At 54.3% G+C, this 138,436-nt stretch overlaps 5 protein-coding genes across 10 annotated transcripts in view; all 5 read left to right on the top strand.

Moving 5' to 3' along the window:
• Nucleotides 1-18,677: 18,677 nt before the first annotated feature.
• Nucleotides 18,678-47,368, top strand: ZNF541 (zinc finger protein 541). Its single transcript, XM_008154419.3, has 15 exons — nt 18,678-19,062; nt 22,836-23,079; nt 25,216-27,076; nt 28,838-28,896; nt 29,159-29,318; nt 29,530-29,697; nt 30,594-30,918; nt 36,851-36,914; nt 37,495-37,637; nt 37,990-38,093; nt 39,420-39,495; nt 40,055-40,143; nt 46,111-46,251; nt 46,401-46,582; nt 46,682-47,368. Exons 1-15 carry the CDS (start codon nt 18,756-18,758, stop codon nt 46,848-46,850), a joined length of 4,092 nt encoding a protein of 1,363 aa, XP_008152641.2. The 5' UTR covers nt 18,678-18,755; the 3' UTR covers nt 46,851-47,368.
• A 4,722-nt stretch (nt 47,369-52,090) lies between these two features.
• Nucleotides 52,091-79,035, top strand: NAPA (NSF attachment protein alpha). Of its 2 annotated transcripts, XM_054710804.1 has the most exons (12): nt 52,281-52,321; nt 56,956-57,138; nt 65,076-65,155; nt 67,367-67,483; nt 72,923-72,969; nt 74,373-74,450; nt 74,680-74,735; nt 74,818-74,902; nt 75,721-75,825; nt 76,876-76,944; nt 77,352-77,402; nt 78,290-79,035. In XM_054710804.1, exons 3-12 carry the CDS (start codon nt 65,128-65,130, stop codon nt 78,389-78,391), a joined length of 738 nt encoding a protein of 245 aa, XP_054566779.1. In that variant the 5' UTR covers nt 52,281-52,321; nt 56,956-57,138; nt 65,076-65,127; the 3' UTR covers nt 78,392-79,035. The 2 variants fall into 2 exon arrangements, with proteins under 2 accessions (XP_008152642.1, XP_054566779.1); XM_008154420.3 differs by lacking the exon at nt 56,956-57,138 and having other exon boundaries at nt 52,091-52,321.
• A 3,501-nt stretch (nt 79,036-82,536) lies between these two features.
• Nucleotides 82,537-90,339, top strand: KPTN (kaptin, actin binding protein). Of its 3 annotated transcripts, none has more exons than XM_054710526.1 (12): nt 82,537-82,792; nt 83,134-83,216; nt 83,338-83,422; nt 83,506-83,560; nt 84,957-85,032; nt 85,127-85,200; nt 85,428-85,537; nt 85,614-85,691; nt 86,381-86,456; nt 87,216-87,303; nt 87,389-87,571; nt 90,153-90,339. In XM_054710526.1, the coding sequence occupies exons 1-12, from the start codon at nt 82,570-82,572 to the stop codon at nt 90,279-90,281; spliced, it is 1,260 nt and encodes a 419-aa protein (XP_054566501.1). In that variant the 5' UTR covers nt 82,537-82,569; the 3' UTR covers nt 90,282-90,339. The 3 variants fall into 3 exon arrangements, with proteins under 3 accessions (XP_054566501.1, XP_008152643.2, XP_054566502.1); XM_008154421.3 differs by having other exon boundaries at nt 87,168-87,303; XM_054710527.1 differs by lacking the exon at nt 87,389-87,571 and having other exon boundaries at nt 87,168-87,303.
• A 2,876-nt stretch (nt 90,340-93,215) lies between these two features.
• SLC8A2 (solute carrier family 8 member A2) lies at nt 93,216-123,137 on the top strand. Its single transcript, XM_008154424.2, has 10 exons — nt 93,216-93,345; nt 98,548-99,238; nt 105,670-106,334; nt 111,109-111,531; nt 116,194-116,297; nt 116,448-116,465; nt 117,715-117,839; nt 118,129-118,228; nt 120,929-121,207; nt 122,702-123,137. Exons 2-10 carry the CDS (start codon nt 98,564-98,566, stop codon nt 123,076-123,078), a joined length of 2,766 nt encoding a protein of 921 aa, XP_008152646.1. The 5' UTR covers nt 93,216-93,345; nt 98,548-98,563; the 3' UTR covers nt 123,079-123,137.
• Nucleotides 123,138-137,754: 14,617 nt separating this feature from the next.
• Nucleotides 137,755-138,436, top strand: part of MEIS3 (Meis homeobox 3) — an 11,025-nt gene continuing 10,343 nt past the window's right edge. For all 3 annotated transcript variants that reach the window (XM_054710393.1, XM_008154428.3, XM_008154427.3), the window contains exon 1: nt 137,755-138,110. In XM_054710393.1, coding sequence (XP_054566368.1) covers nt 138,099-138,110 — 12 coding nt within the window. In that variant the 5' untranslated portion in view covers nt 137,755-138,098. The remainder of the gene's footprint in view (nt 138,111-138,436) is intronic.

The raw sequence follows: 138,436 nt of genomic DNA, 5'->3' as shown, positions 1-138,436 counted from the left end.
CAGGCCAAGGGCGTCTGTTGCATGATTTGCAAGACGACAAGGCACAAGTGGAGCAGTGCTGTGGGCGCTCAGCAGCATCCAGCCGGGCAGCTGGTCCATTTCCTTTTCTCCTCCACGAGCATCACCAGTTACTCTGTGCTCATTGAGCCAGGGAAATGGTATCCACTTCTGTGAGCTGTCGCTTTAACGGCCAAATATGAAGAAGCAGACCTTTCTTTCTTTCTTTTTTTAAATTTATTTTATTGAATCTTTACAGAGAGGAAGGGAGAGGGATAGAGAGTTAGAAACATCGATCAGCTGCCTCCTGCACACCCCCTACTGGGGATGTGCCCGCAACCAAGGTACATGCCCTTGACTGGAATCGAACCTGGGACCTTTCAGTCTGCAGGCTGATGCTCTATCCACTGAGCCAAACTGGTTAGGGCTCTTTCTTCTTTTTTGTTTGTTGGTTCTAGAGAGGAAAGGGGGCAGAGAGAGAGAGGGAGGGGGAGAGAGAGAGAGATTTGCTGTTCCACTTATTTATGCATTCATTGGTTGATTTTTTTTTTCATATATTGGCAAGCAGAGGTGGGGTATTGCTCCTCTGTGAACAAGTTTTCCAGGCTCCTGGGTGGGAGCTCCAACCACCAGATAAGTCCCCCCTGAGCAGGTGGCCTTTCTTGCCATAATGAGATAGAAGGTTTGTCAATAGATCATCTGTAACACCAAGTATGACTGACATTAACGAACATACACAAAATGATACTTTGCTCATTCAAGTTTTTTTCTTTTAAATATTAATCACACAAAGACCTTGTGTGCATATATGCATAACCCATGGACACAGACAATAGGGTGGTGAAGGCCAGGGGCAAGGGGCAGGGGTGGGATCAATGGGGGGAAAAAAGGAGACATGTGTAATACTTTCAACAATAAAAATGCTTTAAAAAGAGAATTAAAATGCTTTAAAAATATTAATAATGAAAATTTGGAGCTTAGATATAAGATTTACTGCCGACATATTACTGTCGATGCTCAACCACTGAGCCACAGGAAAACTCTCAATATTTCCTAATGTCTGTTAAATAAATGTAAGAATCCTTGTTAATTCCTTCTTACAGGTTCAGTCCCATCTTGCTAAGTGACTTGTTCAGGACCACCTCCTTCCTGAGTCTTGGCCCTTTCTTTTGCTATATATTTTAATTGATTTCAGAGAGAAGGGGGAGGGAGGGAGAGATAGAAACATCAATAATGAGAGAGATCATTGATCGGCTGCCTCCTGTGCACTCCCCACTGGGGATCGAGCCCACAACCCGGGCATGTGCCCTGACTGGGAATCCAACCAGTGACCTCCTGCTTCCTGGGTCTACGCTCAAACGCCGAGCCACACCAGCCAGGCTGGCACTCGGTATTTTTGAATGGCTGCTAAGTGAATGAAGGACTTCTCCTCCATGAAGGCGGGTGTTTATAATTGCTGCTTTGGTACAACCGATATGATCTACCCCTGGTTTACTTTTTCCTTTACTCATGGCTCTAGCCACACTAGCTTTTCCTGCTCACATGGGCCCACACGCCGTCCTGCCTCAGGGCATTCATACTTGCTCTTCTCCCAGGTATTTCTGTAGGTTCCTTCTTCATTTCCTTCAGGTCTCTGCTCAGTATAATCTCCTCACCAGAGAGGCCTTTACTGACCTGTATTTTTTTTTTTTTAAAAGCATCTTCTAACACTCTCTATCCTCTTCCTTTTATTTTAAAGAAGCTTGTGTTGTTTTTTTTAATCCTCACTCAAGGATGTTTTTTTCAATTGATTTTTTTTGAGAGAGAGAGAGAAACAGCAATTTAAGAGAGAAACATCAATGGGTTGCCTCCCGTACATACCCCAACTGGGAATCAAACTCAAAACCTAGGTATGTACCCGACTAGGAATAAAACCACAACCTTTTTTTTTTTTTTAAGTATATTTCATTGATTTTTTTTTTTTTTTTACAGAGAGGAAAGGAGAGGGACAGAGAGCCAGAAACATCGATGAGTGAGAAACATCGATCAGCTGCCTCTTGCACACCCCCTACCGGGGATGTGCCCGCAACCAAGGTACATGCCCTTGACCGGAATCGAACCTGGGACCCCCCAGTCCGCAGACCGACGCTCTATCCACTGAGCCAAACCGGTTTTGGCTAAAACCACAACCTTTTGATGCACAAGATGACACTCCAATCAGCTGAGCGGCCGGCCAGGGCTCCCTTTATTTTTCATTGAGGTATAACCACTTTGCACTATAAATGTATTTGCCCATGTCCCAGTACAGGTGTGCCGTCCAGCTCCTGAGCCACTAGCTACATGGGGCTATGGAGCCCTTGAGAGGTGGCATGTAAAATAGATACCAGATTTGGAAGAGACCAAAACAGAGTAAATTATCACACGAAACACTTTTTTCATTGATTACATGCTGAAATGACATTTTTGGTTAAATACGGTATTAGTAAAGTTAATTTCATTTGGGTTTTTAACCTTTCCTGAAAAATGGCTACTAGGAAATGTAAAATGATGTGTGGCGCTTGGGGCGTGTATGTTTCCATGGGGCGCGCTGCTCTGAACGGAGGCGAGGGCCGGGATGTGTGTCCGGCTCAAACCCTGCTGTCCCTCAGGACAGAAACCCAGCAAATAACATTTCCTGAACGACGGAATCCAAACGTGGGATGCCAGTCCTCCTCCTCTACCGTCTACCCCAGGGATCGATGAAAAATAAAGACTTCAAGTAAAACAAAAACACCTTTATCGAGGTACAATTTCAATAAATAAAAACATGTTAAATTACAGCCCAACAACGTTTAGTTGTGTAACCATCACCATCACCTGTTTTTACACTATTTCCATCACCCCAATCAGATCCCCTCCTGCCAGTTTACAGTTGACCCCCATTCCTCCGCCCTCCCCTCCCTCCCCAGGGAACCCACTAATGAGCTTTCCATCACGTGTTCAATTTCTAAGGAATGAATTCACCGTCCCAGGGTGCAAACTCCTAGGCCAGTCCGCGCCCCGGGCCATTGCGGGTGCGGCTTCTGTCTTTCGCTGGGACCCACACGTGGCCGCGTTTGCAAGTGGTCGGCAAACATGCGGCTCGCGAGCCGCGGCTTGCCGCTCTGTTGAGCAATGAGTTTGCCGACCCCTGGGATAGGGGCTTAATCACAAGGAACAACAGCCTGTCATTATTGGAATCGAGAGTCTAGGACCTCGAGTGATGGAAATAGTGTAAAAACAGGTGATGGTGACGGTTACACAACTAAACGTCGTTGGGCTGTACATTGAAAATGCGTTTATTGATTGAAATGGTACCTCGATAAAGCTGTTTTTGTTTTACTTGAAGGCCCTGAACAAAGGCGGACGGAGCAGCTCCTGCCCCGTGTGTGATTCTCCAGCCCCGCAGCTTCCCAGCCACTGCCGGGCGGGTGTCTGGGGACCCCGCGTGGGAACACGCAGGGCTGCCTCGCTGGCCCCCCGCCCCCCCACGACTCTGTGAGCACGGCCGCGGCTCGCACACCCCCATCGCGGAGCCTGCAGCTCGGCGCGGCCCCCAGGAGCCGGGTTCCCCGCGCTGCGTTCTAACGTCGCCCTCCGAGAACAATGGCCAGGGCCGCGACGCCAGCCCCGGCGTGGGTCGGGAGGGGCCCCCTGTCCCCCAGCCCCCCAGCCGCCCTCCCCAGCTCCGCCTTCATCGCTCCCGCCCCTAACCGCCCTCCTTCCCAAACAGCGACCAACCGCCTCCTCTCCCGCCGGCCGCGGGTCACCTGACCGCGCCAAGCCCCGCCCCTCGCGCGGCCCCGCCCCCCCCGCGGCCGGAGCCCGGACTGCGCAGCCGGGCCGCACGCGGGGAGCCCGGGTGGCGCGAGGCGCGCGCGTGGCCGCGCTGGGCGGCGCGAGGCAGCCCGAGGCCGCGCACGTGAGCTCGCGCCGCGGGGCGGCGGGGCGCTCCGGGGGCGAGCGGGGTTGCGCGTGCGCGCCCGGCCGGCGGGGCAGCGCGTGGGAGGCCGGAGGCCGCTGGGAGGCCCGCGAGGCGCGAGGCCCGGCGCGCGAGCCCCCGGGGGCGGGTAAAACCCGGTTGCTGCTGCCCCTACCCCTTCCCCATCCTCCCCACCTCCCCTTTCCCGCCCTTCCTCGGTTTTTAACGCCTCCTCCCTTTAAAAATCTAATTCGTCTATATATTTCTTTTTGGGGGGCCCATCTACCCTTCGAAGGGCGCAGCGGGTGCGGCGGGCGCCCCTTACCCCGCGTCACGCACGCATCTTCTGCACCCCAACAGCTCCGGGCCCCGCTGCACCCCCGCAACCGCCTTCGCCTTGGAGAAGACTTTCCTCAGGGGCTCCTGAACCGCTGCACCCCGCTTTTTTCCTACCCCGCCCCCCCAGGCCCTAACTGCTCCCTCGCAGCTCCCCAGCTCGCGCCGCGAGCCCTACCCGACCTCCGCACTTTCTGCATCTCGGCCTTGCATTCGCTCTCCGCTCCCAGGCCCCTTCTGCTAAAAAATTCTTTCATCCTAACCAGCCCCACCTTAGGGGACCCAGATTTGTTTCTTTTTGGGATCTTCCAGCAAAACCAAATATCTCTCCTATCTTCCCCTGGTTACTCCCCTCCCCCTCCTTCTAGGAACTTCCCCTAGCAAAAGATTATTTTTTCGTTCTCAGATTTTTCCTCCATTTAGGATCACTTTCCAGCAAAAATCCTTTCTTCCCATCAAGAGTCCCCTTTTTGGAGTATCTTTTCATCGAGAACAAACCCAACTCAGATCTTCCATTTTCTCTCTTATCTAATATCTATTTTTCCAACCCTCTTTCCCAACTCCAACTGGCTTCTCCCAGCAAAACCCTTCAGTTCCCTCCAGGGAGGGGGCAGTGAAAATAAGGAAAGAAAGAAAAAAAATAATAACTTTCCCTTAACAACAAAACTTCTTTTCCACCTAGATCACCCCAGTTTACTATTGCTTTCTTCCTTCTCAAAATTGCCCGTTTCCCCCAATTTCACACCTGTGTCTTTGCTTCTTTGGGGACACACGATCTGACGGCCCCTTCCTTTCCACCCCACCACCTGCTTTCAGGGTGAAAGAAGTTGGCCGAGTGCCCTGTCTTTACCACCCAGTGTTCCAGGAGGAAATAGCCAATGGTCTGACTGTCACCTGGACACCCCTCCCCGTGGGGCCTCACCTGGGCCCCCCGGTGCCCCGGAGATTTCGCTCCTCTCTTGGTGAGTTTCCTCCCTTTGCACGTGTCCAGAGACACCTCCTTTGTCAGATGGATTCCTTTCTTTCTCCGAAGGATTTCCAACCCACCCCAGAGGCTCTCAGTACCAATGGGGAGCCGATTGCAAGTTGCCGCTTTGGGAAGTCACGGAGGAGAAGGGTTACTTATCCTGCATGCTGACTCTTCTGGAACAATGCAGACACTTACTAGATTGGTGTTTGTTTCATTGTTGATTGCAAAGCAACTTAGATACCTACAGGGGATAGGCAGCGAAAGGCCCGGTGTGTGGCGAACCAAAGATCACCTGCCCCATCCAGGATGCCAGCCAGTGGAAATGGCTGTGTGGACATGCCAGGACAGGACAGTGTTGCTAGAACTTAATGTTTTTGTGTTTTTTGTTTTTTTTGTTTTTTTTTTAAGAAGAGACCAGAACACTGTCTTTATGTGAAACCTTTTTATCTTTATTTTATTTTTTAAATATATTTTTATTTATTTTTTACCGAGAGGAAGGGAGAGGGATAGAGAGTTAGAAACATCATTGAGAGAGAAACATTGATCAGCTGCCTCCTGCACATTCCCCACTGGGGATGTGCCCGCAACCAAGGTACATGCCCTTGACCGGAATCGAACCTGGGACCCTTCAGTCCGCAGGCCTACGCTCTATCCACTGAGCCAAACTGGTTAGGGCAATCTTTATTTTTTAAAAAAATATATTTTTACTGCCCTAACCGGTTTGGCTCAGTGGATAGAGCGTCGGCCTGTGGACTGAAGGGTCCCAGGTTCGATTCCGGTCAAGGGCATGTACCTTGGTTGTGGGCACATCCCCAGTAGGGGGTGTGCAGGAGGCAGCTGATGGATGTTTCTCTCTCACCAATGTTTCTAACTCTCTCTCCCTCTCCCTTCCTCGCGGTAAAAAATCAATAAAATACATTTTTTTAAAAATACATATATTTTTTTTACTGAATTCAGAGAGGGAGAGAGAGAGAGAAACATCAATGATGAGAGAGAATCATTGATCAGATGCTCCTGCAGGCCCCCCTCCTGGGGTTCGAACCTGCCACCTGGGCATGTGACCTTGACTGGAATCGAACCCGGGACCCTTCAGTCCGCAGGCTAACGCTCTATCCACTGAGCCAAACCAACTAGGGCAACTTTTTTATCTTTAAATGCTGACAACGAATTTAATAACTATTTAGAGATAGTGTAGGGTCCTTACAAAGCCTGCTGGCCACCAGTTTGGGATTTTTGGCTTAGGGTTTCTTTCTGTGGTAGACACACACACACAGGTACACTCCTGCTTGTGCACATGCAGGACTTTTTCTCTTCAGAGCAGCAGTTCTCAAACTTTGGTCTTAGGCCCCTTTACACTTAAAATCACTGAAGACCCCAGAGCGCTTTTGTGCTTGCAAACTATATCTACTGATACTTGTTGTGTTAGAAGTTTAATACACTTTGAAAATATTTATTAATTTAATTTTAAAGAGCAATAGTAAGTCCATTATAGAGTAAGATCATTGACATTTTTATTAAAAAGAGTATATTTCAGCCCAGGCCAGGTGGCAAAATTGCTTGGATCATTGTCCTGTATACCAAAAAGGTTGTGGGTTCCATTCCCAGTCAGGGCACATACGTAGGTTGCGGGTTCCATCCCTGGTCGGGGTGCATACTTGGGGAGGTAACTGATAGATGTTTCACTCTTGCATCGCTGTCTGTCTGTCTATCTATCTCTCTCTCTCTCTCTCCCTTCCTCGCTCTGTGAAATCAATAAACATATCCTCGAGTGAGGATTTTAAAAAAAGAGTATATTTCAGAACACACAAAAATTTAATGAGAATAAAAGAACAAAAAGATGACCAAACAATAAAAATAAACCCACAAAATTTTGTGAGAATAGTGGCATTGTTTTACATGTTTAGAGTCATCTGGATTCTCAGATCTTCTGCACTCAGCCTTTGAGATATGTCCTGTAGCTTCTGGAAAGTTTTGCCCAGAATAAAAAGGCAGATAACATCTGAATATCACTATGGAAGTAGTCTTGAGGACCCCACGGCTCGCCCCACATCACCGCACCGTGACAACCGCTATTCTAGGTTTTAATGCTTATTTGCGTTTCCTGCTAGGATCAGCTTTTGGAGTGAGACACTTTGGTGTCTCTTTTCTCACTTAGATAATTCTCTGCAAGAACCTTCCCTGGACGGCGCAACGGTGGCCTTCTCATTCCTCCAGGCTTTCTCTTTCCCAATGTAAGCTTTACATTTGCTCATATAATGAGCTATCAGAGGAAATGAGTCAACGGTCTGGTTGCAAGTATAGATGAGTTACATGGTGGGACGAGGGAGTCTTCCTTGATGGTTCAATTTAAGAATGTAAGTGCAAGATTTGCACAGTGACAGTTACTGTAGCCAATTAGGTTTACCTGTGGCGAAGTGATTGCTAATTGAAATAAAAAAAGAACGTAGGTGCAGAATTAGGGCAGGAGTCCACTCTCACGTGTGGGGTCAGAGCAAAGTGGAGTGGTTAAGTGTGAGGGCTTTTTAAAAAAATCCTCACCCAAGGAATGAGGATATTTTTTTAGAGAGTGGAAGGGAGTGGAGAGGGGGAAAGAGAGAGAGAGAGAGATGTGAAAGAGACAACAATTGGTTGCCTCCTGCACGTGCCCCAATGGGGCGGGGGGGCGCGCGGGGAAAGCATGATCAAACCTGCAACCTTGGTGTGTGCCCTTGACTGGGAATCGAACCCTGGACCCTCTGGTGTACAGGCCAGTGCTCTAACCAGTGAGCAGTACTAGCCAGGGCAAGTGTGAGGGCTTTGAAGTCAGACTTCCTGGGGTTGAATCCTAACCTTGATTTTGAGCAAGTTACTGAACTTCTCTGGACATTATCTACCTCATCTGTAAAGTAGGGCTAATAATACACTGAGTGGCCAGATTATTATGATCTCTGAATGCATAATAATCTGGCCACTTAGTGTATATCTCCTATCTAATAAATAGGGAATATGCTAATTGACCCTCATGCCATCGCAAAGATGGCAGCTCCCACAGGCAATAAGGAGGGAATATGCTAATTGACTGCCATGCCCTCAAAGATGGCGGCACCCACAGCTACAAGATGGCAGCACCCAGTCCCCTCAGCCCCGCCAAGGCGGCAGGCGCACCCGGCCACTCTGCGTGCCTGCCTCCAGAGTCCCCCAGTCCCCTCAGCCCCCCAATCTCCCAGGGCTGGCCCAAGGCACAGGCAAGCCTCAGATGGCAGCTGCCCAGCCACCCAGGGCCTCCCGAGGCTCAGGTAACCAGGGCTGGCTGAGGTTTGTGCTGCCGGCAGTGGCAGCAGCAGAGGTGTGATGGGTCATCGCCTTCCCTTGATCACCAGGTCTCCTCCTGCCCCTGAGGGTTCCTGGACTGTGAGAGGGGGCAGGCCGGGCTGAGGGACCCCCTTCCAGTGCATGAGTTTTCATGCACTGGGCCTCTAGTATGTATATATATGTATATATACATACTAGAGGCCCAGTGCATGAATTTGTGCATGGGTGGGGTCTGGCCAGCCTGGCCAGGGGGAGGGGACATGGGCAGTTGGCTGGCCTGCCTGCTGGTTGAACTCCTGGTTGAGGGGACAATTTGCATATTAGCCTTTTATTATATAGGACAGTGATGGGCAACCTTTTGAGCTTGGTGTGTCAAACTTTGCTAAAAAACTGAGCATAACTCGGGTAGCGGCTGCGTGTCATCAGAAATGGCTACGCGTGTCAGTGCTGACATGCGTGTCATAGGTTCGCCATCACTGATATAGGATATACACTGAGTGGCCAGATTATTATGCGTTCAGAGATCATAATAATCTGGCCACTCAGTGTAGATAGCTCCTTGTGGCTGTGGCTGTCATTAGAGAGTGCAGATTTAGAACATTTCCATCAGCACAGAAAATTCTTTGTGCCTCAAGGGGTATTGTGGGAATTAAATGAGATGATATATAAGTGATCAGGTAGTGCCTGGCATGTGATAAAACCTCGGTAAATGTTTGTTGCCACTGTTATTATTATAATGATTATGATAGGGGCCAGGCGGGAAGATAAATGAGGAAAATGGGACTGGCGGCCATGACCCTCTCCAGAGATGGCAGTTGTCCCTCAGTTCTATCTACTGATAACTGTCGGGCAATAGCAAATCTACTGCTTTTCAAGAGAAGCCAGAAATCCACATATTTAGTTGAATTGTCTCCATTTAGAAGAAGTGTTGATGACTAATCCATTTTTAAAAACACTGTGTAGGCCAAACAAAACAGGCCTGCAGTTTACAATAATGTTTGGAGTGGGAAAATAAGGAAAGAAAGTAAAAGCTGCAAGTCTCCCAGCTCCCAACAAGCTGATGTCACTCAGGCGTGTTCACTCTCTCCCTGGTAACGTCAATGCAGAGAGGAACAGGAAAAGGTGGCACCGGGGCGGGGAGGGGGGGGCGCGGACGGGGAGACTGATAGAACAGCAGGTTGGGGCCTTTCAAAGAGGAAGAGAGGTGACACAATGGAATCCTGTCACTCGTCCATGAGAGGGATGCTGAGAGCCTTTGATCAGAGTTCTGTGCCAGGCAAGATGTTGTGAGAAGTAGAGATGCATAAGGCAGATTCACAGCCACCCTAGAGCTGTGGCCTGGGGAAAATAGAGGAACCTGAAAGGTCCTTACCTCCTGGGGCCATTGGAGAAAGTGGGAGGTGGATTATCAGACACGTGCTTATCAGAGTTCTGGGGAGGGCAACATAACCTCAGACTTTGTGATGTTGGGAGTATTCTCTATGGCAGAGAGGGGGCATGTAGGCCTGGTTTGGCAGTATTTGGTAAAGCTGAGTAAAGAGAGCTGGGTCAAGGGAAACCGATCAGGGAACTACACTCAGCTGTCTCCAGGGCATGTAAACGAGTGAAGTGGGAAGGTGTGAGAGAACAGGGAGTGGTGGAGACTCTGGCAAACTGCACAGTCCGTGCTCTGTCTCAAGGTGGCTGCAGCTTCTCGGCTCCAGCCAGTTCTTGCTTTGCAAGACTGTAGACTCAGCCCTGGCCGGTTTGGCTCAGTGGATAGAGCAATGGTCTTCGGACTGAAGGGTCCCGGGTTCGATTCTGGTCAAGGGCACATAACAGGGTTGTGGGCTCGATCCCCAGTGTAGGGCGTGTAGGAGGCAGCCAATCGATGATTCTCTCTCATCATTAATGTTTTTATCTCTCCCTCCCTCCCTCTCTCTTCCTCTCTGAAACCAATTAAAATATGTAAAAAAAAAAAAATTCTTAAAAAAAAAGAAAAAAAGAATGTGGACTCAGTGTTGACAGATCCTCAGATATCTTCCCCCACCCATTTTTACATAGAAATTGGAAAGCCTTACTTTAAAAAAAAAAAAAGGGTGTTTTTTTTTTTAATTTTTAGAGGAAGGGAGAGAGAGAAACATTGATGTGAGGGAACACGCCACCTGGTCCCCTACAGTGCGCTGGATGACGCCCAACCAACGGAGCCATACTGGCCAGGGCTGGAAAGCCTTATTTATTTTTTTTAATTTTTATTTATTTTTTAATGTTCTCAGGTGAGAACCTGAGCTTTCTTTTTTTTTTAAAATATATTTAATTGATTTTTTACAGAGAGGAAGGGAGAGGGAGAGAGTTAGAAACATCAATGATGAGAGAGAAACATCCATCAGCTGCCTCCTGCACACCCCCCACTGGGGATGTGCCCGAAACCCAGGTACATGCCCTTGACCAGAATCGAACCTGGGACCCTTCAGTCCGCAGGCCGACGTTCTATCCACTGAGCCAAACCAATCAGGGTGAAAGCCTTATTTTAATGGGAATTCTCTAGAGCCTGCCGTGTCCAATGTGGTATCCACTAACATTTGTAGCTATGTAAATTCAGATTTAATGAAAATAAAATAAAGAATATCGTTCCCAGTCACACCAACTGTATTTCTGGTGCTCATTAGCTACTTGTGGCTGATAGCTATTGGCAGATAGTACAGATTTAGAACATTTCCATCAGCACGGAAAATCCTTTTGGACAGTGATGCTCTGGCCAAAAGAACTCTGACAGGATTTTCAACCTGATAACGAATTGAAAAAATGTTTAAATTTACTGCAAGCTAAATAAAACAGCTTTGTAGAACAGGCACATCCTATTAATAAAAGCCTATTATGCAAATTGTCCCCTCTGTGGTCATTCGACCAGTTCAACTGCTCACTATGACATGCACTGACCACCAGAGGGCGGCATGGCACTGGCAGCGGGCTGCAGTGGAGGCACTGCCAGCCCTGATGGGCCCCAATGAGAGTGGGACTGCAGAGGGAGGTGGAGCAGGTGAGCAGGTGCCAGGCCAAGGCGAGTGTGAGCAGGGGCCCGATCGCCAATGTCTCCCCCCCACACCCCCTGCAGCAACCAGCAGCAGCAGTGGGGGTCCTGGCCCCATAGATCGTCCCACAGGTGGGATGGTGGAGCAGGTGAGGGTACAGCGCCAGGTCAAGGCAGGGTGCCAGTCAGGGCTGTGAAGCTTGGGGCTCGAGCTGAGGCCCGATCTCCGAAAGCCACCCCGAGGGACCACACCCGTGTACAAATTCATGCAGTGGGCCTCTAGTGTATTCAGATTGTTCCCTCCCCTCCAAACAATGCCACGGTAAATATTATTTATCTAATTGTGACCTTAGGGCTACAGTCTAGAGCTGAATGGCAGGTTACTTTCCTAAGAGGGGGGTAGCATTTCCCAGGAGATTCCCTTTCTTCTCCTACCCCAACCAGTCCTGGAATGATGGGCCTTTTTTAAACGAAAAAAAATTAAATTGGCTTTGGATCCCCAGCGTTGACTTAAATTGGTTTTTAAACTATGAAATGAGGCATAAATGATACATATGTTCCTAAAGCTTACAGTTCTTGTGCCTTCAGAAAGCCCAAATCAATTTGCAAATTAAATATAAACAAAGCAACCAAACCAATATAATTCAAATTAATGGGAGAGTTGCTCATAAGTGCTTCCTTAAGACAAGTATTCTTCAGACCGCCACACTGGGCCCCTTTGGGTTTAGCAGGCCCTGTGATGTCTCATTTCTCCCCTCCCTTTTCTCTGAACTGCAGCAAAACCTCTGCTTGTACCATGCTGTCTGTTGGCTTTTAGTTGAGCCCAAAGGCCTCATTATGAGCTAAGTGCACCTGTTTCCTCTTCTCGTTGGCCCATGGCAAGCAAAATAGTCCTTTTTTGCATTCGTGCGATTACAAACATTCCCTGGGCATGGAAGCCAAGTGGTAGTACTGGATTATATAAAGTGATAATCCAGTAATCCAAATATACGGATTCCTTCTTTTAGCTTATTTTCAAAATGAAAACACAAAATAAAAAATTCTTGGAAAGAGTATTTGGGCTGTTGGGAATGCCTACAAGGTTCCATGGACCACAAACCCAGCCCCACTAGGGCCAGCAGGTAGCTGTGTACACAGAAGGCGCCAAAACTTGTTGACTTGAATTTATCTGTTGACAGAATAAGAGCAAGTTCGAGATTGGGTGATGGGGTTGCTTTACTCTCTGGTAAAGGATGTAAATATCAAAGCGTGGCCTTTGGACTTCCGGCTGGCCTGCCGGAGGCTGTGACCGGACCAGTTTGTCCTCTGGACTGTGGGAGTGCGATGGAAAGCAAGCGAATCCAGAGACATTCCGCCTCCCTCCCTGCCGCACTTTGTGTTTCTAACTGACACAGGGCGGCCTGCAGTGTAATTTATGGGCGGTCAGTGTTGTGCACGGGTAAGAACACAGGCTCTCAAGTCAGCGTATCTGGGCTTAAGACCTCGCTCAACTGCGTGTTAGTACGTGACTTTGAACACATTACTTAGCCTTTCCTGCTCTGCAGAGTGGAAGTGATAATAGAACCGACCTTGGGGTTGTTGTGAGGGGTGAATTAATGCATGTAAAGTACTTGGCGTGATCCCTGACGAGGAGAAAAGGCTTAATATTTTATTTTAAATAATGCTATATTACATATATATGTATGTATACACACACACACACACACACACATATATATATAAAATTTTTAAATCCTCACTCAAGGACATAAGGATATGTTTATTTTTAAAAATATTTTTATTGATTTCAGAGAGAGAGAGGTTGAAATATCAATGATGAGAGAGAATCATTTGATTGGCTGCCTCCTGCACGCCCCCTTCTGGGGATGTGCCCGCAACCAAGGTACATGCCCTTGACTGGAATCGAACCCGGACCCATCAGTCTGCAGGCTGACGCTCTATCCATTGAGCCAAACTGGATAGGGCAGGATATGTTTATTGATTTTAGAGAGAAAGGAGAGAGAGACAGACAGACAGACAGACAGACATCAATGTGAGAGAAACATGGATCAGTTGCCTCCCACATATGCCCTGACTGGGCGATTGAACCCGAAACCTGGGACTCGAACCCGCAGCTTTTGGTGTATGGGAAGACGCTCCAACCAACTAAGCCACCTGGCCAGGAAGTAATGCTTTATATTTTATTAGCTTGTTTTTATTGGGAGAGGAAGAAAGAGATGGGTTCTGCACTTTGGAGTACTCAACCAGTTTATAGCAGTGCTCCGGGAGAACGTTAGAATTGGAGAAATTCATTTTGCCTCAGAATATAAACTTCTATAGTTCACATTCCCTTCTCTGTAATTTAGAAACCCCAAAATATCTTTGAGCGCCCAGCTGTCTCAAACCTCATTTGGTGGCCAAATCTGAACTTACACGTTGCTCTTTATTTTTTTCCATTGCTCTAATCACAGGTGTCAAAGCGGAAAGAACAGTTTGTAATGAGGTGCTGCCCCAGACCTATGTGGGTTAGTTAAATATGGCATATGCATCGATTTACCTTTCTAAATCCCCCAAATTTTGAATTCTGAAACTCATTTAGGCCGCAGAGTTGTGGTACGGGATTGTGGACGTGTATTCAACTTTCATTTGAGCAACCTCAGTAGGCTACACACACAGGCAGGCAGGCAGGTGCGTAATGTGAAATGCAGGTGTTGAGGGCTCAGCTGTTCTATTACATCTCAACATGGACAGTTTAAAAACAGTAGACACTGACAGCCTAGGAATCCAGGCCCAAACTCCAGTTATTCTAGGATCCACTAGATTTGCTCTCAGGGAGTCATCAAGCGTTTTTTTTAAATGTCCAGGTATGGACAGAATTATTCATAATAGCCAAAATGGAAACAACCCAAATACCCATCAAAGGATTAATGGTTTTAAAAATGTAGTATAACTAGACAATGGAATATTATCTACAATAATAAAAGTGTAATATGCTAATTAGACCGGAAAGCCGAACGACCTTCCAGACGTCCTGGACAAAGCCGGGGCTGCGAGGGCCGAGCCCCTTGCAGGAATTTCAGGCATCGGGCCTCTAGTTCAGCCATAAAAAGGAACGAATGGTACATGCCACAGTGTGGATGACCTTGAAAATGCTGTGCTTAGTGAAAGAAGCCAGACATAAAAGGCTGCATGTTGTTTGATTTCGTTTGTATGAAGCGGATGGCTCTCTGAACGGCCATACTTTGTTTACGTGCCTCGTAACTTTTTCTTGGAAAACTGAACATTTTGAATATTATACTGTGTCACTCTCGGAGTAGATTCTCTACCCCCACCCCAGGGTTTGTTGTTGCTGCTCCGTGTGGGTTGTAATGATTTATTGGTTTAGCGACTTTTCTAGACTTTTAAAATAAAGACTATATTCGTTGCCATGCGGGGCCAGTGATTTGACAGAGGTCCTTAACTGCCCCGAACGGAACAGGAATTGCCCAGTCTTCGCAGCTGGGCTCTGTGGGTGTCGGACACGCTGTCCACACTCTGTGGGCAGTTTACAGCCTTCACCTTCACTTCCTGGCTGCACAGAAGGAAGGTCAGCCAGAGGTGCGAGCTTAGAGCCGCTGTGGGTCTTTTCTGAGCATGTGCCTACCCTGGGCACATGGCCTTCTAGGTTCCCTGAAATATGTACAAGGTTTTTAGATTTTTATTTTATTTTTTAACGAACTAAATTCTACAGTTTAAATTAGGGTTCTCTCTTTGTGTTGTGTAGTTTATGGGTTCTGGCGAATGAATCTGTCATTATAGTATCATACAGAGTAATTTCACTCCTCTGAAAACCCCTCCATGTTCCACCTGTTCATCTCCCCCCACCCCACCCCCCAACCCTGGCAGTCACCAATCTTTTTATTGTCTCTATGGTTTTGTCTTTTCCAGAATGTCATGTAGTTGGAGCCATACACTATATAGCACTTTCAGACTGGCTTCTTTCACTCAGCAATATGCATCTATGGTTCCTCCGCGTCTTTTTATGGCTTGAGATCTCCTTGCTTTTCATTGTATGGACGTAGCAATTGTTTATCCATTCTCCTCTTGAGGGACATCTCCGTTGCTTCTGGTTTGGGCAGTGCGAATAAAGCTGCTATAAACGTGTGTGCAGGTTTTGTGTGGACGTGGGTTTTTAACGCATCGAGGTGGATACCTAGGAGTGTGCTGGCTGGATCGTATGGTAAGACCCTGTTTAACTTGGTAAGAAGCTGCCAGTGTGGAAGCTTTTCGGTGCCTTATTCCCCAAGCATCTCAATCTCCAGCCTCCCCTCCCTGCTTTCCTTGGCTGGTCTGTTGTTGGCCCCAGATAATGTCCTTTGTCCCAAGCTGTAGCAAATGGTTCATTGTTTTTTTAATGTTTTCAGCACACCCGCCCCCCATTCCCGTGCCCCCCCCCCACCCCACCCGCCGCTAGCTACTCTCTACCTTGAGAGAATTCCAAATTGAGCAAGATCAAGGCAAGACCTTCGCGTTAGACCTTCAGGAGCCATTCCACAGGGGAAGACAGACAACCTCAGTTCTTTGAGAACAAGGTCCTCTCTGCTGCCTCCCACACCAGGAACCCACTCCACAACAGTCTTCAAAGCCGCTGTGGTGCTAGGGAAGGGGGTGGGACAGGGGTGAGTTAAAGTGACACAGGGCTCCCAGGTGTCACTCGCCTTTTTCTTAATGAGGGTTCACTTAGTTGCTGTAAACCCTTGACTGTTTTCCAGAGTTGCAATAATGTTTCTTTGATGCCACAGCTGGGAAGTTTTAAATTCACTACTTCAATTCCTCTATTTCCTACATAGGTCTATTTAGACCAGTGGTCGGCAAACTCATTAGTCAACAGAGCCAAATAGCAACAGTACAACGATTGAAATTTCTCTTGAGAGCCAAATTTTTTAAACTTAAACTTCGTCTAACGCCACTTCTTCAAAATAGACTCGCCCAGACCGTGGTATTTTGTGGAAGAGCCACACTCAAGGGGCCAAAGAGCCGCATGTGGCTCGCGAGCCGCAGTTTGCCGACCGCGGATTTAGATAGTCTATTTCCTCTTGAGTCAGTTTTGGTAATTTGAATCTTTCTAGGAATTTGTTCTAATCTAATTTACCTAATTTGTTGGCATGCATTTATTCATAATATTCCTTTATAATCCTTTTTTATTTTTGTAAGGTCATTTCGTGATATTTTCTCTTTAATTTCTAATTTTAGTAATTTGAGGTTTTTTCCTCTCTTTTTAGGGGATAAATTCTGCCAGTTTAGATGTCCCATAGGTAGATTCTCTTAGCATGGATACGTAAAGTGTGAATTTAATCATTATCTCTTTCTTTTATCCAAATGATTCAAAACTTGTAGTAGTTTTTGAGCCAAGGTCTATGAGGTAGACTCAGACTTTGTCTGAAAAAGTCTATGTTGCTCCCTCGTGAACAGTAGTTTTCCCGCGCTGATTCTGTGCTAACTCTCCTCCTCACTCCTCTGCTGCTGTGTTTCCATTGCCTTCCAGCCTCGTTTCTGTTGGGAATTTGCCACATCAATCTAGTCATCATCCCCTGTAGACTGTCTGCCTACTTGTTTTTTTCTGGTAGTTTTCAGGGTTTTCTCTTTGTCTTTAGTGTTCTGCAGTTCTGCGTGTCAAGGAGTGAACTAGTTTTTATTTATTCTGCTCTGACCTTGCAATGCTTGATTGTTAACCATATATCTTCCACGAATCATAACTTTTAAGTTTGGATTCATGTGTTTCTGTAGCTCTGGAAATTCCTGCACCGTCATCTCTTTACTGTACTGTCTCTCCTACGATCTCTCCTCTTTCCTTTTGGGACCCCTATTAGGCATTTGCTTCTTCTCCATTCATATTTTCTCAACTTCTCATTCATATTTTCATTTCTTTATCTCTGTGCTGCCTTCTGGGAGGATTTCCTTGGTTTGCTCTGCCAGTTCATTGTTGCTCTCTTAGCACTGTCTAATCTGCTGTTTAACCTCCAGTGAATTTTTAATTTGAAAGTCTTGCAGTTCTAGAAGTTCCATTTGTTTCTTTTTAAAAATGTTTGCTCTTGTCACATACTGACTTCTTTGCTTACACTGTGTTTTGTTGTCTCCCATTGTCCTATTTTTGGGATGTTTCTCTAGGCTTGTGTGCCATTTTTCTCTTATTTCGTTTTCCTGTGAATGGCACGGCTCCTCCAGGTCCCAGCCTCCAGCGTAATGCTCTTTAATAGAAATATACTGAGTCATATATATAATTTTAAAATTTCTAATAAGCCAAATTAAAAAATAAAAGAGGCAAATGAAATGAATTTTAAAAACATTATATTTAGCCCTCTAGGTACAAAGTATTCTCACTGTAACATGTAATCAATATAAAAAGTTATTATTTTTGCCCTGACCGGCGGGCTCAGGGGGTAGAGCGTTGGCCTGCGGACTGAAGGGTCCCAAGTTCGATTCCGGTCAAGGGCATGTACCTTGGTTGCAGGCACATCCCCAGTAGGGGGCGTGCAGGAGGCAGCTGATCGATGTTTCTCTCATGGATGTTTCTAACTCTCTCTCCCTCGCCCTTCCTCTCTGTAAAAATCAATAAAATATATTTTAACAAAAAGTTATTGTTTTTCTGAACTAAGTCTCCCTAATCCAGTGTGTATTTTACACTCACAGCACGTCTCAGGGTCGGGCCAGGCCCACTTGAGTGCTTCCTGGGCCCGCGTGACTAGTGGCTGCCGTGCCGGACGGCGGCTCCAGGCCCGTGAGGCTGATTCCCTGTGCGTACACCTCTGGCCTTGAGTTTTCTCACTGCCGCTGGCACTTGGGTTTAACTGTCTCTTGAGCTTGGCTGTGGATTAAAAATTATCTCTTCTCACATTTCGGTGTGCGTATAGCTGGAAAAGAGGTCAGTTCAGCCCAGCATGTTGCTGGCAGTCCTTCCCTTTACTCCTTACAACCACTTGTGACGGAAGCTATTCTTATGCCCAATTTACAGATGAGGAAACTGGGTCTCATGGCGCTTAAGTGACTCCCAGGGTCATATGGCTATTACGTGTCAGAGAACAGACCCAAATACAGGTCTGTTTGAAGTCCAAGTCCAAGTTCAATCCACTACACTGTGTTGCCATCTGGTAATTTTGATTCCTCCCTGTTCATTTTTAGGAATTAGAGACCAAGAGTTCTCTCCTCCCTGGATCCGTACACGGCTGTGCTCATCTGGAGAGTAACTCTCGGCCAAAACCTGGCAGCAGATAACCATGGACCAGTACAGCCTTGGGGATGACGGTGCCCTTCCATCAAAGATGCACCTCCCTTCCTTATCTGAGAGCCAGGGGCTCCACTGCAGTGACACCCTCAACCGGGATCTGGGTCCCAGCACACGAGACCTGCTCTACGCTGGCCTGAGTGGCTTGGACCTGGACCCCAGCCTCCCAAAGCCCGGGGTGCCCGGCGAGGCCCTGGAGGACAATTTAGATGCAGTGTCCCTGTACTCGGGGAAGGACAGTGACGCCGTGAAGGTGCTGGAGGAGTATGCAGACCCGGAATCTCAGGCTTCCTTACAAGGTAACGCTGTCCCTCTGGGGCCCAGGGCCTGGCGGGCTGCGGGGAAGTTCCTGCGGCCGCCAGGGGCTTGGCTCTGCATGACTGGTTATGGAAATGTCTCTCCCACAGACGAATAGGGAGCAGTTACCCTATTCCCACTTGGGAATTGTTCCCAACTTCCTAGTCGAGAAAACTGATCACTGGTGTCAGGGAACGATGCTGGGAACGGTGGCTGTTTGGGGATATCCTCATCTCGTGAGTGGTGTGGGCAGACTCTGCGTGCACGGGGGACTTTCCTCTCCGTCACCGCTTCTCAGAGGCCCTTTCCACTTCCAGAATGAGCCGGGAGCCTGTCCACCTGCTGCTTCGAAACGTCCCACGCCCGGTGCCTCTATCCGTAAAGTGGGGGACAGTGACACCCTCTCTCCTTCCCCCAGAGTACCAGGAAGAGAAAGCAACAGAAGCAACGCAGCAAATGCACTTTGCAGACTGTAAAGCTCTGGGCAGATGAGAGTCATTTTGTTATTTTTACCCACACGGTTAGGATGCATTTCAGACAGTCCATCGGTTCGTTTCAAAATCTTTCTCTTCAGCGGTGGAGGGAAAAGGGAGAACTACTGTGATGAGTGGTTAAAAGATCCCAACAGTTTAAATGAGGAAAAACAGGCCTCCATCGAATCTCCTTTTGCTTTGCCTTCAGGCTTCCCCACAAGATAAATTCCGTTTTTGTTTCCCATCCTCTTTATGGTCGAGGGTAGGTTGCTTAGCGGGGTTGACTGAGCCAGAGCTCTTTGAAGTTTATAGCCACACTGTGCGCATGGAAGGACACATCTGACACAGCAGCCCCGCAAACATGTCAGCCTTCATTGGAACAGGCATCTCCCAAAGGGTCCTGAAGACTTGCTGAAATGAAAGCCTTCTGAGCCCCCACTCCGCGTGCGATGGAGAAGGCAGGGCGTTAGTCTGCACCATGTAGGAACAGTGGCTAAACGTGACATCTGAGGGCTGTAGGCAGCAGGCCGGGCCCGGGGGTACAGTGATGAAGGTTTTCAGCCCAGGCCACAGAAATCACCGGAAAAGTGCTGGTAAGTGCAAATATGTGCGCATTACACTGGGCAGGAACACTGTAGCTTTCCCCTGGTTTTCATCGGGGTCTGTGCACCTCCTCCCCGCAGTGGTACAAATCATCAGTCTAACTCAGCTTTTCCTAATTTGTTTAAAATATATATACATATATATATATATATACACATATATATGTGTGTGTGTGTGTATATATATATATATATATATATTATTGATTTTAGAGAGGAAGGGAGAGGGAGAGAAAGATAGAAACATCAATGATAAGAGAGAATCATTGAACGACTGCCTCCTGCACGCCCCCAACTGGGGATCAAGCCTGCAACCTGGGCACGTGCCCTTAACCGGAATCAAACCCGGGACCCTTCAGTGCCCAGGCTAACACTCCATCCACTGAGCCAAACCAACTAGGCCCTAATTTGTTTTAAACTTGAAGGTTTTCATCTCATTTTTTAAAAAGGGATCTACTGAACATTAAATTTTTATTCTTTACACTTCTCTAACATAAATTTAGGTCCATATAAATGCATATACTTAAGTGAATTTTAAAATTAGAAAATTAATGCATATTTATTAAAGAAAACTTAGAAAATAAAGAAATGTAATAACAAGAACAATCCCCACTCTGGCTCCCACATGTCAGTTTTTTAAAATGTGAGTGAAGTCACTCAGAAGACCATGGTTTTGCAGAGGTGTAGTAAGTGTATCATTCTCTCTTTAAAACTGAGCGTCTCCGCTTTCTTACAGGCAGGTCGGCCACTCAGTGGCCGTGTAGCAGTCATCCGTCCCATTGTGTTGTTTGACCGTATTCTTGTCGTTAGGCTGCTGTAGTGTTTGTGAACAACTCTGCACACCCAGTCTTCCTTTTAGTTAGTTCTTTGGACATCTTTTAAAAATGTTTATTGATTGATTTTAGATAGAGAGAGGGAGAGAGAGAGAGAGAAACATCGATTTGTCATTCCACTTGTTGATGCATTCATTGGTAGCTTCTTGTATGTGCCCTGACAGGGGATCGAACCTGCAACCTTGGGGTATCGGGGCGACGCTCTATCACCTGAGCTCCCTGGCGGGGCCTGAGCATTTTCTTCTAAGTCAGTTTGCCCGTCAGAGAACATACAGTGTTAGAGCTCCTTTAACAATTACTCTCTGGGAAGATCAAGTGCCTTCCTGCACCAGTGACTCTGTTTGCCTGTTTTTCAATGTCCTTGCTAATTTTTCAAAACAACATTTCATTTTCTAGTTTAATAGCTGCTTTAATGAGCATTTATTTTAAAAGTAACTTAGCAAGGCCAGAGCTTTCCCCTGAGGGAGGCCTGTTTTTCCTCATGTAAACTGTTGGAATCTTTTAATCACTCATCACAGTAATTCTCATATGAAGATGTAAACCAGGCAAGTTAAGTGACAGATGGTCCACCCCAGAGGCACAGTTGGGACAGAAGTCTGGCTCCTTCCTGCTGTGTTTCTCACACTGCATCTCGGCCACAGAGACTTGCCATCTGGGGTCCTTTAGTGCCGCCCCACCCCCTCCCCCTGCCCTGGCCCGTGACATTCACGGATCCTGCCTCTGTAGCTTCCTAGCCAAATGGTGAGTTCTCAGCTGGCCTTCTCGTGCAGGCCATTCCATCCTGAAGACCCTCCAAGGGGCAGAAAGACCTCCCATGACTCAGCCATCCAGCAGATGGTTACTGAGCACCTACGAGTGCCCGGATGGGAAGTCCAGCCGCTGGAGCAGGGAGCCCGCAGAGTCCCGCGTCCATGCCCTGAACAGCTCTAGTGATGTGAAACCAGCTCCCTTTCCTCTTTAGTCACCAAACCCAGCTCTGTCCCTTGGAGCCAGACAGAGCCATCCACCCCCTCCTCCACACGCTGGCCCTTCAGATGTCTGAGGACATCGCCCCTCTCCCCCCAGAACATTTCCAGCCCCTTCGCCAGTTCCTCCAGTGACATAGTTCATAAAAATACCTTTTATCATTTTACCCAAGGGATGCAGGAAAAATGGACAGTTCAGATACACAAGAAGAAGAAAATAAAAATGGCCAGTCAATTTATTCTCTCTGTTTTCTGAATACATTTCTTTTTCTTTTTCTAAAACGGGGACAGTCCTGTTTTGCAACAGGCTGTTTTTTTCTGGCTTAGTGCAGCATGAACATCCTTTCGTGTCATCGAGCATTTTTCCACGGTTTTATCTGAAGTGTGTATGTCATACACCATTTACCACCATGCCGTGCATGCCCTCCTGTCAGGTGTCAGTCGTTTCTAACATTTGTCCAGGAAAAACAATGTGGCCGTTGAGTCCCTTGCAGCAAACTCTACAAGTCTGCATTTATTTCCGTAATTAAAAACCCGAAGTAGAACTGGCTGGGAGAAAGGATTTAGACTCTTAAGGTTTTGGAGGATGTATTTCTGGATTGCCTTTCTCAGGGTGAAGTGGGTGGGGTGGTCATAAAGCCCCGCCCATGTCACCCAAGGAGAGCCTCAGACTGCTGCCGTCCCCGGAGCCTGGCACCAAGACTGGTCCCTCCTGCAGGTGCCCGACCAGCTGCCTCCTCTCCCTCCCCTGGTCCTAAACCCTGTTTTCTCTGAAGTAAAGCTGCTGAAGTGGGGAGTTCCCGGCCACGCGCCCCGAGCCGGCTGTGCCTCTCAGCCGCAGAGCCTCCAGCCTGCTCCCTGACCGCCCCATGTCTGTAACCTGTGCTTTCTCCTCTGTTCAGACCTGGGGCTGGGCCCGCTTAAGGCGCCTAAAGACACTGACGAAGGCGGCAGGGCCAGCTCGGGGAGTGCCAGGAAAGGAAAGCGGCAGCACAGCTCCCCGCAGAACCCGCTTCTGGACTGCAGCCTCTGCGGGAAGGTGTTCAGCAGCGCCAGCTCTCTCAGCAAGCACTACCTGACGCACAGCCAGGAGCGGAAGCACGTTTGCAAAATCTGCAGCAAGGCCTTCAAGCGGCAGGACCACCTGTATGTAGGAGTCTGGTCCTAACAGCTCTGCAGGGGGCAGGGGCGTTCCTGTATCTCGTCCATCCCCTCCCAGATCAACTTTTCCCACCGGCTATTGGGGCGTCCCACCTCCATGTTCCCCAGGTGGATGTCACCGGTGCCTAGCCACAGACTCCCCCTTCTCACACTGCCAGGGCTCTGGGGCCGGGCTGGCACTGCCCTGGACGGGTCACTGTTCTGAGCCCCCACATTCACACCAGTGAGGAAATTGCTGCTGCAAAGTGCAGCCGGGACCCTTGTGGTGTAAAGACACAGAGTGGCTCGCTCCTGAAGCAGTTCTGAGTCCCTGAGGACCCTTCGGAGTCCCTGGTGGGCGTCGGGGCGGCGGGTCTGCAGGCCAAGAGGAATAGGTATTGGGATAACACTGGGCATGAGAGTGTCTGAAACGCCTGTTTCTAGAACATGACAATGAGTATTAACTCTTGTTTTTATTTTTTAACTCCTTCCTTTTTTTAGAACTCTTTTTTTTTTTAAATTCTTGATGTTAAAAAGAAAGCCCATGATAAGAGTTAGGGGCAGAAGTCCTTTGTTCTTGATGTCTGGGAAGTGATGAGCTTTTCTTGCTAGTAAGGAAGGAAAGACAGGCTTTTCCCAAACAAGAGACTTGCCCGTGGGAAGTACAATCCCTTGCATGTTTACAGCACTCCTAGTCCGTACAGGAGGCTTTGATTAATTTCCCTTTTGTTGTTGTTAATCCTCAACGGAGGATATTTTCCCATTGATTTTTTAGTGAGTGGAAGGGAGGTAGGGAGAAAGAGAGAGAGAAACATTGATGTGAGAGAGACACATAGATTGGTTGTCTCCCGCACACGCCCCAACCAGGGCTGGGGATTGAACCTGTAACCCAGGTACGAACCCTTCACTGGGAATCGAACCTGAGACCTTTCAGTGTGCAGGCCAACGCTCTAACCATTGGGAAACACTGGCCAGGGCTGATTCATTTATCTTTTCCTTTATCCTCTTGCCCACTCAGACCCAAAGGAAAGAAAGTTAATGTGCTCATGTCACAAGTTGGTAACAGTTGGGCTAGAAATGGGGTCTCCTGATTCCTTCTAGCTGCTTCTCTCAGAGGGAAGCCCAGGGTCGGGCCGTGGGGAGGGGTGTTGCTATTCCCTGGACTTGCCTCACGGGCCACATTTACAGCTCTCCACAGGGACTGGCAGGAACCCAGAGGCTGACTTACTCACTTGTTTATGTTTATAACATATTCATGTAGATAGAACTATGATATAAACATAATACACATTTGTATTCATTGATATTTGCAGAAATTGTGGGCACATTTGTCTGTTTTCCAGCAAGTGTTCTGATTGGGCATCTGCTTTTTTCTTTTTGCTGCGGGGGTTCCGTGTAGCTGTCTCCTTAGAGCAGTGGTCGGCAAACTGCGGCTCGCGAGCCATATGCGGCTCTTTGGCCCCTTGAGTTTTTAGCAAAGGCCAGCTTAGGAGTACCCTAATTAAGTTAATAACCATGTACCTACCTATATAGTGTAAGTTTTAAAAATTTGGCTCTCAAAAGAAATTTCACTCGTTGTCCTGTTGATATTTGGCTCTGTGACTAATGAGTTTGCCGACCACTGGCTTAGAGGAGTCCAAGGGGAAGCAAACGTCCTGTTAAAGGAAGGGTGTCCCCGGCTAGCACCTCCCCGTGCGCCTGCAGAACTCTGGTTCTCGGGGCGCTCAAAGGGGCTCCTTGGGAAAACGGTTCTGTGGCAAGTAAGGCTGAGACATCGAAACTGGAACAGATGCTTCTCTCTCTGCTGTGTGGCTTTTAAATTTTGCTCCTGTGCGTAGTGAACCTCCCAGGAGCATATAACTTCTTTTCAAAACTTATTTGCCAGCTGAGCCCAAGTCCCCGGGGAGCAACTCTGGAGGACTGGTGTTCCTTGGGAACCCACTTTGGGGAACTCTGGCCTGGTTCCCACTGATTTTCTTCAGATAAGGGGTTTACTTAAAGCTGAGGGAGAGGAGCACCCCTTCCAGATGGCTTCTGCCGTAGTGGGGGCTGAGGGCAGTTTCTGAATCGTGGGCACCCTGGGGGTCCTTGCAGTGGCAGGCCCTAGTGGAGTGCTGACTTCCTTCTCGTGTGTGACTGCAGGACCGGGCACATGCTCACCCACCAGAAGACCAAGCCCTTCGTGTGCATCGAGCAGGGCTGCAGCAAGAGCTACTGCGACTACCGCTCGCTGCGCCGGCACTACGAGGTGCAGCACGGCCTGTGCATCCTGAAGGAAGCCCCCGCGGAGGAGGAGGCCTGCGGGGACTCCCCCCACGCCCAGGAGGTGGCCGGCCCGCCCGCACCCGGTGGCCTGCGGTCCCTGATGCCCCCAGAAGCCAGGTCCCCTGGCTCCCTCCTGCCCAACCGAGACCTCCTGCGCTGTATCGTGAGCAGCATCGTCCACCAGAAGATCCCTTCTCCCTGCCCGGCCCCGGCTGGGCCTTCAGACAGCAGCGAAGGGAGGAACACGGTCTGTCCCTGCCCACCCTCATCCGGGCCCTCCTGCACCCCAGCGAGCACCCCAGCAGCCCCAGGAACCCTGGGCACTGAAGCTCCCGAGGAGCCGCGTCCCCCGCAGAAGGAGCCCGTCGCTGACATGTTCACAGCCGTCCACTCACGGGCGGCAGAGAACGGTGGCCCCGACCCATCTGAGCCAGAGCCGTGGCTGCTCCAGCTCCCATCCACCCTGGAGGGCTGGCCTGAGGGCGGCGCCCTGCCTGCCTGCCTGCCTCTGTTCCGAGGCCAGACGGGCCCCTCCAGTTCCCAGCCATCCAGCCACAACTTCCAGTGGCTCCGGAACCGGAGCCTGCCCGGCTGCCCCAAGAGCAAAGGGAACAATGTGTTTGTGGTCCACAAGGCCCCTGCGGTGCAGTCCCCGGAGGGCCCGGAATCCGGCCCTGGGCCCAACAGCGCCTCCCCCAGCAGGGAGCCCTCCCCCGGCCCGGGCCTCGGCCTGGAGGACGTGCTGCCCTTCGCGCCCTCCCTCCTGAAGGCGCCTGGGGAGGCCTCGGGTGACCCCAGACACGCCAGTGGGGAAGATGACAACTGGGCTTGCAAAAAGGGCCAGTTTGACTGTGACACGTTCCCGTGGCAGAACCCCGGGGAGCCCGGCCTGCAGGACGTCCAGAAGCCGGGTGGGCTCCCGTCGGACGCCACCCCGCTCTTCCGGCAGCTCTTCCTGAAGTCGCAGGAGTCTCTGGTGAGCCACGAGCAGATGCAGGTGTTCCAGATGATCACCAAGTCCCAGCGGCTCTTCTCCCACGCCCAGGTGGCCGCTGCGTCCTCCCAGCTCCCGGGCCCTGAGGGCAAGCAGGCCGCCCTGAAGTCGGGTCCGTGGTCGCAGCAGCCCCTGCCGCTGACACCCAGTGCTGACTCCCTCCATGCGGGCCCTGGAAACCCGGAGCCTGAGGGGTCCCCAGTCCAAAGGAGAAAAACCGCACCTGCTCTCCCCAGAGCAGCCTCTCCTGGCAGCGTGAAGTGGGACTCGAAGGGCGGACCAAAGGTGGCCACCGCCCCCCCGGCCCTCACAGCATCCTCCCTGGACCCCCCCGAGAACCCGGACCTCTCCGCTCTGGCCAAGCAGTTGAGATCTGCAAAAGGGACTCTGGACCTGGGGGACCTATTCTCGCCCGGCGGCCCACCGCAGGGCCAGGCAGGTGGGGACCAGCCACCTGGAGCCCCGGGCCCCGGGAAGCAGACCCAGGCTGAGAACGGCGCGGCATCAGGAGCCACGAAAGGTGAAAAGGGCTCGGCCTGCACCCGGGGCGGAGGCTACCGGCTCTTCTCTGGCAACCCCAGGGCCCAGCGCTTCTCAGGCTTCCGGAAGGAGAAGGTGAAGATGGACATGTGCTGTGCCGCCTCTCCCAGCCAGGTGGCCATGGCCTCCTTCTCCTCGGCCGGGCCTCCGGCGGATCCTCCCCGGGACTCCAAGTCCAAGCTGACCATATTCAACAGAATCCAGGTACACAGGTGTTTAGTATAACCGCGGGGCTGAGCACCCATCACCACTCTGCCAGGACATTTCAGCCCCAAAGAACCCCCACTAGTTGTCACCCCCAACCTCCCCATCCCTCCAGCCCCCGGCAACCAGGAATCTACCTTCCCTCTCTCTGGATTTGCCTGCTCGGCACATTTCATGCCGTTGGAACCATACACTGCGTGGCCCTTGTGACGGCTTCTTTCACTCAGCGTAGTGTTTCCAAGTCCGTCCGTGCTGTAGCACGCGGCAGTGCTTCATTTTCAGGGCTGAGTAATATTCCTTTGCACGGGCACATCACATTTCGTTCATCACTCATCAGTGGACACTTCTTGGTCATTGTGAAGAGTGCTGCTGTGAACGTGGTGTCCGTGTTTTGTGCGGGCATATGTTTTCATTTCACTTGGGAACTACCGAGGAGTGGAATTGCGGGGTCAGATGGTAACTCCATGTTTAACCGTGTGAGGAACTGCCCGACCGTTTTCCAAAGCAGCTGCATCGCTTTACACTCCCACCCACAAACAGTCGAGGGCTCCGATTTCTCCAGGTCCTCTCCAGCACGTGGTCCGTTTTGTCATAGCCTTCCTCGCGGCCGTGCGGTGCTCTCTCCTTCAGGTCTCATTGGCTTTGCTCTGATGCCTAATAACATCGAGCCTCTCTCCATGTGCTTATTGGCCATTCGCTGCTCTCTTTTGGTTCAGTGTTTATTCAGATTCTCTGTCTATTTTTATTTTTTTTATTGATTTTTAAAGGAAGGGGGAGAGAGAGAAAAACATTGATGTGAGTGAGAAACATTGGTTGTCTCCCATATGCTCCCTGACCAGGGATTGAACTCGAAACCCAGGCGTGTTCCCTGATCAGGAATCGAACCTGCAACCTTTTGGTGTACAAGGCAATGCTCCAGCCAACTGAGCCACTCAGCCGGGCCTTTGACCGTTTTTAAATTGGGCTATTTGCCTTTTTGTTATTGAGCTATAAGAGTTATGTATTATGAATACAAGTCCTTATCAGACATATATGACTTCCAACAATTTTCTCCCATTCTGTGGGTTTTCTTTTCACTTTCTTTTTTTAAATATGTTTTTATTGATTCTTAGAGACAGAGGAGGGGAGAGGGAGAGAGAGATAGAAACATTGATGAGAGGGGAAACATCAACATTGACCGCCTCCTGCATGCCCCCTGCTGGGGATTGAGCCCACAACCCAGGCATGTGCCCTGCCCAGGACTTGAACCAGTGACCTCTGGGTGCATGAGTCGACTCTCAACCACTGAGCCACAACGGCTGGGCTCACTTTCTTTTTTATACACTTTTTAAAAAAATATGTTTTTATTGATTTTTTAGAGAGGAAGGGAGAGGGAGAGATATATAGAAAGAAACATTGATGTGAGAAACATTAATCAGCTGCCTCCTGACCAGGATCAGACCTGCAACCTGGGTATGTTCCCTGACGGGGAATCAAACCAGTGACCCTTCCATTTATTTATGCGTTCATTGATTGTTTCTTGTATGTGCCCTGACAAGGGATCGAACCCAAAACCTTGGTGTATCAGGATACTGCTGTAACCAACTGCGCTAGTCCACAGGGCTGTCTGTTCTGGCTTCTGTTTTGGTGTCATCCAAGAGATCATTGCCTAATTCAAGGTCGCAAAGAATTACACCTGTATTTTCTTCTAGGCATCTTAGAGTTTTAGCTTTTGCAAACCTCGTTTCTGATACGTTAGCTCAGGTGTATTTTTATCTTCAGGGTGGAAATATCTACCGGCTCCCCCATCTGATGAAGGAGGAGAACATGGCAGGTGGATGGTAAGTTTAGAAGTCCCTCCCCCCACATCTGGGGGAGCACAACCCCTTCTCTTCCATGTGCTGGCCCTGGGTAAGCGAGCTCTGGGTGTGTCAGTCCTGACGAGGTGTGCACCGGGCCCTGAAGCATTGGGGTGTCGTCTCCATTTCTTAGGGTTCATCTAGAGTTGTCAGTGGATGAGACTTACAAAAGAAAAAAGCTGGAGTCAGTGATCAGGGACAGAGTCCCATTCTCGCATCCTTCCCTCTGCCATGTCTCCCGCAGTAACCAGCAAAACGGGGGCCCTGCAGACTGGGCAGAGCCCAGGAGCACGTACGTCTGCAAGAACTGCAGCCAGATGTTTTACACCGAGAAAGGGCTGAGCAGCCACATGTGCTTTCACAGCGACCAGTGGCCGTCACCTCGAGGGAAGCAGGAGCAGCAGGTGAAGGGGCACACGCCGTGGATTCTGTGCTTTCAGGGTTTCTGCCAGGCTTGGGGAGTAACGGACTGGGGGCCATTTATCTCAGGGTGGAGCTGTCCTCCATCCTCTGGGGGAAGCCTGGGGCGGGGCCAGGAGTCGGAACTGCAGGCTGGGGCAGCTCTTCCGCTCCCCACTCGCTGTCTCTCCTAAAGAGCCATCTCCTGTGGTCTAGGTGTTTGGCACAGAGTTTTGCAAGCCAACGAGACAGGTGCTGAGGCCAGAGGGGGATGGGCAGAGCCCCCCCGGAGCCAAGAAGTGCTTGGACAACTCGGCCCCTTTGGAGCTCTCCATGTCGGTGCCTGTGGCTCCAACACACCGAGTCCTGGGGAGCATGGTCAAGGTGGGTGCTGGTCAGTGCACGTCCTTCCTGCTGCTCTCCCGCCCCACCTGCCGGCCCAAACGCCACAGGAAGTCCTGACTCCGGAAGAGCGTGGTTGGCGTGTTCATTCACTCATTCGGCATCTGCTGAGCCTCCTCTGTGCCGGGCCCTGTGCTGGCAGTGCTAGTGACACCGTGGTGACCGTGACGGCCTCTGCCCTGCCTGCTGCGGCTCCCAGTTCAGTGGAGTAGATAGACCCACCCCCAGACAGCGATGACCCAGAATGGGCAGGGCAGGCTGGGGAGGGAGCTGGGGGAGCCCTGAGGAGGTCAGGGAGGACTTCCTGGAGGTGGGGGTGTGGGAGCTGAGACCTGGAGGACAAGAAGGAGTAAGACCGGCAGAGAGGAAGGGAGATTGTGTGGAGGTGAGAGGACCTGGTAAGTTTAGGCAGTACGTGTTTTAGCCTGTTACTAGAGGGTCCTGCCCGGAACAGCGCACGCTGGACGTGGGGACAGAACCTGGATCCCGTGTTCATCTCACAGGCGCTGTGATCACTTGGAGGGGAATACATTTTCATTTTGTCACAGTTACTCTCTGTCTCTGGCCCCCACTATTAAAGTGCCAGTCATGTTAACAATTGAAACTGGCCTCACACGTTTCCCAAATCCTCTGAGTCAGGGCCTCTCCTTGGAGTGTGGGTGCAGGAGAAGGCTCCAGCCTTGAACATCACAGGCAGAGCATAGGGCCTGGCCGGGTGGGTGGCCCTGCCCAGCCTCCTTACGCAGGGGGTGTGCGTGGCACATTCCCTCTGTCCCCAGCGTCAGTTCCCTTTCCCCACTCTCAGGCCATCTGAGGACTGAGCTGTGTGCAGGTGGCCTCAGTGACCCTTTGTGGGTCTGAACGCTCTTCTTCCCCAGGGGCAAGAGAAAGACGTGGAGGAGAGAGACGGCAGGGAGAGCAGCCTGCACCGGAAGCGGAAGAAGCGCCCCCAACACAAGGCCCTGTTCATCCCTCCGCCCCGCTCCACATTCGGGGAGCCAGGCCCAGGAAGATGCCACCAGAGCTGCCTGCGGTCTCCGGTGTTCCTGGTGGACCGCCTCCTGAAGGGGTTGTTCCAGTGCCCTCCCTACACGCCACCCCCAATGCTCAGCCCCATCCGGGAGGGGTCTGGGCTGTATTTCAGCACGCTCTGTTCCACGTCGGCCCAGGCCAGTCCCGACAAGCTCATCAGCACGGCGCTGGGTGAGTGAGGCTGGGCTGGAGCTCCTGGTCATCACGTGGCGGACCTCCGTGGACCAGGCCCGCTCTCCCTTTAGCGTTCGGTCCAGAGAGCCTCCCGCCTTGGCTGTGGGTCCCATGATAAGTATCACAGGACCGTCTGTGGCCAGCAGCTTTGTAGGTGCTCAGAGTGTTACAACCTTAGAGCCATTGAGCCGTTCACCCTTCTGCCTGCCCTCCGCTCAACTTCTTAAACAGCTTTGTTGAGATATAATTTACATGCCATATGAACCACCATTTAAAATGCACCGTGTTTTTTAGTATATTTACAGGGCTGTGCATTCATCTCACAGTCAATTTGAGAGCATTTCATCACCCCCAGAAGAAGTGCTGTCACCCCCATAGCCCCAGCGCCCCAATTTCCCCAGCCCTGGGAAACAATTGATCTACTTTCCCCATGGATTTGCCCATTCTGGACATTTTGTATAAGTGGAATCATACGTGACACTTTGTGTGTAGTTTATTCACTTAGCATGTTTTCACGGTGCATCCATGTAGCGTGGATCAGTGGTTCATTTCTCTATATGGCTGAATAATACCTGTCTAGGTGGATCACATTTTATTTATCCATTCATCAGCTGATGAGCATTTAGGTTCCCCCGTTTGGGCTATTATAAGTAATGCTATTATGAACATTCATGTACAAGTTTTTGTGTGGATGTGTGTTCATTTCTCTTGGGTAGATACCTAGGAATGGAATTGCTGGGTCATATGGTAACTATGTTTAATCATTTAAGGAATTGCCAGGCTGTTTTGCAAAATGACTGAGCCATTTTAAATGCCCACCAGCGCTGTATGGAAGGTCCAGTTTCTCCACAACCTCGCCAGGACTTACTGTCCATTGTTTGTATTGTAACCACATTAGGTGTAAAGGGTCATCTCTTTACGGTATTGGTTTGCATTTTCCTGATGGCTGATGATGTTGAGCATCTTTTCATGTACTTATTGTCCATATGTATATCTTCTCAGGAGAAATGTCTATTCATCCTTCACCCATTTAAATGTTGAGTTATTATCTTTTAATTATTGACTTTTGAGAGTTCAAGTTCCTTATCAGATATATGATTTTCCTACAAATACTCTTATCTCATTTTGTGGGTTGTCTTTTCGTTTATTTATGGTAATGTTTGCAGTACAAAAGTTCATTTTGATTAAGTCCAATTCTTTCATCACCTGTGCTTTCAGTGTTGTATTTAAGTTTTTGCCTGACCAAAGATTTACTTTACAAAGATTTACTCCCATGTTTTTTTCTAAGAGTTTTATAATTTTAATATAAAATTTAGTTCTTTGATCCAGTTTACATTTAGTTATTTGATCCATTTTAAGTTAACTTTTATATTCTATGTAAGGTTAGGATCCAAATTCATTCTTTTGCATGTGGGTTTACATTGTTCCAGCACCAATAGTAGAAAAGATCTTTCTTTTCCCATTGAATTGTGTTGCACCCTTGAATGTCAATGAACCATGAATTATTTGAGATTTGTCTTTCTTTTTAAATACATTTACATCTATAGATTTCCTTCTAAGAATTGCTTTAGCTACATTTTGTAAGTTTTAGTTTGTTGTATTCTTATTTCCATTCATCTCAAAGTATTTTCTAATTTTTCATTTGATTTCTTCTTTGATACATTTATTATTATTAAGGAGTGTTGCTTAATTACTACAAATTGCCTTCTTTTTTAAAAATATATTTTACTGATTTCAGAAAGGAAGAGGAAGGGGGGAGAGAGAGAGAGAGAGAGAGAGAGAGAGAGAGAGAGAGAGAGGATGAGAGAGAATCATTGATACGTTGCCTCCTGCATGCCCCCACTGGAGATTGAGCCCGAAACCTGGGCATGTGCTCTGTCTGGATATTGAACCGTCATCACCTGGTTCATAGGCTGATGCTCAACCACTGAGCCACACTGGCTGGTCCAAATTGCCTTCTTTTATTGATTTTTAATTTGATTATATTGTGGTCAGAGAACATATATGAATTCAGCACTTCTAAATGTACTGAGGCATGTATTATGGGATAGAATGTGTTCTATGTGCATTTGGGAAGAATGTATATTCTGATGTTTGGTGGAATTCTCTGTAGGTATCTGTCATGTCTAGTTTATAGTGCTGTTGCTTGTTGATCTTTTAGTTGTCCTATCTATTATTGAAAGTATTGAAATCTCCCACCATTATTTTTAAGTTGTATATTTCATCCTTCAGTTCTTTCAAGTTTTGATTCCTGTATTTTTAGATTCTGTTTTTAGGTGCATACATGTTTATAATAGTCATATCTTCCTGATGGCTGACCTTATATCATTATGATATGATTTTGATATCATTTATCATTCGTACTATAATTTTATTACCTCTAGTAGTATTTGTCTGACAGTATAGCCATTCCGTCTCTTTTATGGTTGTTGTTTGCTTGGTATGTATTTTTCTGTTCCTTTATTTTTAACCTATTTGTGTCTTTGAACATAAAACATGCCTACTGTAGAGAGCATTAGTTGGAGCATACATTTTCTAAGCCAGTCTGACAAACTGCCTTTTGATTGGTTTGTTTAATCCATTCTCATTTAATGTCATATTAATGTGGTTAGATTTACATCTGTCATTTTTCTTTTTCTTTTCTGTAAATCTCATGTATTTTTCTCCTTTTGTTTTTCCTTTCCTGCTTTCTTTTGTATTAAGTGAATATTTTCTAGTGTTACATTTTAATCCCTTTAATTAATTTTCCACTTTTTCTTAGTCATTTCTTAGTGGTTGCTCTGGGACCTACAACATACGTATGAAATATGAGGACCTTTGCAGATGTGCCACAACCTGTTAAGAATGGGACACAGAAACGTTGCTCCCTCTGTCTGTTTTCTGTAACACTCCTATTATTATTGTTATATTACATATCTATATGTTAGACACCAACAAGGCATTGTCATAATTAGTACTTCACATAATTTTATATCATTTATATCATTTTTAAAACAGAGAGAATAAAGGAAAGAAAGCAAATGCCATCTATAGAGTTTGTTATATTAACCTTATTTACCACTTCCGATCTCTTCATTTATTCCTGTGGATTCAAAGATACTATCTGGGTGTTACTTCTTTACTGCAATGCAGCTCCACTCCTTGGTGCTGTTATTGTCACATATATTACACTTCCGTATGTTACAGGCTTACACTACATACTGTTTTATGCAAGGGCTTTTTAAGTCAATTAAGAAAGGAGAAAAATATGCAATTATACTGGCTTTTATAATTACCTATATAATTACCTTTACCAGTGCTCTTTTTTTTTTAAGTGCAAATTTCTATCTGATATCACTTGCTTTCAGTCTGAAGAACTTGCTTTAGTATTTATTTTCATTATGGAGAAATAATTCACATACCATACAGTTCATCTCTTTAAAGTATAAATACTGCAATGGTTTTTAGCATATTCACAGAGCTGTGCAACCATTACTATTATCAATTTTCAGGCGTTGTTACAACCCCCAAAAGAAGCCCCACAGTCATTAGCAGTCGCTCTTTCCCCTGCCCGACACCCCCAGCCCTAAGTAAGCACTAATCTACTTTCTGCCTCTGTAGACTTGGCTATTCTGAATATTTCATGTAAGTGGAATCATACACTATTTAGTCCTTTGTGATTGCCTTCTTTCACTTTGTGTAATGTTTTCAGGTTTCACCCATGTTGCAGTATGTATCAGTACTTCATTCCTTTTTAATGGCTGAATAATATTCCACTTCTTTTTATTGAATTTATTGGGGTGACATTGGTTAATAAAATTATATAGGTTTCAGATATACATTTCTAAAATACATCATCTGTATATTGTATTGTGTGTTCACCACCCCAAGTCTCCTTCCATCACCACTTGTCCCTCCTTTACCCTCCTCCACCTCCTCCACCCACTTCCCTCTGGCATTCACCATGCTGTTGTCTGTATCAGTGAGTCTTTCTTTTCTTTTATTTGTTTAATCCCTTCACCATAATTCACCTTTAATATTTCTTGTACTAAAGGACTGTTAGCAATAGATTTTCTCTATTTTTATTTTTGTTATAATGTCTTTATTTCACATTCATTTTGAAAGGTAATTTGCTGAATATATGATTCTTGGTTGACAGTTTTTTAATTTCAGCAATTTGAACATGTTATCCCACTGCCTTCTGACCATTGTAATTTCTGATGAGAAGTCAGCTGTTAATCTTTTTTTAAAATATATTTTTATTTATTTCAGAGAGGAAGGGAGAGGGAGAGATAAAACATCAATGATGAGAATCATTGACCAGCTGCCCTCTGCACGACCCCTATTGGAGATCGAGCCCGCAACCCAGGCATGTGCCCTTGACTAGAATTGAACCTGGGACCCTTCAGTCCGAAGGCTGATTCTCTGTCAACTGAGCCAAACCAGCTAGGGCTCAGCTGTTAATCTTACTGGTGCCCTTGAAAGTCACAAGTTATTTTTCTCTTTTGGCTTTTAAGATCTTTATCTTTGGCTTTCAACATTTTGCCCACAATGTGTTTGGATGTAGAGCACTTTGTGTTTATTCTGCTTGGAGTTTATAGAGTTTCTTAGATGTATATCTTGTTTTTCATCAAATTTGGGACGTTTTCAGCCATTAACACTTTAAATATTTTTGACCCTTTCTCTTTTTCTGGTCCTCCCATTACACATATGTTGTTGCAGTTAATGATAGCTCACATTTCTCTGAGGCTCTCTTCATTTTCCTTCATTCTTTTTTCTGGTTTTTAGATTCCATTATCTCCTTTGATTTATCAGCAAGTTAGTTTATTGATCATTTCTCCTGTCTGCTCAAATCCGTTGAGCCTCATTTTGGTTCTGTAATTTATGCCTCTTAATGGTATTCTTTATTTGATGAGACCTTATTATTATACCTCCCTTTAAGTATGTAAACATGGGAACTATGGGGAGAGTAAGCCCCATCTCCTTGGCTGCACCTACCTGGATGAGAGTACTCTGGGTAGAGTATGTTGCAGAGCTGGAGGCCAGGTGGGTAAGGGAATGGGTCATGGCTCAGATGTCACAGATTCTCATTGTTCTTGCTAAGATTTGGTCAGTTTTCTTAAAATGCTGTATGCCTTTAAGACAACTTCCAGAGACTTTAACTTACTGTTTTTAATATAATTTTTATCAGTTAATTTGTTGTTGTGCTGAGTTTCTTACTGTACTTTTCAGAAGTCCTATCCACCTTCCATGCAATCTTTTTTCAAGAGTTAATTTTTTTGTGATAAGAATAGTTGACATGAAATTTACCCTTTTAAAAAACGTTTAAGTGTGCAATACAATATTTTGACTATGTTGTACAGCACATCTCTAGAGCTTACTCATCTTGCTTACTTAAAAATTCAACACCCATTGGTTAATAACTACTCGTTTCCCACTCCCTCAGGCCCTGGAAACCACCCTTGCACTCTTTGATTATATGGCTTTGACTATTTTATATACTTCATATAAGTGGACTCATAGAGTATTTATCTTTCTGTGACTGGTTTAGTCACTTAGTATAATGTCCTCAAGGTTCATCTATGTTGTTGCATATTACAGAATTTCCTTTTTAAGCTAAATAGTATTCTGTTGTATGTCTGTCTATACCACTTTTTTTTTTTTTATCCACTCACCGGCAATAGCCATTTTGATTATCTACACATTTTGGCTATTGTGGAGAGTGTTGCAATGAACATGGGCGTGCAGGTATCTCTCGAGATCCTGATTTCAGATATTTTGGATAAATACCAGGAAAGAGACTGCTAGATCCTATGGTAACTCTATCTTTAATTTTCCAAAGACCCTTTCTACTATGCAGAACCTTTCTGCTCTGGGAAGGCAGGCAGAAGGGGCTCTGTGGAGCGCTTCTCATGTGTCTTCTTGAGACTTTTTGTTGTGTGTTTTCTAGATCAAGTGGATGGTTCTTTCGGCATCTGTGTGGTGAAGGATGACACCAAAATCAGCATTGAACCGTGAGTTGGGACTGACTCGGAACCTGAGAGTCCTTCCAAAGCGGGGCTGCTTTTACCCTCCTTGCATTCCAGTGTCAGTTTTTCCCCAGGGCTCCTGCATCCCGGGGAGGGGGCGGGGGTCAGGGATAGCTCCAGAGCCTCCCCAGGAGAGGCGTGGTGGGTTTTTTCTTCAGCTACTTGTGGGAAGTTCCCTCAATATTCCTTTGTCCAGACATACCATAGTTGGGGCCATCGGGAAAGAATGCCCAAGACCCTGGGGTTCTAGGTAGAATTGGTGATGGCACAGTGGTTAAATGGATGTGGCCATGGATGTTGATGTCAGGTATCAGCATGTACGTCCCTTGTCCTAGACCCCAAGAGAGACATCTGAGGCCAGAAATCTGGCAATAAAAGAAATTGGAGGAAGGAAGGAAATGCCCCTTGAGAGGTTTCTGGATTGCACGCACGTGGGTCAGGGTGACCAACACTCCACACGGCGGAGATGGTGGAGGGTTTCCACAGAGCAGGGCCCACCTTGCATCTTCAGTTCCCAAATTAGTCACGCGTATCTCGCATGTCTGTGTATGTGACCTCATTGCAGACACATCAACATAGGAAGCCGGTTTCAGGCTGAGATCCCGGAGCTCCAGGACAGATTGCTGGCCGGAATCGATGAGCATTTAGCTTCTCTGGTCTGGAAGCCGTGGGGAGATGTGATGACCAACCTGGAAACGCAGGATAGAGGTGGCTGGGGCTGTGGGGCCAGTTTCCCAAGGCCTCCCCCCATCTCCAAGGAGTTTCTCCTCCCAGTTCTCACCGTGACCAAGAAGCAGGGGGAGAGGGGAGGAGAACTAGCCCTCAGTCCAGTATTGCTTCTCCCATGCCGCTGTCTCCTGCCCCCACCGCTCTTCTCACACAGTAGCTGTCCAGGAGCAGGGTGTCTGTCCTTCCTCCTGGGCCCTCCCTTCCCTCAGTCTGCTTTGAGCTGAAATGTGAGGGACCCCGTCTGTGCTGTCAGGGAACCTCCTCCCTGGCCCTTGCTGACTCCCTGTGTCTCCTCCCCCTTGCACCGTGCTGGGGCCACTTCTGCAAACAGTGACTGAGCTCTGCAACGTGGCCTGCTCCAGCGTAATGCCGGGAGGGGGCACCAACCTGGAGCTCGCTCTGCACTGCCTGCACGAAGCCCAGGGCAACGTTCAGGTGAGGGAGGCGGGGGCGGCTGGGAGGAGCCTTGGGAAGCCCCCTGCTCTCCTGGCGCTGGGGCTGCATGCGTCTGCCGCGTGCCTTCTGCGTGGGGCTTGCAGCCATGAAAACTGAAGGGAAGGCTACTCATCCTCCCCCACGGCTCTGGGATTGGCGTGGCCCTTGAACACGAAGGGGGAATGAGCAGACACGGGCTCAGTAAATCAGTTATTTATTTAGGGAAACAGCAAGGCCCCAGGGTTCCTCTGAGCCCTCCGGGGCAATGGGGAGGGGAGCCTAGTAGACGAAACCCTGGTCCTGCATTGATCTGGTTTATTTATTGAGCTGTATCTTTTTCATCGCAAGCCCATGCGTGAAAACTCTGGTATAACTGAAATGCCTCTGCTGTCTACAAATTGCCCCTCCTCACAATCCTGAGTTTTAGAAAATAAATTAAAAGTCCAACTCGCCCTAGCTGGTTTGGCTCAATGGATAGAGCATCGACCTGCGGACTGAAGGGTCCCATGTTCGATTCCCGTCAAGGGCACATTTCCAGGTTGCGGGCTCGATCCCCAGTGCGGGGGCGTGTGGGAGGCAGCTAATCAGTGATTCTCTCTCATCATTGATGTTTCTAACTCTTCCTCCCTATTCCTTCCTCTCTGAAATCAATAAAAAATATATATATTTTTTAAAAAGTCCAACTCCGAGGAGTGGGAGAGGAAAATCAAGTTAACAAGTTAGGGACCCAGAGCCACAGTCCTGCTGCTTCTCAGCAGAGAGGCCACAGCGGGTGCTCAGTGGGGTAATCACACAGCTGTTGGCTCCCACTGACTAGCTGGTGACGGTGGCACGGGCAGGGCCCACTCGCCGCCGTCTTGAAATACTTCACTTTTGAATAGAAGGGCCCCAGGTTTTCATTGCGCACTGGGCCCTGCACATGACACAGCCAGTCCTGACCGGGGTTGTGCTGGTGAGCAGGACAAAACCCCTCTCTTCATGGGGCTTTATTAGTGCTATGAAGCAAATAACTTTTATGAAGCAAATAAGTGGGGCCATGGCAAGGGCAGTGCTCCCAAAATGCTGGTCCTTGAAGAAAATAAGGAGCTTGAGCCCGAATAAATCCACGCACTGTTTCCTCCACAAGAAAATCTTGCTACGAAAACATAGTGTCAGCCGCCCCCAAAAGCGTGCTCAGGATCCAGTCGACGTGCCCATGGACGCCTCCCAGGTGGTGGCCCGTCCGTGGACCATCCGCGCCTGGAGCAGCCCGGGGTGGGGAAGGCTGGAAGTGGTTTTGAATGAATGAGACGGTGAGTACGTAGCCTGCCGCTCCTCTTGTTCCAGGTTGCCCTGGAGACCCTCTTACTCAGAGGACCCCAGAAGCCGCAGACTCACCCACTCACCGACTATCGCTACACAGGTGACTGGAGCGAGGCGCCAGCGTGGTTTCGCCTGGCTGAGACCCCGAAACCCGTCAGCCGCGATGGCAAGCTCGGCTTGTGCTCTTGGTGGCTCTGCCCTCCTTTCCGGAAGGGCCTGCCCCCTGCAGGGCGACTCAGTGGGCGCTGTATTCTTCCGTGGACTCCACCTTCCCCTGGCCAGTGGCTCCCTCCTAGGCTCTGCCCAGCCGGGAAGGGCATGCTTCTGGCCACCGAGAGGTGGAGGCGGGCTCAGGTCAGGGGTTCAACACACCAGCCCTGAAGTCAGGCGGTCTGGTGTCGCCGCCTACCGTGGCAAGTCTCTTACCCAATGGAAGGCTCGGTGGCTGCCTCTGTAAAATGGGGATAGGAACGGTCCCCACCTGCTCAGGGTTTGTGAGGGTTGTATGAGGGAAAGCAGAGCAGGGGCTTAGCAGAATGCTTGGCACGGGATTGGTGCTTGGTGACAGGACTTTGAAAAGGAGGGTGGTCAGCATTTCAGCCATGGCTGTGGGCCCAGAGGAGAAATGTCTTTCCCCTCCTTGACTGTTTCCCCGACAGGGTCAGACATCTGGACTCCCATGGAGAAGAGGCTCTTTAAGAAGGCGTTCTGCGCCCACAAGAAGGACTTCTACCTGATACACAAGACGGTAAGGCACATGGGTGGGCTGTGGAGACAAGGCCTCGCCTCACACAGCCGAGCCAGAGCTGAAGGAGACCAGGCAGGGGTGCCTCTCTGCTCATTTGTAAACAGTTTATAATTTAAAAAGCCATTGTTCAACTACCCAGCCAGCGTGGCTCAGTAGTTGAACATCGACCTATGAACCAGGAGGTCACGGCACATGCCCGGGTTGGGGGCTCCAACCCCAGTGTGGGGTGTGCAGGAGGCAAGGCGATCAATGATTCTCTCTCATCATTGATGTTTCCATCTCTCTCTCTTTCCCTCTCCCTTCCTCTCTGAAATCAGTAAAAATATATTTTCTAAAAAAAGAACTAGCCTTTGGTTTTGTTGATTGTTTTCTAGTTAGTTGATTTCTGCTCTATTATTATTTCCTTTCTTCTGCTTGCTTTGGGTTTAATTTGCTTTTTTTTGTTTGTTTGTTTCTAAAAGTGGAAACCGAGGCCCCTGATTTGAGACCATCCTTCTTCCCTATTATAGGTTTTTAGTGCTATAAGTTTCCTTCCAAGTACTGTTTGATAAATTTTTCTATGCTGGGTTTTCATTTGTATTGAGGTCAAAATACTTTTTAATTTCTCTCTTGATTTCTTTTTTGACCTGTGAGTTATGTAGAAAAGTACATGATTTAGTATCCAAATATTTGAGGGTTTTCCAGAGTTTTTCTGTTACTGATTTCCTATGTGATGTAATTGAGGTCAGAGAAAGACTTCATATGGCTTGAATCCTTTAAATGTATTAAACATTTGTTATGGCCCAGAACGTAGTCTGCATCTTGGCAAATGTTCTGAGTGCCTTTAAATAAAGTGTATTTTGCTGTAGCTGTGTGGAGTTCTATAAATGTCAGTTCAGGATGGTTAATATTGTGGTTCAGGTCTTCCATTCATTTCCTGTCCACTTGTTCTAGCGAGTACTCAAAATGGGATGTCCGAATATTTGGCCCAGGCCTGGTGGCTCAGTTGTTTGGAGCGTTGTCCCATACACCCGAAAGGTTGTGGGTTCAATCCCCAGTCGTGGCACATACAGGAGGCAATTGAGCAATGTTCTCTCTCACATCGATGTTTCTATCTATCTATCTATCTGTCTATCTATATATCTCCCCTTCCTTTCTCTCTCTCTAAAATCAGTAAAAAGCAACATCCTTCTGTGAGGATTAAAAAAAATAAAAAATTTAAAATATTTCAGTGTAATTGTGGGGTCTGTCTGTTTTTCCTTGTAGTTCTATCTTTTCTGCTGTTGTTAATCCTCACCTGAGGATATTTTCCCATTGATTTTTTTTTTTAGAAAGTGGAAGGGAGGGGGAGAGACAAGAGGGAGAGAGAGAAGAACGTCAATGTTAGAGAGACACATCGATTGGTTACCTCCTGCACATGCCCTGACCAGGCCGGGGATTGAGCCTGCCACCGAGGTACCTGTCCTTAACAGGAATCAAACCTGGGACCCTTCAGTCCTCAGGCCAGAGTGCATCCACTGAGCCAAACCAGCTAGGACAGTTACATCATTTTTTGCTTCATGTGTTTTGAAGCTCTGACTTAGATGCATAAACATTTAGGAATCTTTCCTCCTCTTGATTAATTGACCCTGTGATTGCAATTAAATTATTTTCTTTTTAAAATATATTTTTATTGATTTCAGGGAGAGGGAGAGAAAGATAGAAATATCAATGATGAGAGAGAATCATTGATCAGCTGCCTCCTGCACGCCCCATACTGGGGACTGAGCCTGCAACATGGGCATATGCCCTGACCGGGAATCAAACTGTGACCTCCTGGTTCATAGGTCAATGCTCAATCACTGAGCCACACTGGTTGGGCTAAATTATTTTCTTAATCTTTGCTCTGAAATATACTTTTTCTGATATTAATATAGCCAGCCACTCTAGCTTTCTTATGATTGGTTTTAGCATGATTATCTTTTTCATCTTCTTACTTCTGACCCATTTGTATCTTTATATTTAACTAGTAGCCCGTTTGCACGAAGATTCGTGCAATAGACCTTCATTCACCTGGCTGCCTGCACCAGTTTTCTGCCGGCACCGGGGACCCAGGCCTTGGCTGTGGCCACTGCCTTCTACCTTCTTTCAGGGTCCCGGCTTGGCCCTGGGCGGTGGCTTTGGGCTCAGCTGCACCCAGCGTCCCTGCGACCCGATTGCAGGAGCAGACCCCCAGGTCGGCTCGCTCCTGCCATCAGAGCAGGCACCTGGCTGGCGCCCAAGGCCCGGAAAGCCCCCGGCGGCTTTCCGGTCCTTGGGCTCGGCCGCACCGCACCCCAGCCGGGTCCCTGCTCCGATCGGAGCAGGCACCCTGCTGGCGCCCAAGGCCTGGAAAGCCCCAGGCGGCTTTCTGGTCCTTGGGCTCGGCCGCACCACACCCCAGCCGGGTCCCTGCGATCGGAGCAGGCGCCCGGAAAGCCACCGGCCCCAGCGTCCCTGTAACGGTTTCCTGGTGGGCGTGGTTGATGGGCGTGGCTTGGTTGGTGGGCGTGGCTTGGGCGTAGCGAAGGTGCGGTCAATTTGCATATTTGTCTATTATAAGGTAAGATGTGCAGTTTTGTAGGCAATGTGTGTTGGGTGTTGCTTTTTTATTCCATAGAAAATATTTGGCCTTTTAATTGGGGTATTTATATCATTTACATTTAAAGTAATTATTGAGGTGGTTTGGTTTAAGTGTATCATCTTGGTTTTTGTTGTTGTTGTTCTCCAATTGTCCAATTTGTTCTTTATTTCCCCTTTCTACTTTTTCTGCCTTCTTGGGGATTAATGTGTTAAATATTAGGATTATGTTTTATCTCCTTTGTTGGCTTATTGGCTGTAACTCTATTTGGTTACTTCAGTGTTTGCTTTAGAGTTTATACATTGCATCATTAACTTATCACAGTCTATCTTCAAGTAATTTGATAGACCTTTATGTGCAGAATGAAAACCTTATAGTAGTATACTTCCATTTCTGCTGGCCTTTATTTTTTTATTTTTTTATTTTGTTGTTGTTGTTAATCCTCACCCGAGGATATTTTTCCATTGATTTTTAGGGAGAGTGGAAGAGAGAGGAAAAGACAGAGAGAAACATTGATATGAGAGAAACACATCGATTGGTTGCCTCCTTCATGAGCCCTGACCAGGGCCTGGGCTAGAGAGGAGCCTACAACCAAGGTACATGCCCTTGACCGGAATCGAACCCGGGACCCTTTGGTGCGTAGGCTAACGCTCTATCCACTGAGCCAAACCGGCTAGGGCTCCTCCTACCCTTTATACTGTTATTGTTAAGCATTTTACTTTACATGTTATAAACCCCACAATACATTGCTATTTTTTAAAACAGTCGATTGGTTTTTAGAGAGATTTAAATAATGTTTCCTATATTTACCCATGTAGTTATTTTCATTCGTTTGTGTAGATCTATATTTCCATGTGATAGCACTTTCCAGAAGCAAATCAATATACATCATTTAACATTTCTTATAGTGCAGGTTTGCTAATAATAAATTCTTTCAGCTTTGTATGGCCAAAGAATCTTTATTTTGCCTTCATTTCTGAATGATATCTTTGCTAAATATAGAATTCTACCTTGACAATTTTTTTCTCTAAGTAATTTAAAGATGTTGCTCTATTTTCCTCTTGCTTTTATTTCTAACAATATATGTATTTCTTTTTTACCTTTGTTGTCTGTATATATAACATGTCTTTTTTTCTGTGGCTGGGTGTTTTTGGGAATTTCTCATTATCACTGGTTTTGAGCAATTTTATTAGGCCATGGCTTGGAGTAGTTTTCTTCATTTTTTTTTCTTGTGCTTGGGCTTTGTGGGCTTATGGTGTTCATCCAATTTGGGGGAACTTCATCCATTATTTCTTCAGATAGTGCTTGTGTCCCTCCCTTCTCCTCTGAAGACTCCACTGAGGTGTGTCTTGGGCTTCCTGCAGTTGTTCCACAGCCACAGCGCACTGATGCCCTTTTCCTTTTTACTGATTATTTTTTTCTCCGTGTGTTTCATTTTGGATGGTTTCCATAGTTGTATCTTAAAGTTCACTAATCTGACCTTCTGCAGTGTCTAATCTTATGTTAATCCCATGCAGTGTTTTCATCTCTAAAAGTTCTATGTGGGTCTCTTTTACATCCTCCACGACTCTATTAACTTTTTAAACATAAATTACACACTTACGTTAACTTCTAATGTCTTTCTCAGCTAATTCTAACATCTGTGTTCATTCTGGGTTGATTCTGATGGGTTACATTTCCTCCCCATTACATGTCATATTTTCCTTTTTGCATACCCAGTAATTTTACATTGGATTCCAGACTTTGTGAATTTTAGCTGGTTGGGTACTGGATGTTTTTGAATTCTATAAATATTCTTGAACTTGAAAACGACTTGTTCCTTTTGAATATTGCTTTTAGAATTTTTTTAGATGGGATCAGAACAGCATTTTGTCTAGAGTTCATTATTTCTCACTACTGAAGCAAGACCCTTCTCATGACACTATCAATGCCTCATGAATTACAAGGTTTTCCACCCAGGCTGGGGGGACAGGCCCTGGTCCTGGCCCTGTGTGAGCGATAGGCACCTTTTCCTGTAATCCTCTCCGTGGTCTTTACCCAACTCCGGGTCGTCTCCTCCTATGCACGTGCTGGTCAGCACTTTGCTGAACACCCGAGGGGCACTCTCTCCACCGCCGTACTTCATCCTGTGGACTCGCCACCTTGGTCTCCCCAGATGTGCCACTCCACCTCAACTCCACTCAGGAAGTCCGCCCGTCTCTGCCGGCACCCCCTCCCCGGGCCCAGGCTGTGGCCTGATCACACTCTCAAGGCAGAAAGTTGGGACTCCGGTATTTTAGTTTCTTACGGGGAAAAAAATTGCGACCAATGAGGCACCGGCTTCAGGAGCATGTGGAGCCCAGCAGTCAACCATGGTTTCATAGACCTTGACTGTTGCTTGTCATTGTTTCGGACGGGAAATAAACCTGGTTCCTGTTGTCCCGTCTTGTTTGGAAACAAAAGCCCACCTTTTCTTTAACGTCGGGATATTCTTTAGGCGGAGGATGCCTGTGTGACCCCTGGTTTGTGAGTGCACACAGCACTGAAAAAACCACGAGGAGGATGTGTTTTCTGGTGTGATGAGATGAGCAGGTTCATTTTCCTGAGACGTTTTCCTTCTAGAGCAGTTAAACTTCCCCATTCTGTTTGCTTTCTACAGGAATTATTGTTAACTAGAGGCCTGATGCACAAAATTTGTGCACTGGGGGTGGGGGGTGGTCCCTCAGCCTGGCCTGCACCCTCTCACAGTCCGGGAGCCCTCGGGGGATGTCTGACTGCCTTGGAGGTGGGAGAGACTCCCACCACCTCCACTGTGCTCACCAGCCATGAGCCCGGCTCAGGGCTTCTAGCTGAGTGGTGCTCCCTCTGTGGGAGCACACTGACCACCAGGGGCAGCTCCTGCGTTGAGCATCTGCCCCCTGGTAGTCAGTGTGTGTCATAGTGACCAGTCGTCTGCTGTTCAGTTGATTTGCATATTACCCTTTTATTAGTTAGGATGGGCTCGCTTCTTAGTGGAGGGAGGAGCAAATGGGGTCTGAAGGCCCCAGGATCAGCTGTGCCCTCCACACCTCCTCCTCCCCTCCTGGGCCCCTAGTCCTCGCAGAGGCTGTGTGGTAGCCACTGCATGAGGGCATTCGCTTTAGCCCCTGTGGGAAACGGGCCCTTAGGCTGATGTCGCGGTGAGCGTCCTGCAGTGAGCCTTCGTGTGCCCCTTCCCACAGAGGCGCTCTGGGCGGCCTTGCTGCTCAGCGTGGGCAGCTCACACGGTCTGGCCGTGGTCACCTCCCTCTGAAGCCCTTCATCACCCGAGGACGCTGCCGTGTAGGGGATGGGCAGGCCACGCCAGAGGGGGAGCGTGTCCGAGGGCCGGCTGGGGGCGGCCATCGCCAGTTTCTGTTTTCTTTCCCTAGATCCAGACCAAGACCGTCGCCCAGTGTGTTGAGTATTATTACATCTGGAAAAAAATGATCAAGTTCGACTGCGGCCGAGCCCCGGGGCTGGAAAAGAGGCTCAGGAGAGAGCCGGATGAAGCAGACAGGACGGAGGCGAAGGTAGGGGGCGGGGGCGTGGGGAGTTCAGTGCTGCCCGCCCATGCCGGGGGTGGGGGAGGGTTTCCCCGCAGAGGCTGTCTGTGCCCTGTGTCCCTCGTAAGGGCGGAGGGTCAGCACCGCACAGGCACGTGGCTTCTGCCCCCACGCAGGTCACGTGCAGCCCTCGAGAGAGACCTAGCCACCGCCCAACCCCCGAGTTAAAGATAAAGACCAAGAGCTACAGGAGGGAGTCCATCCTCAACTCCAGCCCCAACACCGGCCCCAAGCGGACCCCGGAGCGGCCCGGCAGCGCGGAGGGCCCGAGCGTGTTTCCCTGCAGAGAGTGTGAGAGGTACCGGCCCTTCCGGGAGGCACGCAAACCGCTGTCCCCCACCCTCCCCCCGGGGGCAACCCCTCCCCCGCTCTGACCCGTCCTCTGGTGACTCCACAGGGTGTTCGATAAGATTAAGAGTCGAAATGCCCACATGAAGCGGCACCGGCTTCAGGACCACGTGGAGCCCATCGTCAGGGTGAAATGGCCGGCGAAGCCCTTGCAGCTGAAGGAGGAGGAGGACGACGAGGAGGAGATGGGGGCTGACATCGGGCCCCTGCAGTGGTGACTCCGGGCAGGTGGCTTGGGGCCCAGGCAGCAGTGGGGAGGGGGGCCCCAGCTCTGCCATATCTTCCTGCAGCCTCTCCAAGGCGTTTGGGGCACCCTCTGCCTCCCCACACCCTCCCCAGGGGCCCGCCCAGCTTGCAGACACGGTGGGCATTTGACCATAAGGAGGCAGGAGGCGCCCGGTCATCGGGCAGCTGCGAAGTCCCTGCCGCGCTCCAGTCCCTTTAGGGTAATGGTCTCCCTCCTCTCAGTTCCACTCCTGGCGCCGGGAGGCTGGGGGAGGGGCACCTAGACCTGGGAGCTCTCCAACGTTAGCCTCGGTTTGGGGTTTGGTTCCATTGCTGGGGAAGGCCAAGTGTAGAATCAGTGGGACAACACCTTCAGATGGCACGTGTGGGGCCCCTCCAGGGCTCGCTCTGCATTCCAGATCCAGCCCCTAGTCTTGCAGTGACTTGTACATGGTTAGGTTTTTTGTACGTGTCGACGTGTAAATCTTATTAAATTGGGTTCTTGAGCGGCTGGCTGTCTTCTGGCTTCCCTGACCTTTGACCTGAGAGGCTTTCGCGCCCCTGCCGCTTGCTGGAGCCCCAGAGATGAGTGACTGAGCCCCTGCCCTGGAGGAGCTGCGGCCTCGAGCATCCATTCAGCAACACATGCCCTACCGTGTGCCCGGCAGTGCCCAGTCACGTGACAGGCTGCAGTGACACAAGAGGGAAGGGCCCCTCTCCCCCTGCAGCTTCCATTTTAGGCGCGGGAAGGTAGCAGAAATAAACAAGCAAAAAGGAGACGTTAGAAATGGATCATAGCTGTGCTTTTGGCCGCAAGTAACAGAAAGTCAGCACAGGCTTAAGTAGGTCGTGTGGTGGGTGCCAGCCATGAAATCAAGCTCCGCCAGGGGAGGGCAGCCACAGACGTTGAGCCAGAATCAACTCTTTGCACACCTCCCTTCCTTGGGTCCCCTTTTTAAAATGTATTTAAATATATTTTTTTATTATTGATTTCAGAGAGGAAGAGAGGGGGGAAAAGAGAGAGAGAGAGAGATGAGGTCGAGTCAGCACCTCCCGGCATGTACCCAGACCAGGAATCAAACTGTGACCTCCTGGCTCATAGGTCCACGCTCAGTCGCTGAGCCACACCAGCTGGGCACTGTGTCCCCTTTTAAGAGTGAGGAAAGCTTGTAGCAGTCCCCAGCGGCACGCCCCGCATGTCTCCTGGGCCAGAACTGTAGCCCATGCTTATTTCTAAACGGATCCCTGGGAATCACGGGGAAGGGAAATGGCCACAGGACTGGGGAAAACCAGTGTGTTCCCTCGGGTTTGCTGCTGCAATTCTGTTTGCCAGGAAAAGAAGAGGAAGCAGAAATGACTGCTGGGTAGGCAGACCACCACCTAGTGACATGAAGAAAATAAAGCAGGGCCAAGTCCTAGCCTAGGAGTGGCAGGTGTGGCCATGGTGTCAGGTGGGTGGCCAGGGAGGCCCCGCTGAGGAGGCTGCTGGGGCTGAGGTCTGGATTCCAGGCGAACAGCAAGCTCTGCTGCGGGAAACTGGTGGAGGGGGTCAGAAACCTCCGGCTGCTGCGTGGAGGTGGGAGGAGGCCAAATCAGAAGCGTGGAGAGCAGGTAGAGACCCTAAGGCAAGATGAAGTGGTCTCGGCTGGGATTCGGGATGCGTTTAGGACAGTGATGGCGAACCTATGACACGCGTGTCAGCACTGACACACGTAGCCATTTCTGATGACACGCGGCCGCATGCCGAGGATGAAACATTTGCTGCTCCTGAGGATGAAACATTTGCGACTAGAGTCTTGGAGTTAGTTTTTTCCTCAAAGTGACACACTACCCGAGTTGTGCTCAGTTTTTTGGCGAAGTCTGACACACCAAGCTCAAAAGGTTGCCCATCGCTGGGTTAGGAGTAGGCGCCGACTTGTTGGTGGGTAGCACATCTTGGGGAGGGGTGGTAAGGAAGGACAGATCAAGGCCGGTGTGGGAGGTTTGGGCTTGAGCAGCTGAGTAGATGTCATTAACTCAGATGGGGAGGGACAGATCGGAGGGCTGACTGCATGGAGCGTGGTTGTGTCTGTAACAGTAGTGCTGTGTTCTGAGGGGCTGGCTGGGAGGGCAAGGTGGAGGGTAGTGTCAGGAGGTTTCACGGAGGGGCCACATTTGAGCTAAGTAAATATTCGAGGGGAGGAGGGAGGAGGGGTGAAGGCGAGAGTGGAGTTTGGAGCAGTTGGGGCATTGTGGGTAATAAGGGAAAGGGCTCAGGCATCGGGTGAACCAGAACTTACATCCTGACTCCGCCTCCTCTGTCACCCTGAGCAAGTCACTTTCCCTAGTTGAGTATCAGTTTCCTCACTCTGTGAAATGGGATGAAAAATGTCTACCCCCATGTGTCTGTTAAATGAGAAAATGTAAGTTAAGCATTTGGTAGGGCGCTCCATCGCAACTAAGCAGCTACTATTTCATGAACACTCAGGCTATACTACTACTGTCTGGATCCCACCCTCAATCACAAGTTAAGCTCGATGTCTCCAGAAATGAAAGACTCTGGCTTAACAGGGTTGGGTCGTATTAGTTGTCTCTTGCCACATAACAAATTACCCTGAAATGTAACAGCTTAAAACAAATGGGAGCTTTTATACTAGTGCTGCTGAGACATGCAGAACCGAAACTGCTTGTGGTCATTCAGATTCACCCCCACCTGATCTGTGGGCAGGAGCCAGTGGCAGCCACAGTGGCGGCCCAGGAGAGTGTTTGAATGTAAGAACAGAGTCAGGTGACGGTTTCGTGTGCCTCAGCCCTCTCAGCCAAGCCCCATCCTCACATCCTCAGTTTTCTCAACTAGTGGCCCCTGGAGTATCTGCTTTCTAATTATCGGGGTGGGGGAGAGAGGGAGATGCTGTAAAAATAAAATACAGATTCTTGATGGTCAGAATTGGCATCACTGGAGGTAGGGCTCTGGAACTTTAATTTTTTTCTTAAAAAAAGTTTGCTTAGAATAGTTTTTAGATTTATAGAAAATGGTACAGAAATTTCCCCAAATCCCCACACACAATCTCCCCTATTATTAACATCTTCCATTAGTATGGTATGTTTGTTTTAATATTTTAACTGAAGTCCATACTTTATTCCTATTTCCTTAGTTTTTACTTCATGTCCCTCTCCTGTTCCAGGATTCCACTCAGGACACCACAATACATTTAGTAGTCATGCTTGCTTAGGCTCCTCGCGGCTATGACAGTTTCTCAGACTTTTAGTTTTTTATTTTTGAGGACAGTCTTGAGGACTTCTGGTCAGGTATTTTGGAAAATGTACCTAAACTGGCATATGTTTGATATTTTTCTCATGATTGGACTGGAAGAAAGACCACAGAAGAGAAGTGCCATTTTCATCACATTTTATTACGAGTATGTGCTGTCAGTGTGACTTACCACTGTTGATGTTAACCTCAGTCACCTGGCGGACAATGTTTGTCAGGCTTCTCCACTGTAAACTCAGTCCTTCTCCCTTCCATGTTGTACTCTGTGGAAGGAAGTCACTGCTCAGTCCATATTTAAGGAGTGGAGACTTATGCCCACCTCCTTGAGGGCAGAGTGCCTACATAACTTATTTGGAATTCTCCTGCCTGGAATATTTGTCTATTCTTTCCCATTTATTCATTTATATCAGCATGGGCTCATGGATATTTTATACATCGGGTTATATCCAATACTATTTTATTTTGTTGCCTGAATTGTTCAGCTTTGGCCATTGGGAGCTCTGTCAGTTGGCTCCTGTGTCTCTTTGACATACCCTATGTATATGTGTGTGTGTGTGTGTGTGTGTGAGAGAGAGAGAGAGAGAGAGAGAGAGAGACAGAGACACATAAACACATAAACACACTTCCTTTCTGGTACTTACTACAAGACAGAGTCATTTATTCAAGGAGCCTTGGTTCCTTTTATTGGAGAATGGTATTAAAAACTATGATCTGGCTCTACCGGGTTTGGCTCAGTGGATAGAGCGTCAGCCTGCGGACTGAAGGGTCTCAGGTTTGATTCTGGTCAAGGGCACATGCCTGGGTTGTGGGCTCAATCCCCAGTAGGAGGCGTGCAGGAGGCAACCAATCAATGATTCTTCTCATCATTGATGTTTCATCTCTCCTTCTCCCTTCCTCTTTGAAATCAATAAAATATATATCTAAAATAGATAAAAGGAAAACTATGATCTGGGCCCTGGCCAGTTAGTTCAGTGGTTGGAGTGTCAGCCTATGGACTGAAGGGTTGCAGGTTCGATTCCTCGTTAAGGGCATGTACTTCAGTTGCAGGTTCAATCCCCAGCCCCAACCGGGTCTGCGAGCAGGAGGCAACTAATCGAGTGTGTCTCTCAGGTGGACTTCTCCCCTTCCCCCTCCCCTCTCCCTCAACCTATGAACCAGTAGGTCATGGTTCGGTTCCTGGTCAGGGCACATGCCCAGGATTGTGGGCTCCATCCCCAGTAGGGTGCATGCAGGAGGCAGCCAATGATTCTCTCTCATCATTGATGTTTCTCTCTCTCCTTCTCTCTGAAATCAATAAAAATATATATTTTAAATCAATGGAAAAAATATCCTCACTCGGGTTTAAAAAACAAACTACACCCTGGATACTAGGTGTGCTCAAATCTGAATGTTTAATACTCTCCAACTTTCGTTTTTTTAATGAAGCCGGAGTTAGAGAACCGCTTCTCAGTTGTTTCCCTTCTCAAGCGCTTCCCTCGCCTTCCCAAATTAGTTTCAGCATCCCTCGGCAGAGGGCGCAAGAGAGGTTTCCTTCCTCGTAGGAAAGAGAGCGACTCCGGTTAAGGAACGGAGGCGGAGCTCCGCGCAGGAGAACTGTCAAACTCGGGAGTGGGAGGGAAGTGTTTTCCCAAAGGGGATAGGAGGGGTCACGTGAGAGTCAGCGGTCAGCTGACTGGAGCCCGCAGGGCGGGAAGAACCCGAGTAGAGGGGCTGCTGATTGGTAGAGGAGGATCCAAAAAGGTTGCACTTCGAGGCGGGTCTTTGACAGTGGGGACTACGATTGGCTTACAAAGAATCACTACGGTGTTTTGCGGCGCAAGCGGAAGAAAGTGAGGTGCCGTACGCCGGTGTGTGCGCATGCGTTGAAGTATCGGGTCACCGATTGGAGGCCGTGAGTCACGGGGCGGTGTGGGGGCGGGGCCGGCGGGCGCGCGCCTCGCTACGTGGCCTCTGGTTAGCCAGCACGCGTCACGTGGTTCCGGGTAGCTGGCGGCGCGCGCCCGTGCGACGTCAACGCAGCCCGCTAAGCTCCCCTGACCTGTGTACCCGGCCGGCCCCGGCTGAGTCCTCCGCGGGGCCTGGGTCGGGCGGTTCGCTGGGTACCTTTGCGGCCACTATGGACAACTCCGGGAAGGAAGCGGAGGCGATGGCGCTGCTGGCCGAGGCCGACCGCAAAGTGAAGAACTCGCAGTCCTTCTTCTCGGGCCTCTTTGGGTAAGAACCGCACCGAGGGTCGGCCGGGACCTAGGCTGAGAGGCCCAAGGAGTGATGGCCTGAGGCGGCGGGGGAGGGACGAAGGGCTGGAGCCTAGAGGACTGAGGGGATTTCGGGATGAGGTGCCGCGGGCTAAGACAGCAGAGGGGACACAATCTGGGGGCCAAGGGACCCAGGCTGTGTCAACACGGTTTGAGGAGAGACACTCCGAGATGGCGGAAGGGCTCTGGGCTGAAGACGCCCAGGCCGTGGCGACATCATCCTGAGGAAGGCGGACCGAGGGGCCGGAGGAACCTGGGCCGAAAGCATGTGGTCTGAGGCCTGGAAGGGGGCCGGCCTGAGCGGATTGAAGGGGCCAGAAGCCTTTGGCAGCTGTAGGAGAACCTATCTGAAGGGTCCCCGGCGGGCGAGATGGGGCTTGGGGCTGAGGACACCTGCCCTAGCGATTGGCCTTTCCCAGGCCCGCGGCAGTGGACTTGCATGGGTGTTGGGTGAGGGGGTCTGGGCTCAGGTGGTCCTGGAGGTGATGAGTTCAGGTGTGAGGTGTGTGCGGTGCCTGGGCGAGTATGTGCACCGTGACCCGCGGAGGGGGTCTCACACTCGAGTGAGCTCTGAGCAGGGGAATCCTGGGTGATGGAGGTGGAGCGAAGCCCTGGGCGGGAGGCTGGAGAAGGACGACTGGTGGGCCTACGAGTGATGCTGACTTTGTGCAGGAGACGGAGGGGTGAAAGCGGGAGAGGAGGGAGAAGAGAAACCCGAAGGGAGCGGAAGGCCTGCTGTGCGATCCCTGAGCCGAGGCCGGGCTGAGAGCAGGATGGCCGTGGTGTGCTGAAAAGGGGGCTTGGCTTGGAGGGGGCTGGGGCTGCTTTGGGGTAGACGTTTCACACAAAGTTCGTGTTCGCTCCTAAAAGTGATGGCCGGCCTTTGAGGGATCTTCGTGGCTGAAGAGTGTCAAATGCCCTGGTTGGAAACATGGGCCCCGCCACTTATTCCATGAGCTCAGGTGATTAAAGGGGAAGGCTAGTAAAGCTCACCTCCCAGGTTTGCCACCCGTGTCGAATAGAAGTGCATGTAAAGTGTTTAGAATCGAACCTGGCACCTGGTTAGCTTGAAAGGTGTAACCTGTCACCTGTTACTTCCCGGAAGGAAACAGGTTGGGAACCTGTCCTGGGCGGGGCGGTGGGGATCAGGGTGGGGAGCCTGGGAGAGTCAGAGGCGGGAGAAGCTGAGTGTGAGGAGAGAGGAGCTGAAAGGCAGGGGGGCAGGGGCGGGGGTCCTGGCAGGAAGAAGAGCCGGGGAGCACAGGGGAGGGTTGTGTTGCTCTGAGGCCTGAGAGGACTGGGGAGGAGGGGCGGTGGGTTTGTAGAGTTAGGAGAGCTGTGGTGGAGGCGAGGACGGAGTCTGGGAGCAGAGAGAGGCTGAGACGGGAAGGCTGCAGGACTGGGGGAGCCTGCCAGAAGGCTAGGACTGGGTTTGAGAGGAGGCACTGGGACAGACGGTGTTAGGAGGTTGGTAAGAAGTGAAGGGGAGCCCGGCCGGCATGGCTCGGTGGTTGAACGTCGACCTATGAACCAAGAGGTCAGGGTTCAGTTCCCAGGTTTCGGGCTTGATCCCCAGTGGGGGACGTGCAGGAGGCAGCCATCAATGATTCTCACTCATCATTGATGTTTCTGTCTCTCTCTCCCTCTCACTTCCTCTCTGAAATCAATAAAAATATATTTTTTTAAAAAAAGAAAAGAAATGAAGGGGAGGGTTCTTTGCAGGAGAGGAGCTGGACTGCCCGTTGTTATTTGAGGTTGGATAATGTTTAGTGAAAGGCCTTTAACACCGTGGCCGAGAATCACTGGTGTGAGAAACATCAGCTGATGTGTTGATTAGTGAGAATGTGTTAGAGGCGGAGCGCAGAGAGAGGATATGTGTGTGTTTCTTCTTCACAGGGGAGAGTCACGCGCAGTGTTGTGGGTGGGGCCAAGGGCTCGGTTTTCGGCTCATAGTTTTCCTGGGTGGCTCTTGGTGTCTGGTCCCTTCGGACTGAGGATCAGTGGACTTGCTGTTGGGTTGTGCTTGGAGGAAGCAACTAGGTCAACTTCTGAGACACTTGTCACCTGAGGGGAAGAAAGTGGAGGGGAGCAGAGTTGGCCATCCCAAAATAGGCCTCTTTGGGATGTTGGTTGTCTTGGGAGGAACTCTGAAAACCCAGTAGACGTTAGTTCAGTTACCGCTGATAAAGGACGTCTCCGTTTGTCCGCGTGTCTGTCTCCCTTGCCGTACCTGGCCTGCCTTCACTATCAAGTGGAGAAGGTAGGGACTTAAATCTGCATAGCAGCCTTACCTTTGTCTACTGTGTTTTTCCTGTTAGCTTCCCCCAACTGACTCTCCACCCCCAACGTCTTTTGTCTTTAGCTGAAGGTAGTATTTACCCTGATGGCTTCGGCCATTTTGGCGAGTTACTTAGTGTTCCTGGGCCTCTCCCCTGTATACAGGCGATCGACGTGTTATTAAACTTTCATTTGTTTTTCTCCTGTTCATCTGCCTTATGTCCATTTGATTTTTAGACCAGCCAGAAGAACCTCTAAAGGTAGGGGGAAATTTTCCTCCCCAACACAAGACTAACACTTGGCAAACACTAGTAAAACGAAGTTGTTGTTAGGGTTGCTGAAGGAGGAACACATGAGGCCAAAAGTGGTAAAGAATTACACATTTATTATGTCATCTGGAAGCCCAAAATGACTCCAGCACCCAGGGGTGGGGGGTCAGATTTTAAAGGAATCTAGGCGGGCTTTTTCTGGGTGGAGAATTCTCTGGGCCGGTCCGGATCCTGGGAAGGCCCGGAGGGGAAGGGGAATGGTCTTAGCCAGTGGAATGTGGTCTAAGCAAACGGGAACGCCAGGTATGAAGTGGTCGAAAGGTCAGTTCTGGGGCGGGGTGTTTACCCATTCAATTATTTGATTGGACCTAACAGTTGTCAAATGTAACTAAGGGCTAGATTGTGTCACTCAGGTTGCGTGACCTGGAGCAAGGCTCTGGTGAGGAGTGAGCTGGGCCCCAAGAACTCTAGGACTTGCTAAGGGAGTGGGGGCCTGGAAAGTTGTTCTAGGCGGGAATTGTGCGAGCAAAGGTGTGGCGTGAGGGGAGGTTCTGCCAGGAATGATGGGAACCGAGGGGCCAGAGATGGCTCCCCGGAGGAGAGGCCTCCATCTGGGAGGATGAACAGGAGTTCTGGGGTTCCTTCTAGTGGGGAGCACTGCTCCAGGCAGAGGGGACAGCGTGAGGAAGGCCCGGGTGGGTGAAGTTTAACACAGGGAGTTCCGTGTTAGCACATGAAGGGCGGAAGTGGGAGGTGAAGCCCAGCAAGGAGGAGGCCAGTGCGGGGAGGCAGCTTTCCAGAAAGGGCTGGACGGAGCTGCTGGAGAGCATTGAGGGCTTTAAGGAGGAGTTCTGTCAGTCTGTTCAGGCTACAACAAAGTACCTTAGTCGGGTAGCTTGTAAACAACAGAAATTTATTTCTCATAGTTCTGGAGGCTGGGGAAGTCCAAGGTCACGGTGCCAACGGTAAGGGCCAGCTTCCTCATAGACAGCGTCCCTTCAGAAAGTATCACCCCAAAAGCTTTACCTAATATCATCACCTTAGAGGTTAGGATTTCAACACATGAATTTGGGGGACACAGACATTCAGTCCATAGGGGGCCAGTCCTGGAGGGTTCCCATTCCCATTTATTTGTTTGTTTTTAAATATATTTTTATTAATTTCAGAGAGAGGAAGGTAGAGGGAGAGAGAGATAAACACATCAATGATGAGAGAGAATCATCAATTGGCTGCCTCCTGCATGCCCCCCACTGGGGATCGAGCCCGAAACACGGGCATGTGCCTTGACTGGGAATTGAACCATAATCTCCTGGTTCATAGTCAAAGCTCCACCCCTGAGCCAAGCCAGCCCGTCTCCATTTGCCCTTTAGAAAGGACTACAGCAGCTGGGATGGGGGAGACTGAATAATAGCAACAGTGACATAAATAATAGCAACAGTGTTTATTAAGTGCTCACCCTGGCTTGAGTCAGGCCTGGGCCAGGCACTTGACTTACATCCTCACATTCATCCCCACAGCACCCCTGTGGAGGTGGACAAATGTGGGCTTAGAGGTGAGGTATTTGTCCAGCCCAGTCCCCCGGTAATTGGCATCTGCTGTCAGACCCCGGCCTGTCTGGTCCCAAAGCCCTCTCCACTACACTGAAGTGTATCTTGAGGCTTACGCCCATTCTGGACCCTAATGATGTTGGCAAACTACATCTTAGGGAGCTTCCTCCTCCTACCTCCTCCTCCCTCCCCACCCCACATGGCAGTTTCTTCCAAACATTTGAAAGCAAGAGCAGGTGTTGTATTCATCCCTGCCCCTTCCAGCGCCAAGAGCAGCTGAGGTGGGCGTGAGCAAGGCCAGAGCAGGGGGCAGGGACATGGGCAGGGGGCCCGCCTGACCAGAGCCTGTCTGTCTGAGGGCTGGGAGTACAGCGAGAGGTCAGCCCTGGCCTCTGGAGCTGGGGTCGCCTGTGTTCTCCATTTCACAGCCCACCTCTCTCAAGGCTTCCAGGAAGAGAGTGGGGCTCAGCCTGTCCCTTGTGCTCTTCTTCCCCTTTCAGGAATCTCAGCAGTGACAGCCTCCCAGATTGACAGGTCTCTGCCCGAGTCAACAGGGCCAAGGAGGATAGCCCCGCCTGGGACCTGGGGCCGCCCCGTGTCCTTGGATGCCAGGGCTTTCTTTGCTCTTCACTGTTTCTGGGCTGCCAGACGCTAGGGGGCTTCAGCCTCCACGCAGCCAGTTAGTAAGTAGATCACAGCTCCTCTGTACCTGCCTTCCTGCTATCTCCTCCCCCCTCCCCCTCGCCCCCCCACTCCCCAGCCCGCCAAAGGCACCTGGGGAGGAGGCTGGGGAGAGGGGAGAGGGGAGGGGGCAGCCCAACCTCTCTGGAGGCAAAAGGTGCAGATTTCCTGAGGAAAGCACAGGGAGACTGCAGGAGTGACAGACGCGTCACACATTTTCTTCCCTCCTGCTGGGAGTCTCCCCGATGTGGCCTTCCCTCTGTGCCCCCTGGGGTTTCCCCTCACTCCCCGATCCAAAAGAAACATTTCTTTCCACTTGGATAGCAACCTGCATGGCAAGTTTCTTCCACTGAGAGATGAAAATCAGGAATAGCTACTTCTTGGGGTTGTTCTAAGGCCGTGGTCGGCAAACTGCGGCTCGCGAGCCACATGCGGCTCTTTGGCCCCTTGAGTGTGGCTCTTCCACAAAATACCACTGGCCTGGGCGAGTCTATTTTGAAGAAGTGGCGTTAGAAGAAGTTTAAGTTTAAAAAAACTTGGCTCTCCAAAGAAATGTCAATCGTTGTACTATTGATATTTGGCTCTGTTGACTAATGAGTTTGCCGACCACTGGTCTAAGGAATAGTGAGATTATGGGTGTAAAAAGGTGGTGAGAACACAGTGTTTGACGCTGGTACGTGCTTACTGTTGTTGCTACGTATAGTTATTGGAAGTTGAGCTGGAGAAAAAAATGGCAAGGTGTTCTGTATACAAACAGCACAGTCTCTAAAAATCAAATGTTGACAAATCAGTTCCTGTTTGAACCGCCTGTAGGTGCCAGCAACCCCAGGACCTCTGGAGGCAGGCTCTCCTGAGGGAAGAATTGCTTACAGGTTTGGGGACAGGACCCACCTATGCGGGAACGACAGCTTCCGGCTTTGCTTCCAGACCTCCTTCCACCCAGAGAGAGCAGGAACCCCTGGTGCCATTCCGGCCTCACCCATGCGGTTCGCACTGCCCTACCAGCTGCCAAGACTACAGTGGGAAACTTGGCATTTCTGGCCCGGTCTCCAAGCAGTGCCTTTCCTGAAGGGACACAAGGTTTCCGGGTAACCTGGCCAGATTATGCAATAACTGCGGGTTCTGTCCTCCATGATGGATGGGACTTAGCTGCCTGGTCAGACAGAGGTTTCAACGCTTCTGTTTGGGATGGGGCTACAGAGAGGCAAGGGTCTTTCAGAAACATCTTTCAAGAAAAGGAAACATTGCCTGGCCGGTGTGGCTCAGTGGTTGAGGTCGACCTATGAACCAGGAGGTCATGGTTCGATTCCTGGTCAGGGCACATGCTGAGGTTGTGGGCTTGATCCCCAGCATGGAGCATGCAGGAGGCAGCTGACCAGTGATTTCCTCTCATCATTGATGTTTCTATCTCTCTCTCTCTCCCCTTTCCTCTCTGAAATCAATACAAATTTAAAAAAAAAAAAAGGAAAGGAATCATTCAGGTCTTCGGCTGGGATGAAGTAATCCTGTTGGGGTGCAGAGGGCATCGGTATGGAACCACAGGAGCGCCTGCCAGGCCTTGTGGCGGGCACAGCCCCTGCCTTTGTGTTTACAGTGGGAGGAGGGCTGCGCTTAGCCAATCTGGGGGTGGGGGAGGTGAAGCCCACACTGAGATGTTGAAATAGGAAAACATTTCTAGAATCTCTCTCTCTGCCAGTTTGATAAGTGTGGCAGGTGCTCTCATGGTTCCAGCAGCTCTGCCCCACGTGGAGTCTCTCCCCAGGTACAGATGAGGAAACCGAGGCTGCTGAGCCACGAGCTGGAGCTGGCGCCAGAATCCTGGCCCGTCTGACTGCAGTCTGGGTTTTCCACTGCCCCGAGGGACCAGGATTCCCACTGCCAGGGTCTGGCAGCCTGTGGAGTGTATTTCTCCTCCTCTGTCTAATGGTAACCGTTTGAGCGCTGCTCTGTGCTGCCCTCGGCGCCAGGTAATCTCTGATCTTCACAGAGACTCCTCCCAGGTCGGGTTCATTGTCTCCATTTTATAGCTAAAGGAACTGAGGCTCAGGGACTGCTAGGCCAAGGTCGCACTTAGCACAGTGCTGAGACCAATTTCAGCCCTGGTCTCCCGCCTCAGGTCCATTCTCTCCTCACCCTTGGCGCATACACGCATGTCCGGAGAGTGTCCTGTGATGGTTTCAGCGCTGGGCAGTTGTGTGTAAACCTGTATTCTTTTGTCAGTTACTGGGGGGGGGGGGGGCTGTGCAGTCACTGGGGGGGTCCGGGCCCTGCCTGTTACTGCAGAGCCAGGGAGGCAGGGAGTGGCTTAGCGTTTGTGAGTGATTCGGGAGATGCTGGAGGAATCCCGTGGGGCTGGCCCTGACAGCTCAGCTGTGCAGGCTCGGCCTTTCTGTTCTCTAATGTCTCTGCCTGCAGCACTGTGCAGTGGGCCAGGGCTCCAGGGGCGCTGGCCTGACCAAGCCCTCCCTTGCTTAGGAGCCACCCAGCAGGCCTCCAGCGGAGCGCAGTCTGCTTGTCAGATGATGGGAACCTGAGCAGGTTGGCTGTTTAATCTGCTGGAGAGGGGGGAGCAGTCAGGGACCTTGTCTGCCTCCTCGTTTTCCAGAGGACTCACAGAAGGAAGGAGGCCTCCCAGTCACTGAGTGAGGGAGAGGCAAGGGCAAGACTGGATCCCCAGGGCCAAGTCCCCTTTGGGCCCCACCGCTTCCTGGCAGCGTGGGGTTGGACAAGCCCCTTAACATCCCTGAGCCCAGCCAGCCTCCTCCTCTCTGACGCAGAAGGGTTACCCTGGTGAGGACCCGAAGGGTTATTGTGAGGAACTCTGTCCCTTCAGGCGGAGCGCATGCTAGGCCATCGTCCATTGTTAGGAGTAATGATGATGCATAGCACATGGGCGAAGGCAAGGCGGGACAGGGCCACGGGCCCATTCTTCCACCAAGGACGCTGACTAGAGAATCAGGGCAGATGTTAAGTCTCAAGAGGACTGAGGCTGGTAGCTGTGGCACCAGGGACAGGAGAGAGGGACTGTTGGGGAGGACCTAAAATGGGAGTGAACTCCATCTGCTCTGCCTTTTTGAGGTCCTTAGGAAACTGCAGGTGGGGTAGGTGGCATGTTGGTGGGAGCTGGAAATGCCCAGGGGATGGAGGAGGGAGGCAGGGAGGCCAAGACTCTGCCCTGCAGACCGCCTGGCCCGGGTCCCACCGGGCCGTCTGTGCATTTCTGGCACTGCTCACTCCTCCATATGGCAGTCGCTGGAGGTTGGTGGCTCCGCCTGGGAGACCTGAGACTGCTTCCTCCGCCTTGGGAGGGGGAGAGAGCAAAGCTGAGCGAGTAATTATAGACAGCCCTGCACCAGGCCGGCCCAAACCAGTTCCCTCTATTCCTGGGCATGGCTCAGAGCCGCTGGTTGGGGAGAGCCAAGCAGAAGCAGCTTGGGGGAGGTCAGTGGGGGAGGGACAGTCAGCTGTCGCATGTGCTGCCACCCCGGCTCTTCAGAAGAGTTTGTGGTTTTTGTCATGGAGGCCACCCTTAGATGAGTGACATGAGCGGACCTGATTGAGGAGAGAAATCCTGTAGTAACCCATGCAGATGTACTGTGTGGGGAGGCAGGTGGGGGAGCAGTGGAGCTGGGAACTTCTTCCTTCCGCTCGCTCTCCCTGCCAGAAGCCCTCCTGTTGTGTTAGAATGTCGCCTCAACTCTTCTCCTGGCCTCCATCTAGCATGAGCGTCCCCATTGCCTACTGCTCCCTGCACCACACATAGCCATCTGGCCCACTTCTTTTTCTTGATTGAACTGGCCAAGCTTGTTTCTGTCTCAGGGCCTTTGCACATGCTTTGACTGCTGTGTGGAATGCGCTTCCTCTTTTCATGGATTGCTCCTTAGTTATCATTGGGGACTAGGCTCAAATCTTGTATCCCTGACCCGCCCATTCAAAGAAGCTCTTCCTCCCCAGCCCCTCTAGTGCTTAATCACTCTGAAATTGTCTTGCTGGCTTCCTGTTTACTGAAGGTTGTTCCCTTTGTTCACTATTATGTCAGTGCCTGGCACATCATCCTATAAAATAAAACCCTAATATGCAAATCAACCGAACGGTGGACCGACTGGCCGCTATGACGCACACTGACCATTAGGGGGCAGACGCTCAATGCAGGAGCTTCCATGACGTGCACAGAGAAACAGCACTCGGCCTCCCCCAAGTGGGACACAGGTCCCTCCCCCACCCCAGAGCGACAGCCCACCAAATTGCAGCCAACGCTGCCGAGACCCCATGGCGCAAAATGCAGCCCACAGCCCAGCGCAGCCCAGAAATGGTCGCAGTGGGCATCGGGTAATGATGACATGTAGCAACACCTGGCTTCCTCTCCCTAGCCATTAGCCTCCTTGCAGTTTCTTCAGCCCAGGAATAGACTTGCTTTATAGACAGGTAGAAACATTTCACACTTTAACCAAATGTCTGGGAAGCGTTTCCGTGCCTCATCTCATTTGATCCTCACAGAAGTCCTGGAGTAGATAGAGGAGAATCCTATTTTCTTTTCATTAGCCGGAAAATGGAGATTTAGAAAGCTTGGAAAGTTGACCCGACTGAAAAGAAGAAAGAAATGGTGGACCTTGAAAATGACTTCAGGTTTTCTTGCTGTGCAGAATATAGTCAAACACTGCTGTAGTTAAATATTTTACCCTTTGTTCTCCCTGCATGAGCTACAATAATAACCTGCTTCATGTTGATATTTACTGCTGTGTTGCTGACAATTACCTGAAAGAGAAGTTGGGGTGCTTCACTGGGCTGGAAAAAACTTAGCTAAATCAGAAAGCAGGTCTAATTAAGCAAGTTTGTTCTATATCTATAAAAGGCTAAGTTGACTCACTTGTGTGCTATACATAGAAAGCTCTCGCTGGCTCCAATCGCACACGTGTGTTTTGATCTGTCATTGTCGATCATGAATTTGGTTGACACTTCTATTATACAGAAAGAGTGAATAGCGATATTAAAATATTTTCTTCTAATTAATTTCCTTTCAGTGTGCATGAATTAGTGTACCGGGCCACTAGTAAATACTCATATTTGTTCCCCAGGTGACTAAATGGCTATGTGAACAGCTTCTCCTTCAGGGTCTGCCAGTGGCCCTAGCTGGGCAACTCAGTTTCCATTTCTAAAAGAAGAGGGCGGAATTCCAGAGATCTCCCTGTAATTGCGTGGAAATGGCAAGGCGGAGACAGGCCTAGCGGCCTGAGCAGGTGGTAATCCCTCCGGCTTTTCCACCGCGGCTAGAATCACTGACCCAGCGCAGGGTTGGCCTGGCTTAGCCTGGGATCATAGGATTTCAGCCCAGCAGCTGACAGGCTTTGTGTTCTGTGTCCACTCTGTCCCGCTGAGCTGAAACAAACCAGCTGGGCTGGCTCTGCTCATTGTTAGTCACCCGGCTTGGGCCTCTCCGTGGGACGGGCCGCTTCTGCTCATCCAGGAGCCTGAGCTTTTCCAGGGAACGTCTGGGCCTGGGTAGGACTAACTGTGCCCTCAAAGAAGCGATGGCTCCATGGGGAGGGCACATCTGTGATGGCGAGCTGTGAATGCATCAGTCTCCTTTAAAGAGAATGTTCCAGAGAAGGTCTCTGGAAGTGAGGGGGGTGGCCTTCTGGCCCCAAAGGGTCCTGAAATCTCTTCTGCCAGAAGTTTGTGGAAGTGCCTCAGCTCTCTGAGTGGTTTCTGAAGAAGGTACTTCAAATTGAGGTCTCAGGTTCAATGTGTTGGGCCATCTGGGATGAGGTATGGGAAGGGGGGCAGGGGGCGTTGCTCAGGGACACTTCCTGGACAGCAGAGCGACCCTCTGCTGGGGCTTCTCTATGGGACGGCCGGGAGACAGTGTCAGCACAGCCCCATAAGGCAAAGGGTAGGCTTTTCATCTAAAGCAGAACCTTGTTGGTGTGATTGGATTCAGGAGGCCAGGACTCCAGTTACACACACACACACACACACACACACACACACACACACCCTGGGAGGTCACTGCTGGCTGCTTTCTAAGCTGTTTGTCTAAATCAGTTTTTCCCCTCCCAAACTCACCTGATCATCTGAATTATCGGGGACCATTGTTTAAAAAAAATCCTGATTCTGGGCCCTACCCAGACCAATCCCGCTGGGATGGTGAAATCTCCAGGGAGGGTGGCTGTGGGCTCTGATCTAATTATTGTAAGGAGCCCCTCAGGTGATTCAAAAGATGGGCATGGTGGACTGTGACACAGTGCGGTGAAGGCGTGCGCCAAGCACAGCTCCAAAATTACACTGGAGGCCCTCGCCAGCTGGCTGGGATGGCGAGTTTCCAGGGCCAGTTGACACAGGGGTGAGGGTTGGGACAGTGAAGATGATTTGTGTGACTTTTAATTGGAAAAGTCCCCTTTTTCCTTCAAAACTAAACATTGCTTGATGTCAGTGAAGAGAGAATCTGAACTCCATGTGGGGGACTCCTGAGTGTGTGGGTTTTATTTTAGTGATTTTTGTGGGCGATGGGGGTTTGAACAGTTACAGAGACCACAGGCCTCGTGGGCTAAGCCTGGTGGGTTGTGGGAGATGGAATGACTTACCACTGGTGGGGGAGGTACTAATGAAGGACCGCGATCCGATCCGGGAAGAGGTTCATCTGCACCCCTTGGAGGGGGGCGGTGCCAGGGTGGCTGACCCTGCAGGGTGCTCTTTGTTTTTCTAGAATGTACTCCTCTCCATCTCCCCGTCCCTACCGTGACACAGTGCATTTTCTGAGGGTGGTTTTGCCATTTTAAATAATGCTGTGCTGAACATCCTATAGTTTCTCTGATTAGTTTCTTAGGATAAATTGCTAAAAATGTCATTCATTGCTGGATCACAGGACCCAATATAAATCCTGATATTTAAAAAATATATATTTCTTTTCTTGAATAGATAAAATATGCAGGTGATTAAAAAAATTCAGACAGGGGCACACTGCCCCTCCCGGGAGCACGCCCATATCTTCCCCCCCACAGGCATGCATCTCCCAAACGCCAAGGGACCCCACGAGACTTGCAACCAGGGGAGCAGCGAGCAGCAGCAGCTGTTCCCGGGCTAATCCCTGAGCCTGTCTGTCCCCCAGGCTCCCTTTTCTCTGACTTCCCAGTGAGCTGACAGCAGCCCCGCCCAGGCTCTCCTCTTGCTTCTTCTATCCTAGGCCCTTCCTTGTTTCATTGTCCCAGCTTCAAAATAAAAATAAAATAAAATTCTGACAGTACAAACAAAAGGTGTCCATCTGTCTCCCACGCCTGGCCCCCAGTTCTACAGGCCCCGCCTTAGAGAAAAATGCTGCAACTTGTTTTGGGTGTATTCTCCCAAAAATATTCTGTTCACATAAACATATTTGCTTCTCTTCTCACCCTCTCTTTTTGTTCTGTTTTAACACAAATGGGAACTTTTATATACACATTTAAAAATAGTATTTCTCTGTGTGTTTATATTATAATGTTTATGCTCAGTCCTGAACTGGTAGTGACCCTGGAGGGTTGAGAAGTCCTCCCTGAACCACTTCAGTGTGCCAGGCTGGGATTAAGTCATTGGGGAAGGGACGAGGCATCCAAGGCTGGGCTCTTCCCCCAGGATGCTTTGCAATCTCTGGGAAAAGGACCTTGGGGAGCCTGGGAGCAGCCCAGGCAGGAAGTGGAAGTGGTAGTGGCTGTCGGAGGCTGCCATAATCCATGGGGGGAAGAGGGGGACGTCTGGAGGGCCTAGGCAGCCTTTGTGTGGGGGTGGAAGCCACAGACTCTCTCTCCTGAGCCCAGATAGAGGCCTGGGCTGCAGCTGGATGCGGGAAGCTGACTTTCCAGGGAAATCATGGGAGTGAATGCAGGGCACGTCTCCACTGTCTCTGCTCACTTCCTCCTTGATACCAGGCTAGATATTCTCCTTATCCCTCTCCCCTTTTCTTTTCCCCCAGAGGCTCGTCCAAAACAGAGGAAGCCTGCGAAATCTACGCCCGAGCAGCAAACATGTTCAAAATGGCCAAAAACTGGAGTGGTATGTGATCTCTGCTAGAGCTCCGCGTGCTTTCTCCTCCTCTCCCTCAGCTTCCCGCCTCGCAGCCCCTCTCTTGTTAGGTTTCTCTAGCGTCAAAGCGTGTGGCCTGCTGTCTGGTCGGTAGAGCCCACTGGGTTATTTTACAGCTTGGCTCACTGGGCCTTGGAGAGAGGACGGAAGGGATGAGGACAGATAGATTATTGAGTCCAGGTAGACCCACATGGATTGATGAGCCCTTCAGGGGTTTCTCCTTAAATTTAGAATATCAGGTTTCCCTGGAAACTGTTTCATCCTGCTTCCAGCAGAGTCTGAATTCTGAGCTGGGGGGGGCGGGCAGTTAAGTGGTCCAATAACAGTGATCACAGTTACCATTGATCGGGCACCATACTAAGCACTAGGCATGCATTATTTAATTGAGTCATTGCAGCAACCCTACGAGGGTCAGTACCACACATTAATTTTCCCATTTTATGCATTCAGAAACTGAGGCTTGTCCGAGGTGCCACAAGTAGTAAGCGACAGCATTCAGAAGCCAGAGCAGGGCCTGGTGTTTAACCTGCTCCTGTGATGCCTCCTGACCTTTGGAGCTGAGTGACTTCGGTTTGTGTCACAGCTCAGACTGGCCTGTGACCCAAGTAATTTGACACTCAGGTGTGTTTCCTTCTCAGTACCCCGGCAGGGAAGTGGTTGAGACCGAATGGGCCGTAGTGTGGGTTCATGGACATCAGGCTCACCAGCGAGGGCAGTAACTGTGGCGGCCCATGTCATGTAATGCTGCAGGCGCCTCACCCGGAAGAGGTCACCCCAGGTCAGGCACCTCCTGAGACATTCCTGTGTTGGTGGGCGGAGTGTCATCGGCTTCATGGCTCTGTGACTCGGCCCTGAGTTGTGGTCTGATTCCCAGGAGCTTGGTCGGCAGGGAGCTGCCTGAGGCCCGGGGAGAGGTTTGAAAAGCCGGTTTGGAGCCCACTGGGGGCTGATTTCATAAAATGACTTCGAACATCTGCACGATTGGATCAGGGGAACCAAGCAAAGACAAAGTTCCTCTCTGGGAGGCACAGGGTAAAATCGACTATGGTCATTTTCTGAGAATGTTTCCGCTTCCACAAAACACATTGTGCATAAAGCCAGGTGCTGTGTGGATGTTTATGCTCCAAGCTCAGGAAGTGCCTTAAAAGAAAGAATATTATTTTTCAATCACACAGATGTTGCTCCCCCCCTCACACCCCCCAAATTTGTAAACCAACCCTCACCCAAATTCCTAGGCCATTTTTTTCTTTTTTTAACCTTCTCTGGCAATTTTACACTCAAGTTTCTAGCTCTTAAACATAATAAAGGACTCAGACATCGTAAAATCCTGGGTGCCTTTGTCCTGCTGCTCTAAAGCTCCAGGACAGGGGCCAGGCCCTCCCGTCCTCTTCCAGCTCAGCGATTCTGTGACTCGGACTCAGCCGGAGGAGGATGAAGGGAAGCACAGAACAACTGAGGTGGCTGTGGGGGTCTCAGCTAGCCCAGTCCGCACCCCTGGAGGAGAGACCCCAGTGTCTCCTGCAAGTCACGTTAGGAGATGAGAACATAAGCAGAACGGCTTGGGACCCCGGGCGGAGACAGTGTGCAGGAGTAAGGACAGGCTGGGCTTCAGGTGTGTGGTCTCCTCGTGTCCCAGGTACTCAGATCTTGGGGTCTGCGTCCTGTTTCCTGTTCTGGACGTGAAGCTCCTGGAGGGAGCAGACCCTGTGTGCCCCCACGTACCTCATGATTAGTGTGGTGCCTTGCCCACCAGCCTGCAGTGACTACACAAGGGACTAGAACGTGGACAGAGGCAGAGGAGTACGGGGAATTAGGGAGAGCTGGGAGTCATGGAGGAAAGAAATCGGACTTGGAGTTGGGGAGTCAATCAGGAAGTGCTTCAGAGTTGAATCTCAATTGCCCTCTCTTCCCCAACACCCTCTCCTGTCCCCCTCCCATGATTCAGCCTGCTCTCTGCCTTTGAGTAGGGTTCCCAGCCCTGTGCTTGCAGGCTCCCCAGGGGGTGGCGGGGCACTGCTGGCTCAGGGGGCCTGAGGCCTAGGCCCAGACCTCAGCTCACCCAGGCCACCCTGTTCCTTTCCCCGGGGCTCCCTGTATTCCCGAGAGCTCCCAGGGCAGTGTCTGTGTGGCTTAGGAAGCATGGAGCCCCACTTAGGCCAGGGTCTCTCTTTTCTGTTCCAGCTGCCGGAAACGCCTTCTGCCAGGCAGCGCAGCTGCATCTGCAGCTCCAGAACAAGCACGACGCAGCCACCTGCTTTGTGGACGCCGGCAACGCGTTCAAGAAAGCTGACCCCCAAGGTGAGGGCCCGTGGCCACCAGGGCTGGCTGCCCGAGCACCAGCTGAGCGCTCTGCGGAGAAGTCCTCAGGTTTCCACGGGCTCCGTTTTCTCCAGTGGCCGACACGCGATAGGCTGGCAGGGAGCCCTCGCGCTTTCATTTCAGAACTGGCTCCCTTCCGGTGGCATTTCCATCCCGCTCCGAGCCTCCTCCTCCCCTTCTACTGCGTGTGCAGCTGATCGCTCCCCTCCCGCCCGCTGCCTGGGAGCATTTGGGAGTGGGAGTTACATTTCAGACCCACCGCATGCCAGGGGGAGAGGAGAATCTGTTCTGTTGTCAGAATTGACATGCAGAAGCGGGTGGAGGGCTGAGACCAGCCAGGTAGGAGTGACAGCCGGAGAAGGCGAGGAAGTGGTCCTACCCTGGCTTCCCTGAGGGGCCCGAGGGGGAGGGGGAGGATGGGGGAGAAGAGCCTGAGATGTAGTTGCCAGAGAACACATTTCCTCAGATGACAGCGTGTTGGGGACAGAAGCCCCAGCTGGGTCGCTGTCATTGTGAAGAGCACATTCTGTCCCACTGGGCTCATCCGGAAGCAGAAGCCCAGTGGGTACCAGACTTTCATGGAGCTGGGGTTCTAATCTGCTCTTTAAGTCTTGGTGCCAGGCATAGGTTGCTAACTTTTAATTTTAGCAAGTAGAGATTTTTTTATAAAGACCATCTATTGTCACTCTCCTCTCTTAAGAGAATGGGAAAGCCATGCTTTAAAAAAAAAAAAAAGGAGAGGCATAATCTTGGAATAAAGGCCTGTTCTTCCCAAGAGGGGACAGTTGTCAGCAGTACACAGAGGTCTCTGCGAGGCCCAGTGAGCACCGGGTCACGTGCAAGCGCTGGGATCACTGGCAGGCCCATGTTGCTGTCGGGGATGTTCATTTCATTCCCAGGATTTGGTCTCTGTGTAAACCATGTAGCTTTTCTCTGTCCCTAGACTTGACCAGTCCCTCCTCTGCCACCGGTGTCTCACAGATATGGTCTAAGTGGTAGGCTCAGGCTCAGCAAGAACCCGAGAGGAGCTCTGGCTGGGTGGCTCAGTTGGTAGGAGTGTCGTCCCATACCCCAGAGGGTTTTGGGTTTGATTTCCGGTCAGGGCACATACCCAGGTTGCTGGTCCTATCCCTAGTCGGGGCACATATGGGAGGCAACCGATGAATGTTCTCTCTCCCTCTATCCCTCCCTCCCTCCCTCTGTTTCCCTTCCTCTCTCTCTAAAATCAATAAAAACATATCCTTGGGTGAGGATTAAAAAAAAGAAGAACCCCAAAGGCGGCCTTGTGACTGGGTGGATCCTTGTCACTCCTTGCACAAAGCTGAGTGCTGGGCCACAGCAGGCCACGTGGGTGAGTGACGGTGACCCAGGCCAGGCCAGGCCCTCCTGGATTGGTTTTCCGCTGGAATCACCCAGACAAGTCTGTGTCCCCCCACGGAGTCCCCCTTGCCCCATCCTTCCTCCTGCTCCCTGGGGAACTGGCTGACCTGGAGATGCTGCCCTGGCATCTGTGACGTTCAGCTGCTGCTCTGAGTGACTGGAAGGGCTTGTTTCTGGGGCGGGAGCAGAGCGCCAGGCCGCGTGACATGTGCACAGCCCAGCTGCTCTTTAAACAACCCCAGCGCTTCCCGAGCACAGGCCCCGCCTGGCGCTGTGGTATGAGTCGTGTCCTTCCCTGGCTTTTGATCTGAGTTGTCTCCTCTCAGCAGGCTCTTCAGGGTGCGTGTGGGATGTGGCCAGGGCCGGGCCTTAGGAGGCACAGAGGGTGGCAGAGCCTTCAGGTTGGTGGGAAGCAGCGGTAGGTGTGGTGGCAGTCCCCTCGTGGGGCACAGAGGCCGACTTAGTTTCTCCAGGGATCAGCAAGCACAGTTTGCTGCCCTGGGAGCTGAGATGGGGGGAGGGAGTTTCGGGGGGTAGGGGGGACTTGTGGGGAAACAAGAGGGGCAGCAGAGCAGAGAGCAGTGTAATGTGGGCAGAGTCGGGACCAGGTGCCTTGTCTGCAGCCCAAATAAGGGTGCCTGGAGCTGAGGATGGGCAGGGCTTTGCGGCGGCTTCCCAGCAGCACTGCCTCGTGGCTGCCAACCCCAGTCACAACTCTGAGTTGGGGACCATTCCAGCCAGGGTCAGGGGAGAGGGCACATTTGCACCAGGAGGAACAGCTGCCTGGTGTCGGGCCAGTCCCACTTCTCAGAGGCCGTGGCAGCTGTGTGGCTCAGTGTGGTCTGAGAGGTCCGGGAGGAGCCTGCTCTCCTGCGATCTTGGACAAGTCGCTTAATCTGTTGGATCTGCATTTCCCGGTCTGGGAGAGCAGAGATCACACGTGAGATAAGGCGAGGGCATGCCCAGGGTGGCACCTAGCCTGAGATAAAAGTCCCGGGAGGGGCAGCCCCCTGCTCACATCCCACAGGGGCCAGGCCTGGGCTCAGTCTCCACCCCTTGGCCGCCTGCCTTGGGGAATAGCTGGAGGGCCCGTTTGGAACCTGGCCCACTTTCCCCAAGCAGGTGATCAGCTCCCTGGGGCCCTGCTGATCGCCTCCCAGTCTGTCCTATGTGAGCACTTCCTGCAGGAGCCCTGGAGGGCCCGCCCCTCCCCCTAACCTCTCCCGAGACAGCTGGTGCCAACCTGGGCCTGAGGCCTGCCAGAGCCGCCAGGCAGGGAAAAGGATTTGGTTCCTGTCATCACACTCTTCCTCGGGTGGGGGGGAGGGGGAGTCTGCCCTCAGTATGGGTCAGGGGTGTCTTGCTAGTGGGATTGGGGGTGGGGAGGTGACGCCCATAGCTGTCAGTGGTTCTCCAGAGTTTCCCAACCACTGTCTGCCGCTCTGGGTGGACTCAGGCCAGGGAGGCCTCTTACCCCGCCTGCCTGACAATTGGGCCCAGGGGTTCATGCATGTGCGCCCATTCCCCCTCCCCCTCGTACCCAATGCCCCATAGCCATTTATTGGATGCCTACTGTGTACGAGGCCCAGGCATCTTCCTTTAATCCATTCCACTTCCTGTGCGGTTCTAGGATTTGCCCGGTTTATCACGGAGACTGGCCGTGTTGGGGGTGGCCTGCAGGAGTGGGGTGGGGTTGGCTGGAGCCCAGGGGGTGGATTGAGGGCCCTGGGTTGCAGACTCCCTGTGTCCCTAAGCCAGGGCCTTCCCCTCCCTGGGCCTCAGTCCCCCTCCCCTCATCCTGGGCTGGATCATTCCCAGAGTCCCTTGCCAGGTCCAGTTTTCTGTGGGTAAATGAGGGCGGGAGTGGGGCGAGATTCTACGCTCATCCAGGGGTGTGCTGGCCACTCATCCTGGGGATCCCTGTGACAGGGGCTTGCCTGCCAGTGCTCTTGCCAGGGTGTCAGCTGGGGCCTGCTGCTTTCAGGGACAGCTGTCCTGGATGAAGAACAGGGATGACGGGGATTTAACCCTATGAATCGTGGCTGCTAGAGGTGGGGGAGCCTTCCCTGTTACACCACCAGGGCCTCCTTGCTGACAGGCGTCAGGGCTTCCGGGCAGGCTAGGCCCCCAGGGCAGCTGCAGGGGAGTTTCCAGTCCCTCCCACTGCCGGCTGCTAATGGCACTAACAGCCTTGCCACCTCTGCCTGCAGGTGCCCTGTTGGACTCCCAGCGGCCCAGGAGAGGGAGTGGGTGAGTGGTAGGGTGCCTGCTGGTCGCACCCACCCCTGGGGTGGAGGCTAGAACAGGGGTGGGATGTGCAGGGCCCACTCCCTGCAGCCCAGCTGCTCACTCCTCACCCTCATCGTGGTGGTGCAGCCAGTTGCTAGCTTATCAGTTACTTCCAGGAAAGCTCTGTTTCAGAATGTGCGTGTGTGCAAGTCACTCTCACTGTTTCCGCTGTCATTTTTGGTGTGTTCTCTCCCTGTCCTCCTCTGCCCCCTCTTTGCTCCTTTTCCTCTTCCCTACTGCCTCAGGCTTCCAGCTGTCAACCTCCACCTTAACCAAATGGTGTACCTTCTCTGAATCTGTTGGGGGTTTCCAGAGGCCTTTCCGACTTGGACAGAACCCCTAGATCCCCTCACTCCCAGAGCAGTGCTTACAGACGCACATTTTGCAAATGTAGGAGGCTTGAATACTCCCTGAAAGCCCGGCCCGGAGCTGAGTGCCAAGTTCTGATGTCTCCCCTGGGTAGTGAGGCCTTAAGCCTCTTGAGAGCAGGCACCAGGCCTCACACCTCTTTGTAGCATCTCAGCCCTGTGGGCTTGGCTCACTGGAGACCGGGAAGCAGACCAGCGGCCTTTCGACTGCCCCGGACTGCAGGACGAACTTCCAGCCGTGGCTCAGCTCAGCCCCTCAGCCTGTGGTCTGCCCAGGCTGTCTCCGCCTCCCCATACTCCCTTCCTCCTGAGATGCATTAAAACGGTGGTAAAAAAAAAATCCACCCGAGAGCTCATCTCTGTCTGCCAGAAAATGCCTCCCACTCATGCTTCTCTCTTTCCTCCAAATAACTTGTCAAAGGAAAAAAGCCCTTCCCAAATATAAAATCTTGCAAGAGCCCAGAGGCATGGCTCAGTGGTTGAGCGTCCTCCTATAAACCAGGAGGTCACGGTTAGATTACTGGTCAGGGCACATGCCTGGGTTGTGTGCTTGGTCCCCAGTAGGGGGCGTGCAGGAGGCCACTGATCAATGATTCTCTATTATTGATGTTTCTATCTCTCTCTCCCTCTCCCTTCTCTGAAATCAATAAAAATATATTAAAAAATAAAATAAAATCTTGGAAGAGATAGTACAACAAAGGTAGCCCAATTCCTCCTCTCAAGCACCGCCCTAGTGTGTGTGTGTTTCGTTGGCAAACCTGTGTGAGGAGCTGGTGGATATCAGTGCCCGGTTAAGGAAGGTACAGAGGGCTGAGTGCTGACGCGGGAGCAAGAGGGTAATGGAGAGTCCAGCCGGAGGGGCCTCCTCCTGCCATAGAGGAGGCCAGACAGGTGCAGGGGACGTGGCAGGTTCAGGGTCCCACAATGAAACGGTGTCCCTCAGGTGTCAGGCCTGGCCGCCCCTTGCCAGCAGCTCTGCTCTTGAGGGTAAAGCCTTAGAAGATCTGGCTCAGGACACCCATCAGCCTGGCCGGCACCAGCCCGGTCCTGTCCCCGGGGTAACTGGGAAGGTGTTGGCTGTGTGGCGGCTCCAGGGAGAGGGCAGCCGCGTCAGCCAGACTCCCCCCGGAGCATGTGCCCAGCACGTCAGGCTGCAGAATAAATTAGTCTGACCAAGTTTCCTGGGCTCAGGGATTCCTTCCCTTCCCTCCCGGCGGTTCCCCTGGAGAGCGGAGAGCAGAGCGTAGCCCTGGCAACCCTATTGATCTCGCAGGCGCCTCAGCCCTGCATCCCCCCTCTCCCAGCTTCTGCCCTCCCAGCTTCTGCCGAAATGACTTGGCTTTCTCACTTCTCCTCCCCGCCTCCCTTTTTCTCTCCCCAGAGGCTATTAACTGTTTGATGAGAGCAATCGAGATCTACACAGACATGGTAAGGGTCACTGTCCCCCGCGCCTCGTCCACATATTGCCCCCGCCTCACCTCCCCAGCTCCAGCACCAAGAGCGGGCAGAGAGGGGGAGGGCGCCCCGGGGGATTTGGTCACCTGCACTGGGCTGGGCTGGCTGGGTCCTCACCAGCTCCCCACCAGCCTGGTTGCTGGCAGTAGCTTCCAGCACGTCCCGGAGGCCATCTTGTCTTCACTGGTAGAAGTTAAGGTTACTGGGGACGTGTGTCCTTTTCCCCTTGCCCACCCTTCCCCACCAGCATCCTATCTGATCCCCAGCTCACAGCAGGCCAGAGGGGGATGTGGGCAGCGCCCAGAGTGGGCACAGCCCCTGTCCTGCCCAGGAACATCCCCATCGAGAGAGGAGGCCCCAGAGGCGGCCGGCCTGAGGCCAGGGAGCCGAGACTGTGGACCACAACCCCGCTCGGGCCCTGTGAACTAACTCTACCTTGTGCCTCTTCACATTCCACCTGTCTCGTCAGACCCCTCCCCCCGGGCAGGAGGGGGTCCTGGCCCCGCGGGGTCCTGGCGATGCTGTAGAATTACAGTTACAGCAGTGGCCGCAGCTGCCACTTCTTGGCCCAATCACTCAGTGCATGGGTTCATCTTCCTACCACAGCCCTGTGATTGTGAGGTGGGCGCTTGTTAGTCCATGTGACAGTCAGGAGAGGGGGCCCGGACAATAGAATTGACGTCCAGGGACACACACCTGCAAACAGGAGAGGCTGAGACCCAAAACCAGGCCTGGCTGGGTTTAGGGCCTGACCCTTTCCTGCTGCCTGAGGCGTGGGGGTGGCTGTGAACCAGCCCCTGTGTGGGGGGCAGCTGGACAGGCACCTGGACCCCCACTGGGTGGAGGCAGGGAGGGGGCGCTCAGCCCTCTGGGAGCTGGAGGCCTCCACAGGGGAGGGGGAGGGGGAATTGCTTGTGAGAAGGACCACCTCGATGGCCACAGTGGGGGAGAGGAGGCCAAGGAGGCCTTGGGCGGTGGGGACACTCGGGCCCTCAGCCCCGGTTTCTCCAGAGCGTCGGTCCTCCCATGGCTGCTCTGGGCCTTCTCTTAAATGCTGCTGCCAGCCAGGCCCTCTGCCAGGGGCTCTGCACCGCCCCACCCTCCGAACACTGTGGACAGGAGGGAAGGGGGCTGGTGTGGAGTGTCTTGCTCAAGGTCACCCAGTCGGGGCAGCACTCAGACCCGGGCCTCTCACTCTAGAGCCTTCCTTTTAAGTGCCATGCCCTCTGCCACTCGGTACCCTCCTCTGTGCACCTCACCTCACAAGTGCAGCTGAGGGGCAGGGAGCCGCAGCTTTGGGACCAGGGTGGGGCATGGCGTGGTTGAGCTGGGGTGGGGCACTGGCCACAGACATTCCCTCCCCGTGTCCCACACAGGGCCGATTCACCATCGCAGCCAAGCACCACATCTCCATCGCTGAGATCTACGAGACGGAGCTGGTGGACATCGACAAGGTGAGTGGGGGAGGGGGATGAGGGGAGGCTGCAGCAGCCAGTCGTCTGGGACCAGGACTCCTCTCTCTGTCCTGTTCCCTCGGGGAGTCGGGAGTCGTCTGGTGTCTGAGCACCCGGGAAGGGGCGTGGGCACTGGCAGAACTTGGATGAGGGCTCTGGCTGTGTCCCAGGGGCTGCCGGTGATAAAGGCTACATTACCCCTTCTCACCCTCCCTCCCGCGTCTGCCAGGCCATCGCGCACTACGAGCAGTCTGCAGACTACTACAAGAGCGAGGAGTCCAACAGGTACCCAGGCCCCTCCCCTCCTGCCGCCCAGCCCCCGGCACTTGCCACCAGCCACCACCAACCTCTCCTCTCCGCCCCACAGCTCAGCCAACAAGTGTCTGTTGAAGGTGGCTGGGTACGCCGCGCAGCTGGAGCAGTATCAGAAGGCCGTTGACATCTACGAACAGGTGGGGACAGTGGGGGTCCGAGCCCTGCTCTCTGCGGAGGGCGCTGCTCCCATCCAATGTGCCAGGGCCCCTTCCTCCCTCTGCCCCCTTCTCTATCCCCCTCCCTCCCTTTCTGTCCACCTCCCTCCGTCATCCCCTCACCCTAACACTACTCACCTGGCTAAACATGTCCTCCACCCGTGGCCCCACGGGTGCTGCACCCTTTGCCCAGCCCAGCCCCGCCCCCAGTCCTCGGGGAGCTTCCTGGCCGACCCCAGAGTGAGATGACTCTGAAGAACCAGAGTCCGGGAGGGAACGGGAAGAACTGCTGAAGCCTGGGGAGCCCAGAGGAAGGGGGTCAGGGAAACAGGGACCCTCCCGTGGCTTTTCGGGCTCCTCTCCACTGTGTGGGGAGGGCTGGCGGGGCCCAGGCTGTCCTGGTGGGGTCATGGCCAGGAGAAAGGCAGGCAGCTCAGAGGAGAGGGGCAGGCGCCGCCTCCTGTTCCTGTAGCCTGCCGTCCCTCTGCCCTGACATGCCAGCCTCCTGTCGGGCCTGGTAGCGGGGCCGCCCCTCACCGTCTTGGGCACCTTGGGAGCCCACAGTCACCTGGCGCTGTGGCAACACCCCCTCCCCATTATGTCTCGGTCCTTGGTCACTCACGTACCCACTGCCAGCTTCCCTGGGGCTGGTCCCTGCCACCCTGCCCTCGGGGTCCCGGGTTAGCAGGTGTTCTCCTGAGGCCCAGACCCAGCCTCCAGCGAGCCCCCCAGTGCCTAGCAGTGACCCTGCCCTCGGCTGCCTGCCGTGAGCTCACAGTGCGGCCGCCGTGTACCCACAGGTGGGGACCAACGCCATGGACAGCCCCCTCCTCAAGTACAGCGCCAAGGACTACTTCTTCAGGGCGGCCCTCTGCCACTTCTGCATCGACATGCTCAACGCCAAGGTGAGCCTACCCCCCTCCCCCCAGTGGCCGCTGGGGCGCTGTCACTAGCCACGTCCCCTCTCGGCTCCTCAGAAGGGGTGAGCCCCTCACTCAGTCTGGCCCTGACAGTCGGCCCTGGGCGAGAAGTGCTTGTGCTCGCCGATGGCACCTGCCCGCCGCTTGGTGTGAGCCTCCGGTTCCTGGCTGGCTTGGTGCCAGGCCTTTCTCTCGTGAGAGCACATTTTGAATCCTTACGGCTCCCCGTGCGGTCGGCATCGCTGTCACCCATTTCCCAGGTGAATGCACAGGCTGAGACCAGAGTCTCTTGTTCAAGGCCATATGGCTAGTATAAACAGCAGCCCCAATTCCAGATCTTTCTGACTCCCAGTCTCTAGATTTGAACCATAGCCTGCATGTCCGCCTACCCATCCTCAGTGGACCCCTTGGTAAGAGAGGAGTCAGTGCTGGCAGGGGCAGGAAATGCCCAGGGGAAGGAGTGAACTCCTGAATCGGGATTTCTTAGGGGTTTCCAGCCGCCCTACCCTCAGCCTGGCACGTCTGAACCCCCAGCCCTGCTCCCTGCATCAGGCCCCTCAGATCCCTGCCCCACCGCTTAGCCTGTGCCCTGAGCAGGTCGCTGCCCTCTCTGGGTGTTTCCCAACTTTCAAAATGGGGGTCTCTATCATCTGATAGCTATGTATGAGACATGCCCGGCACCAGGCCTGGCATGGGAGAGGTACTCAGGCAGTTGTCATTGGCCCCTCCCCTGGGTGCGCCTGGTTCAGGAGAGAGCACTGGACACTGGCCCGGGAAACCCTCCGTACACCCGCTTAACGTCCATCCTCCCCCTACCCCCCACCCCCCATGCTGTCTCTGCAGCCAGGCTGGCGCTGAGCTCAGCTCCTTGGAGGTACCGCTAGGCACAGAGGCAGGTGACATGGAGGCTGGGGGAGGGGCACAGAGCTGACTCAGGATCCAAGCCAGCCCAGATCCCCTCTGCTGTCAGGCCCGTGGCCTCAGCAGCCCTTTATCGGCTTGTCCCTTTCCTTCCTTCCCCCACACCATGCTCAGCTTGCTGTCCAGAAGTACGAGGAGCTGTTCCCCGCCTTCTCCGACTCCCGGGAGTGCAAGCTGGTGAAGGTGAGTGCGGGGCCCTTTCTCTGCCCCTTCACAGCCGGGCCTGCAACTGGCTGGTGGGAGCCTGCAGGTGGGTGGAGGCGCTCAGTTAGTATGATCACCGAGATTATAGTGTTCTCAAGGGGTTTTCGTTTTTATTTTGTTTTCCCTCTTCTGCCATTTGGATCTCTATTTTCTGGATAAAATCAGACTCACGCAGTGATCAAGCTAGTAAAGGCTGAGCTGGGACACGCACACGCATACACGCACATACACATACATGTGACCTGTGTCCACGAGCTTGCAAGCAACTTCCAACACAGGCAGGATTGGAACAGAGCCCTTTCCTTCCTGTCAGCATGGGAGTCCCCAGATTTCCATCCATCCGGGTGGTGCGTACGTGGATCTAACTGCCTGCCATGTTCTTGCAGAAATTGCTAGACGCCCATGAAGAGCAGAACGTGGACAGCTATACCGAGGCGGTGAGTGGCCGGCAGGTGGCCGCCCTTCTCACACATGCTCTGCGAGAATTTCACCCTGGTTAACTCTGGCCTTGGCCCCTGGCTGTGAATTCCTTTCTGTAGACACCCCAGAATCTTGCGAGTCACCCCAAGAGGTGATGGCACTGAGGCTGAGAATGGGGAGGGGACGTGTCCCTGGTCCCTCGGGGACAGAGCTGGGTTCAGGTCCACATCTGCTGCCCCTGAAGACCAAGGCTGCGCCCCTGGGTGAGCAGCTGAGGGCCACCCAGAGGAGCCGAGAGGAAAGGAAATGAGCCGTCAGCCTCCCCCTTCCCGGGAGCAGGAGGGAGGGGGAGCTGAGGTGGCACTGGAGGGCCCATTCTTCCAGCAGCCAGTTCCTCATAGAACTGCCCCAGCTGCTTCTAAATGTTCTGGAACCCGGTTGTGTCCAGCTCAGGCCCTGACCTGGTCATCCAGACTACAGCTGAGCGCCTGCCCTCCGGAATCTCGGCCCCTAGTGATGACAGACCCGCTCCCTCTGGTCCCTCCTGCCCGACAGTGAAAGCTCCACGGGAGAGAGGGGGACGAAGGGTGTGGGCTCCCAGCCTCCCCTCCCTGTGGCGCCCGGGACAGGCCTTGTCACACCTCCAGGCCTCAGTTTCCCATCCATCAAACAAGGAAGCTGGGCCTTTTTTAAGCTACAAAATTAATTATTTCCCTGAAAGGGGACTGCCGGGCCTGCTGCCTCCCTTGCTCCTCCTCAGGCCACGGCTGGCAGGGCCACATCTGGAGGATCTTGGGACCAGAGACCTTTGGCTTCAGGGCTGGGACCGGCAGGGAGCCAGGGCCAGGCGTGGGATTAGCCACCTGTGGGATTAGCCACATAGTCACGGTTGCGGTTGCCACAGGTGAAGGAGTTCGACTCCATCTCCCGGCTGGACCAGTGGCTGACCACCATGCTGCTGCGCATCAAGAAGACCATCCAGGGCGACGGGGAGGACCTGCGCTAAGCCCCACCCCCGGCACCTGCCCCTCTGCTTTCCCCAGCGGCCCCTCCAGACGCTGCGTGAGCCCAGCGAGGCGGCCCAAGGCCTGGCTGGGACCTTCTCTCCCTTCCCCCCAGGAGTCTCACGGGCCACAGTGCAGGCTCCACACTGCCTCAGGGCCCTGGAGGCCGGCCTGCTGGCTAGACAGGCACCCTCTGGTCTCGCACCCCTCGTCCCTCCCCTGCCCGTTTATTTAAGCCCCAAAGAGACCCTTTTCCACCCCGAAACACCAAGTCTGTGGCATAGACCTGTTAGCTGTGGGTGCTGCCAGGGCGTGGGGTCAGCATCTGACCCTCCATCGCCTGACCGGCTGGGGCTGGAGCATGAGGTTGGTTTCTGTCTCCCCACTTCTGTCCCCCAGCCAAGCGCTGAGCACATGTAGCAGCGGCTGAGATTTGCTCTCTGCTGTGGGGGGACTTCCCCCTCCCCCTTCAGTGCCAGGAGCCTCCCAGCCTCCTGCAGCCCAGCCTCCCAGGAGAGACCCCAGGCCCTGGAGCAGGGGGTCATCCTGCACCCGCCCCACATCTGCTCCTGCCATTGTGCTTTGAGGTTTTGTTGGTGGGAAGCTTCAACTGGCCCCCAAAAGAAAATAAAAAACAACACTTTTGCATGAGTCTTTCTTCCTCCTCACCTCTGCTACCCCCCCTTCTTTCGGGGCTAGAGTCCAGGCTCCTGGCCCCCAGTGGGCTCTGATCACAGAGGAGGCCGGCTTTGGAGACTTGGCAGGGTCGGGGTCTCGGAGAGGGAGGCCCAGGGATGGTGGGTTTGGGGAGGAGCCACGGACTTGGGAGCCTGGGAACCCCCTGTCTTCATCTGTGAGCCCTGGTTTCCTCAGCTGGGTAGGTGGCTGGCAGTGCCACCCTCAGAGCAGCTGGAAGATGGGTGCAGCAGTCGGGTAAGAAGGGGTGGAAGAGGCCCACTGAATCTCCCAGCCGCACCCACGTCCACAGTCCCCGGGGAGCACTGCAGGCCCCCGTGGCACTTGTTCTCTGTGTCACAGGACGGGGGAGAGCGGCTCTGGTGGCAGAGTACAGGACCCAGTAGGTGTGGGGAGTAGGAGAGATGACAGGAACCCTTTGCCTGGAAAGAGGGGGCAAGGACTCCCCACCTCCACACTCCAGTGCAAGCTCGTGAGTCAAGCGAACGTCCGCTGTGCATGTGCCTCCTCCCACCCCTCACGGGGGCAGCCGGAGGAGGCCAGAGGCGGACGGTGTCACAGCGCAACTCCAGCCGGGTGCTCAGCCAGAGCCTGGATGGAGGTCAGGAGAGGTTCATGTCAGAGTGGCCTGTGTGACACCCAGCCCCGCCCCTCCGGCCCCTTCTCCTCACAACTCCATGGATGGATACCCGCTGCCTCGAGCTCAGTGAAGACTCCTGAGGCCTGGGATTGATTACTGATGTCTGCCATGAGCACAGGCTGAAGAATGGTTTAGAAGTTTAGAATCTATTTCTGCCATTCGTGACTGAAAAAGTAATTCTCAACCCTGGCTGTGCTGGAAATCAGAAAAAGTCCTTAAGCTTGGATCACACCCTGATAAACTGTGGTTTGGTTTAGGTTCCACACCCTTCGGGGGTTTTTTATTTCCTGAAAGTTCCAGAGGCAATTTTAAAAAGCAGGTAGGGTTGGAAACCACTAAGACAGTTCTTTCCAAACTGGAACTTCATTTATTCATTCGCTCAACAGTTACTGAGTGATGTCATTTAGAGGTTACCACGTGAGGTAGAAGCCTGACCGAAGCATTCTTCAGAAGCAGAACTAGACCCCACATTCTAGTCGCCCAGCGAGTATAACGAAGCACCTGCTGTGCCGTGCCCTAGTCCAGAGCCTGGGAATACAGCACTTGGAATACAGCACTTCACCATGGAGCCAGACCCTGCCCTCTAAGGCGTTCACGCCCCAAAGGCAGACATCTGGGACTGACACCCTCCTCATCCAACCTGCCTTTGAGAACTTGCCTTTTATGTCTCTTATGTAACTGTCTGGCGAAGGACTGGCACATCGTCTGTAGGTTTTTCACACGTTTATTGAATGCTTGCTTTCACGCTTGTAGTCCACGTGCTGGGATCTTACTGCCGTCTCGGACCCTGCGATCTGTGTATGGGTGTTCTTCCCGCATGGAGGGAGGTGACAGGAAAGTTGGCCAACTCTGGAAACTATACAGGTGTCGAGTCCCCAAGCCCGTCATGCCATTCTAGAGACAAAATACTCAGGAACCTCTTAAGACCCTGGGTTTAGTGTTACAGAATTTACCAGGCAACCGAAAAAATGCCCAGGGAGTACTCAGATCCAGCATAGAGCCGTTTACTTTCAGATGTCCTAGTACAGTGACTCGGGTCAGTTCTCCAAATCCCGAGTGAGTGACTATGGAGGAAGCTTTCCCTCTATACCCTTTGGTTTCTTTGTTTTCCGTGTCCTAACTACCAGGCTTTTGTGGTGGCCTCCACAGCCCCTCCGGAGTCGGTTAGGATGGGGAAGTTAGAGCGTATCTAAGTCAGTGGTTCTCAACCTTCCTAATGCCGCGACCCTTTAATACAGTTCCTCATGTTGTGGTGACCCCCAACCATAAAATCATTTTCGTTGCTACTTCATAACTGTAACTTTGCTACTGTTAATGAATTGTAATGTAAATATCTGTGTTTTCCGATGGTCTTAGGCTCTACAGCAGCAGTTTTCCTAAGACCATAGATTCTAAGTGCCTGCTCTGGGTGGTTCCTGTGACCTCCCCTCTAGCTAAGCTGTTCCATGCTCTGTTTATGGCCCCTTTGTAAAATGGGAGTATTCTGGGAAACAGGTTCTGCAAGACAGGACAGGCATCAACGGAGTTAATTATCGGCTAGCAAGAGTGTGCGTGAGAAGGCAGGTTACTGGCACAGATTCAGATTGCCAGCCCCCCACCCCCAAATGTCTTATATCCCCCTTCATTAGAAACACCTGGTTAACATCCTGTCCACCCCTTTCCAGCCTATCAGTCAAGGGACTTCCTCTCCCTGAGCCTCAATTTCACCCTCTATAAATTGGACTAATAAATAAACCTCTGCAGGATTGTTGCAAGGGTTATCGAAGTAAAGTTGGAGAGGATGTGTGGCACATAGTGCCCAATAAATGCTGAGTAATGAATGCTGGGTAACAGTAGGATGGTGTGAGGATGCAATGGGATAATCCAGCCAATATGATTGGCACAAAGCCATTCAAGAAAGGAGGAGGTTCTTTGTCAGGACAGATAGCTAGACCTTTCTTTCTTTGGGGTAAGAAAATGCATTTCACCATTATATATATTTCAATTCAATGTTTTAATTAGAAACAACTTGAAACCATCAAGATGTTAGTTTAAAAAAATTAATTCAAAGCTAGATTTAAAGTAATCAGCCGGTTTCACAATGAGAATTGATATTCCGGGATGAGAAACAGGATGTCTAGATATAGATGAGACTCTAATCTAATATTCAAAGTTATTCCTGAGAGCAAATTGATTAGGTGAAGCAACGGGCACTCTCTTTCATAAATATATTTTTATTGACTTCAGAGAGGCGGAGAGAGGGAAAGAGAAACCTCAACGATGAGAGAGAATCCTGATGGGCTGCCTCCTGCAAGGCCCTCTGGAGGTCTAGCTGGAAACCCGGGCATGTGCCTGACCGGAATCGAACCGTGACCTCCTGGTTCATAGGTAGATGCTCAACCACTGAGCCACACAGGCCGGGCCATTTCACCCTTTTAAAAGTGATGTGATTAATAAACCATTGGTGCTGTCTTATTTGGGTTATAATACTACTTACTAGGAGTGTGATCTTACTTTTACCTCTGTGTGCCTCAATCCCTTCATCCATAAGACACAGTAACTACCTCAGACTGCGTGTGCGTTTTAAATAAATTGATAGATGGGAAGCGCTTAGAACACACGGTTCCCCGACATATATTAAGCTTTATTGTGGGAGTTAGCCACCGGCCACATAGCGCGCAGGCGCGTTGGGGCAAAGTCTCCGGGGAGGCCCGGCGGCCATCTTGGTAAAGGGCAGCGACGCATGTGCTGACGTCGTCAGCCTGCGCGACCAGCGGGCACCCGGAGGTCCCGGTCGCCTCGGGAGCGTCGGGTGGGGCAGGGCGGGCCGCGCGGGGCTGCGGGAGTGAGTGGTTGAGGCGCGCGATGGGGGAGGCGACCGTGGCCGCGGGGCCTTGCCCGCTGCGCGAGGACAGCTTCACGCGCTTCTCATCGCAGAGCAACGTGTACGGGCTGGCGGGCGGCGCGGGCGGGCGCGGGGAGCTGCTGGCCGCCACCCTTAAAGGCAAGGTGCTGGGCTTCCGCTACCAAGACCTCCGACAGAAAATCCGGCCGGTAGCCAAGGAGCTGCAGTTCAATTACATACCCGGTGCGTGGCGCTATGGGGCCGGAGGGCGGGGAAGATGGTGTTGAGAAGGCTTCTGAGTCTGTCTGAGCTGGATCACTGTGATAGGAAAAGGGGACCAGGGTGATTGAAGGGGATCGGAGCTGATCATCAGGAGGCGTTGGGGTCAGAGGGCAGGGATAATAGGAGCCTGGCAGTGGTTAGGATTCAGGATCTCTGCTACCATGATGATGGTGATCTGGACTCAATAGGATTCAGAGATCATGATAATTGTGGTGGTTAAAGGTTATTGAGTCCTAGAGGTCAGGGGTCACTATGATTGGAGGTATTGCCTGAAACTTGAACTTTGAACTATCCCCTCTCAGTGGATGCCGAGATTGTCTCCATCGACACTTTCAACAAGTCGCCCCCAAAGCGGGGCCTGGTTGTGGGGATCACGTTCATCAAGGTACCCAGAGCCCCCTCCACCTACCTGTTCCCTCCTCCTTACATACATGTGGATCCACTGGATCTGATGCAGATCCCTCCTGCCACCCCTACTCTCCCCTGAGGCCAGTTTCCTTCCACAGGATTCAGGGGACAAAGGCAGCCCCTTCCTTAACATTTACTGTGACTACGAGCCTGGCTCTGAGTACAACCTTGACTCCATTGCCCGTGAGTGTGTCCTGGAGGGAGGGAGGGGGTGGGGAGGGGGCCCGGAGGTCCCTCGTGCCCATCTGCCTGTGCTCCCTCTGCAGAGAGCTGCCTGAACCTGGAACTCCGGTTCACTCCTTTCCAGCTGTGCCATGCCGAGTGAGTAAGCCTGGGGAGGGGTACAGTAGGGTGCGGGTGTGCCCATAGACAATCACATTCTAGCTCTGTCTTTTTAGAGCAGCGTGCGTTTAAGGTGTCCATGGGCCAGGCGTGGCTGAGGGGCTACCATTTTGTTATCGCCAAACTAGATAATCAGAGTTCATTGAGCACCCGTGTTCTAGATATCTAGAAATCTCAGGTTCTCGGGATCTCAGTTTCTAGATTTGGATGTTCCAAGAGCTAGAAATGCTATTTTCTAGAGTTGCGAGCCCTGAGATTCCAGGAACTGGAAGTACTGTAGTTTGATAATTTTGAGGTTCTGTCATGATAAGGTCCTAACATTGTCATAGTTCAGGGAGCCACCCTACAGATCATCTAGAACCCGGAGGTTCTAGAATCCCACACTATGAGGATTCCATTCTAGAGCTCTGGATTCCATCCTAGAACACCAAGGGTCTAGCACAGGTGCTGGCAAACTTTTTCTGTAAAGGCCCAGGCGGCAAATCTGGTAAATATTAGGCTTTTGAGGGCCAGACCGTCTCTGTCACAACTTACTTGTCTGCTGTTATCACAGGAAGGCAGCCATTGACTATGTAAATGAGTGGATATGACTGTGCTTCAATAAAGCTTTATTTATAAAAACAGGTGCTAGGTTGGATTTGGCCTGTGGGGTCATAGTTTGCCAGCCTCTGCTCTAGCAGGTGAGAGTTCTAGAAACAGATTTTCTCGATTCTAGGATCTGGATGTTCTACCATTCTGCATCTGAATATCCTTGGTGGCAGTTTATACAAGGCCTAGTAATTCAAAGGAGACAGAGAACAGAACTAGTTCTAGAGGAAGAGATTCTAGTGTCCTCGGCCTCTGCGACCCCCTCTAGAGCTTTATATCACCCTAGAGGCCTGGCGCACAAAATTCGTGCACTGGTAGGGTCCCTCGCTCCTGCCGGCCAAGGCCTCCCTTCCCCCGGCTGCCTGCCGCCTTGGCCTGGCACTGCTCACTCACCTGCTCCACCATCCCGCTGCGGTCCCACTCTCATCGGGGCCCATTGGGGCTGGCAGTGCCTCCACTGCTGCATCGTCGATGCCCACCATGTTCCGTGCCGCCCCCTGGTGGTCAGCGCACGTCTAACTCCCGGTTGGTCCAACTCCCGCCTGTAGGGACAATTTGCATATTAGCCTTTTATTATATAGGATTCCTAAATCTCATCCGGAATGAAGACTCTAGCAGATGAGGGCTCTAGAAATGGAAGGTTCTAGCATGCTAACTTTCTATAGTTCTGCACCCCGAAGTTCTGGCCCTGGATCCAGTGGCTGGATCCCAGAATGTTAGGGTTCTTGGAGGCAGAGGTTTTGCACAGGCTCTGCCACACGGGGGTCCTACATGTCTCTGCTTTCAGGGTCCAGGTTGGGGATCAGCTGGAGACCGTGTTTCTCTTGAGCGGGAATGACCCGGCCATTCATCTCTACAAGGAGGTGAGGCAGGGGGAGGCGTGGCGGGCTCAGCCCTGCCGGCGTCGTCACGGGATGGCCACTGATCCAAGCGGGTGTTGGGTCTTGGTTCTCCCAGAACGAGGGGCTGCATCAGTTTGAGGAACAGCCCGTGGAAAATCTCTTCCCAGAGCTCACCAACCTGACCAGTAGGTAGGAGAGCCCCTGAGAGTGGCCAGACGGGACCAGGGCAGGTGGCCGCAGAGAAACCAGCGTGGGAATTGACCCCTAGAGAAAGCGGGTGGCGGGGGATTACCTCAGAGAAATCAGGCAGCAGCGGGGGTCCCAGGGCTACAGGGAGGGGCCGGATGGGGAGGTGGAATGTGGGACTGGGACCCGGTGACGGCCTCCGGCCCCCCTGTCCGCCGCCCCCCCTCCAGTGTCCTCTGGCTTGACGTCCACAACCTCCCCAGCACCTCCCGGCGACTGTCAGCCCTCGGCTGTCAGAGTGGTTACGTCCGTGTGGCCCATGTGGACCAGCGGAGTCGAGGTGATGGCGGGGCCTGGGAGGTAGGGGTGGGGGGCTGAGGGCGGTGGCAGAGCCCTGAGTGCCACCCTCCCCGCAGAGGTTCTGCAGACGTGGACAGTACTGCAGGATGGCCCTATCTCCCGCGTGATCGTGTTCAGCCTCTCGACCCCCGAGGGTGAGCCCTGGACATGGGGGAACAACTCTGCAAGCTCGGCGACCCCGCATGCATATGTGTGCCCTGCTCCAGAGTCCAGCCCTCCCCCCTCCCCCGTCCCTCCGTGTGCCTCCCCTCCCTCCACGCCCTCAGGTCTCCCAGCTCCCGCACCTCCGTCTCATCTGAGACCCGGCGTGGGCCTCTGCCTTGCACGTGGGGGTCTGACCTCACCCTGCTCCCTGCTCTGTCTCACTCTCCCGCTGTGCTCTCGCCCGGGCTTTTCTTGAGGACTCGCTGTCCCACCACTCACGGTCTCGCCTCTCCCCCCGCATGTCGCTCTGCTCCTCTTACGGGGTCCATCCTTCGCTGCTGCCTCCCCGGGCCTGACCTCGGCCATCTGCCATCTGTCCCCCGGGCTGGTGTTTATTTCCCTCCCACCGTCACGCCTACTGTGGCCCAGCTTTGGACCTTCCTGCTGTCACCAGCCTTTGCCTCTTCTGCTATCGTGGTCTAACCCCAGACTTCCTGTTCTCCTGGTCTCTAACCTCAGTCACTCCCCTCCTCTAACCTCTGACCCTCCCTCTGTAGCACACCCTCAGGTCTTTCTTCTGAGGTCTAACCTGTGTTCCTCTCACCGAGGGGAGGGAGGTGTGAGGAGAACCCTGGACCTGTCCCCTCAGACCCACCCCCCATTCACGTTCTTTCTCCAGAGACCAAGGGCGGGCCGCAGCGGGAGGAGTACAGCGTGCTCGTGGCCAGCATGCTGGAGCCAGCCGTGGTGTATCGGTGAGGGGCCCGGCGCGTGGTGCCGTCTCACCTCATACCTTTGCTCTGTGGTCTGTCCTTGTCCTTCTCAGCAGGAAGTCCCTTTGGGTGAGGTTGTTCAGGGCTGGGCAGGGAAAGGTGTTCGTGTCCCAGGGAGTGGGTGCAAGTGTTTAAGTGTAGAACTTGTAGGGGGTGTGTGGAGGCCTTGGAATGGGCACGAGCTGTCCGCGCTCCCCGGAGGAGGGGGATAAAGCCTGCTGGCAGGTGTGTCACAACTGCCTTCGCGTGTGAGAAAAGCTCGGTTTGTAGCATGTGCCGATTCCCATGGTGTAAATACTCCCACCGTGGGAGAGATCAGGCCACTGACACGGTGCCAGCAGGCTTGCAAAACTTGTGAGAGTTTCCTCTGGTGAACCGGCACGAGGCAGCTGTGGCACACCTGGTGGGCAGTGGGGACCAAGCTCTCCAGGCTCCATGGGGACAGTGTGGGTGTCTAGATCCCCAAGGGGCCCATGTCGGTTTCCATTTGGGAGTCGGATTGGGGAGTAGCAGCTGGGCAGTCTGAGTAAGGGATGTGAGTTCCCCGTGGTGGATGGGAAGATGATCCGGTTGGAGATGAGGGCGTGCAGTCCTTCGAAGTGGAGCCGTGTGGGCACCTGGCCCAGGGTCTGGCACTAAGGGTGGTGGGCGCTGCGATCTGACCTCAGCCTGCCCTGCGTTGGGGACCCTCAGGGACCTGCTGAGCCGGGGGCTGGAGGACCAGCTTCTCTTGCCTGGCAGTGACCAGTTTGACAGCGTCCTCTGTGGCCTGGTCACCGATGTCGACTTGGACGGGCAGCCGGAAGTCCTGGTGGCCACCTATGGGCAGGTAGGACCTGAGGGAAGGGCTGACACCCACCCTCCCCTCCACCGTCCCCGGCGCCCTGTGTAACCCCAGCCCCGCGCCCCTGCAGGAGCTGCTCTGTTACAAATACTGCGGCCCCGAGTCGGGGCTCCCCGAGGCCGAGCGCGGATTCCGCCTGCTGTGGCAGAGGAGCTTCCCCAGCCCGCTGCTGGCCATGGCCCACGTGGACCTGACCGGGGACGGGCTGCGGGAGCTCGCCGTGGTCTCCCTGAAGGGCGTGCACATCCTGCAGGTAGCGGGCTCCGCGGGCTGGGTCTCTGGAAGCGGAGCCTGAGGTGGGGTTTTCGTACACCTGCTTGATGGAGGGCGTGTTCACAGGGAATGTGTAGGGGAGGGCGGGGGGGTAGATTCCCTCACCTTCAGGCAAGGGGATTGGCTACAGGCCCCCACCGGGGGAGTGGGAGGAATCTCTTTCTGGGAGGTGGTTCCTGTTGACTCAGGAGAGCTCCCAGGAGAAGGGGCAGCTGGGAGTACTCACAGCTGGCAGGGAAGCATTCACATCTGGGGGAGCACTCACAGCTGGGGGGAGCGCTCACAGCTGGGGGAACGCTCACAGCTGGGGGGAGCGCTCACAGCTGGGGGAGCACTCAAAGCTTTGGGAGCACTCACAGCTGGCAAGGAGCATTCACATCTGCGGGAGCACTCACAGCTGGGGGGAGCGCTCACAGCTGGGGAGCGCTCACAGCTGGGGGAGCGCTCACAGCTGGGGGAGCGCTCACAGCTGGGGGAGCGCTCACAGCTGGGGGAGCGCTCACAGCTGGGGGGAGCGCTCACAGCTGGGGGAGCGCTCACAGCTGGGGGAGCCCTCACAGCTGGGGGAGCACTCACAGCTGGGGGAGCACTCACAGCTGGGGGAGCACTCACAGCTGGGGGAGCACTCACAGCTGGGGGGAGCGCTCACAGCTGGCGGGGAACACTCACAGCTGGGGGAGCGCTCACAGCTGGGGAGCACTCACAGCTGGGGGAGCACTCACAGCTGCGGGAGCGCTCACAGCTGGGGGAGCACTCACAGCTGGCGGGGAACACTCACAGCTGGGGGAGCACTCACAGTTGGGGGAGCACTCACAGCTGGTGGGAGCACTCACAGCTGGGGGAGCACTCACAGCTGGCGGGGAACACAGCGGGGGGAGCACTCACAGTTGGGGAGCACCCACTGGTGAAGGGGATTCTGATGCAGCATCTGTCCCCCCAGTGCCCCTCGGCCTCCCTGACTTTTGTCCTTCATTCCTCGTGCTTTGTCGCCTCGGTCTCTTCCCTGTGGCCTGGCCCCGATCTGCCCCTGTGATCTGACCTCCATCCTTCCCTTTGCCCCCCATGACCGCGCCTCCTCGCTGCAGCCACCCCTGGTGTGCGCGTGACCAGCCTCACTCTGGCTGTGGTCTCCCAGCAGCAGCTGCTGAGCTTCCGGCTCCGGAGTCCCCCTTCCCTCCCTGCCCGCAGTGCGGCCTCCAGCCCCCCTTCCGCAGCCAGCCTCCAGCTCTCCGCTCTGGCCACCTCGAGCCCTTCCTTAGTCCAACCTCCCAACTTTCTGTGGTGGTCAGGCCTGGGAGCTGTGGCCCACTGTCCAGCTTTCGGCTGTACTTTGACCTCTGACCCTCCCAAGCAGCCTGACTGCCGTTTCCCCTGTCACGGTCTCATATCCAGCCGTTCCAGTGGTCTGGGGTCCAACCCGGGACCCTCCATTGCAGATTCACCTCCAGCTAATATAGCCTGACCTCTGACCTTTTCCCCATGGCCCAGCCCCCACCCCTTAGGCCATGGTGAGCATGCGTTTCCTAACGTGTTCCTTGCTTCTCCCATCTGGTCCGATTCCAGGATCCTTCCCGTGTTGTCCAGCCTGGGTTCTCTCCACTGCGTTGACCTCACTGCCTCCTCGGAGTCTTATTTGGGCTCGTCCTCCGGTCTGTCCCGCAGTGGAATGGCCTAGGGGAGGCCTCAGGGGAACCATGCAGGGCAGACCCCGGGGAAAGGGTCTGAGTTGAACCAGTGGAGGAGGTTAGACCTGAGTAAAACGCAATGAGGTCAGGCTCCGGAGCGGCCCGAGGTTAGACCCTCATGGAAAGGGCTTAGGCCCTGCGGGGTGGCTCTGTTTGAGTGCCGTCCCATACACCAAGCTTGTGGGTTTGCTCCCCAGTCAGGGCACGTGCAGGAATCAGCCAGCAGGTGCAAAAGTAAGTGGAACAACAAATCGATGTCTCTCTTTCTCTTTATAAAATATATACGTGTGTGTGTGTATAAATTTAAAAAAAAAAAGGAAAGCTCAGAGGTTAGGCCACAGGAGGCGTCTGCGGTGTGACCGAGGCGGCAGGACTGCCCTTCGCTGTGCTCGGACCCTCCCGTCACCCCGCACTGTGATCCGTTTCGAGCCATTTCACTAAGATCTCTGTCCCACCTCAGACTCCCCGGCCATCTAGCTCCGCGCCACCCGCCCCCCCCACCACCATGTGGGACATTCCTCTCTTGTCCGCTTTGCTCCGCCCTCCTCTGTCCTGTCGGCCTCCTTTTCTCTGCCTGTGGCCTCACCTCAGCCTCTCCAGGGTCAGACCTCCCTCCCACAGAACGCAGTCTCTCATATTTTGGTCCATCCCGTCTCTGTCATCAGCCTCTAACCTCAGACTAACAGTTGGCCAGGCTTGTTCCTCCCATTGGAATTCACTGAAGGCCGCCCCGGGTCTAACCTTCACTCGCTGAGACCTGTCCCACCCGCACACTGGTTTGCTCTCCGGCCCCCCCATGGCTGGGCTCCGGGCCAATGGGGTGGTCTGACCGGCACCCCTCAGCTCTCTCACCCCGCCCTCTCTCTGTTCCCCCAGCACAGTCTGATTCAGGCCTCGGAGCTGGTCCTGGCGCGGCTGCGGCACCAAGTGGAGCAGAGGAGGCGTCGGACGCAAGTGCTGGGGGACAGGGTGGGCCCGGGGCCTGCTGGGACCTCAGCCTCCTGAGCACCCACCCACTGCCCACCATTGGGGTGCTCGCCTCCAGCCCTTGCTGGGGGGGACGAGTCCTGGAGGAGGGCATGCCTGGCCAGCCCCCCGGTGCTGGGGCCCCAGGGCGCCCTGCGACCTCACCTGACGCACTCCTCTGGGCCTCAGTGTTCCCATTGAAAAGGGGGTGATCTCACCCCCCCCCCTTCCGCTCCAGGTGAGAACTGACCAGCCACCCATGGCGTTTCTGTCCCGAGGAGCTGAACTCGCCGTTGTCTTTATTCTTTTGTTCAGCAAGCGAGTCCTGAGAGCCTGGCGCCAGGTGCTGGGCTGGACTCGCCCAGAAGAACGGAGGGAAGTGGGGGGACATGGGAGAGAGGATCCAGGGATCGGCCAGAGGCAGGAAGAGACCGCAGTGTGGACCTCAGAGGAGAGAGATGAGGGTGGGCCCTCGCAGAAAGGCTGAGGTTAAACCACGGTGAGAAAGGCCCGACTGCAGGGCAGCGGTTTCCGCCGGTGTGCCGAGAAGGTTAAAGCGTGCAGTCCCAGACCATTTAGCCAGGGCACGGACCTCACCCCTTAGGTTGTCAAATAGAAAAATGACAACGGCCACAGGGCCAGTGTGGCTCAGTGGCTGAGCGCCAGCCTGTGAACCAAGAGGTCACCAGCTGGATTCTGGGTCAGGGCACATGCCTGAGTGGTGGGCTCGATCCCTGGTAGGGGGCATGCAGGAGGCAGCTGATCAATGGTCTATATCTCTCTCATCATTGATGTCTCTCTCCCTCTCTGTCTCTGAAAATAATTTTTAAAATGTATTTTTTAAATGACAACAGCCAACACAATAGCCGTTGGGTGTGATCAAATAAAAATTACACCTGTGTCAAATAAAAATTACACCTGTGTATGTGTGTCAGAGCACTAAAGAATGTATTTGTTGGCTTGCACAGAATATTAGTAATGAGTTTATGCATCCCATGAGATGAAAGGAAATGGCTGCTGTAGGGGAAAGGCCTGAGGTTGGGCCCAGGTGGAGAGAGCTGGGGTTGGACCTGCAGGGAGGACGGGTGAGACCCCAGTGCAGAGCTCTGGACCTGAGACTGGTCCCAGTAGGGAACGAGGAAATGGAGCCTCTGAGTAGAGGGAAGGGTGTGAAGGACACTGGGGAGCTGTCCAACTGCAGAGGGGGTCTGAGGCCAGACCCTGTGGGTAACGCTGAGGTTGGACCCCAGCAGGAAGTGATAGAGTTAGGTCCCCCGGGACGCTGAGCTAGGGCTCGGGACACACCACGCTGGGAAGGACGAGGTCCGTCCTAAATGGAAAGCCCAGGGGCTGGAGACAAGGCTGATCTCCAGCCGCAGCCCATGGCGGTGGGACCTGCCCCGGCTCTGGCACCAGGAAGACTCAGAGGCCTCCCTCCCCGACCCGTGGGGGCCGGGGTGACCGCCTCCCTCCCCGACCCGTGGGGGCCGGGGTGACCGCCTCCCTCCCCGACCCGTGGGGGCCGGGGTGACCGCCTCCCTCCCCGACCAGTGGGGGTCGGGTGACATGAAGGTCTGCCCTCCCCCTCCAGCGGCCAGGAATCGGTCGGAGGGCTGGGGACTAACTCTGAGCAGGATCAGGCTGGTGGGACGGTGGGCCCCTTCCTCCCGGGGCAGAGGTGGGTGGGATCCTGCTCCCTGAGGAGCGGTCCTTCTGGCCATCGGCCTCCCACCGTGGAAGCCCACCCGTCGGTGTGACGCCCGCAGTGACAGCGAAGGCCCAGCCGCCAGCGCTCCGCGGGGCCTTTACGGGGCAGCCCGCCATTTCTCTGACCCTGACTTCTCCTCCCCCAGGACACAGGCCCAGGGTGGGGATTGGCAGGGAGCGTATGTCTCCCTCCCGCTGCCCACCTGCGCCGTCACCTCCGTGCCGGGCGGGAGGGGACCCTGGGGGACTCGGGGAGAGTGATTCGTGGTGGGTGGGTCTCAGGGCGCACACCCTAGCCCAGGCGTCCTCAAACTACGGCCCGCGGGCCACATGCGGGTGTTTTTGCCGTTTTGTTTTTTTACTTCAAAATAAGATATGTGCAGTGTGCATAGGAATTTGTTCATAGTTTTTTTAAAACTATAGTCCGGCCCTCCCACGGTCTGAGGGACAGTGAGCTGGCCCCCTGTTTAAAAAGTTTGAGGACCCCTGCCCTAGAGAGAGGCGTGTGTGGGTGTGTCCACTCCGGGCTCGGGAGTTGGTCTGGGCCACCTGGCCCTCCGCAGCTCACCTCCTGGCCTCCTGCCAGGCCCGCGGTCCGGGGCGACGTGTGGTGTAGCGGTTCCGGGGGCAGAGCCTGAAGCCACCCTTCACCCCTCGGTGCCTCCGTTTCCCCATCTGTAACCGGCTAATAGCGTCCACCTCGCAGGGCTGTGAGGGGGTTAGCTACATCAGCACGTGTCAGGCGCTTAGAAAAATGTCGGTAGCACCGCCTGCACGTGGCGAGGGCCTTGAGAGTGGCCGCCGCTGTATTATTATTAACGGGCGCCTTTGTGGTTGTTTGTGAGTTTGGATCTGAGGGGCTAAACATTCCGTCCTCCCCCCAGTTCTGGGAGCCGGTAACTATTTGTAGCTATTTTTTGCGTCCTTGGCCCTTCTGTGGATCAGAGACTGTGTGTGTGTTGGGGATGGGGGCGGAGGGTGCCTCTGAAGGACCCCTCCAGGTCTCCCCAAAACAGAGAGAGTGCCCTCCGCCGCTGTCCCCGCCTGCGGTGCTGAACCCGGTGGGAGGGTAGGCGGCTGGGGCTGCCTCCTCCGCCCCGCCCCTCGCCAGGCCCCGCCCCAAGCCGCCCCCGCCCGGCCGCCTGCCCTCTCCCCGCCTCTTCCTCCTCCCTCTCCAGCGCTCCTCCTCCCCTCCAGCCTCCCCTCCCCCCGTCCCTCCCCCCCTTCTCTCCTCCCTCGATCCCCTCTCCCTCCCCTCTCCCTGGCTCTCCCTCTCAGTCTCCAGCTCCTCTCTCTCTCTCTCCCTCTCCCTCTTCTCTCTCTCTCCCTGTCGGGCAGACTCGCCCACCACTGCCAGCCCAGGGCTGGGGGGACCCTTCCCAGGCTGTGGCCGCAGGTAAGAGGTCCCCCGTTGGGTGGGGGCGTGGGGGGAGGACGGAGTTCCCCAGCCTGGGGGAGGGGGCGTCTGTGGAGCCAGGAGCCGCTTTTCCCTGAGCTCGTCGATGGCGGCTGGGGGGCTGCACAATCCAGGTGGGGGTACCCAGGCCTTTCCAAGGGGCGGGGGCGCCGCCAGCAGCCAACATCCTCAGCCCCCGCTGCCTTCCGGGGAGTATGGCGGGCTGGGGAGGGGGTGCCTCCTGGGCACCGAGGGGCGAGAGCACACCGCCCCCTCCCCACCCGCGTTCCCTCCCCGCCCGCGACTTCCTGTGTCTGGGTCTCCGCTCCCGCCCGCACCTCGGGGGTCTCTGTCCGGCCGCCCGCTGCCTCGGAGTCCGTCCCTGCATCCCTGTCTGGTCTCACGCTCCTCGCGGTCCCTCGGTGCCCGGTGCGCTGCCTCCAGCGCCGCCTCTATATAAGTCCAGGCTCCTCCGTCCTCCCTCGCCATCTGTGCGCTTCCCGGCTCCGCTGTCCCCTGCCCGTCTGCGTCCCCGCTGTCAGGGCGCCTGCCCCTTCCCCTCTCTCCTCTCCGTCTGTCTGTCTAGGCGTCTGTCTGCCCGGCGCTCTCCCTCCTCTCCCCGGTGGCCCGCTCGCCCGCTCTCCTGCACACCTTTGTCCCGCCCCTGGCAGGGGGAGACCTGGAGGAAGAAGATACGCCCTGCGGAGTGGGCTCCCCCAGAAGGCGAGGAGTCCCCCAAACTCCTCTGCCTTCTTCAGCCCGGGTCCCTCCCATCCTCCCGGCCGCACCTCCCCACCTCCCCGTCCCTCCCCTGAAGACAGAGCGCCTTCCTCCGCCGCCTGTTTCCGGCTCTGAGGCCAGTCCTTGCCGTCTAGCCTGCGCCCTGTGCGTGCAGACGGAGCCAGCCCTTCTGCCCAGCCTCCCATTCCTCTTCTCGTGATGGCCAGTCCTGCCTGCAGTCTAACTGCCACCCCTCTTGCTGTTTGTCCATCACGGTTCAGCCTTGTCACATTCTGGGCGCCTTTCCTGCTCCGGGCAGAGCCCTAGGTCCTGGTCCGGCCACGCCAGCCCCTCCTGCGGCCTCATCTCCACCCGCTGGAGGTGTGCGGGCCTCAGACTCTCCGCGGTGCGGTCCGTGGGGACGGAGCCCAGAGGGTCCTCTACCGCCCCTGGTGGGACCGGGCGGGCCCTTCTGAGGCTACAGGCCCCTGGCCAGGGCACCTTCTTTCCTGGAGGGAGGGGGCCCCAGAGGAAGTGGGCTCGAGTGAGGGACAAGGGACGGGTGAGGCTCCCGGTGCCACGTGGCTCCGGCGGGGTTAAAGGAGCACCCGGTCAGGAGTCCCGAGATGAGTTGCCATCTCTGCTCTGCCCGACCTGAAGCTGTGACTTGGCCAAGCCCTCTCCCTCCTGGGCTCCAGGTCACCCACGAGCACTGTGTGTGAGATCCCCGGGCTGGGACATCGCATGGCTCACAGTGTGTGTGTGCACACATGTGTGTGATCCCCAGAGACATCGCATGTCTCACCGTGTGTGTGTGTGTGTGTGTGTGTGTGCACACATGTGTGTGATCCCCAGGCTGAGACATCGCATGTCTCACCGTGTGTGTGTGTGTGTGTGTGTGCGCGCACGCACATGTGTGTGATCCCCAGGCTGACACATCACATGGCTCAACCTGCAGCAGTAAATGTGCACGTTTCAAAGCCTGGGTCCCCACCTTGCACATTTGTGCGAGGGGCGGCGGGCACCCCCTGCCCCCCACAAGCACAGTTGGGAACCACCACGGCCCTCAGCAGTGTGCCCCACCCTTCCCTCACGCCAGACTGGACCCCCTCAAGCTGGCAGCCCCATTCTGCAGAGGAGGGCTCTGAGGTCCCAAGAGGCCTGTGAGGCGAAAGCGGGGTGCTCACCACTGACCCAGCTGGCCGCTGGCCCCGGGAGAGAAGGGAGATGGCTCCGGAGATGGGGCCGGCCATCTGCCCTCCCGGCTCCCTCCCTGGCCTCAACCTGATCCTGTCGCCCCCGGATCCTCAGCCCAGATTAGATTTCAGCTCTGCTGATGGACAGAGAGGCAGAGGCAGGAGGCAGAGGAGGGGCGCTCAGCTGTCCCCAGCCACAGGCGCAGACCTCGGCTGTTCATTTCACAAATATTTATCTTGTGCTGTCTCTCCTCCCCCGAGGCCTCCGTGAGAGGAAGCCAGGTTTTTGAGGGAAAGGCAGTGAACCAGCCTGCTCTGTGGGCACGGAGAGCAGCCCTGGCTGGCCCTGGCCTCCCTGGCGACTAGGGGGTGGGACAGGTGGTTGGACTTGAGGGAGGCTCGCAGGCCATGGCCCTGCCCGAGAGAGGGAGTGAGATGCTTCAGAGGAAGGCTTGGCTCCCAGGTGGCCCTGTTCCTCCTGAAAGCCGAGGGGGGGAGGGAGGGAGAAGAGCGTGAGTCTTTGCTTTGGATCCTGATGGGTTTGTAATTATGCCTAAGTCGTTGCTAATTAGGGGGCTGCTAATTAGACATATCATTAGGGGACTTGCCGATGGGGGGCTAATTGTGCGGTGGCCCTTTAAGAATCACCCCTCTCTCCCGCCTACACACACACACACACACACACACACACACACACACACTCCTTCTCAGGGAGGTTCTGCCAACATTCTGCCTCCCTCTCCAGGAGGAGCCAGCTCCCAGCCGGGAGTGCGTGCGCGAGGAGGTGGGTGTGTTGGGAGCAGGCTGTGGGCTAGGCTCTGAGAACTTGCTTCAGACAAAAATGGAAGGTGCTGGGGGAAGAGCGGCTGGTGGCCAGAGAGGGGTCAGGGTTGGAGGAGGCCAGGAGGCCCCCTCCCTTCCTCTCTCAGTTCCTTTTTTTGCAGGTTGCTGTGTTACCATGGCAACGCAGGGGTGGGGCAGAGGAGCTGGAAGTCAGGGCCACTCTTGGGAAGAGAAACTAGGAGCACGGGGTTGTTGCTGGGGGGACTTCAGGCGAGTTACTGAGCCTCTCTGAGCCTTGGTCCTCTCATCTGGGGAGTGGTTGGGGAGTCCCCCCAAGAGGGCCGGTGCATGGTGAATACAATGTTCAGAGAAGAGGACCCCTTGAGGAGAGAGAGGGGGATGTGGAGGGGAACCTGAGGGAAAGGAACAGCAGGTGCAAGGCCCCTGAGGCAGGCACTTGTCCCGGGAGGCAGAGGCGTCAGGACCAGCGAGGAGGTGGTGTGGCTGGGCCGAGGGAGCAGGGGAAGAAAGAGGGGATGAGCCAGAGGGGATGGGGGCCAGACGGTGCGAGAGCGTATGAGCCGGGCAGAGCAGGGGACTTTGGTGCTCTGAGTGAGGAGGGAGCAACGAGGGTTCTGAGCAGCGGGGAGATGTGCACTGGTTTGCATTTTTAAAAGAAATCTAAACAGACAGACACAGCCACTCTAACCCAGGACCAGACACAGGAAGAGAGGCCCTGAAATAGTAGAGACCCCACACCCACAAACAGGACAAAACCTCCAAAACGGTTCCTATGTCACAGCTGCTAAGGAATTATGCGCCTCACAGAGACGGGGTACTGGAGAGAGACACCTGCCACCAGGTGGGGTGGGACGGGTGACAGGCCCTCCAGCCGCCCCTTCTCAGCCCCACCTGAGACAGACAGAGACCCCAGCACCCCCTTGCAGCCCGACTCCGAGCATGAGCCTCTGAGGGCCAAGTTGGGAACCATTAGAATCACCTAAAGAATCGCCTCCAGCCCTTCACCTCTCACTAAATTATTCCATCTGTTTTTTTTGTGCCTGGCTTCATTCATGCATTGCGTGTCTGTGAGATTCGTCTGTGTTGTTGGGTGTATCAGTAGCGCACTCCCTTTTCAGTGCTGTGTAGTATTCCTCGGTGTGACCCCGTGATGCTTCTCCATTTTACTGCTGACAGGCATCTGGGCAAAGTGGCAGCTATTAGACGTGAAGTTGCTAGGAACACTCTTGTAATCCAGCCAGAGTGGCTCAGTGGTTGAGCGCTGACCTGTGAGCCAGGAGGTCTCGGTTTGATTCCTGATCAGGGCATGTGCCTGGGTTGCAGGCTCAATCCCCAGTGTAGGGCGTGCAGGAGGCAGCTGATCAATGATTCTCTCTCATCATTGATGTTTCTCTCTCTCTCTCCCTCTGCCTTCCTCTCTCTGAAATAAATTTACATGTATATACATATATACATACATACATATACATATATACATGTACACATATACATATCTATACTAATAAAAGCATAACATGCTAATTAGACCAGATAAAGCCATGGTGGCAGGGGCCGAGGCAGAGGTGGTTAGGGGCGATCAGGCTGGCAGGGAAGAGCAGTTAGGGGTGATCAGGCCAGAGGGGAGGGCAGTTGGGGGCCATCAGGCTGGTAGGGGAGGGCAGTTGGGGGCAACTGGGCCAGCAGGGGAGGGTAGTTGGGGGACATCAGGCTGGCAAGGAACAGTTAGGCATCAATCAGGCTGGCAGGGGAGCAGTTAGGGGCAATCAGGCTGGCAGGCAGAATCAGTTAAGGGCAATCAGGCAGGCAGGCCAGTGGTTAGGAGCCAGCAGACCCGGATTTTGAGAGGAATGTCTGACTGCCAGTTTAGGCCCAATCCCATAGGGACATCCAGCAGTTGGACATCCCCTGAGGGGTCCCAGATTGGAAAGGGTGCAGGCTGGGCTGAGGGACACCACCCCCCTCCCAGTGCACGAAATTCGTGCACTGGGCCTCTAGTATGCATATATACATATACATATATCTACATATTTTTAAAACATTCTTGTATATGTCTAGTCTATTGGTGGACACATGACCTGTTTCTCCTGGGTAATGCCTGGGAGCAGAATTGCTGAGTCGTAGCGTGCACATGGTTCAGCTTTGGTTTCCCAGAGTGGTGAGACCAATTTACAGTCCCATCTGCTGTGCGTCTGTCTTTACCTTCCTGTGTCTTTCTCCCTTCGTCTCTGTCTGCCTCCCTCGGTCTCCATCCTCCCTGATTAGTCCTCAGCTTCTCCCTCCTTCTCCATCCTCCCTGATTAGTCCTCAGCTTCTCCCTCCTTCTCCATCCTCCCTGACTAGTCCTCAGCTTCTCCCTCCTTCTCCATCCTCCCTGACTAGTCCTCAGCTTCTCCCTCCTTCTCCATCCCCATCAAGCCTTGACTCCTGTGTGTCAGGGAGGGGTGCGCTCCTCTCACCCAAACTTCCTCCTCCTCCCCCGCAGGACCCCGCCCCCCTCCATGGCTCCCCTGGCCTTGGTGGGGTTTGCGCTCCTCCTGGGGGCTCCCCCATGCTCGGGGGCGGCTACCCCGACCCCCTCTCTGCCACCTTCCCCCACCAATGACAGCGACACCAGCACGGAGGTCTGTCAGGGCTCCAACCGCTGCCAGCCGGGGGTCCTGCTGCCCGTCTGGGAGCCCGACGACCCCTCGCTGGGCGACAAGGCGGCGCGGGCAGTGGTCTACTTTGTGGCCATGGTCTACATGTTCCTGGGCGTGTCCATCATCGCCGACCGCTTCATGGCCTCCATCGAGGTCATCACGTCGAAGGAGAAGGAGATCACCATCACCAAGGCCAACGGCGAGACCAGCGTGGGCACCGTCCGCATCTGGAACGAGACCGTGTCCAACCTCACGCTCATGGCCCTGGGCTCCTCGGCGCCCGAGATCCTGCTGTCCGTCATCGAGGTCTGCGGCCACAACTTCCAGGCGGGCGAGCTGGGCCCGGGCACCATCGTGGGCAGCGCCGCCTTCAACATGTTCGTGGTCATTGCCGTGTGCGTCTACGTCATCCCGGCCGGCGAGAGCCGCAAGATCAAGCACCTGAGGGTCTTCTTTGTCACGGCCTCTTGGAGCATCTTCGCCTACGTCTGGCTGTACCTCATCCTGGCCGTCTTTTCCCCGGGGGTGGTCCAGGTGAGCACGGACCGGGGACTCCGCCTTGGTGCATGCACGTCTGCAAAATCCAGAGGGGTGGCGCCCTGGGCTTGGCGGGCCGGCTCATGCATCTGCAGAAATGCATGCTCTCACCCCCAGAGGGCGCCGGGTCACGCCCTGAGCAAGAGCTTCGGGCTGGAGAGGGAGGGCAAGTGGGGCTGGAGTCCCGAGGGTGCTCCCAAGCCATGTCTAGATGGTGCTCCAGGCCCTGGAAGGGGCTCCTCTGCCTGGGTGGGTGGAGGGGGAGGGGAGGTTGCCATTGGCAATAGTCCCACCCAGAAGGGGCGCCTTTTAGCTCCCACAAGGGAGCCACGTGTGCTGCGGAGTCCGTGTGGTCTGTGCAACGCATCCTGCCGTTCCGGTAGCCAGCTCCTTGCTAGGTGTGGGCACGTTTCCCTGCTCTCCTTGTCGTTTGCATTATTTATTCCTACTTTTTCCATAAGACATGCCCTGTTTGCACAGTTCATGCTACAGTCGCATAAGCCCGCCTTGTGTTTCCTGACAGTGCTAATTGATTTGGGGCACGGGGGCAATTTGCATAATTATCCATGGACATACACAGAGGCATGCCCACATCTGCCTCCTCTAGCTCTGTATTTCCCAGACATGCAGTCGTGGTTTGCACCCTCCATTCACCATTCACGAGTGATTGCTGATGTGAGGATAATTTATGCCACCTGACTGTAATTTTTACTCACATCAGCACAGGTAGAAGTCCAGTCCGCAGCAACGACCACTCTGCATAATTTTATTCCAGTAGTGAGGCAAAACTGAGACCCAGCTGCGTAATTTACACCCACACTCACATACCCATCTGCCTCTCGATGCCCAGTGTCTTAACCGGCATCCTGCCTAGCCTTCGTTTAAAACATCTGCCTAATTTATTTCCCACAATCCCGAGACTGCAGCCTGCATTTGCATAATTTATGTATGGGCCTGCCTAATTCATTTGCACACATGCATGATTTATTTGAGGCTACCCAGGATTCCTTCACACGTGTGTAATGTATTCATGCATATCTGTCAGGTTTTACCCGTTACAGTTTCTTTCCGGGAAGGATCTGGAGGTAGAGGCATAAAAATTCTTTGCAGATGATACAGAGGCAGAACTGAGGGCTGAGAAGGCGGAGAGGAGAGGGGGAGAGGGAGGCAGCAGCAGCGGACAGGGAGGAGGGAGGGGGAGACAGCCACTGCGACTGACCCTGACCGTGACCCTGAGCTCCCGGCTGCCATGGCCAGTAGCACAGAGCAGTGTGTCACAGTTCTCTTTGGTCTTTAGTTTTAATTTTTATTTATCTATTTTAGAGGAGGGGGGAGGGGGAAAGAGAGACATCAATGTGTTGTTTCCCTTATTTATGCATTCATTGGTTGATTCTTTTTTTAAATATATTTTTATTTATTTCAGAGAGGGAGAGAGAGAGATAGAAACATCAATGATGAGAGAGAATCATCGGTCCGCTGCCTCCTGCATGCCCCCCACTGGGGATCGAGCCCGCAACCCGGGTACGTGCCCTTGACCAAAATCGAACCTGGGACCCTTCAGTCCGCAGGCTGACACTCTGTCCACTGAGCCAGACCAGCTACGGCTGATTCTTTTTTTTTTTTTTTTTTAATATATTTGTATTGATTTCAGAGAGGAAAGGAGAGAGAGAGGGAGAGAGAAACATCAGTGATGAGAGAGGAGAGAGAATCATTGATCGGCTGCCTCCTGCATGTCCCCACACTGGGGATCAAGCCTGCAACCGGGGCATGTGCCCTGACTGGGAATAGAACCGTGACCTCCTGGATCCTAAGTTGAGCGTCATAGGTAGACACTCAACCACTAAGCCACGCCGGCAGGGCTGTTGGTTGCTTCTTGTGTGTGCCCTGATCGGAGATCGAGCCCGCAACCTTGGCCTATCGGGACGGCACTCCAACCAATGAGCTACCCGGCCAGGACACTATCACAGTTTCCAGGCTGTTAAAAAGGTTTCCAAAATGGTCTGTGATGAGGATTTACACCAAAACTGTGAAAAGAATTTTAGACGCCGCGGATGAGAGGTGGATAGGGACGGGGTGGAGGGGAGGTTTCCCCCGAGAAGGAGCTGGCTCGGATGTAGGGAGCAGGGGGGATAAGACGCCACGGCTCTGGGCGGAGAACCAGCCTCGGGGGGTCCTGTTGGGAGGAACACGGAGACCGGGATTATGGGACGTTTTGTGAAACAGCTGAAGGAGCTGGCATGAGAGAGAGATGGCCCCAGTTCCTCCTGGATGCGCTGAACTGGGCAGGGAGAAGACGAGTCTGGCTCTGGCTTTCCCCCAGAAGTGCTGTGTGACCTCGGGCGAAGCCTGTACCCTCTCTGAGCCTCGGTTTTCACATTTGAACCATGGAAGAGGGGTTGAACTAGACCACCGGTTCTTTTTAAAAAATGTTTTTTAAAAATATGTTTTTATTGATTTCAGAGAGAGGAAGGGAGAGGGAGAGATAGAAACACCCATGAGAGAGAATCATTGACCAGCTGCCTCCTGCACGCCCCCTCCTGGGGATCAAGCCTGAAACCCGGGCATGTGCCCTGACTGGGAATCGAATCATGACCTCCTGGTTCATGGGTCGACACTCAACCACGGAGCCACACCGGCCGGGGCTTTGTTGTCATTAATCCTCACCTGAGGATATTCTTTCCATTGATCTTTAGAGAGAGTGGAAGGGAAGGGAGGGAGGGAGAGGGAGGCAGGGAGAGAGAGAAACTTCAATGTGAGAGAGACACATCAATTGGTGCCTTCCGCATGTGCCCCAACTGGGGCTGGGGATCAAATCAGCAACCCAAGTACGTGCCCTTGACCTGGAATCGAGCCCAAGACCTTTTGGTGCACAGGCCGATGCTCTAACCACTAGGCAACACTGGCCAGGGCTCGACCAATCGTTTTTGGCCCTTCATACCTGATGCTCCTTTTTTATAACCAATAATTTGTTATCTGCCCTTTATTCTGCTGATGGGAAATTCTTAGGTAAGAAGAGAGAGGTCTTCTAGCCTCGGAGTTTAGTTCGTGGACCCTGGAGCCAGAGGCCTGGGTTCACATCCCACCTCTGCTGCTTCTCAGCTGTGTAACCTCGGGCAAGTCCAAAATGCCACCTGACTGTAATTTGTACTCACATCAGCGATTTGTACTTCACGTCTAATAGCTGCCACTTTGCCCACGGAGTCCCTGTCTGCCTCCCTCGGTCTGTGCCTCAGTTTCCCCACCTGTAATCTGGGGGCCACCATAGTGCTAGCTTTACAGGGCTGCGTGAGGATCCACTGAATGGCTACCTGTGGAAGGGCTTAGAACCGCCAGCCAGGGACAGAGTGAGCGTGAGTGTTCTTCTCATGAATGAACTTGAACTTGCCTCTGCTGCTGGCTTCCCCGCGTCAGTGTGATGCCTGAACGATGACATAAAGGAAAGTGACCTCTCATAGAACAGTGTGCATTTCCACATGTAAGTGCTTCCACACGGCCACTGAACAGTCCTGACGAGGGAGCCACGTGCCGGCACCTACTTAGAAAGAACGGGCCCCAGCCGGTTTGGCTCAGTGGATAGAGTGTCGGCCTGTGGACTGAAGGGTCCCAAGGGCACGTGCCCGGGTTGTGGGCTCGATTCCCAGTAGAGGGCGTGCAGGAGGCAGCCGATCAATGAATCTCTCTCATCATTGATGTTTCTCTCTCTCTCTCCCTCTCCCTTCCTCTCTGAAATCAATAAAAATATCTTTAAAAAAAAATAAAAGATCAGAGACCATTCCATGCAAGGATTCGAACAGAGGAGCAGGTCACCAGGGGTCACCAGGAGGTTAAAAACCAGCATCGTTAGCGGATAGGACACCGCCCAGGAGCGTGCCTCCCACGTACAACAGTCAGAGTGGAGCTCTGTTCTCGTTATTGGAGGCGCGGCTTTCACTGCCATGACTGCCCAGTGGGAGGTTCCGAAATGAAGTCGGCAGGACGGGGATTGTGGGGGGCTGCCCCAGGAGTCTCTGGATGTCAGCCGGCTGGAACTCCCCAGTGATGTGCACCCATAAGCACCCCTGGAGTTCTGATCCCCCGCTGGGGGGCGTGCCTGTCCACCCAGACCTGAGGTGTCTCCCTCCCCTCCCCTCGCTGTGGGTGCCCTACAAGGCAGATGGGGCCTGCTAGGGTCTCCTTCACTCTCCCTCCAGGGAGCGAAGCCGATCGTAGGGGCTTGAGGTTGTCCTCCTTTGAAGAGAGCATCCCCCGCAACATACACAGCGGCCAGTTCGGTGCCCAGGAGGCGGGGCTCACTTTACAGCGTCTTCTCACAAACCCATCCGGTGGCTTCTGTGCGGTTTGCCTGTCTCCGAGTCCTGCCTTTCCCCCGCGCCATCAGCTAACAGCGACAAGGGCACGTGGAGACGGGATCTGAAAAGATCTCTTCCCGGCCAGACTCATTTTTAAGATGCCTCTGGGGCCATCAAATGGTAAATCCTTTTCACTCTTTCCTTCTTTATCTTTTTTTGTCTTTTTTTTTTTCATCCTCACCCAAGTATATTTTTTCCATTGATTTTTAGAGAGAGTGGAAGGGAGGGGGAGAGACAGAGAGAGAAACATGGATGTGAGAGAGACATATCAATCGGTTGCCTTCTGCATACACCGTGAGCCTGCAATCGAAGCACATTGACCAGAATTGAACCCACAACCCTTCAGTCCCCCGGCTGATGCTCTAACCACTGAGCAACAGCTTTTCTTCCTTATCTTTAATGAGGAAGGTAACATTTGAGTCTTTTTTGAAAAATATATATTTTATTGATTTTTTACAGAGAGGAAGGGAGAGGGAGAGAGAGTTAGAAACATCAGTGAGAGAGAAACATCCATCAGCTGCCTCCTGCACACCACCCCCCCACCCACACTGGGGATGTGCCCGCAACCAAAGTACATGCCCTTGACCGGAATCGAACCTGGGACCTTTGAGTCCGCAGGCTGATTCTCTATCCACTGAGCCAAACCGGTTAGGGCTGAGTCTTTTTAAAAAATATTTTTTTATTGATTTCAGAGAGGAAGGGAGAGAGAGAGAGAGAAACCTCAGTGATGAGAGAATTATCGATCAGCTGCCTCCTGCACGCCCCTCACTGGGGATCGAGCCCGCAACCCAGGCATGTGCCCTGACTGGGAATTGAACCGTGACCTCCTGGTTCATAGGTCAATCACTGAGCCACGCCGGCCGGCTGGGCTCCATTTGAGGCTTTACACGCATGTTTTCAGGGTGAACTGTCATGTTAGTGGATGCTTTTGCAATGAGCCCAGGAGAATGATACCCATAAGGATAACGATAACAGTAACAGTAATTTCACATTTTGAGTATTTTCCACGTCAGGAGCCGACAATGCCACGTGCCCCGGTGCATCGTAACTCACTCGGTCTTGGGGATGTGCCCACCTCGTGGGCCAGAGGCCGGGCCAGACGTCCCGGGACCTGAGCCGGGCATGGCTGGGCTCTCCGGGGAGGCGGCGTGTAAACATGGGAGCTGGGTTCATGAGGCTGGGAAGGAGCCAAGCTGTGCCTCTTTTAGAATCAGCCCTGTCCCTAAGGGCCCGGTTCTGAGAAAGGCGCCAGGCCAGGCTGTATTCTGGGGAGGTGGGGGGGTGGAGGGAGATTGGGGCGGGGGAGGTGGGCAGAGCGCAGGGACAGGGAGCTGGGAGGCAGGAAGTCACAGCTCTGCCCCGGGGCTGGGGCTGCAGGGAGGGGTCGCCTTGGTGGTGGGAGAATCTGGCTCCTGGCACTTGGGCAGCTGGGCATGATCCTCAGCGAGAGAAAAGGGGGTGAATGAGGAGACCAGGAGAGAGACAGGGAGAGAGAGACACAGAGACTTCGAAGCATCTCACAAGGGAAGGAGATAGAAATCCACAAAATATACAAAAGGACGCGGAGACCCTGGCGGGCGGCTCAGTTGGTTGGAGCGCCGGCCCAGACACCAGAATGCTGCGGGCTCCATTCCAGGTGGGCATGGACCTAGGTTGCGGGTTCGATTCCTGGTCAGGGCGTGTATGGGAGGCAACCCATCTCTCTCTCCCTCTCTCCCTCTTCCTCTCTCAAATCAATAAACATATCCTCGGTGGGAATTTTTTTTTTTTTAAAAAAAGGAAGAGAGAGGAGGAGGAGAAAGGGTAGACAACAAAAAACCAACTGACACAGACTGAGACAGAGACCAACACAGAGAGATGAGGAGACTGAGAGACAGAGAGGAACAGAGACAAGGGAGGGGCAGAGACGGAGGTCGGAGATGGGGAGATGGGAGAGATGGGGCGATGCGGGAGAGGGACCACCTGCGGAGTGCTGGGACCCAGCCGCGGGGGGCGGGGGGCGGAAGGAGAGCCGCGGGGGCGGAGCGCGCCCCCTGGAGGCGGCGCTGACCCGCGCCCCCGCCGCCCGCCCGCCCGCAGGTGTGGGAGGCGCTGCTGACCCTCATCTTCTTCCCGGTGTGCGTGGTGTTCGCCTGGATGGCGGACAAGCGGCTGCTCTTCTACAAGTACGTGTACAAGCGCTACCGCACCGACCCGCGCAGCGGCATCATCATCGGCGCCGAGGGCGACCCCCCCAAGAGCATCGAGATGGACGGCACGTTCGTGGGCGCCGAGGCGCCGGGCGAGGCGGGCGGCCTGGGCCCGGGCCCCGCCGAGGCCCGCGAGCTGGACGCCAGCCGCCGCGAGGTCATCCAGATCCTCAAGGACCTCAAGCAGAAGCACCCGGACAAGGACCTGGAGCAGCTGGTGGGCATCGCCAACTACTACGCGCTGCTGCACCAGCAGAAGAGCCGCGCCTTCTACCGCATCCAGGCCACGCGCATGATGACCGGCGCGGGCAACGTGCTGCGGCGCCACGCGGCGGACGCCTCGCGCCGGGCCGGCCCCGCCGAGGGCCCCGCGGAGGAGGAGGACGACGGCGCCAGCCGCATCTTCTTCGAGCCCAGCCTGTACCACTGCCTGGAGAACTGCGGCTCCGTGCTGCTCTCCGTCACCTGCCAGGGCGGCGAGGGCAACAGCACCTTCTACGTGGACTACCGCACGGAGGACGGCTCGGCCAAGGCGGGCTCCGACTACGAGTACAGGTGGGTCCGGGCGGGCGGGCGGGCGGGCGGCTGGCTGTGCGCGGGGTCTCCCGGCGTCTGGGTCTCCTGGCTGCTCCCGTGCCCATCCTCGCTCTGCTATGGGCACACCTGCAGGATTCATTCAGTCACTCCTTTTTAACAATTTAAATAGAGCCCTAGCCAGTGTGGATCGGTGGATAGAGCGTTGGCCTGTGGACTGAAGGGTCCTGGGTTCGATTCTGGTCAAGGGCACATGCCCCGGTTGCAAGCTCAGTCCCCTGTAGGGGGCGTGCAGGAGGCAGCCTATCAAGGATTCTCTCTCATCATTGATGTTTCTATCTCTTCCCCTCTCCCTTCCTCTCTGAAATCAATAAAAAAAAAATTAAATATATTATTGGTTTCAGAGAGGAAGGGAAAGGGAGAGAGGGATAGAAACATCAATGACGATGAGAGAGAATCATTGACCGGCTGCCTCCTGCACGCCCCTGGGAATTGAGCCATAACCTGGGCATGTGCCCTGACCTGGAATGGAACCCTGACCTCCTGGTTCATAGGTTGGCACTCAGTCACTGAGCCACGCCAGTCAGGCCATTCATTCACTCTTGAGGCCACACTGCCCCAGGCACTCAGCACACACGAGAACGAGGCCCACTGTCCCCGGCTGCCCCTCCCATGTTCACTCCATACCTGTGGGCTGTCACTATCGTAGCTCCATTGCATGGATGCTTACCTGGTAGAACAAGCACGCCCACGGACGCCATGACTGAAAGTGTTTATTGAGCGCCTACTGTACGCCATGGGTTTATCATGGTGAACACATCTAAGGTCCCTACCATCCAGCTACAGTGAGGCTGTAAGCCAGGCGTCCTCAAACTACGGCCCGCGGGCCACATGCGGGTGTTTTTGCCGTTTTGTTTTTTTACTTCAAAGTAAGATACATGCAGTGTGCATAGGAATTTGTTCATAGTTTTTTTAAAACTATAGTCCGGCCCTCCAACCGTCTGCGGGACAGTGAACTGGCCCCCTGTTTAAAAAGTGTGAGGACCCCTGCTGTAAACGATTAAACTATGTAAACACATCCGGTGATGTCAGCTCTGCGTGGGAATGTTAGGTAGGATAAGAGGGGAGCGACGGTGCCCCAGTTGTCCCCGGGTCTTTGGCTCCACCATAAAGCAACACGCCCCTTGCGCCTACTGCGTCTCACTGCCCTCTCCTCACACCCTTTTGAACAGACCTGTGACCTTCCCTCATTCAAGCAATTCCCACTGAGCACCTACTGTGTGCCAGGCGCTTTCTTTAGCGGCTCACCACACAAATGCCAACAAGATAACTTCCCTGCCCTCCTGTGGCCCACAAAATTCTTTCTCTCTTTGTGGTTCTGTCCATACCACACTCTTTTGAGAATTGTAGCTTTACAGTATAGCTACCGTAGCTAACAGGCGTGCAAGTCTCCCCTGGTTTCCTAAAATAATCACACTTATGGTGTGCCCGCTGTGTCGGGAATGGGCCGGGGCAGCGGAGACAGCAGCCAAGGAAACCCATAAAATTCCTGCCCAAACAGTCAACGTTCTCCAGGCCATTAGGGAGAGACAGGCCATTAGGAAGTACACGCTGAATACACAGAAATGCCAGGACGTGGCAAGAGCCGTGAAGGAAACTGAGGCAGAGGACGGGAGAGAGTGTTGGTGGCTGAGCTCTGCACCGGTCCCATCTGCTCACCATCCGCCACCCCTCCCTCCCACCCTCTCCCTGGACTAGTCACAGATGGCCGGTCCCGCCATCACGCAGCAGCCAGTCCCCCGCGCAGATTCACGAATCGCTGAGCTCTGTCGGGCATTCCTCTCTGGCTTTCATGTTTTGTGTTCATAATCGTGGCGCTCCGTGTGAGTTGCCGGCAGCATGGCCCTGCACCCATCAACACCTGAGCGTGCCTCTCTAAGAAGAACGACATTCTCCTACCTAATCACCAACGATTACCACACTCGGGACATCCAATACCGGATCGATATTATCACGCAATGTGCAGTCCCTGTGTGCATCTCCCCAGCTACCCCTGCAACATCCTTTATGCCTGCGTTTCCCCCCTCCCTCGCTTCCCATCCATCCCAGAACCACGCACTGTGTCTGATCGTCATGTCTCTTAGTCCGCTTCACTCTGGATCAGTCTCTGAGCCTTTCCGTGACTTTTGTGACCCCGACACTTTTTAAAAATATATTTTATTGATTTTTTACAGAGAGGAAGGGAGAGGGATAGAGAGTAACAACGATGAGAGAGAAACATCGACCAGCTGCCTCCTGCACACCCCCCACTGGGGATGTGGCCGCAACCAAGGTACATGCCCTTGACCGGAATCGAACCTGGGACCCTTGAGTCCGCAGGCCGACGCTCTATCCACTGAGCCACACCGGTCAGGGCTACCCCGACACTTTTGAAAAGACAACAGGCCAGTTACTGGGACAGTCCTCAGTTTGGGTTTGTCTGTTTCCTCGTGGTCAGACTCAGGGGGTGCACTTCGGGCGGGACCCATGGAGGCGAGGCCGTGTCCTCCTCATTGCCCAGGAGGCATGACACCCAGTTGTCCCCTTACTGGTGATGTCCACTTCAGCCCTTTGGTAAAGCTGGTGCTAAAGACTTTCAACAATAAAGTTACATTTTTAAAAATACACCTTTAAAAATGATGGTGCTAAAATCACCACGTTCTGCTATCCCTTAAGTTTACATTTATTTTTAAAAATATGTCTTTATTGATTTCAGAGAGGAAGGAGAGGGAGAGAGAGATAGAAACATCAATGATGAGAGAGAATCACTGACTGGCTGCTTCCTGCACGCCCCCTACTGGGGATCGAGCCCGAAACCCAGGCATGTGCCCTTCTGGCAATCAAACTGTGATCTCCTGGTTCATAGGTCGATGCTCAACCACGGAGCCACGCCGGCCGGGCTAACTCAATTCTTATAACAACACCATGAGGTAGACACTATTATTAGCTGCATTTTACAGATGAGGAAACCGAGGCTCAGAGGGCTGCAGCATCCTAACTGCCCAAGTTCTTAGAGCGGGCATGGGGCCCAGGCCTGCTTGGAGCAGGCTGGCCCACCTGGCTGGGCGTCGCAGCCACCATGGACAGCGTCCTCGTGGGCGGCCGGCTTTGGCAACAGGGAGCCCAGGTCCCTCCCTCCACTCCGGGTCTTGTCATCTGGTTCTACCCTCGGCCCCTCCCACAGGCTGGGCTTCTCTTGGAGAACTGGAGCCCAGGACCCCTTTCTTATGAAAGTGATCACTGATGATGGTGAACTCTTACCGATCATATAGTGCATTTCAGAACCGGAGCCGAGTCCCTGAGGTGCATGGTGGGAGGGGTTGGAGGGAAAATTAGAGAGTTTATAGATGAATTGACACCCCAGAGTCACTCTGCTGTCTACAGCTCTGCCAGGAAGAGCCCACTCATTCCCTGTCCCCTCACCGTTTCCCCTGATAATCGAATGTCACGGCCTCGCTCCCTCCCCCGCCCCATTGTAGAGCATCTTGTGTGCCCTTCAGCGACATGTGTAAACCTAAGCCAGCTCACGTCCCTCCGCTGCTCAGAGGCCTCCCATGGTTTCCATCTCACTGGGACGAATGGCCACAGCCCTCATGGTGGCCCAGCAAGGCCTATGACATCTGTTCCCCCTGTGACGCCATCTCCCCCCTCACCCCCCTGCTCCCTCTGCTGCAGCCATGGGGCCTCTAACACTCCAGGCCCGCTCCTGCCTCAGGACATTTGCATGGGCTGTTCCCTTTCACAAGAATACTCTTCTCCCGATCTCCTCCACCCGGCTCCCTCCTCAGGGTTCTGCTCAGATGTGACCTCCTCAGCAAGGCTTTTCCCGACCACCCTAACACGGCACCCTCTCCTCACTCTCCACCCTCTCCCTCCATTTTCTCCACGGCACCATCGCCACCTGACGTCATGTTTGTTATTCATCTCCTGCACTAGAACAGTGCCTGGCATACAGCAGGTGCCCAATAAATATTTGTTGAAGGAACCAACCGCAATTAAACTGTTAAGTGTGTAATTGTCACCGTGATGTGGCTCTGCCATGGGGCTGTGAGCTCCGTGAAGGCAGAGTCTGTTCACTGCGGTGTTCCCAGCAGTGCCCAGCACAGGGCACAGGGCAGGTGCTCAGGGAGTGTCGGTTCAATGAATGAATGAATGAATGAATGATGCCACGTTAAGGAATGTGGTCTTTCTCTTGGGAGTACCTGGGAACACAGAAGGGTTTGTCAGAGCGTGACAAGGTCAGTCCTGGGCCCTACATCACTTCTACTCCAAGTGTGGTCCATTTACGGGGGGCTGTCTGCATCCCTTGGGAACTAATTAGAAATGCAGAGTTTTGAAACCTGCAGCTACGGAACCAGAACCTGCATTTTGACAGGATCCCCACGTGACTTGTGTGCACGTTAAGGTTTGAGACTCATGACTTTGGAACCCTCCAGATTCTCTCTCCGCCTTGGGACTTTGCATGTGCTGTTCCCTCTGCCTGGCGAACTCCTGCCCACAAAAGCCTCCCCCAGGAAGCCTGCCCTGGTCTCACAGTCGTCATTCTCCGTAGAATGCTGGGCCAGCTCTGTCCTGTTCCCCTCCCCGCCTGATTCCCCCTCAGTATTATTTGCTTAGTGCCCGTCCACTCGCATACCAGCGAGTTGTCCCGTGGCTCTGCCCCCTCCTCCGGGAAGCCTGCCCTGACTCCCTTTGCCCCCAGTTGCTGGCCGCCTGCCCTTCATTCACCCCTCTCTTTCCCGCCCCTCCGCTGCAGCGAGGGCACGCTGGTGTTCAAGCCCGGCGAGACGTTGAAGGAGCTGCGCATCGGCATCATCGACGACGACATCTTTGAGGAGGACGAGCACTTCTTCGTGCGGCTGCTGAACCTGCGCGTGGGCGACGCGCAGGGCATGTTCGAGCCCGACGGCGGCGGGAGGCCCAAAGGGCGGCTGGTGGCGCCGCTGCTGGCCACGGTCACCATCCTGGACGACGACCACGCGGGCATCTTCTCCTTCCAGGACCGCCTGCTGCACGTGAGCGAGTGCATGGGCACCGTGGACGTGCGCGTCGTGCGCAGCTCGGGCGCGCGCGGCACCGTGCGCCTCCCCTACCGCACGGTGGACGGCACGGCGCGCGGCGGCGGCGTGCACTACGAGGACGCGTGCGGCGAGCTCGAGTTCGGCGACGACGAGACCATGTGAGAGCGCTGGGCCCGCGGCCCGGGGAGGGGGCGGGGCCTGCTGGAGGGGGCGGGGCCCGGCCCGGGAAGGGGGAATGAGTGGGTGGGTCTGGTGGTGGGCGGGGCGGGGCTGTGGGGATGGGCGTGGTCTGGTTGTGGGTGGGGCCTGGGTAGGTCCGCGCTGGTGAAATGGAAAGGTCAGGGAAGATGGACAGGGAACAGAGGGGGGCCGGTCAGGAGAGAGGAGGGAGGAGGCGGTAGTGATGGCGTGTGGCCAAGATGATAGGAAGGGAGGTGGGCGGGGCCTGGGAGAAACTAGTTGGTTTGGGGAGAAGTTGGGACTCGGGGGAAGGGTCAGAGAAGAGTAGGAGAAGGGCCTGGGCAGAGGAGTGTGGAGACTTATTGGTAGTGGGTGGAGATGGAGTGCGGCCTGCGGAGACGAGCAGAGGGTCCTGTGGAGGTGGGAAGAGGACGAAATGGAGGGCGAGTCTGTGGAATGGAGAAAGGGCCTAAGGCACGGGTGGAGTCTGGGTAGGGACACAAGGAGATAGACCTGGACAGCGGGAGAGGGCGGGGCGTAAGGAGATGGGGCGGGCCTTGGGGGAGTAGGTGGAACCTGGGGAAATTGGAGCCCTAAGTGAAATGTGGGCAACGCTTTGGGAAAAGACTGAGTAGCAATATGGGGCGGCAGGGCCTGGGAGACTGGAGGGCTGGGGTTCGGGAAGATGGCGTGGAGTCTGGGGAGTTGGGCTGGGTGCACAGGCATACATCTGTAGACACAACCAACACACACACACACACACACACACACACACACACACACAAGCAACATACAGACACAAAATGTCACAGGCACTTTGAAACCGGGCTGCTAAGACGCCCAGACACACGGCCACGGCCTGACACAGATGCCGAGGCTCCCCCGTGGGTGCCTGCAGCCTCACCTCCCCCACCCGCTTGCCTGGGATGCTGCGCGCGCCTGTCCCCCTTTGCCCGCTCCCTTCCGCCGCCCCCGCACGCCCGTCTGTCTCCCTCCTCCTGCCGCCCACGCTCCTCCCACCGAGCAGAGCCCCCACCGCGCTCCTTCCCCCTCCTCCTCCCACCTCTGTGCCTTGGCCTCGCCCAGCTTCTCACCTTTCTCCGCCTCTCTCTCCCCTTTGCGTCTCTGCCGTCTCTCACTCCCGCAGTCTCCCCCTGGGTCTCTGTTAATCTCTAGATCTCTGTCCACGGTATCCAGCTCTCTGGCCGGGTTATATTTCAGGAATGAATTCTCCATACCTTTCCATCGTTCTGTCTGTCTGGCTCGGGTTGAGATCTTGGGTTGGGGGCTCGGAGCACCATCCGTGGAGGGGAGAGAATGCAAGAAGAGACAGACAGACAGACGCTCAGAGATAGAGGAGACCTCGGGAAAGAGATAGAGAGAGGGAGAGGCAGAGCCAGAGTGTCAGAGTCAGAGAGAGAGAGGCAGACAGAAAAGAGGCACAGAGAGCATGAGAGAGACAGAAACTTAAAGACAACGAGAGAAGGAAACTGAGAGACAGAGACACAGCAAGGGAGGCCGAGGGAGCCCGGCCAGGGAGGCTCAGTTGGTTGAGCGTTGTCCCGTGCACCGAAAGGTCACCAGTTCAATTCCCCGGGGTCCGATTCCTGATTCCTGGTGCGGAAGGTTGTCAGATCTCTCTGTGTGTCTGTCTATCTGTCTATCTGTCTATCTATCTATCTATCTATCTATCTCTATATCTCTATCTCTCTCCCTCTCCCTTCCTCTCCCTCTACAATCAATAAAAACATTTGTTTTAAAAAGGAGAGGGAGAGGGAGAGATTGAGAGACTGAGGTGAAGGGAGACTGAAGGGAGAGAGATTAGGGGAGATGAGAGATCATCGAATGAGAGCCTCAGAGGGACCCGGGGCAGGAGAGGTCCAGGGGAAGCAACAGAGAAAGAAAGAGTCGGGCAGCAAGAGACACCAGGAAACAGCGTGAGAAAGGGAATGGGTCCGAGATCAGAGGCCGCAGTGGGCGGGAGAGGGGCGTTTCCAGGAAACAGGAGGGCAGGCATGAGGGGGATGGAAGTCGGGCTGGGAGGAAGGCTCCTTCCTTGATCCCAGGAAGCCCTGCCCTTGTCTCACTCTCGTCCCTCTTGCTGTCCCCACCAGTTGGGTTTCTCCTCCTGGGTCCCCTGAGGCCATGCCTGTCAAGGCGCCAGGTGGTGTACGTGTCACTGCGTGTCAGTCACTGCATGTCGGTGGGTCATGGCATGCCTGTGAGACTGAGCGTGTGTGTGTGTGTGTGTGTGTGTGTGTGTGTGTGTGTGTGTGTGTGACCCTGTCAGCGGCTGTCTGCGTGGGTCAGGGTGTGTGAGGAGCGTGCCTCAGCAGATCCTGCTCCTTGCCAAGGTGCTTCAGTACCGCGGACAGCTCCCGGCCCACTCCTGAGTTGGGGGCCGGCCATTCTTCCCACCCACAGAAAAGTTAAAATATCCTGAGAGCAGGAGAGGGTGGAGGTGGGCACATGTCCCCACATGACCGCTTTGTGTGTGTGTCTGTCTGTGCATGGGTGTCGCTGCGACGTGTGCGTTTGTGTGTTGAGATGGGTCTGCTGTGTGTTGAGATGGGCCTGTTGAGACCCTTTTGCTTGAGTTGTGTTGACTTCGCTGTTCCACTCTGCGAACACTGAGAAACCCAGACAGAGAGAGAACAGATAAAGAAAGGCAGAGCGCTGGGGAGAGACTGAGCCGGAGCGGGTCCCAGCCAGAGACGGGGACAGAGAGACGGAGAGGAGGAGACATCGGGAGGCTGAGAGATGGGCAGAGAGACGGGAAGATTGAAAGAGATGCTGAGATGCAGAGAGAGAAAGACACGAAAGGAACGCAGAACCAAAAGGCCTAACGAGCGGGATCTACGGAAGCAGAGGCTGCCTGGTGACACCAGGGGTCTGTAGGCTGCCCGTGTCGCCGAGGCTGTGGTGGGGGCGTCGTCGTGGGAACAGGCATCTGGTCCCCGCGACTTTGCCGCTTGCACAGGGAATGGCTGCAGGGTGTGATGGCGTGCGGACGTGGGCGGTGTGATTGGCGGTGCTTCCTCTCCTGGGTGCCTGTGTGGGCCGGTGTTTGTGTTGCTGGGTTCTGGGGCTGGGCCCTGTGGTTCCTGCCGCTGAGAGCGCTGCCAGTGGCGGTGTGTGGGCTTTCTGGGGCTGTGGGTCTTTGTGACGGAGGGGGTGGTTTGTGCGCCTGAAGGGGAGGGGTAACTTCTGTCTGTTCCTCCCCTGCCACACCCTGGTTGCCATAGCAGCGGGGATGCTGAGGAAATCCGTTAGCGCTCCGCTAACCTTCCAGACGTGTGTACAGGACAGAGGGCAGGAAGCTGGTGGTCTCTTGGGCTGAAGGATTCGAGTTAACAGAGGTCTGTGGAAGGCGCCCCGCCCGTCCTGGGTGTTGGGGAGTCCGCAGAGAACGGAAATGAACACGAATCCCTGCCCTGCTGGAACTTGCATTTTAGTGCCAGGAGACAAATGGGCAAAGAATAAACGAAATAAACGCACACACTGGATGGCGTGTTAGAACAAAGGCGGCAGCACGGAAGGGGTTAGGGACGGTGGGGGCGGGCAGGGGTGGATTTCAGCATTAAAGGAGGTGGTGGGAATGGGCCTCATTGGAAAAGAAGGTGGGGCTTGGCCCGCGTGGCTCAGTGGTTGAGCGTTGACCTATGAACACAGGAGGTCATGGTTTGATTCCAGGTCAGGGCACAAGCCTGGTTGCAGGCTCAATCCCCATGGTAGGGTGTGAAGGTGGCTGCCAATCAATGGTTCTCTCTCATCATTGATGTTTCTCTCTCTCTCCTCTTCTCTCTCTCTCTCTCTCTCATTCTCTCTCATTCTCTCTCATTCTCTCTCGTTCTCTCTCCTTCCCCTCTGAAATCAATAAAAAAAATGCTTTAAAAAAGAAAAGAAGCCAAAACCGGTTTGGCTCAGTGGATAGAGCGTCGGTCTGTGGACTGAGAGGTCCCAGGTTCGATTCCGGTCAAGGGCATGTACCTTGGTTGCGGGCACATCCCCAGTAGGGGGTGTGCAGGAGGCAGCTGATGGATGTTTCTCTCTCATCGATGTTTCTAACTCTCTATCCCTCTCCCTTCCTCTCTGTAAAAAATCAATAAAATATATTTTAAAAAAAAGAAAAGAAAAAGAAGGTGGAGTTAGAGAACCAGAGGAGTGAGGGAGTGAGCCTGGAGGGACAGTGTTCTCGGTGGGAGGAACAGCCGTGTAAAGGCCTTGAGGCATGTGCGGGCCTGGTTGTTCAAGGGACAGTGAGGAGGTCAGTGTAGCTGGGGGAGGGGGAGGGGGGCCAGAAAGGGAACAAGGGCCACAGGGCACGGGGCCTTGCGGGCGGTTCGGACTCTGGCCTTGGTCCTGGCGGGGAGGGAACCTCTGGAACGCCCCGAGCAGAGGAAGGACCGATGTAACTTAGGTCGTATCGGATGCCCTCGGGACGCTCTTTAATAACCTCAGCTTCCTCGGCTGTTTCTGGGCTTGTAAGAGAGAGCCTTCCTCTGAGGATGGCTGTAGGACTACATGAGATGACAGGACCTGGGACGGAGCGGGGCTCGAGGAGCGGGGTGGCTGAGAGGGAAGTCATCGGTGGCTCAGGGGAGGGGCCTCATGCCGGGTGTCCTGCTTCGCCCGCCCAGGAAAACCCTTCAGGTGAAGATAGTGGATGACGAGGAATATGAGAAAAAGGATAACTTCTTCATCGAGCTGGGCCAGCCGCAGTGGCTTAAGCGAGGGATTTCAGGTGAGGGGTGAGGGGTGGGCTGTGGGAGAGAGAAAAGGTCCAGGGTGCGGGGACCCTTGGGGGGGGTCAGCTGTGGGTGCTCCTTCTAACTCATGGATCTGAGCTTCCCAGGGAAGCGATCTCACTTTCTCTCTGTCTGTCTCTCCCCAGCTCTGCTGCTCAATCAAGGTGAGTGGAGTTTCCTCCTGGCTTTACTGGAAAGGGGGGCCCTGCAGGGGGCATCAGGGAGGGTCAGGGCCTCAAACTGCTCTTCCAGGTGAGGTTTGAGGCAGGTTGAAGGTGAGATAAAAGTAGACTTGGGTGAGGGTTGGAGCTGGCCTTCGAGTTGGTAGGGCCAATTGAGTTTGGGGTTATAGCTCAGGGTTCAGAGGCCAAGATTGTTTTGTTTGTAGTTAAGGTCAGAGGCGGGAGTGAGTCATAGAATCCAAACTGGGTCTGCGGTGAGGACAGAGGGAGTCAGGCTTGGGGTTAATTAGGACCGGGGTGGACTTAGGATTTGAGACCAGGATTAGGACTTGGTCAAGGTTAGAGTTAAGATGGAAGCTGGTTTTTAGATTTGTGAGTAAAATTAGGATCAGGGTCTGAGAGTTGAGGCTAGGGTCAGTGACTTGGAGATAGTGAGAGAATAGAATTGGTGTTTGGGGTTATGGTTAAGGCTGGACTAAAGATTGTAATAGTCAGGGTAAGTAATACAAGCTGCTGTAACAAATAGGCCCCAAATCCCAGGAGATGAACACAAAAGTCATTTCTTGCTCAGGCAAAGTTTTCTGAAAGTGTGGCTGCTAAAGTGGGTGGCTTTCTTCAGAGAGGTAGGGTTGGTGCTGGGCTTGGAGCAAAGGATCAACATACTTTAGGGAGATAAATGAATTCAGGGCCAGCTATAGGGGCCTAGGTCCAAGATTTGGACTGAATTGGGCCATCCCTCTTTCTGCACCCCTCAGTCATACTCTAGGATGTTTTCAGAGCTTTGGTATAGAGACCAGGCCTCCTCCCTCAAGAGTGGTGATGATGTCAGTGATAATAATAAGAAAGTAGCTTTTCTGCCTATCATGTGCCAAGCACTGTTCTAAAACACTTAACATGAAATAATTCTTTTAACTCTTACAATGACCCTATGAGGTAGGTGTTATCATTGTGTCCATTATAAAGATATGAACACTGAGGCACAGAGAGGCTAAAGCATTGCCCAAGGCCAGACAGTGCCCACCATGGGACCCTCAGAGCCCACCACCTGAACCTTGTGGATCAGCCACGGGAGCTGGGGCGGGAGCTGGGGAAGGTGATGATCGGATAGGAGGCTGGGGCAGGCTGGAGGGGTGTCACCAGGTGGCTTCCCAGGAGACACAGGCAGTGAAGGCATCACAGGCCCGATTAGGTAGGCCTCCCTGGAGTCTAACTCCCATCCCTCATGCTGCAGGGGATGGGGACAGGAAGCTGACAGCGGAGGAGGAGGAGGCTCGGAGGATAGCAGAGATGGGCAAGCCAGTTCTTGGGGAAAACTGCCGGCTGGAGGTCATCATTGAAGAGTCGTATGATTTTAAGGTGATTTTTCTGGGGCCTCGCTTTCCTGGAGTTTTGCCTGAGTTGTTTCCTTGGAGAGAGTCTGAGAGAGGATCAACTATGAGGGTCAGGAGAGAGGGGCAACCAAGGGTCCAAAGCCCCCCTCCAGGTCCGTCCATCAGCACCATGGACAGCACACGCCTCCCTTTTCCCTTTTGCTGGTAGCACTGGGGTAGAGCATGGGGTGCGGGCCCCCAACCCCAGTCCCCCCGCATGGGGCATTCTTGGGTGATCGCGGACAACAACCTCTTCCCCACCCTTTCACCCCCAGAACACGGTGGATAAACTCATCAAGAAAACGAACTTGGCTTTGGTGATTGGAACCCATTCATGGAGGGAGCAGTTCTTAGAGGCAATTACGGTGAGCGCAGGTAAGTGGGGAGGGAGGAGAGAGAGAGAGAGAAGAGGGAGGGGTGTGGCGGGCAGAGAGAGACGCAGAAAGAAATGGGTGGAAAGACAGAGGGAAAGAGAGACAAGGAGAGAAAGACAGAGAGAGAAAGAAAAGAACAGGAAAGACACTGAGAGGGACAGACAAAAAGAAAAGAAACAGATACAGGGAGACACAAGAAAAGATAGCGATCAGAGACGAGCGAGAGACAGGCACACAAAGACAGAGGCAGGAGAAATGGGAGCGACGTACAGAATGAAGTCCGTCAACTGCAGGGGCCAGGGAGGGGCAGACAGACCCAGAGAGAACGGCGGACAGAGACGGAGGGGCCGAGGCGCAGGGCTGCGGGGAGGAGAGGTCCCGCCCAGGCTCTCTCTGGAGATTGGAGGGCGGAAACAGGTTAAAAGGCCTGCCCGCCCCAGATAGAGCCTGGGCTCCTCTGTTGCCATGGAGACAGTCACCACGGCACCCAGCTACACCCCCCCCTGTAAGGTTTCCACCCGCCTTAGGCCTCAGACGGTTTCCTACTGCCCCCCTGTGGCCAGAGACACTATGACACTTGGATCACAGTCGGTGGTACCAATTGGGGAAACGGAGACCCAGAGACAGAGGAGGGACTGGCCTGAAGTCCCACAGGGAACCCAGAAAGAGCTGTGGTGGAGCTCAGGGCTTCTGTCCCCTGCACAGCACCAGTTTTCCGTCAGGGAGGCCAATCCAGTGGGAACCGGAACACAAGAATTGTGGTTGGAAAGAAACTGGTCAGAGGTGGGATCCCAAGACGCCAGGCCGCGGGGATAGAGAAGCAGCAGGCAGCAGGCTGAGAGACCTCAGATCGGAGGCCTGAGAGAAATGAAGTGGTGTCTTCCACCGAGGCCACGTTCTTTGACATCTACTTCTCGGGGAGCCCCGGGCCCGACCCTGTACAGGACATGGCTGGGGACAGAGATGACCAGGACAGCTCAGGCCCTGCCCTGTGGAGCTCACAGTCCAGTGTGGGAGGCAGACCTGTCACAAGAGTGACAACCCAGAGTGGGCAGGGCCGGACTGGGGCCCTCCGGGAGCTGCAGGGGGGGCCCGGCCCAGCTTGAAGGTCGGGAGAGCTTCCTGAAGGAGGAGGCTTCTGAGCTGCGTCTTCAGATGCAAACAGGAGTGTGTCCTCTATGCTCTGGCCTGAGCCATGTCTCCCCGTGGTCAGTTAGGGGTGCGCTCGGTGGCAAATAACAGAAAACTCAACCGCAAGCGGCTTAAGCACACGAGTTTCTTTTTCTCACGGGAGGAAAAATAATCTGCAGGAGGCAAGTTAGCAGCAGCTTAATGATGTCATTCAATCCCAGGCCACGTCTTTATTTCTCAGCTTTTGCTTCATGTTTGCAAATCGGCTGCTGCCCCTCCAGGCGTCGAGTCTGTATTCCAGGCAGGAAGAGAGGGAGCAGGGGGTCAGGGGCAGCATGCCTGTCGCATGTGAGTTTCCAGTTCCATTTAACTTGGGGTCGCAGCAAAAACCGCCCTCTTTGAGGTGTAACGTGCAGAACCAAAAAACCCCCACACAACCACTTAATTAAGCATTTACAAATTCAGGCGTTTATTTCCTTAACAAGCCGAGTGACTAAAAGTGGGGAAGGAATAATTGACCCGAATCCCCGAGCCCGCCCAGCTCTCATGGCCTCCACTGCGGAGCCACAGGGCTGCACCACGGGAAGTGGCTTCATCATGTGGTGGCCGCCTGCCTTTCATTCCCGACTTGTTCTGAGTGACCGGTCAGGGGTCACGGGGTCTCTTAGCAGCAGCCTTCCAGATGTTGTGCTTGGCACGCTCGTGTGCTCGTTGCTCTTCATTCATTGCTTTGTGCTCGTCAGTGCAAGGGGAGGTGGACAACTTGGCATTTGTGCCTTCCCATCACACAAGTCACTGCAGGTCAAAAGCGGGTCGGTTTTGGTCGCATTAGCGGACACCAATGACTCTTAAGAATGAGGCGTCCTTCACAAGGCTCAGAAGACACATCCACAACACACCGCCCCTATCAGGAAAGCTAGAGCTTTCCAGAAACCCTCTGTTTAGGCCTCATTGCCGGACTGGGTCACATGGCCACTGCTGCAAGGGATTCTGGGAAAACAAGTATTTAGGTTAGGACTACTTAGAGCTGCAAGGAATTTGGGGAAAGTGAATATTTTCATCTGAGGACATGGCCATTGCTAGCCTTAAGGGATTCTGGGAGAGTGTTAGCTGGATACATGGCTCTCTCTACCTGCAAGGGATTTTGGGAAATCAAGCATGTAGCTACTGTTAGCTGCAACGAATCAAAGGAACTGAATACCTCTTCCTGCAGAATATGTCTACCTGTGAATATTTCTACATGGCTGTCAGTAGCTGTAAAGGGATGTGGCCACCCCTAGCAGCAAAGGATCCTGGGAAGCTGGATATTTTCAACTGGGCATATGGCCTCCTGAAACTTAAAGGGATTCTGGGAAAGTAAATATTTTTACCTGGGCCTAACCTTCTCCTAGCTGCAAGGGATCCTGGGAAAGTATTGTTTTTAGCTGCTGACATGGACACACCTAGCTTCAAGGGATCCTGGGAGAGCGATTCATTTTATGGGACTGGCTGTCCGGAAGTTGAACAAAGTGGGGCTGCAGGCGAGGAAGGAGGCATGGGTGTGTGCCCCAGCTGGGTCGTGTGCCCACAGGGGACGAGGAGGAGGAGGAGGACGGGTCCCGGGAGGAGCGGCTGCCTTCGTGCTTTGACTACGTCATGCACTTCCTGACGGTGTTCTGGAAGGTGCTGTTCGCCTGCGTGCCCCCCACTGAGTACTGCCACGGCTGGGCCTGCTTCGGCGTCTGCATCCTGGTCATTGGCCTGCTCACCGCCCTCATCGGGGACCTTGCCTCCCACTTTGGCTGCACCGTTGGCCTCAAGGACTCCGTCAACGCTGTGGTCTTCGTGGCCCTGGGCACCTCCATCCCCGGTAACCCCCTGGGGGCCGCTAGCGGGCTAGGGTCTCAGAGAAGCCAGGCAGTGAGGCCTAAGAGAAAGGTCCTGCAGAAATAAGCTGATAGAATCGTCCAGAACGCATGTGGTGGGTCCCAGAGGAATACCCTGGTGGATAATAGAAACAGGTGGGGGCCCCAGGTTCACTGTGAATGGAGTATCCCGTAGAACTCAGGAGGTGGGAAATGCTAGAAGCCTGATGATGGGTTCCATAAAAACGGGATGTTAGTTTCCCCTTCTCTCCCCCACCCCCGCCAAGAAACCAGCTAGAACCATGTTCCTGAGCATGATAGGAACCAGGCCAGTGAGCTTTGAAGCTTTCAGGAAGATGAGGGAGCTGAGAAGAAACCAGAGGTTGAAGGCGGGGGAGCCATACAAATAAGATAGTGGTGTTTCAAAGACCATCACTTATGTCCCATTACAACGCAGTGGCCATGATCCCCTCTTCCCAAATAAACCCGAGTGAGAGTCCCTTACAAGCCGGGTGTCCGACACTGAAGTTCCCGCAGGAGTAGGGAGGCCCGGGGGGTGGGAGGCCGGAACCTTTGTTTCCACATCGCTGTGGTCAGCAGCCAGGTGTCCGCCGGGAAGGGAGGAGGCGGGTCCGCGGAAAGCAGCCCTTGGGAAATGTTGGCCTTGCAAGCCTGCCCTCCAGACCAGAGGCCCGAGTTATTAGCACGATGTTCAGGAATGGGTGGGGCCACAGAAGCCAGGCCCTTGCTGGACAGAAACCACGTGGGGAATTGACAGGAAAGGGGTTGCAGGGGGTGGAGCCTGGCACTTATCTTATCCGGCCAGGTGGCAATGAGCCGATTGGGCCCGCGGAAAGCAGGCAGCAGGCTCCCTAGGATGCAGAGTGGATCCCACAAAAATCAGGCAGTGAGTCCCTCAAAGTAGGCAGATTCCACAGGAAGCAGGCATCGGGTCCCATAGAAAGCAGCCAGTGGCCCGGCTGGCGTGCATCCATGGTTGAGCATCAACCTTTGAACCAGGAGCTCATGGTTCCATTCCCCTTCAGGGCACATGCGGGGCTGTGGGCTTGATCCCCAGTGGGGGGGCGTACAAGAGGCAGCCGATCAATGATTCCCTCATCAGTGATGCTTCTATCTCTCTCTCCCTCTCCCTTCCTCTCTGAAATCAATAAAAAAATATTTTTAAAAAGAAAGAAAGCAGGCAGTGGGTCCCAGTGAATGTAGGCAAGGCCCTTAGAAATCAGGGAGCGAGTCCCACAGAAATCAGGCAGCGAGTTCTACAGAAATCAGGCAGCAGGCGGTTGGTCCTGTAGAGCAGGCAAAGGGATGGCGACGGACTTCCCTCTTGGGTGGGATCAGGGCCTCCAGCCCTGGCCTGCTGCAGGGTGCCCAGGGCTGCAGGGGGGAGGCGGGGCCTGCGCCCCCGGGGTCTGGATCGCGGGGCGTGGGGACAGGTGGGCGCCAGGACGGGGGTGACCCGCGCGTGTCTCTGCCCGCAGACACCTTCGCCAGCAAGGTGGCGGCGCTGCAGGACCAGTGCGCGGACGCGTCCATCGGCAACGTGACCGGCTCCAACGCGGTGAACGTGTTCCTGGGCCTGGGCGTGGCCTGGTCGGTGGCCGCCGTGTACTGGGCGGTGCAGGGCCGCCCCTTCGAGGTGCGCACCGGCACGCTGGCCTTCTCCGTCACGCTCTTCACCGTCTTCGCCTTCGTGGGCATCGCCGTGCTGCTGTACCGGCGCCGGCCGCACATCGGCGGCGAGCTGGGCGGCCCGCGCGGCCCCAAGATCGCCACCACCGCGCTCTTCCTGGGCCTCTGGTTCCTCTACATCCTCTTCGCCAGCCTCGAGGCTTACTGCCACATCCGGGGCTTCTAGCGCCCCCAGACTCGGCTCCCCCCGAGACGGCCACACCGCGCTCCCCCGGCCTCCGGAGAGGCGGCCTCCTCCTGCCTGGGACGCAGCCTCCCTGCCTCCTGGGAACCCACCTCCCCAGCCCACGGCCCCCACCGACGGCCCCGCCCTTCCCCTCGCGAGCCGCCCAGGTCCTCCTCCTATTGGTTACCCCCTCCAGCCGGCCACACCCCTGGGGGCGGTGCCGCCTCGAGGCCCCGCCCCCGGGGACCCTCCCCAGACCTCCAGCCCTGACTTCCCCTGCTGACCCCCCAAGGGGAAGGGGCCCTGGAAGGAGGCTGATGCACCCCAGGATATCCAGGATCTCAGCCATTTCCCTAACCTTCAGGGAGCGCCATTCAGCCCCCAGGACAGCGGAGGGCCGGCGGGGCGTGCGTAAGGGGGCACACCTCCCTGGTTCCTCCGCTCAGGCCCTCGGGAGGAGGGAGGGGAGCAGTCGGGTTTCAGAGCTGAGGGGGCAAATGTGGGACCTGCAGTTCCTCACGTTCCAGCGCCCCGCTCTCCTCCACGACCTCCGAGAGCCCAGCCACGGCCTGGAGGGGCCTGTGTGTACATAGTGTGCTTGGGGAAGGGGTCGCGGGAGGGTGCATGTCTTGGGGAAAGGGGGTGACCGACTTTCCTTTTGAGAGGGCAGAGACTCCCCCAGCCATGAGAACCGACTTTTGGGGAGGAGGCCGGGAATCAAAGGGAGTCCAGCCATTCCCCCCGACAATCCAGAGGCTCACCGCGCCCTCAGTGCCAGCCAATCCGGGCAGGACCCTCGAAGAGGAGACCGAGGGCTCCAGAGGACCTACAAGCCAGCAAATGCTGCCACATCTCTGCCTGATGGGGAGCAGGGGCGGGTGGGAGGGTGGGACTGGGACCAGGGCTCTGGGGGGGCGTTTTTAACTTTGGGGGCCACCCATCTGTGGGTAGGCCACCTGCGTTTTCTTACTGTTGATGTTTCCCCCGCGCAAAGGACATACTTGGGGCGTGGGGAGTGCTGCCCACTTCTTGGGATCCCCAGGATGACCCCGCAGCCCCCGTCACACCCCGCTTCCCACGGGTTTTCAGCGTCCTGTCGTCTGTTGTGCACCGGCCCAGCCTCCCAGGCGGTTACCCACCCCCCTTCTCCTCTCCCAGCTCATCAGCACCAGCCACTGTCTCTTTTCTCTGTGATTTCTGTAAAAGTTGCCATAAAACTTTGAAATTCTGCCTGGGAAACAGCCTTCCCGTGAGAAGTTGGGAGTCAGGAGGAGGGGGCTAATGAGGACTCTGACTGGGATTTCCGCAGCTGTGAAGTAAACCAGGTAATCTGGGGTTTTCCAGGCCCCCACCCCGTCCTCTGCAGGACACACCCACATGCAACCAGCCACCCAGAAGGTCCACACAGCTTCCCCCCTTAGCCACGCCCTCACTCCTGGCCCGGAGCTTCCCTAGCCACGCCCCTAATCCATCAGCAACAAAATATTCCTCTACACAGGGCATCCTGGGAACTCAAATTTGCCCGAGCAGGAGCTGGGGTTGATGGGGGTTTCCCCCGAATAAAGCAAGTGACCTTCTCGGAATGCTGGAATAGGGGGGAAGACTTGTGAACCACTAGCTTTTTCGTGCCAGTGGTTAGCATGAACGGAGTAGGAGGGCGTGGGGAGTGGAGAATGCTCAAAAGGACCAATTATAAGAGATCCTATCGGCCACGCTGAGGAGCTTGGAGTTTATCCTAAGAGCAAAGGGGAGCTTCGGAAGGGATTTCAATGGGGGTTGAAGTGGGGCAGGCCATTGATATCCGATTTACGTTTTCAAACCTTCCTTCTGGCTACCTGTGAGAATGGAGGCTGGGGGGTCAGGGAGGAGGCAGCACAGAAGGGGGTCCTGGAGTCAGGTGGTGGGGAGGAAGGTGGGGAGAAGGGGGTGGTTTAGAGAGAGAATGGATCGGGGCCCTGGCGGGAAAGAGATGGGGCCCTTAGACTAGCCAGGGAGAGTTTATGAAAGGGATGGTAAGGGTGGGCAGGGTTGGCAACAAAAGAGGGAGGGTGCAGTACCCGGGGATACCGGTAGAGGGAGCAGTGTGAGCGGAGTGCCCTGAACCGCTGAGGCTGTCGCTGTAGCTGGAGAGCACAGACCCACGCCCAGGAGGGAAGGGGGACAGAGAGTGAACACCCCAACTTACTCCTCCCACCCACCAGTCTCCTGCTGGAGCCCCCCATTGGCTCAACTCCAGCAGAAGCCGGAGGTCAGAGAGGTAATAGCCTCAGCTTCTGGGCACGGAGAGGAGGGGCGATGGAGTGTTCAGAGTGAGGTCTTTTCTGGGCCGGAACGCAGCGGGGAGTAGGGGGAACCGGCGAGGAGGAGGCGCTGGGTTGAGGGGGTGCGGGCTGAGGGCGGGATGCCTGTGGGGCGTCCAGAGACGTCAGGGAGGGGACGCCTGGAGCTCAGGAGGCGGCTGCCTGGAGGGAGATGTGCGATGTGTTGACCGTGAGGTGTCACCAAGCCTCGGGCGGGGGAGGGCTGCCCCGGGAGGGGGTGCAGTGTGAGAAGGGGCGCGGGCAGTGCCTTGAGGGGCTCCGACATCTGAGCGGCCCGTGGAAGATGGGAAACCTGTCCACGGAGAGGCGGGTGGTGACCTGGGCACATGAGACCCAGAGAAGAGGAGAAGTGACCCCGGGATTTAGGGTTTGAGGAGAGCTGTTGGGTGGAGAGTGTGGGGACAGAAATCAGGCTGGTCCAGAGTGAGAAGGGAGTGGCAGATGGGGAAACTGAGTCAGGGCATGGAGGACACACGTTGGAGAATCTTGAAGGAGAGGGGGAGCTGCTGGAGGGAGATGGGGCCCCAGAGGGCTGTCGCCAAGGGGCGGGGGGGACAGGTGTGACGCAGCGGGGTGCTGGGCGCTAGGGCGGCCGAGAGCACTTGGGGGACAAGGTTGTGAGAACGGTGCCCGCAGCACCTGGCAGTTAGGGAGCCCCCGATGCCAGGCTCCGTGCTGGGCTCCCCCAGTCACAGCCTCCTTCAAACCGCCACAGTCCTAGCGATCTCTCCCATTGCCCAGGGCAGGAAGCTGAGGCTCCGGGAGGCAGAGCGAAGGGAAGGGCCGAGGTGGGAGATGGAGAGGTCAGGGGACTGGGACACGCTGGGGCGGGTAGAGGCTGCGGGGCAAGGTGAGTAAGGGCTCCGCTCAGTGCTGGGTGTCCCCAGAGCTCGGGATGTGGACGAGATGATGCAAAACCTTACCGATGTCCCTTCACCCCCAAACCTCAGGATCCCCACCTGGAGGAACGCCTCCATGGGACTCAGCGTGCGAGTGACTTAAGTGATTTGCCCCGGGAGGCTGCATCACAGGAAGGTTTATTTTCTTTGTGCCTCAGTGTCCTCATCTGGAAAATGGGACAATAACAATAATGGGACCTATTTCACAGGGCTGTTGTATTCGATTATAATTTAATATATAATTTATTAGAATTATATACACTATATTATATTAAATTCTATGCATTTTTATCATAATTATATTAAACTAGAGGCCCGGTGCACCACAATCATGCACTGGGGCGGGCAGAGTCCCTCAGCCCGGCCTGCGCCCTGTCTCAGTCCAGGACCCTTTGGGGGATGTCCACCTGCCAGCTTAGGGGTCCTTAGCGCTGCCGCCAAGGTGGGAAAGGCTCCCGCCACCCCTACTGCGCTCACTTCTGGCTGAGCGGCACTCCCCCTGTGGGAGCCCACTGACCACCAGGGGGCAGCTCCTGCATTGAGTGTCTGCCCCCTGGTGGTCAGTGCATGTCATAGCAACCGGCTGTTCCGCTGTTTGGTCAATTCGAATATTAGGGTTTTATTATATAGGATTTTATCATATATATTAGAATAATATCTGGCACATAGTAAGAGCTCAGTAGATAGAAAACAGCTATGCTTTCTAGCTATTCCCAACTTGCTTGTTCACATTCCTATTCCACGTTCTCTCTCTCTCTCCCCCACACACATACACGCGCACTCAGCTCTCCTTCGCCATCCTGGAGCGATTGCCTCGGGACAGAAATGCAGGGTCCCGGGAGCCTGCTGTACCTCCTGAGTCCCAGTTGCTAGGCCACCAAACCCTGGGAGAGCTGGGAGGTGGGGACCAGCCTTTGTCTCCCTCCAGCCCTGGATTCTTTTATTTTTCTTAAAGATTTTTTAAAAATTTTTAAGGGTTTTTTTTTTTTTTTACATTGGTTTGTTTGACTCAGAATCCAAACATATTAATTGAGTTGTAATGTCTTTTATTTTATTTTTGTTTGTTTTTTAAATATATTTTTATTAATTTCAGAGAGGAAGGGAGAGGGAGAGATTAGAAACATCCATGATGAGAGAGAATCATTGATCATCTGCCTCCTGCACACCCCCTACTGGAGATCCAGCCTGTAACCCAGGCATGTGCCCTTGACCGGAATCGAACCTGGGACCCTTCAGTTCAATGCTCTATCCACTGAGCCAAACCAGGTAGGGCTTTCTTAAAGATCTTTTAAAAATTGATTTTTAAAAAGAGACACATCGGTCGGTTGCCTCCTGCACGCCCCCTACTGGGGATGGAGCCTGCAACAGGCATGTGCCCTGACCTGGAATCCAACTGGCAACCTTTCGGTTGGATGATGCCCAACCCACTGAGCCACACCGGCAGGGCCCTGGGATTCTTTAATTCACTTTATTCATTGTGCGCCTGCTCTGTGCCTGGCGCTCTGCTGGGGACCCGGCAGGGACCCACATGTCCCTGCACTCACCAGGATCGCAGCGCCGTGGGGGGCACATGCAGAACGGGGTGCCAGAGATGGCGGCCAGGGTGGGATTTCGCGGGCAAGGACTCTGTAGCGAGACCCAGGAGGAGGCAGATGGCACGGAATTGGGTGAGGGAGGCGGGTGTAAGAAGGGAATGGGAGCCGAGGGGTGCAGGGTGTGGGGAAATGGACAGGGGGTGGCGCGGCACCGGGGGCTGGCAGGGGGAGCGTAACACCCCCAGACTGAGGGGCAAGCGGAGGGAGTGACTTCCAGAACCTGGGGAGGGGTCTGTCTGCAAGCCTTTGTAAGGGCTTCCTGTTACTATTTGTATTAATCGACGTGAGTAACAGCGATCCGAAATAATTGTGGTTTAAATAAGAGGACTCTCTTTCTTGTGTAACCGTCTGCAACTCTTTCATGAGGACAATGGAAACCCAGGTTTCTCTGCCCTGTTGCTCGGACAGCCCGTCGGGCCCTGGTCTGTGTAATCCCCGACGGCTCACCTCCAGGCACCGTTCCAACCAGAGGACAGAGACGGGAGGAGAGGCCCCGGCTCCACCGTCCGCTGCGAGTTTATACCCGAGTTCCACGGGTCACGTCCTTCTGCATCTCAGTTACCGGACCTGAATGGCTGCCAGAGGAACTGGGGGGGGCGGGGGTGTATTCTAAGTCATCATGCTAAAATTCATCGAGGATTTTAAAGGAAACGTGGAAGGTTGGATTCTGGAGGACAGTGAACAGCCTCCTGCAGAAGGTTGGAAGGAACACAGAGGCGGTGCTCAGAAACGCTAACCAATCAGATTAGAGGGACCAGGCGTATTCACAGCTGAAGTTCATGCCAAGGAGCCCCAGGACCTTTGCATCACCAGCTCCTACATGAAGGGCCCCAGCTGGAGCCAGTCCTGATCCTCTGACCTTCCCCAAACGCTGAAATCCAGATTTCCTCCGCCTCCTCTTTGTTCCCCAAGTCCTTGGCCTGTTTCCTCCAAATAGCCGGCAGCCTGAGACCCCCTCCTTACCCCCTGCTTCCTACCCCTCACCCACCTTTCCAGACCCTCCGAGCTTCCTGTTTTGGCATCTGTTTCTACATAACAAAAAATCACCCTAAAACTTAACGCCTTAAAATGACCGGTTCTTCTTCTCTCTCATTGAGGACTCAGGGGTTGCAGCCAGATGTCCCAGGCTGTTACCTGAGGCCTGAGACGCCCCCTCCCCAGGCTGCGGTGCAGGCCATCCGCTGAAAGCTGCGGCTGCGGACAGGAGCCGGGTCTTTCTTTGCGTTTTGTCTGCACAGTGACTCTCCCTCCGTCTCTGTGTCTGAAGGTCTCTGTCTCTTTTTGATGCCGTCTTCCTCATTCCACACATTGCTCTCTCTGTCTCAGCTTTGCTTTCTCATCTGTACCTTTGCTCTGTCTGTTTCCAAATGTCATTCGCCCCACTGCTGTGTGTGTGTGTGTATGTCTGTGTGTGTGTATGTCTGTGTGTGTCTGTGTATGTCTGTGTGTGTGTGTGTCTTTGTGTGTGTCTCTGTGTGTGTGTGTCTGTCTGTGTGTATGTCTCTGTGTCTGTGTGTGTATGTCTGTGTGTGTGTGTGTCTGTCTGTGTGTCTCTCTGTGTGTGTCTGTCTGTGTGTGTATGTCTCTGTGTGTGTGTCTGTGTGTATGTCTGTGTGTGTGTCTGTCTGTGTGTGTATGTCTCTGTGTGTGTCTGTGTGTCTGTGTATGTGTGTCTGTGTGTGTGTATGTCTGTGTGTGTGTGTGTCTCTGTGTGTGTGTGTGTCTCTCTCTCTGCGTGTATGTCTTTGTCTCTGTATCAGTTATCTGTTGCCGGGTACCAAACCACCCTGAAACTCGGTGGCTTAAACAACAGTGTATCATTTCTCAAGATTCTGTGTGTTGACCTGGCTCTTGGGTTCCACGTGGGGTTGGCTGCCTTCACTTTGGAGCTTGGCTGGGGCTAGAAATGTGCACGCTGGTATCGCTTGTGGCCAGCAGGGGGCGCTGTCTATGGTCGGTTTTAAGAGCCTGGGTGGAAGCTGCAAGGCCACAGGTCAGGTCCACCACATTCTGTTGGTCCAGAAGCCACAAGCTACCTTGCCGTGGGGACATTGTCCTGGATCACCTGGGTCAGTGCTCAGTGCAATCACGGGGATCCTTACAAGAGGGAGACAGAGGGACGTTATAGGGCGCACAGAGGAGGAGGCCATGGGGAGATGGGCCAGAGGTTTGAAGATGCTGGCCTTGAAGACTGGAGGATGCAGCCACAAGCCAAGCGGTGTCCCAGCCCCAGAAGCTGGAAGAGGCAGGGCACAGACCCTGCCCTGGAGCCTCCGGAGGGGGTGCGGCCCCTGGGCACTGATTTTGTGCCTGTAGCTTCCAGAACTGTGAGAATAGATCTTTCTTGATTCAAGCCACTGGGTTTGTGCTAATTTGTTACAGCAGCTGCGGGAAACTTATACACCATCTTTTTTGTTGTTGTTGTTAATCCTCACCCAAAGATATTTTTTTCCATTGATTTTTAGAGTGGAAAGGAGGGGGAGATTCAGAGAGAGAAAAACATCAATGTGAGAGACATCGATTGGTTGCCTCCTGCACCGGCCTGACCAGGGCGGGGGTGTTGAGCCTGCAGCCGAGGTACCTGCCCTTGACCAGGAATCGAACCCAGGACCCTTCAGTCCACAAGCCATAGCTCTGTCCACTGAGCCAAACCATTTTCAGAGCAAATTCACCACTGCCCTGGTCTCTTAGTTTCTTTGTATATCTACATCTTGAACCATTTTGTGTGTGTCTGTGTGTGTGTTAAAATACACTTACCATAAAATTTACCATTTAACTCTTTTCAAGTGCACATTTCAGTGGCATTTCGTCATTTACGATGTGCAACCACCCCCCCCTTTTTTTTCATCCCCCCAAAGTTAACCCCGCGCCCAATAGTAGTCAATCCCCAGCCTCTGTAGCTACTACTCTACTTCCTGTCTCGACGGGTTTGCCTTTCTGGACAGTTCATAGAATAGAACCCCGCAGTAGGTCACCTCTTGCGTCTGGCCTCTTCCACTGAGCTTAATGTTTTTTGTGTGTTTTTAAAAATATTTTTATTGATTTCAGAGAGGGAGAGAGAGATAGAAGCATCAACGATGAGAGAGAACCACCAATTGGCTGCTTCCCGCACGCCCCGCACTGGGGATCTAGCCCGCAACCTGGGCATGTGCCCCTGACCAGAATCGAACCCGGGACCCTTCAGTCCTCAGGCTGACACTCTATCCACTGAGCCAAACCGGCTAGGGCAAGAGCTTAATGTTTTTGAGGCTCATCCCTGAGGTAGCGTGGACCAGCGCTTCATTCCTTCCTACTTCTTTGCCGTGTCTCACCTGCTCACAGTGTTTTAGGTTTGGAAGGCTTATTAATGAGGGTTCTCCAGAGAAACAGAACCAATAGGGTGTGTATTAGATAGATAGATAGATAGATGATAGATAGATAGATAGATAGATAGGGACTTACTCTTTTAAACTGGTTCATGCATTTGTGGGATTGGGGCCTGACAAGTCCAAATGCAGCCCGGAAGCAGAATTCTCCCTCAGGAGGCCTCGGTCTTTTAAGACCTTCCACTGAGGGGGCGAGGCCCACCCACGTCCTGGAGGGTCGTCTGCTTTACCCATTGAAATGCTCCTCTCCTCTGAAGAATGCCTTCGCAGCAACACCTGAATGAATGTTTGAGGAAACATCCGGGCACCACGTGGGCGCGTACCATTCGCCATCACAGGGGGTCTGTCTCCCCTTGCGCCTCTCTCTGCCCGCCCCCGTCCCTGCCTGGCCCGGTGTTGGGTTGAGTCCACAGGAGCCGGCCGGCCGGAGGCCAGGATGGGGGGCCAGTGGTGTGTTTGGGAGGTGACTCCAGGAGACACTGCAGGGGAGGCGGGAGGAAGCCACTGCGGCTGTGCTGATGAGCAGGTCACCCTGCGGCAATGGGTCTGCTGGGGACTGCAGCACCCCCTCCGGTGCCCACCCTGAGGGTGAGGAACTGGGGTGCTTAGCCACTAGCCCCTGGATGCTGATGGGGAGTCTGCTTCCTGGGGTTGACTCCCAGCCCTTCCCCTTGATAGATCCTCCCTTCCCCCAAAGGGTGGGCGGAGTATGACGTAACCTGCACCTGCGGCCTGGACATTCCTGAGCACCTAACCAGGCACCTTACATGGGCTGTGCATTGAACCACCCATCAGCACCTGCCAAATACCCTAAGCCCCCGATTCCTAAGTCCCTAGGTCCCTAATCATGTGCCTTACATGAAGCCACCAATCAGCGCGTGCCGAGTACCCTAAGCCCCATCCCTTCCCATTCCTCCCCTCAAAAGGCGCCTTCACCCCTGCACGTGTGCTCTCTTCCTTTGGGGGGCAGCCGGCAGGGTCCTTCTCCTCTAATAAAGCCTGCGTCCTGGTTTTCGGCCTCTGTCTCATCTTTCACCCCTCCCCTCGGCTAGAGAGCACACTGGGGTGGGGCGGGGGAGGGGGAGGGTGCAGGGGGTTGCAGGTGCCTGTATGGGAGCTGCTGTTGGGTCCTAGGGGTCTGAAGGGGGCATCCACCGCCCACAGGCCTCACTGCCTCTCGGTTCCCATGGCCAAAGTGCATGGGCACCATGGAGGGCAGGCACGATGCCAGGTCTCCCCGTCTCCTGGCCACACGCCCCCACCCCCACCCCGCCCAGCACACAGCTTCTGGTCCCTCAGGGAACAGGCAGGGCGGGCTCCTGGCACCTCCTCTGCAGCCTGCCAGCCCCCTGAGGATTGGGTCAGACTCTGGGAAGGACCTCCAGGCCCGCAGGCTGTGGGAGAGAAGGGGGGGGGGCTCAGTCCTCGGTGCCTCCCAAGGGGTTTGCTCTCTTCCTCCTCCCCCCTCTCCCCCAACCCCCTGCCCTTTCCCTGCAATTTTCTCCCCGGAGGTGGAGGGAAGGAACCAGCGCGGATGACGGATTGAAAGGGGGCAGCTGGGGTCAGGGGAGGAGGGCGCGCAGGGCGGGAGGGGAAGAGGGGGAGGGGGAGGGGCCACAGGCGAAAACAAACAGACATGGAGACAGAAGTAGAAGAGAGAGACTTGGGAATGAAAGGTGGGGAGGGAGAGCGAAATCGGGGCAGGGATGGCGCCGAGGTGGAAAGGAGTCGGTCCCCCAGCACCGCCAGCCCGAGAGGAGCCGCCCGGGGACGCGCCGAGAAAACCCGAGATTCAAAGGCGCTGGGCCCACGGGGGACCCGAGCAGGGGGAGGTGGGAGAGAGGGAGGGAGCGGGGGGAGAGACACACACACAGAGAGACAGGGGCCCAGGGCCGGAGCCCAGAGCGGCAGAGATGGAGAGGGAGGGAGAGACAGAGGTCCCCAGGACAGAGAGAGATAGAGAGCGAGTGTTAATGAGAGACAAATGGAGATGTGGACAGAGAGAGCTCCAAAGAGAGACACAGAGAGAGGAAAAGGTGGAAGGAGAGACACAGGAAACAGACAGATGGACAGACAAGTCAGAGACAGTGAGAGAGAGAGAGGAAGGGGGGAGAAGGAGCAGGAAGAGAAGTGCAGAGGCACAGGGACGCGAAGGAGGACAGAGGCCGAGGAAGGATGGGGGACAGGAAGGGAGGGTCTGCGGGGGGATCGTGGCCCGCGCCCCTCCCCCCGGGCCAGGCGGTCCCCCCGTGGCCTCTGCCCAGCCATGCCTAATGGTATGATTGCTTGGCCGGGCGGCAGGCAGCGGGTGACAAATGAGCCGCCCGAGTCGCCGGGCTCAGGTGATGGATGGCCCGGGAGGCGGGCGGAGGGGCGGGCGCCGCGGGAGGAGGGGGTGGGGGGACCAAGATAAACATTTCCTTCTCCTGGAGCCGGGCCAGGCGGGGGGAGGGACTGGGGATTGGGGCGATGCATTTATGAAAGGTCTGGCAGCGGGTGGGGGAGTGAGGGACAGAGACAGGAGGGCTGAAACCCAGGGACACGGCGGGGGGACACAAAGGCTGAGAGACGGAGGCCCCCAGATGTAGAGTGGGGAGAGGGGGCGGGAGAGAGTAAGACGTAGAGATGGAGACGGACACGCACACAGACAGACAGGAGGAGACAGAGGTGGAGAGGAAGAGGCGCAGGGAGAGATGAGACAGAGATGGAGCAGACAGACACCCAAGACAGCAACAGAGACCTGGAGGGCGGGGATCCAGGTCCTGGGAGAGCCCTAAGTGAGGGAGGAGGGACAAGGGAGCAGATGAGAAAGGGGGGAAACTGAGGCAAGCGTTAGCGGTACCAAGAGAGAAGACGGGAGGGGGCCAGAGCAGCCCCTCGCTCACCCCCTCAGCTCCTGTAGCCTCTGACAGCAGACCTTGGGGGGTCCTGGGATCTCTGGGGGTCCCTGGGGCCACTAGGGATGGGGGACTGGGGTGAGCAAGAGGGCCCTCCCCAGGCCACTGAGAGGTCCACAGCCAAGCTGGGGGGGGGGAACCTGTGTTGGGGAGACCTGGGAGGTCCCCCAGATGTATTCATGGAGGCCTCAATAGGGTGGGACGGGGCCTTCCTCTCTATAAAGTGGGGCGGGGGGGGGGCTGGAGGTGAGACCCCTCCCAGGATGGTGCTCATCTGGGAGCCCCTGAAGGCATGCAGCACCCCCTCCCCCCAGATGTAGCCACACGGGCCAGCAAGCACCGGCCCAGGCCTGGACCCCATGGGCTCCCTCCCTGGACGGACGCGAGGGTCTGAGGACCATTTAAGGGACAGCTAGGCAGAGGGGGCCTGAGGTCAGAGAGGTGGGAGCCTGAGAGACCACACAGACTGGGGACCGGGTGTCAGCCGCCCCCCACCCCCCCGGCCCTGGCTCTCCCACCCGTTCTCCTCCCCGACACACACTCCCATTTCTCCCCTTCCAGCGCCTCGCTCCTCTCTTTAATTACAAAGGTTTATGCCCAAGAGTCCCAGCCCCGCTCCGTGTTGTGGGGCTGAGGGTCCTTCTGGGCGCAGAGCCGTGGAGGAAACTACCCTTTCCTCCCAGTGACACCCCCACATTGGCCCCCTGGGCCTCACCCGGTAGAGACAGTCGCCCCCCCCCCCCTCTGTCCCCTCGCCCCTCTCGTGGGCCACACTTCTTGTTTTCAGAACCAACTAGGGCAAGGGGACCTCAGCGTACCCCCCAACACAAAGGGAGGGGGGGCAGGCTCATGGCTCCCCATCGTGAACCTCAGCTGGGGGCCGTGGAGGGGACACACAGAAGAGCTTTGCATCTTTAATTAAAAAGTGATTTAAATTAATTTTCTGCTCCAAAACCCCTATCAGGGGGCGGGGTATGTGTGGCAGTGATTAAAGCACCGCTTCCCTCCGCCTTCCTTAAAGGGCCAGAGTCACCTGTGGGACAGTCGCATACAAGAGCTTCTGGGGAGCGCCAGCCCCCCCCACCACCACCCAGTCCTGGCCCCCTCTAGTTTTAGCTGGTTCCCCATCATTCCCCTCAACCCAGGCTCACCCCACAGATGGGGAGACTGAGGCTCAGGGAGGGAAGACCCGTCCGACCTCGCCCCCAGTCCCCCAGGTGCCCTCTCCCGCTGGGCAGCGCTTCTGTCCTCACCCCCATCCCGCGGCCTCGCCCCAGCCCCGGCCTGAGCGGCTTTAATTCCCAGAGAGGAGAGGTGACGCAGAAGCAGGTGCTGCCGAGGCAGAGCTGTTTATGAGGCTGTGACATTTCCTTAGAGCCCAGCAGGGCTGCGCACTGCTCCCGGCTCAGCCTCCCCCTCGCTGGGCCCTGTCCCCCCTCTCTCTCTGGGCCCCCATCCCCCTCTCTCTGGGCCCTGTCCCCCCTCTCTCTGGGCCCTGTCCCCCCTCTCTCGGGGCCCCCGTACCCCCTCTCTCGGGGCCTGTCCCCCCTCTCTCTGGGCCCCCTGTCCCCCTCTCTCTCTGGGCCTCCCATCACCCCCTCTCTCTGGCCCCCGTCCCCCTCTCTCTGGGTCTGTTCCCTTCCCACGCTCCTGTTCCCTTCTCTCGGGACCACTGTCTCACTGCTCTTTGGCACGATCCCCCTGGAGTGATGGTTTGTAACTTTGGGGGGCGGGTATCAAGTTTCCCTTTGTGAAAATCTGATGAACACCATGGGCCATCTTCCTGGCGGGGGGCCTGGGGGGACACATAAGCACCAAGCCCACCGGTGGCCTGCTGCACATTTGCCCCCCACCCCCCAAATCCAAGGGCACCTGAGGACAAAGACACTTCATGTAGAGTGAATCCCAGTCTCTCTCCTCCTCCTCCCCTCCCCCCCTTCCATGGCCGCTGGGAACACACAGATGCCTCCCTGCCCCAGGGCCTTTGCACCTGCTCTTCCCCTGCCTGGAACGACCTTCCCCCAGAGATCTGCATGGCTCCTTCGCCCTCCTCAGGACTCTCCTCAGATGTCACTCCCTCTGAGGACGTTCCCTGCCCAGCTCATATACCATCGCCCCCCACCCCCGGGGCCCCCGTCCCCCACCCCCCTCCTCACTCGGTTTTCCTGAGAGCACTTGTCACCCAGGCACACATTTCTGTACTTGACTCTTCTCTCTCCTCACCCGGCCCCCATAGAATGTGAGGGAACCACGAGGTCAGGAAGTTTGTCTTTTCCCCTGCAAATTCCCCGGAGCACCCCTGCACACAGCAGGTGCTCACTGAGTGCTGGTTGCACAAATCTCTGCCTCATTCAAACGCCAGGTTCCAGGCTGTCTGGGTCCCAGCCTCCGCGGCCAAAGCTGGGGCCCTTCTCTCAGCACCTCTGGAGCCAGTGACATCACTCGCCCTGGGGCGGCTGCGGACCCTTCAGGCGAAGGACCTGCTAACAGGTGGGAGCCCACGCTGGGCGGAGGGGCAGACGGATACCTCCGGCGCATGCGCACAGCCACGCACCTGTGCTAACACTCCGCCGTCCAAGACCCAGTTATTGTGTGCACAACCTCGGGCACCCCCAACACTCACCCCCATTCAGACAGAAATACCGCATGCAAACACCCCCCAGGCCTGGGTCAGACAGCCAGGCGCACGGGCACAGCTGGACACACACACGCACACACACACGCACACACACACACACACACACACACACGCACACACACACACACACACACGCACACACACACACACACATACGCGCGCGCGCAGGGAGTCCTGGTCTCCCAGGGGCGGGGCGGGGAGTTCGGGGGCAGAGCAAGAAGAGAACTAAAATATGGGGGTTTGGTTACTTCCAGCCTCCGGTTCTCTCCTCTCCTGTTTCACAGTCAGCGAGAGGAGGAGAGAGGGCGAGGGGAGACGGCGGGAGCGAGGGCCCGCGGGAGGTGGGGGAAGGGAGGCACGGAGAGAGGCAGAGATGTGGGGGCAGAGATGGGAGAGAGACAGAGACAAAGACGGAGAGAAAGGAGGGAAGAGAGAGAGAGAGAGTCGAAGATGGAGAGAAAATAGAGAACCAGGGAGACAGAGAGGCAGAGAAGGGCGCAGAGCGCGGAGGACAGGGGACGGGGGACAGGGGACAGGGGACAGGGGGACAGGGACAGGGGGACAGGGACCTGTGGCAGCCGAGGGAGAGGGGGAGGCAGAGACCCTGAGGCGGAAGTGGGGGGCAAGAGAGAGCAGGGCGGGAGGGGGGGAGCTCAGACACCGGGAGACTCGGCTACAAAAGCCGCCCCTCCCCGGAGCGGGGGGAGCGGGGGAGGGGAGGCGCTCCCGCCCCGCCCGCGCCGCCGGCGGACAGCGGGTTAAGCGTCTCCGCGGTGGAACTTCCGGATGTGACCACAGAGAGAGGGAGAGACCGGGAGGCGGAGAGGGGCCGCCAGGGCCGCGGCACCCCGGGCCGCCCACGCCGGGACCCGCACCCGCACCCGCGCCCGCGCCCGCGCGGGGAGCCCCACCGCCCCCTCGCCCCGGCCGGGCCCCTCCTCCCCCACCCCCACTCCTCGGCGCTCGATCTGTTGGTCTGGAGCTGGTTCCGTCCTCCCGGGGCCCGGGAAGGGACTGGGGGCCCCAGGGAGGGGCCTGGGGCGACCCTCCCGCCCTCTCGCCCCTTCCCTCGAGGGCATGAGGCCCGGGCTGTGACCCCCGCGGGAGGGGGCTGGGGGGTCCATGCTCGCAGCCTCCGCTCCGCCGGGCGCGGGCCACTGACGGCGGCGGGGGCGGGGGGCCGGGCACCCAGCCTCCTGCCCCACCCCCTGGCGTCCGCGCCGCGGGCCATCGGGGACCCCTGGCTGCGCCCTCCCCGCGGGCCAGGCCCTGGAGGGACCCGGGAGCTGCCGCCGGCATCAGCCCATGGCCCGGAGGGTAGGTCTGAGGGCGAGCACCCTGCGCCCCAGCCCGTCTTCCTTCGCCCCCTTCCCTCCGTCACCCCCCTCCCCGGTGGGCGCTCGGGTCCCGTCCTGCCCGCCCGCCCTCTGCACCATCCCTGTCTCTGCCTCCCTCTCCCTCTCCCTCGGCCCCCCCACTGCCCCTCCGTCTCCCCCTCCGCCGCAGGCCCTGTGTCCTGCCCGCTGCCTTCCTCCGCTGCCCCAGCCTCCTCCCTGCTGGACTTTTGTTCCGAGTCCTCGGGGGTTCAGGGTGGGACGCGCTGGCAGAGGTGGGTCCCACAGGCGGGGCCCCTCCCCTCCCCT

The sequence above is a fragment of the Eptesicus fuscus genome, chromosome 21, assembly GCF_027574615.1.
Source record: "Eptesicus fuscus isolate TK198812 chromosome 21, DD_ASM_mEF_20220401, whole genome shotgun sequence".
NCBI lineage: Eukaryota > Metazoa > Chordata > Mammalia > Chiroptera > Vespertilionidae > Eptesicus > Eptesicus fuscus.
Note: the sequence above shows the minus strand (reverse complement) of the source record. Positions and strands in the feature narration are given on the sequence as shown.

What these genes read in the sequence shown, in the direction of transcription:
- ZNF541 (XM_008154419.3), top strand. Translation starts at nt 18,756, where the DNA reads ATGGACCAGTACAGCCTTGGGGATGACGGTGCCCTTCCATCAAAGATG. An exon ending in ATCTCAGGCTTCCTTACAAG is followed by an intron (nt 19,063 to 22,835) that starts GTAACGCTGTCC and finishes TCCTCTGTTCAG; the next exon opens with ACCTGGGGCTGGGCCCGCTT. An exon ending in CAGACAGGACGGAGGCGAAG is followed by an intron (nt 46,252 to 46,400) that starts GTAGGGGGCGGG and finishes GCCCCCACGCAG; the next exon opens with GTCACGTGCAGCCCTCGAGA.
- NAPA (XM_008154420.3), top strand. Translation starts at nt 52,224, where the DNA reads ATGGACAACTCCGGGAAGGAAGCGGAGGCGATGGCGCTGCTGGCCGAG. An exon ending in AAGAGCGAGGAGTCCAACAG is followed by an intron (nt 74,736 to 74,817) that starts GTACCCAGGCCC and finishes TCCGCCCCACAG; the next exon opens with CTCAGCCAACAAGTGTCTGT. An exon ending in CCGTTGACATCTACGAACAG is followed by an intron (nt 74,903 to 75,720) that starts GTGGGGACAGTG and finishes GTGTACCCACAG; the next exon opens with GTGGGGACCAACGCCATGGA.
- KPTN (XM_008154421.3), top strand. Translation starts at nt 82,570, where the DNA reads ATGGGGGAGGCGACCGTGGCCGCGGGGCCTTGCCCGCTGCGCGAGGAC. An exon ending in CCATTCATCTCTACAAGGAG is followed by an intron (nt 85,033 to 85,126) that starts GTGAGGCAGGGG and finishes TGGTTCTCCCAG; the next exon opens with AACGAGGGGCTGCATCAGTT. An exon ending in GAGCCAGCCGTGGTGTATCG is followed by an intron (nt 86,457 to 87,167) that starts GTGAGGGGCCCG and finishes GGGGACCCTCAG; the next exon opens with GGACCTGCTGAGCCGGGGGC.
- SLC8A2 (XM_008154424.2), top strand. Translation starts at nt 98,564, where the DNA reads ATGGCTCCCCTGGCCTTGGTGGGGTTTGCGCTCCTCCTGGGGGCTCCC. An exon ending in GGCTCCGACTACGAGTACAG is followed by an intron (nt 106,335 to 111,108) that starts GTGGGTCCGGGC and finishes CCTCCGCTGCAG; the next exon opens with CGAGGGCACGCTGGTGTTCA. An exon ending in TTCGGCGACGACGAGACCAT is followed by an intron (nt 111,532 to 116,193) that starts GTGAGAGCGCTG and finishes TCGCCCGCCCAG; the next exon opens with GAAAACCCTTCAGGTGAAGA.